Here is a 105630-nt window from a genome sequence, read left to right as displayed (position 1 = left end):
CACTGTATCCAGTACAGGGTCGCGGGGGAGCCGGAGCCTATCCCAGCAAGCAACAGGTACAAGGCAGGGTCCACCAGTCTTCACAGGGCAAGCACAGACACAGCCACTCACACACTCACACACACACACTCGTACTCACACACACACTCACACTCGCACACTCTCACTCACATACTCGTACTCACACACTCACACACTCTCACACACACACTCGTACTCACACACACTTGTACTCACACATTCACACTCACACACACACACACAGACTCTTACTCACATACTCTCACACACACACTCATACTCACACATTCACACTCTCACACACACACAGACTGTTACACACTCTCACACTCACACTCACACTCGCACACTCTCACTCACACACTCACACACTCTCACACACACACTCGTACTCACACACTCACACTCAAACACTCTCACACACATACTTGTACTCACACACTCACACTCACACACTCTCACACACACACTCGTACTCACACATTAATACTCACACACACACACACACACACACACACACACACAATCGTACTCACACCAGGGACAGTTTTCACAGAAGCCAATGCAGCCCACCAGCATGTCTTTGTTGTGTGAATCTGGCCTCAATGACTGATTTCTGAAAGGGCTGATAATAGACAATCACTTGTTTTAGAAATGTTATATTTTGGTTTGAATTGCTTGCAAGGATTGAATACAGTGTTTGAAATGAAGTTTATTTTTTATTTAAAAAACAGCGTGTCTTTGGACAGGGAGAGGATACCGGAGCACCTGGAGGAAACCCATGTGAACACAGGAAGAAATCTCTCGTGCTTTAAATGGCAAACTCAGAACTTAACATAGTGGAAGGAAAAGGGTTTTCATTGTAAAAAAAAAAATACAAAAAAATTCAACAAGGAAGCAAACATCACAAAATGCTTTGAGGGTTGTGGGGAAGTGCAGCTGGCCTGTTAGGAGGGCTGTGCAGTGGTTTGATATTGCTGGGTTTCAGGAGAGTCTGGCGATGAAACAGCCGAGACACTCTGACCTTCATGGCCATCTTGCAATCCCACAGGCTACGGGACTGGACGGACCATCTCCCAGTACGTATTGCTCAGTTCTTCCAGTTCACCACGGACAGACAGGGGCAGAATTCCACCCTGGGAGACCATGGTGTTTCTAGCAGCAAGTACTGCCTCTTCGCAGACGGCCAGGCCTGATCAGTTGATCATATCTGTTGAGCTACTCTGTCACTGGGCAAACACCCCAGTGAACACAGGCTGTGGGCTGCCTGGTTATTCCATCTAGAGATCCTGCGTCAGGCGAGGAATGCAGGTCTCATGTCCACTCCTGTGGGCTTGCCTTGCCCAGCAGCTGCATGAGCGCTCCCTTGCTCAAGCTCAAAAGTTGATACAACAAGTGTGAGCCCCCTTCATGCTCCAGTAGAGCTGTGGCCAGTCCCTTCTGGAAGGAGGCTTATTCTCAGTTATAGAGTTTGCGTGGGATCCCAGAGCTGCTGTACAGTACGATCTCAAACCGCACTCAGCTCGCACTGCTGATTTCTCTTGAGCGCTGAGCTGCCCTGAATGCAGGCGAAGTACTGAGAGCCAGCGTGAGACCTCAGGCGATAAAGAGGGGGCCATGATGACCTAGCTTGGGTTTTCAACATGACTGCTCACCACCTCTTCCGAGTTTCCGAGTAACAGGCCTGTGGAAATGGGGCAGGTTAACTCTCAGAGCAGTGCGGGCAGTCTCTCAGGGGAATGGAATCTCTCAGAGATAAAGACAGAGGGCTCTAATTAAGTGATGTCCTCAGTATGCGTTCTTGGATCTGTTAAGAGGGCAACCAGCAGGTACACGGAACTGAATTATTTATGAGAGCCTAGATGTCTACCACACTGGAATGCAACAGGGTAAGGCTCTTGCCTTAATGCATTCCTGAGATGACCATGTGAGTTTATAGCCAAATAAATACCATGTGTATTTACTTTCTGAAAGATTATAGCTTGCCATATAAAGGGATTTTTGCACTCATCCAGTATGTGGTTGAGATTTTTTTTAGCTTTTCACGGGTTTAGCTCATGACAATGGCTCCACAGTTCCGTGCTCTTAGGAAAATAAGATGATTTCATCAGCCTGATGCAATACCGCAGAAATGTTAAACATGCCAGACTGAGATCTGGTGATGGATTCTGAAGTACCTAGTGGTAGTAACTCACACAGTTCTTTTAAACTTTCAACTTTAGCGCTGCTGTCTCATAGCTCCAGGGTTCCGGGTTTGAGTCCAGTGTTTGATATCCTTCTGTATGGAGTTTGCATGGTCTCTGGCGTTTGCAAGGGTTCTTGAGAAGTGCTTCGGTTTCCTCCTGCCTCCCGGCGTGACACTCTGTGGCTCTGTGATGGATTGCTGTCCTCGGAAGAGAAGAATGCAGCTGTGCGCTCTCGTCTGAGCCTGTAATTGAGGGACGGGCGCTGTGAGTGACATCTCACCTGGAGAGACTGTCAGTGAGGGAGGATGGCCCGCGCCTTCGGAGGCACGGAGAGCTCGAGTGCTGTGAGAAGAACCTGTAGAAAGAGTTTCATGCATTCCTTCAACATTCTTGCGTCCTTCGGATGAGATGTAAAACCGAGGTCCTGACTCTCTGTGGTCATTAAAAATCCCAGGGCGATTCTCAAAAAGAGTAGGGGTGTAACCCCGGCGTCCTGGCCAAATTTCCCCCTGGCCTTTACCAGTCATGGCCTCCTAATGATCCCCATCTCTGAACTGGCTCCATCACTCTGTTCTCCTCCCCACTGAGAGCTGGTGTGTGGGGAGCAGACTGGTGCAATCTGGCAGCCGTCACATCATCCAGGTGGGGCTGCACACTGGTGGTGGTGGAGGGGAGTCCCTATTACCTGTAAAGCGCTTTGAGTGGAGTGTGCAGAAGAGCACTATATAAGTGTAAGCAATTAATCAATTAATTAACATGAAAAGTTATCAATGCAAAACGAGACAAACCGAATTCTCAGGTCAGATCGATTTCTTAATGACGCAGTTCTAAAGGCTGAATCCGGACTCACGTTAATTGGTTTCTTCGTATGTTATTTTTTGTTTTACTGTTACTCTGAGCCTTCTTGGATTATACGGGGGTACTGTCTCAGATCACAACGTAATATAAATCATTGTTTTAAAAAAAATAAGAGGACAGCCACGACAAAAAAAAAAATATCACACAAAAAAGACAAAAATCTTTTCTCTTAGATTTGATCTAGGCCGCAGTAATTCCGTATTCCGCAGCTCCCTGCAATGCTCCAACTCTGCCGCTAGGGGGCTCGCCTTCTGTTGCTCTTCCCATTGCGGTTCAAGGCTCATTTTTTAGAATCAGCGCATTTAGTCACGTAACAGGTAATATACCTGAAGGCGCTTAAAACCACCAAAACAGTTTCACTTGGCAATGCCGAGGGTGACAAACCATGAATCAGAGGAAGTTCTGAAGAATTAAAGGCGAGGATACGTCATTCAGTTTACCTATTATTATTTTTTATCACCTGTTTACTATTGTTTTTTTTCTCATAGATACGAAGCCCTTTTGCTGTTAACGCTGCACTTAAAAGATTATGTGTGAGTGAGAGAGAGACGAAGAGAGACCTTTCTGTGCAAAAACTGCAGAGTCAGAAACAGAAAAGCGAGTGTTTGAAAGATTGTAAATAGAACTGACATTTCTACATTAAGTCACAAAGTGAAGAAGTTCAGCAGATCTATGACTGCCTTGTACACAGTGCTGACACTAAGCCAGCAATGCTAAATCTGGCACTCAATATGTATTTCATCTGTCTGTAGTTACAGCTGTGGTTTGCGTTCATAAAAGCGAGCAACACAAGCCCAGCAAAATGTTTACGAAGCGTCCCTGACATGTACACAAAACGTACAGAAATACAAGCAGGAAATCACACAGCTTCTCTGTGCTATAGTGTGAAATCTAGCAGAAACAGAAAACATCACACCTTAAGTCAACCGTCTAAAGAAGGGTTTGACAGAAGACCAGGTACCCCTGTTTCTCTGGACCAAGCTCTGCTTTACTTATTCTTTAGTTTAGTGCTTAATTTTTGGACATTTAAAAAAAGAAAAAAAAACATGGAAAGAAATCCACTCACTGCCAGAGTATACTTTCCTTTTACTTACTCGACCACCTGCGGCCAGTTTCTGTAAATATCCGGCCATGGTCGGAAAACCACTCATTCCTCTTCAGGGTCAACCTGGAGTCTATTTCCGAAGCAGGGTACAAGGCGCCCTGTACCCTGGATGGGATGTCAGTGCACCACTGTAGAGCACAGTCAAAGGCAGAATTTAGAGAGACCAAGTATCCCACCCGGCATGTCTGGGAGAAAGCCAGAGAGACCATGTAGGCTCCACACGGACAGACCCCAGTGCGGAACCGAGCCCAGGGCCCGAGCAGACTGCCTCGCCACCTTGCTGCCCTTCCCCGAAACACCTCCTCAGAAATTTTCCCTCATGTTTCCCCTCATGTGTTCCTTGAAAGGCTGTTGCGCAAGGCAGCATAACGTGTCCTAGCAATACTGTAGCTCGGGGGAAAAGACTTAACTCTTGAAGGCAGGGCTTCTGTGTCCAGGGCCCTTCAGGACCCTCAGTCTGCGGGCTTGTTGTCCAGCGGCGCTCTTTGTCACGTAGTTCAGTGGTTTCCTAAGGAGGCACGGATTTCAGACGAGTTCTAATGTTCGGCACGGAGGGCTGACTGGCAGGCTGTGGGTTTGAGTCCCTGCTGCTGCAGACACTGCTGCTGTAACCCTAGAATGAGTTGTTTACCCCAGTGGTTCCAGTCCTCCCAGCTGTCTTAGTGAGCACCAGTATGGCTGAGGGGGTCCCTGCGATGGACCCGTGTCCCATCCTGGGGGGGGGGTTGACTTGTGCTCTCTAGTCTGCTTAATGCCCCCCGACACCAGGAGGAGCCCTGGCCTCCAGTGAGGTACTGTGGAAGCACCAGGGAACAATGGAGTCTCTAGCAGCTGAGAGGTGAGCACAAGTCAGTCGCTCCAGTGAATGAAGTAATGAGCTCAATCACTGTTCTGGAGCAGAAACTAGCAGATAAGTGGCAGTTTTATGATACCGAGGATATGGCGTTTTATTACTGTCATTTTAATGGTTAAATTGCAGCTCTTCTTGCTCACTAAACATTAAACGGGGTGGAAGGGCAGAACTGGGTCAGTCTTTTGAGACCTTTTTTATGCTCTTGAGGTGTTTCGTCCCCACCAGTTTGGACTGGTCAGTTATTTATTAATTAGCCTGGCTCTTCATTAACACTGGAGCTGTGCCTCTGGACATGACGCAGGACTCGCGGCTGTACAGGAGGGGCTTCCCCTGCTGGCATCTCCGCCGGCGTGCAGGGCCTGACGAGGGCGGAGGGGCAGCGGTGCCCCCCCTCCACTCGGACTGGGGTACGATGAAGGTGGCGTTCACACGACTGCACACCCCACTGTGCTTTTTCGAAACGCTCCACCTCTCTCCTGCTCGTCAGCCCTGGGGTTTGTCGAACCCGTGCAGAAGCGAAGTGAAGATGGAATAGACCGGCAGTGTCCCTGGAAACAGCCACACCCGAAAGCACAAGGGGTTCACGTTCGTGGCCTGCTCAGCAGAGGCCTGGTTGTCATTCTGTGAATACAGCCGAAGAAGGCTCCACGGCTGAAACGTTGTGTTTTCTTTCTTCTCTTTTCAGCATGGAATCAACCTATTACTTGTTCCTTTGCAGCCTATGCGAATACATAGTATCATCTGCATTGACTGGCTGGTTAAACTGCACTTACTCATGAATACGTCTCAGTATTAATTTGCTTTTAAATGTACTGTACATGTCACATTTAAAAATCATGTAAGTTGTTAAAAAATCAAAATGATTTATTATAGGACTGGGGCTCCTTTCTACATGTATAACCTACAATATCCCAGGAGCCTGACGCTCCTGGATTCCACCCAGAAATGAAGCCCAGCAGAGGAAGTATTCCTTCTTGATTACAAAATTAACAAATACTTTATAGTTTCTTTATCATTCTCCTAGCTCTGGCTGTCATTATCAGCACTGTGTCATTTCCTGCGGGCTGGAAGCGATCTCTTCCTCCTCTGTGTAGAGCTACTTACAAGGCAGTTTGGAGATGATTGTTGTTTTTACAGATGAGTGGAAAAATGGCATTCAGCAAAGAGTCCAGGCAAACTGGTTTGGTGATCTTACACAGACACACACTTTTGCGCGCACACTCACACAAACACACCCACTAGGCAGACACACACACTCACACTGACACCTTGTCTGAATACATTTTTTTTCTTTGAGCAACGCAAAAACATCACCGGATTCTCATACTCCCGCAGTTCATTACTGATTGCACCCCGTACATAACATCTTCACAATCCCTACAAGCATCTCAGTGCCAGCCGAGATTCCCATACGGCTAGCTTGAAAACCTAGAGTACCTGCTGCAGAAAGCACAAAAACTTTCTTATTACTGATCAATGATCAATAAGCCCTCTACGGGCCTTGAAGACAGACATTGCATGAGCACTTTGATTTTCCAAATAGGCTCATGCCAGCTGGTTTTAAAACAGCACGGCTCTGCAGCGTTTCCTGCAAAGGGATCCTGACGTGCTCATGGCTGTAATTCCTACGTGCAGTAACACACCTGCCTCTGGTCCTCCTACTGCAGGCTGCCTCTTCACCCCGCCCCGCGGACACAGTCAGGTTGAACAGGAACCCGGTTGGCTGATGGCGCAGTGCAGCTTTGCAGTAGGCTAAATGGCACAGATGAAATATCATTTAAATGCAGTTTTGAGATCAAAAGAGGAGAGCGATCAGTTTTGCAGCCGTGAGGATCTTCCGGGCAGAATTGACACGCCGAGCCGCCTGAAGGGACTTGATTTTAGGAGAGGGCGCCATGTTGAGGAGTTAGAGGGAGAAACAGAACCAGAACCAGGGGCAACCGGAGGGGGGAGAGGTGGTATAAAATCAGATCACTGTATTGGCCATTTACAATTTCTTATATTAGGAATTTGTCTTTTCACAGACCCCAGCTTGCTCTCCATGAGACACACAGACAGGGAGAGAAGCTGGGGGTCAGAGCGCAGGGTCAGCCATTTATACAGCACCCCTGGAGCAGCTGGGGTTAAGGGCCTTGCTCAGGGGCCCAATGGAGTAGGATTCCTCTGCCAGCCACGGGATACGAACCGGCAACCTCCCAGCCACAGGCGCAGATCCTGAGCCACAGTGCCACCACACCGCCCCACTATTTCGTTGGATTTAAGCAGCCAGGAAGAAATGGGTTTGTTCCAGTGTCTGCCTTACTCCTGGGGCTTTTTTCTGCCTGCCTTTCACAGGTGTCACACACTTTCATGAGGCCTGCCCCACTACACTGTGACAACACACTCAGTTACAGTGGGTATGATAACATGCTCATTTATTATGGGAAGTGTTTATGTTGGCTATGCAATTCGACCCTCATAAACACTTGCTACAGTACAGCATGATGTTATCTTCAGCAGAGCTTTGCATAGCTGAAATTGAGAGCAGGATGCTGGGTAAAGGAATCGGGATAAGAGTGTCTGAAAAAAAGCACATTATAAAGACAACAACAACAATAATGATAATAGTAACAGAGGGAATAGAAAACCGACTAAAGGATCCAGCCATAACTGTTCCATACTCCAATTATCCTCTCATAAGAAGGTAAGTAAAGATCAAATGAGTCTGGAAGGTATAACCTGATGCTTCGAAATCAGGGGAAACTGCTGTGTTTTAAAGTCATGGCTTTTGTGAATAGATGGTATTCACAACCTCAACACCTTCATTAAATGTTCAACCCCTGTGTAAAATGTTGGTCACTTTTATACTGTTGTCTACTACGTTATAGAAAAGGCACCGCTGCTCTAGAATTAAACTGCATTATAAACCAAGAACAGGAAGTACTTCTTTACACAAAGGGTTGTGGGGGTATGGGGCAAGCTACCAAATAATGTGTGCCCTGCCTTCTTTCACAGAATGGCAGGGTGAGATCCGTGGATCAATTTTACCCAGTGAGCTAACTGGGACTTCTCTCTTTTGTAACCGGTCCGGTGATCTTTCTTGGGATGTGCCCAATTATGGTGAGGTAATTCTCAATACTGAAGGAAAAGAACAAATATCCTGCTTACAAAGAGGATTAGTCTTTACTGGCACTAAACCTCAAACAACCAGCAGTAAGCAAAGAAAGAAATACTTGCAACATGTCTAGCAATTAAATGAATCACTCCTCGAGGAGCAAATAGCAGGTAAAGCTGTTTATTAAATACCAGTCCTTTTTCTCTCTATCCACCAATGTCACTGCGTCTTCACTTTCTAATGTCACATGTTTACTTTTGTCCTCAGCAGAATCGCAGAGCAGGTTCCTCTTTAAGATTATAAATAACTAGATGTAAATGACAAGCTGCTTCGTTTGCAACGAAAGTTACTGATGTGTTCACTTGCGCTAATCCGTGTGGTGAAAGAATTAAAGCTCAAGTTCATTTCATATAAACTATTCTTCAATAAGTTTCCTGGCACTGTTCCCACCTCATTTGTAACTTGTAATCTTACATTTTTTTGACATTTTGATTTGCATTTACCATTGACAGCCTTCAGCTCCGGCAGACTGACACCCAGCAGGATTTACCGGTCCCTTTGAAGAGTGAAAAGAGCAAAACCTGCTCCAGTTCAGAGGCGTTAACATCTAGGACAGGAGACGCCTCTTTACCCAGAGGGTGGTGGGAGTGTGGAACAAACTACCCAGCCATGTTCTGGGTTCCTTCCTGAGAAAGGAGGAGAATCAATAAGTTACTCACTACCAAACGCACGAGCTGCAGGAGCCAAAGCTCTCGGGGGTCAGACTCCAGCTGAGCTCGTGATGCCCTCGGCTGGGTGGTTAAGGGCAGACTTGGGATGAGCCGGAGTCCGGGCCGGATTTCCCCCTGGCCTTTACCAGTCATGGCCTCCTAATAATCCCCCTCTCTGAACAGGCTTCATCCCTCTGCTCTCCTCCCCACTGAGAGCTGGTGTGTGGGGAGCGGCCTGGCGCGCTCTGGCTGCTGCAGGGGAGTCCCCATTACCGCACAACTATAAAGAATCAATCAGTTATTATTGCTGTTATGATTACTGCTGTTATGATCCCTGGGACCTCTGTGGTGGCTGCTGTGCTCTCCAGCCCTGAGGGCCTGGGTGTTCGCCCTCCGGGGAGGGAGCACCGGGGGGAGTACGGGCCCCCTTGGGCCCCCGGCGCGCTGGAGCTGGGGGGCGTGTCTGCGCGCCGAGAGCCGGCACGTATCACTCCTCCCCAGGGGAGCCACTCGCCCCGTTCATGCGCGATCTGCCTTTGGCTCTCGGGAAACTGGAGTCGTTTCTCACGCGGTTCCCCGTTCTCTTGCCTCAGCTGATTTCTTCTTCTGCGATTTTTCTCTTTCGGCCTGACAAGTGCCTGGAGAAGGGCTGCTCTGGAAGGCCTGCGCCTGCCGGGGCTCTAGCCAGTAAATATGTACTTGGCCGGGGTGTGCTGGGAGTTAAAAAGGGGGAATTTAGAGACACTTTAAATGGCAAGTCTAGATTTATTTTGACCAATTAAGACCCTATAATGTCCACAAAACAGCACAAGACAACGTGCCTAGGAAACGTTTCACCCAGAGGTAACAGAGAAAACAACAGCCGCTCTAAATGACTTACTGTGTTTCAACATATAAAATGTGTTAGAAGGCTTTAGAATTGCTCTAATTCAACGAGGTAAGGACAAGATCTGAAAACGTACATGTGAACCGTTCCTTTCAAGTTCACCTCAACATAAAGTGTTGAAGTTGGTCCTACTATATAGGTTACAGCACTAACTTTAACATTTTAAGTCGAACTTAAAAGGGCAAAAAAAGGGTACGGTCCATGAGCTGCAACAAAAACAATTGCTCACGCCTGATATTACTCAGAAGGAGAGGGAGGTAATCTCTCAAGTATGAGTGAGCATGATGTGTTTGTAAATTAGTTTCTGTCTTCTAATCCACTATAGAAAAAGATAAGCGAGCCGGCGCGGGTGACGTCACCCATACCTTAGTTCCAAAAAAAAAACGTAGGCCGGCTGTGTTAAGCCGTTACGCTTTCTGCGTAGCTGACTGACGGGTGGGCGTGGGTAGAATACCGGACCCGCCGTGGCGTACGTAGGTTTTAGCATTCTCCATTCACCCCCCCTCCGCCTCTCCTCAAATACGTACGCGACATGCGCAGCTCTCCCAGAGTGCACTGCGCTTTTTAACATAGCCATCTTGTCGAGTGAGAGAGAGAGAGAGGGAGGAAGGGAGGGAGGCAGTTTTGTGAATTTAAGTTCCTGAGGAGTGTGGTGGAAAAAAAAAGAGAGAGAAGAGCTGGGGGTTACAGGGGAAAGTCAGATCAGCTGCGATTTTCCGCTCCTTCCCACGTCCCGGGGCTGTCGCGCTTGCCCCAGCGGGGATTAGGCGGAGAAACCCGTGGTTTTTTTTTTTACAGGATGTCGTACACGCTGGTTCCCAGGTAGAGAAGTGTTACAGAAAGGGAGAGTGGAGGGGGAGCGGGCCCGCCTCAGACTAAAGTAGCTATAGCGGCTGGGGGACCCGTGCCTGCGACAGCGGCCTGCTGACAACTCCGGAGCCGGGACCTCACCTGACGGAGCAGGCCGGCGCTCGGACAGCGGCGAGACGGGCAGGAGCTGCGCCGCCGGGGCCCGCAGGAGGATCGGTGCTGTATCGGGGGTATTTCCCCCCTCCCGACCCCAGTTTTTTTTTTAAAGTCGTGCGAAAGCAACAGGAGGGAAGAGGGAGGAAAATGACGTCCAGTCAGGTCGCTAACAGTTATAAACTGTGAAATCGTTACCCTTTTTTTTTTTGCACTCGCCGTGTGTGCGTCCTGCTTTGCTGAGACTCTGCGTACTACTTTTCTTTAAAAAAAAAACCCTTCTCGGGGAGACAAGAGAGAGAGAGGGGGAGAAAGACGGGGGGGGGTGCCGGGTTTTTTTTCCATCCGAGGTCTCTCAAAATGTCTAAAATGCCGGCGAAGAAGAAGAGTTGCTTCCAGATCACCAGTGTCACGCAGGCTCAGGTGGCGGCCAGCAGCATCACGGACGACACGGAGTCTCTGGACGACCCGGACGAGTCCCGGACCGAAGACGTGTCCTCGGAGATCTTCGACGTGTCCCGGGCGACCGACTTCGAGCAGGAGGGCGTCTGCGAGCGGAGCTCGTCGGAGGAGACCCTCAACAACGTCGGGGAGACCGAGGCCTCGGCGGCGCACATACCTCAGGATGGGCAGCTACAGGCGGCGACGGGTCCCGCGAACGGGGGATTCGCTCTCAGAAGCACAGTCTTGACGGGCTCCATTCAGAGCAATCCGCACGTTCTGGGAGCGGCGGCCCAGCCCCCTAACACCACCACCCCCCCCGCCCCTACCCCCACTACCCCCGCTACCCCCGCTGGGGTCGGGCAGCAGCAGCTCTCCACGCCTGTCGGTGCGGCCTCCGGCACGTCCCAGGCGCCCCCCCCCGCCGCGGCCGGCTCCTCCGCTTCGGCCGTGGCGGCCTGCAGCTCCCGCTTCAGGGTCATCAAGCTCGATCACGGTACTGGGGAGCCCTTCCGGCGGGGCAGGTGGACTTGCACGGAGTTCTACGAGAGGGATTCCGAAGGCTCGGTTATTGCCCGGACTGTGGACAGCATTAAGCACGCCAGTACCTTGGACCACAACGCGGACAGGGACAGTGGGCTTGGTGCCACCGGCGGGTCCGTGGCGGCCCCTGGCATGCACTCGGTGCCGGGGCCGGACTTGGGCTGCGAGGGGTCATTCGCTGCCGTGTCCCACCTGCAGCAGGTGGAGCAGCAGCAGAGCTACGGCGTGGGGCTCCCGAACGTCAGCGGCCCGATGGCGCACAGCGCTTTCCAGCCCCCTGGGTACCCCACCCTCGCCGGCCCTGCGCTGCCCACAGTGGCCCAGGGCCTGCTGCCCCACGCGCACAGCAACGGGATGAGCGTGCCCCTGCCGCCAGTGCAGAAGCTGCCCGGCGTGCCCCCCGCGGCGAGCCAGTCCCAGCAGTTCGCCTACCCTGCCCAGCCTCAGCAGCTCCTGCCCGGCCAGCAGCCGCCTTTGATGCCCAGCAGCCAGTCGGATTACCGGCAGCAGCAGCACGCGCCCGCCCCGCAGGCCTTGCCCGTCGCCAGTCTTCCGGTCGGCCCGCAGGTCGGCCAGGGCCCCTCGCCGGTCATGACCCCCGCCGCCGCCGGTGGGACGCCGGTGCTGGGGCTGCCGGGCGAGCCACCTGGGCCCGCCGCCGGAGTCCTGCCGGGCAGCCAGATGCCCCCCGCCGCCCAGGGGCTCCTGCAGCAGGCGGGCGCGGGGGGCGGTGGAGGGGTGCCGCAGGCCGTTGGCGGACCCCTGCCCGGCGCGGTCCAGGGGCAGCCGCTGCCGCCGGCCAGCCAGGCCTCGGGGGCGGGCGGGGGCGGCCTGGTTTCGGGCGGGTCGCCGAGCGTGCCTACCACCGTGCCCACTGCCTCCAGCACTCCCGTCTCCATGCCAAACGCCCTGCCCGCCATGGGCCCCCCCCAGGCGCAGGGGCCCCAGGGGGGCGCGCCGGTTGGGGGCTTGGTCATGCCCGGGCCGGGAGGGGCCGTCCTGCCGCAGGGCTTCGGCCAGTTCCCGGCCCAGCCCGCGGTCGGCCAGGCGGAAGGTAACCGAAGGAAGTCAGATGCCCTACCTCAGCCTATCGCCACCTCCGGGAAGGATCCGGCGAAGCCGCTGGCCACAGAGCCCCTGCAGCTGCCCGCCGCCACCCCAGTGAACAACCTGACCCCCACCGTGTTTGGCATCCCTATTTCCATTGACGGGGATGAAGACAGGTACGAGCTGTGGCACGCCTTACACACCTTCTGCAGCGCATGGCCGCTGGAGGGTCCGTACGGCTCTAACAGCCCTCCAGTGTGCTGCTTTCAGAAGTAACGCTGCACGTTCTGTCAGCACAACCTGCTGAGATGTGATGTGACTGCAGATTCCTTTTTTTTTTAAGTCCAACCGATGGTGTTGGAATTGGAAAATCTACAGTTGTTTCAGTTTTACAAGAGACCTTTGGGGTGTTGTCCTGCTCTCGCTGCTTGAAGGAAGCCGGTGGTGTGGGGGGTGGCGGGGCGGCCGGGGGGCCGGAGCTGTCATTAAGCTGTCAGGTCGGAGCTGTGATGTCGCAGGTTGAGCAAGAGCGGAGCAGTGCGGCCAGTTGTGAGAGAAATGCAGTCATAAGGGAAATGTGGGCCAGACAGCACTTGCACCACATTTTCACTGAATTGACATGTTGGTGCCTAGCATTGGAGCATAAAGCGTGGTTAGAAATACTGCTTTTATTTCGGCTCAGCTGAATGCTCGAGTCTGGCTTTTTGGAGGTAAAGCAGTACTTGTATTTACCTGGCTACTGATGTGCTGCAGTGAAGCTCTGATGCAAAGTTAAAATGGGCATGCTTTTGAGAAGGGCTGTGTCAGGCAGAATCCAGGAAGAGTGTCTATGCTTTACAATTTCCCTTGATTGTATAATTTATCGTTATTTATGAACGTGGCTCGTCACTGACTGACGCACAGCGTGGAAGCAGAGGCACAGATTGATTTCCGTTAGACACCTGAATTGACTCATTTTGGGTCTTTTTGAATAAAAATAATATTTTTGTTTGTGTTGAAGAACGTAACGACTCTTTGTTGCCGGACACAGGCTGGGCAAGTAGTGCTGACGAGTCAAAAAGAAATATAGTGCTTTTGGTGTTTTTCATTAATGTATCAATGTGCTGGAGTAGAATCAGCTGCGTGCCCCTCCCCTCCAAGTTTCTGTAGCCTTCTGGAGCAAACAGCAGTTTTTTATATCCAGATTTCCAATTAGCTCTTGAATAATTTAAAACAAGGCAGCAGCAGTAAGCAATTTGCTGTTCAGTTGAGTCATTTTAGGTCACAGGCCCTTTTTTTTGTTTTTTAGATTACAACTCATGCTTGTGATTATAACACCTTCCTTTATTGTGAAATGGGCATTTAATAGAAGGGTCATTTTTTAACTCCTAATGAAGCGTCAGTCCTAAGCTGTAGCAGGTCTTGGATCTTTTCCAGACTTCTGCTTGATGGATGTTACAGCCCATTCTTCAGAAAGGATTTTGCAGTGCTAATAAAACTGAATTTGAGTTGGATCTTGTGAGATAAATATTTTCTTGCATGGTGTTCAAAGAATGGATTAATTTAGTATTCTGTCTGGGGTCATTTCACTACTTAAGCCAAACTCCATAAATGCTTGCTGTTGTTTAACGCCTGAGAGCTGTTGGGCAGTAATATTCTGGACACAATACTGTTGCAACAATACCGTGCGGGAAACATTTGCTTTGTTTTTTAAGGCACTCGTTTACTTTTTTTATCATCCTATAATTAAAAAATGAGTGGGATCTTAAGATGAAGTCAGCACAGAGCGTGCCCTTGACATTTGACAGGAAAGAAAATGTTTTGAAATAAATGCGGTGAAATTTCCTAGATTTCTCTGCTGTCCAAATGTTGTGAAAGTGATTTTCCTACGTATGAATAGTTGTACAAAGTTGAGTGCTCAGGAGATATTGGCGGCCTTTTACAAGACTGTTGCCTGATCACTAATAATCATTTGCTTATGCATCATGAACACAAGTCTATAACGAAATGAGCAAAACAAACCATACTTTGTGTAGGTGTATCACTGTATATTAGATAACTGGTCCCTGCTAGTTAGATGTTTGGCGTACGATAATGAAGCAGTGAGGCCCAGTCATAAGCCTATTCTTCATTCTTGTGAACTGTTAATGTAGTTTTTTTTTTCGTGATGGATTAATTTTTTATAACTGTTTTCGCGCTGCTGAGTCTGTCAGCTGTTTGAGTTGTTTATAACGAGGCCTTTTGGAATGCCTGGGTTTTGTAGGATAGCTTACACACAATTGCAGTCTACATTGGTGCAAAGCTTCGTATGTGCTTATGATCTGTGCTCTGCGTGCTGTGACTTCTGTTGGTTGACAGGTGTTGATGGCCTCCTATAATCTCTGAAATCATCTTTAGGTAAAACAGTCTAGTTTACCTCGGCCTCTAGCTGGCACAATCTGCCCCCCCCACCCTGAAGAGTAAAGAAGGAACTGCTGTTGAGTAGCTTCTCAGAGCTCTGCAGTGGTGGTGAGGATGGATTTGGCCAGATCCCTGCTGTGTCCTGGGGGTTTAGACATAAGCACTCGGACGGATGAACAGTTGGCGTCCGTTGTGGCAGAAGCAGTGTGAAGCCACTGCCGGCCTGATAGGGAGATCTTGTTTTTTAGATTTCGGTTCCTACGGTGGATGTTACTCACCCCGGTAGCCAAGGTCTACCTTGGGAGGGGAAATTACGCCCTGATGAGCTGGTAAATCCCAAAAGGTTTGTCTTTACATCTACAGCCTTATCCGATTGGATTTCCCGTCTTGTTTTCAGCCCTTTATTTCAGGCGAGCTGGTGGCTGTTCTTCATTGGTAAAGGCTTAGGAGTGTGAGCAGCAGTCTGGGATGCTGAGGGATTTCCCTCTTCAGTCTGGGAGGTTGAGCGTCACTGCCGCGGTAGCCCACGGGACTTTTTCGTCTGGCGTCCGCGGTGGCGGTCTGGCCTTGAGAAGAGAAAGCCTGTCGCTTCTGGGAGGAAAGTCAGAGGAGGCTGGGGAAAGGCGCCTGGTGTCCCCTGGCTCCGGAAGTGAGGAGGAGAGGCTGTTTGTTCCGTCAGCTGAGCCGCGCGCAGGGGGGGTGTGATAAGGGGCGGGCGTGTTTCACTGCGTGACGTGGCGCTTGCGTGCGCTGGGGTGGTCACGACAATGGACACGGCACCCCTCGCTCGCCGCTCGGGGGGGGACGGCAGCTCGTCCCGCTGATAGGCAGAAATCTCCTATCGGGAGCCGGGCAGGAGCCCCGCTCCCGCGCTTGATGGGAGCTGATAAGGGCCAGCCTGCTGCTTCTCGGAAGCCCTTCCAGTTCCTGAGGCTCCCGCCTTTGTCGGAGAGGGGGTCTTTCTCGTGCCCCGGAGTACTGGCGTCGATTGGGATTGTAGTCGTTTTTTCTGCGAAGAGTCGAACTGTGGTAGAAAATTGTGTGGCGGAGCATCCTGACATTCCAAAAGGACCTGTCTTCTTCGTCGGCTAAAAATATTTTCTGAACTTGTCCGAGCTCTGGAGAAAATGAGCATCTTAGATGAATGACCTGGAGCCATTCTAAATACATTTTTTGCACATTCAGTCTGTTTAGAGTGAATTAATAATAGGTACCTGCAGTATTGGCATAGGATATTTTTGGTCACCACAGTTATGCCCTCTGTGTGATTTATAGTAGTCCTAACACTGGGATGTTTATGCCCGGACTTGATTTTACCACGCAGTTTTGACCGCGACATCAGTGAATAGCCTCACAGAGACACACACTACTCTGCAGTCTTTTGTGCTGAAATATATTATGGAATTAAGATTTAACAGTGGAGGCTGTGATTCACCCACTATTAAAAGAGCTATAATAAATAAACATGGCAAAACGCAAATGAATTTCAGGAGGTTTGGGGCTGTGGGCTGTTGAGATCCAGTGCACAGGAGATCGCTGGTGATCTAGGCTCAAGGGAAGAAAAGCCCGTTTGTTTTAGAAGGTGGTGCAAGATTTTCTCCAGAGGAGAGCTAGCTTGCACAGTCTGGGTTAAATCTCCCCTTGGCTGGTGGGACAGAGAAAGGAGGAGCCTTTTTCCAAGCTTATTGGACGGGAGACAAGAGAGCAGCTCATTTTCCAGAGATAGCTGACCAGCGTGAACTCCCAGAACAGCATACCAGAGCCTCCATGAATGGCTCAGATTGTCAGATGTTCCCTGCGGCCAGCCCAACACCCCCTTCCCTGATCAAGGGGAGCCTTGAGTCTGCGCGTCTCTTCCGTTTAGGTGATGAGCTGGATCAGGCAGCTGTTAATTATTATTAAAAAAAGTGCAGTACCCGGTCTTGTTCAGTACTTAAGTTCAAATCTTTTTTTTTTCGTGGGGATTTTACAATGAATGAAAGAACCTCAGTACTTAAAAAAAGATCCCGTCGGTCTTTTATGAAATTCACAGGAGCGGGTAAATGGTTCTAACCACAATTCTCTTCTAAAATGTCACAGTATCCAATTTGAGAGAGAGAGAGAGAGAGAGGTCTGTTTGTAATTGGACTTCAGTCTCTCTTTGTGACTATACATGTGTATTTATTCTCAGTTGTTGTATTCACACTTATTTGCCTCTTTGAGCACATTTACTGACCGTGGAAATGACTTTGTTTGAAATTCATTAGGCAGAGCATCCCAAGGGCATTCACTTAAGAACTTCAGCCAAATGCCCTTTTGCTGAAATAAGTTTCCTTTAATTTAGAAATGTGTGATGTGATGAGTCTCGGGCTTTTATCTGCGAGTGCTTGAGACACCTCTCCAGCTGGAGTGCTGCTATGTGTTTGGCGTTTTTTTTTTAAACTACCAGGACTCCTGAAGCAGGAGGAAGCGATCTTGATACCTTTCCCTCAAATGTGAATGATTAGCAACAGTGGTTCTTGCAATTCAGCAGTAGCCTTGAAGCCAGGAGTGGGCCTGCGTGGCCTCTGGTCATGGGTAACCTGCCTTGCTTGTTTGGGTGCTTGTGGTGTCCTTGATCCCAAAACCCCCTTGAGGTTCTCCTGCCAGGATCCCCAAGGATGAACTTCCACAGTGTGGGCTGTGCCGTTCCGCACAATCCCTGCCTGCTCTTGTTCTTTTCTTCTTTTGCATGAATGCCTCTTTTGCTCATTCTTGTCTTCTTCTTTTGCTTGCATGTCTGCCCCCGACGTGTACGAGTGCCCGGGGGTTCCTCGTGGAGTCCGAGGTGTCGTGCCGGTTAGCCACCGGGCTGCTTCGTGTTTCGTGGGGTTGCCCCGAATCGGGGTGGGGTGGGGTGGCTGAGCCTCGCTGTGGGGATTGAACGATTGTCCAGTGGGGGTGGGGCAAGACTCCCGTGTGCTCAAAGGCGAGAGGACAGGGAGTCATTTCAGCAGGGTGATGGGGGTGTGGAACAAGCCGCCCGGCCGTGTTGCTGAAGCCGGTACCCGGGCTCCTTTCAAGAAACCGCTGGATTGAGATCCTTGGACAGGTTAACTGCTGCCTACTAAACGGCCTTCTCTCGCTTGTAACCTTGCCGATGTCCTTATGTTCTAATTTCATAGCGTGCCTCCAGGCCGGGCGTCCCGGGCTGGGCCCTGAAGCCCCGTGGGTGTTGCAGGGCAGCTGGCTTCTGTTTTGGGAAGCGGTCTCCCCTCTCTTCTCGGAGATGGCGAAGCGCTGAGCAGAAGGAGGAAACAGGACAGGCCCTTGTTTATGCCGACTTCGCTCTGAATTAGATCATTCGAATTGAATTAATCTTCAGTGGAGTAATTGGCAGTTCTAAGAAAGTTGTGAACTCTGTGCGCTTCCTGCTTTTTTTTTTAGTACCTTTGAAGGACATGTCGTTTCTCAATGCGGCTCTTTTCTCTCCCGACGTCGCTTTTCAAATTCTGGATACGGTTTTTGGGTTCGCAGAACGGTAAACCAACAAGAAGACGCAAGAAGGGAGGGGGAAATCTTTCATCTTCTATTGGTCTTATTAGCTCAAGTTGTGTAGTAATCTGATTTGCGAGGAACAGTTATTACCAAGAATAAAAATTGTAATTATCAGGAGAAAAACGTTTAGGTTGTTCCAGTGCATAATTTTCCCATAACTCTTCCGAACGGTTATGTAATGCACCAGTTGCCTTACCATTCCATGCATTGTGACCTGGGCCTTTGCTGCTTAAAACCATGATATTAAATACCTTCAACATAGAGCATTAACTTAAGTGAATTCTTGCTTGTAACCCTTAAACTCAAGAAAGCCTTCAGGGGAAAGCTATTTATGGAGCTAGTCATTAACCTGAAGGATCATTGTTCTCATTGTTCTCATTGGTTCAGAAGTTCGGGTTCCCAGGCATATTGACTGCTGCTTCTCAGATGTTTTTGGGCTGCAGTACTTCTGTGATTCCTTGGAATTATTTTGTGCTTTTCATCCCAAAGGGTTGCAGAGTGCTGTATGTGTAGGAGGCAATCCATTTCACCCATCGCTGAGGTGCAGCCCTCACCTGTGCAACCCAGGGCAGCCGTTCTGGCCCAGCTGTCCCACTGCACAGCTGGGCCAGAACTGGGCCACAGGGAACTGAGGCATTGGACTTACTAGTTGGTTTGAAGGGGGATTTTGAAAGAGCTGAAGAAATGCTGTAGCATGAGATGTTGGGAGAGCTTGTCTCAGTGTAAATATTGCGTTCTGATCCCCTCTTTGAAGTTTTCACCTTTGGGTAGATGGCCAGGGATTTGGAGAATTACTGTAGTTAATGATTGACCTCGTACAAGGGAACTATAAGTGTAACAGTCAATAGACAGATAATCTTTATTGACTTCCATTTCCATGTTCAATGATGTCAGTCTGTGAATATGCATTCCACGTGTCCTAGCTCAGCAAAATGGATTAACGTTTTAAAAATGTGATGATCTTAGGTTTTTTTTATTGTGGTTCCAAATGGTTTGTCACTGAACACAAATTCAAACTGGTGGTTCCCCTGCAGCAGGGATCCAAGCAGTGTCGGATAAAGTTTAGGTTTTATCACCCACGCATTGTCAGTGCTCGCACGGCTGAAATATGCAGCTGTACATCTGCTTGTGGGATCCTGAAAGCTGCAGACCAGCCCCAGTTGTCCCAGAGCAGATCAGCATATCTGACTTTTAAGTTCCTAGATGCACAGTAATAGGCTGTGCTTTACTTTAATAGTGGAGTTCTGCTTTTCTGGTACATGTATTCAGTGAACTTGTTCATAAGTGAAGGTCACTTAGAGTAAAAGGCATGAGTGGTATAAGTAAAAGGATTGCTTAATCCACCTAGTTGTTTTTGTGACAAATCTGTTGAATGAAAACCTAACTCTGGTTCGCTTTTACCTTGATCCCCTGTGATGCTCTCTTGAGCAACAGTCAGTGCTTTCTGCTAGAGGGACGATTGCAGAGGAACTAAATGCTCTGGAAGAGTAAAGGCAGTTATCGGGGGCTCCTTCAGAAACCTGTTATTGCCCTCTTTGAAATCTGCCGCGCCAAAGTTTGCTTTGGTGTGAAACAATGAGGCCAAGCCGCCAGTGTTTAAAATCCTCGGGTCGGGTCCTTGGGAGGCCCTGGCGCTGGATGGGGGAGGTGGGGGAGGGGTCGCTGAACTCCTGAACTCCCGAGCTCCCTCGGCCGCAGTCGATCACCGCTGTGCCTCATTGTCCCCATTTTTGGAGTGCGTTTGGAAAAGCTGGGCGTGTCTTCATGGGTGAGCGGATGGACAAGGCGGTGTCGGAGGAAGCAGCTCGCGAGCTTTCTGGACCCTTGGAACCGGGCCGCCAGTCCCTGGTCCACTTCCTCCTGGCGGAGGGCTTGGCAGGCACGAGGGAGACTCGGACCCTCGCTGGAATAGGGCTTGAATGGAAAAGCAGCTTCGTAGCTCATCTGAAACCCGCCGGTTCCGTGCAAATCTGTTTTCTCCTTCGGTCACTGCTTCACGATGTCGGGGTGCTCGGATTAGGCCACGCTTTTTGGGGGGCAGGATTTACTGAGTGAAAGTTTGGCACGACTGAGGCACAGAGCATATGCAGACAAACCCATGACAGAGCCATTTTAAATCATTGAAAGTAATGCATGTGTGTTTGTTTTATGGTGCTTTGTGAGAATCTGTTGGCTTCATTCTACCACGCGCGCTGGATATAATTCATCTTTGTTGTGGTAGTTTTTCTGTTTTTGTTTTTAAGAAAGCATCGTGTCAGACATTTTGTAGGGTCTTTTTCATGTGATTTAGGGATTGACGAGCTGCAGATGAAGACAAACAGGAATGTCTTCACTTTAAGTTGGATGGTCTTTTGTCTTTTACTGTACTAGTCTGGAGCAGGTCAGCTGAAGAGAGGGAGTGTTGCCAATTGAGCAAGAAAACGAGCTTGTTTTTGGTGGTATCTAAAATGTGTATAAAATGAGATTGGAATCAAGCCACGTTCATAAAAGTCTTTTTTGCATGTTAATTTTTTTTAAGTTTTGTGCCAAGGCATGGAGGAAATCAAACATTTTAACAGCCCCGTGGCTTAAACCTTGCATTGTTCAGAGTTAAGAGGCAGTTAAACTAGGTTCTCATTAAGCTCTTCGGTATCGGTGTCATATTATCCCTGGGAGAATTATAAGCCTTTTTGTGTTTCACTGCCTTGAAAGTTCTTTGAATAGGGGAGATTAAGCCTGTGTTAACTTTGTGCAGTGTGGTGCATGCTGCTGCACGAAGCAAAGTGCTGTAGGTTTTGTACCAAGGATGACATTGTTTGAAGTGGTTAGCTGTGCATGCTATTTAAATGGAGATTGATAGATGTGAATCTGTGGGCTGCCAAGTCAGGCAAGAAAGACTGTGGCTTGCAGGGTCTTCCAGTGCAGGGCTAAAGCAAGGGTGTTTAACGATTTACCCTGTACCCGGCTCTTACATCTCATTCCGCCATCGGATACAGAACCGGTAGCTTTCTCTCAGGGCTTCAGTCAGCACACAGCATTGCCCAGTATCACCTGGGGTGTGTTATACGTGCTGCCATGTAACAGAATCAACACAGAGGAGGAAATCAACCTGGTGACAAGACCTGCTGTAATAAACTGGCTTCAGATCTGTCAAAAGTGTCAACGCTCATGTACTGCTGACGCGGAGTTGCGCTGCAGGGAGCTCAGGGCTTTAGAGCTTTTTCACTAGGTAGCCAATGGCGCTAACCGTGTTTTTAACATTCCAGTGTTTATGTGAGAACTGGATGCACACTGGTGTAAGACTACTCACCTGTATGTCAAGAGCGTGTTGCTGTACGCTTGCACAGCTGAAACACACTGACATTTAGAACTCCTTTGTCGCAGAGTGGTCTTCTGCGTTTCTGCGTTTCAGTGGAGTGGTTATGAAATGTCTTTTAACCTTATGTGTGCTTTAATATCCTGTTTTGCTGTGCTGTGCACAGAAATGTGTGAGTCGTGGTGGCCATCTGAGTCAGAGTGGAGTTATTAAGGCAAGCCCATACAGTATTAGTAGTTTGCTGGAATCTTTTCAGATTTTTCTACTCTCTCTTCCCTCCCAACTAATTGCTTTGAAGGTCGTTATCATCATACAGAATACAGCTGACTTCTGCTTGTTTTTTCTTTTCCTGGTGTGCAGCTAAGCGATGTGAATTGATCTCTTTGTCTTGGTGGCTTTAGTCATGGTAGTTTGGCTTGTTGTTTTGGAGGGGAAATGTTGCTGCCAAATTTAAATCTGCGGCTTGTGGTGGCTCAGTTCCAGTGAGAGGTATCTAGTACATGGGAAGACACCTGTAAAGGCAGGAGATCACACACTGGAGACAGTGATAAACCTGCTATTGTCTGCTAAACTAATATTCATTTGAAATAACTTAGTGTACACAACCTTGTCAAAACACAAAGGAACTATTTAGTGCTGCTGATCCCTATTCTGAAGGCTAAGCCTTTTGATGTGGTTGCAGTGTTTTAAAGTAAGTAAACGTCACCGGTATCTGATGCTGTTGTGCAAATTATCTTTGTCAAAACTTGATACAGTGAAGCAAAAGTAAAAAATTACAAACGTTGCTTTTTCACTTCCGGTTGAAGCCGAGCAGCTTTTGGAAGTACTTAGTGCAGTTTTGTAGCCTCGGTGCGTTCTGTTTGACCACAAGAAACACTTTTTTTCACGATGAAGTTGGCCAAATCTCACAGTGTTAGTGTGGAAAAACAGTTAAACTCTGCATTTTAATTTTCAAAATGTGCACTTTCAGGATGGCTGACGTAGATTACTGTAGGATTAGCATTTAATTTGTATGAAATTTAAAAGGTTTTAGTGTTTAGATCTTTTGGCCTGATTATATCGCTTGTGTTGTGTACAGTTCAGTGCTTGTGGAGTGCAGTCTTCACAGTCTTCACAGGCGCAGGTAATATGGGTATTGTGTCATTGTTTCAATCGGCAGGAATTGGGCTGCACTTGGCTCCGATTTATGCTTCTTTGCGTCTGTTTTTGTCTTCATTTTATAACTGAATAATGCTGAACTTGTCAGTAGGTGCTTAGTTTTTTTTTTTAATCTGATAATATTCAAACAGAAAAGGGATATAAAATGTATTAGTCAAAGTAGAACTATTTCCTGTCTGCTTTAGGGCACAAGACTTAATAACACTTCCCTTTCCTGCCCGGTATGCAGCACTCTGTCACAGAAGCAGCAGGCTCAGGAAAAGGCACACCGTACTTTTTGCCACATTTCTACTGCACTTACAGCAGCTCGAATGGGCCGTTTTTTTTCCCCAGCATGATTTAGCAAGATTCAACGGTAGATTCAGTCTAATTATTAGTCAGAATTATTTTTCCGAGGTGAAAAAAAGGCCTTGCTGTGCCCCCTGGTCTTCTCGTTTCGGTTATTTGCACAGTGTAACAGTGTCCCTATTATCAAATCAGAGTTTATTTATCCAATGCACAACAATACAGCGTGCAGCAGTAGTTGCTGGCAATGAAATGTCTTTTCTACGAGCTCACCAGAATCACAAAAACACAAAAATCACAAAATTAAGGTTACGAAAATAAGGTTACATAATAATAGATGTGATAGAAATTGAATACAACTCGGTATGAATAGAGCTGCTATGTGTCCGTGGAGTATGCAATATATACAAGTTTCTCCTTTTTGAGCTCCAGGGCAGTGCTTATGGCACTTCACAATTAATGCTTTGGAATACTGAGGGGGGGGGGAACTTCTGTCTATTGAAGTCCAAGGCACCAGTTTAAAAGAAAAAGTGATCCAATGCTCATTTATTGGCACGCTTTTTTCTTTCTGGGCTAATTTTGTTTTTTTAATTTAACTTTTTTTTTTCCCCTCCGCGACGAGCACGTGCCCGCTCTCCCAGGGTGCTGTTTATAAAAGGAACCATCCCCGCACTACTGCCGCCGCGAGCAGGCGGGTGGGTTTTTCTTGGCAGGTCATGAAAGCCTTCATCTGAGTTACTGTCGTCTTGCATCAAGAGCGGGTTTGGAGGTTTAGGGTTTTTGATGCTCTTTTTCTTTATGTAAAGGCGAACTTGTCCTTCGTCTCTTTTTCCCATGGGGTATCGATATCCCTCTCGGCACGGGCGTGTTCGCGCAGGTCCGTCGCCGGCTGCTGTGAGAGTTGCTCTTCTCGTTGCCGAAACGCCCGATACTGGTACGTGTGTTCTTTCCAGTCGATCTCTGCAGCAGCAGGTCAAGATTTGTAAAACGAATAAAGAATGCAGCGTGTTGGTTAGTAGTGCCTCCTTTATAATGTCTATAATGCAGGACTTAAAAAACAAAAGCAAAATAAGAGCCGCTGCCCGGCTCTGGGGAGGTGGGGTGTGTTTTTTTCTGCCCTCAGTTTGTGGTTGTAGAGCCCAGGGGTGCCAGCAGACTTCGGGCCCGTCTTGGCCTGCTGGGCGGCAGGAATGCAGTGCTCTTTGCGAGTCGGTTCCTGTAGAACGGGGGCGAAGGCCGCGCTCGGAAGCTCGGCCTGCCGAAGCTGCTCCTCTACTCTTGCCTAGTCTGGTGCAAGAGTTCACGCTGCCTTCGGCTGATGGTGAAGCTTTGCATGCTGTCACGTCCGTGTGAGGCGTGTGTGTGCTTGGCGTCGCTTGCGTGGGCACGGACATGCCACTGAAGTGTCGTGTGTGTTTGGCGCGGGCTTGAGGTGAGCCCAGCTGGCCCATGACGCTGACCACACTGGTTTTGCGATGTGGGCTTCCTCTCCCCTCCTCCTCTCTTCCTCTTCCTCCGTGTCTTTGACTGAGCATGGAAAAAAAAAGCATTTTCACTGCATTCTTGGATGTGACCTTATGCAGAAGTGGAATTTGCTTAGGCTGCTGCCCTTGTTCCGATGAAGTCCCTTTTGACTCAGAAGCGGTATTTTGTTTAAATGTTCCTGTAAGGATTTAATAGTACAGGAAAGGCTCGGCGGAGGATTTGGTCATGAGGTAATGGTCCGCTGTGACAAAGTGGATTGTGCCAGAACCAAGAAAATGTGCTTTTTGTTAAAATATTTAAACATACCATAAATCAGCTCTTGCTTTACTGAGTAAACACAACTTTTCAGCCCCCTCTGTACAGCGAGCTGGAAGCCAAGTGCCGTAGGAGTGCTTCTGTGACTCGCCTTTTGTGGGGGGCTTTCAAGAGTACCAAGACGCCGGTGACGAGCGCGTCTGGGTTTGAACCCCGCTTTTTGGGGGGGGGGGGTTTCTTCCTCGGCTTTCGTTTTAAGAAACTAGGAAGGCTCCCCGGTGTAAATGTGAATTGCATGACTTGTTGTGAAACCCTTTTCCCTCTTTCTTTCTTCCTCACGTCCCTTCCTTGCCGTCTGGACTCTCGGGCTGCGCAGGAACCCCTCCACGGCTTTCTTCCAAGCCTTCCCGTGTCACAGGCCGCGGGATTCAAAGAGCCCCTGTGGCAGGTGAGAGGCTGTGTGCGGACAAGGCTTCTGCGAGTGCGTGTGCATGGGAGGCATGGTGGCTGTCCGGGCCGCGCTCCCCCACCGCTTGCTGTCAGTGTGCCGCGGGCCGAGACCCGGACCTAGTTGGCCTTCGTAGGTGAGCGCAGCGCAGCGCAGCGCAGCGCAGGAGCTGGGTTATGGCAGCCGGGGTCTGCAGGAGGTCATTTCAGGACGCCAGTCGCTCAGGTGACTGGGTCCGCTCTGAGCCGCTGTGGTGTCGGTAAGCTGTGCACCCGCACTCGTCGCCAGAGAGAGGGATCGGGTCTGACTGGTCCCGTTGACCTCTGGCCCCCGCTCTTGGGTCGGTTACTGTAAATCGGCGGCCTCCTGGTTTTGTTTCCGTCCGTCCTGCCGCCCCGGTGCAGCCCAGCACGAGGCCTTGCGTTTGAAAGCAGAACGTTCATTAAGATGGCTTTCTGAAGGTTTCTGAAAGGAGAAGAGAAAAGGCACCTCAGGAAATGAAACCGGAGGCCAAGCGCAGCTAGCTGTGTAGGCAGGCTGCTGCAAATGGTGAAATCCTCATTTGAGTGTGAAGGCTTTTTACACGGTGACATTTAGTCAGGAGAGGAAAGCGAGCTTCTGTTTTAATTTTACATGCAAATTTTGCGCTGCTAATTTAACACTAATGGCTTCAGTTGTTGATGTTGCTAACAAACGGACTGATTTTGGTGTGCTTACTAACCCTAGAAATAATAACACTCATAGCTGTTAATGGTTTTACTTTTCCAGCAGAGTTGTTACATGTTTTTTTCAGGTGGCATGTAATCCATTTTTAAAAGTAAGTCATAAGGGCTGGTTGGAGATCACTAGTCTGTTTCAGGCGCTATGGTTTGCTTAATGGGTTACAGGAAAAGCAGTTAGTCAGCAGTTGAGTCTGTTGTACAGTAATCTCTTGGCTGACAAGTGAATTCATACAAAACAAAATGCTGTTTTATTGTAATTTGCACTTCATTATCCATCAAAGCTGCTAAAATGTTTTGTTCTCTGAAAATTGATAAGTGCATTTGTGAACAGCTGGAAAGTACTGTTACTTTTGGTGCAGTTTTCTTTAACAGAACTGCAGCAAATTCTTATTTCGTCACAGTGGGTGTGTTTCATTAAAACATTGCCAGCTTGCTAAAATGCTCTGATGGGAATGAGTTGTAACATTTCTAGAATTTATAAAGGGGGAAAAAAAAGGTGGAAAAAAATGGAGGTTGTGTTAAAAGGGACATTGCAGCAATAGTTAATTATGCTGATGCTGTATATTTCCAATCCATGCATCCCGTGGTTTCACTTGCATCAGTGTGACAGTTTTGCAACATTATATATTCTGCTTCTTGTAGTATAGTACCTGGGCCCAGTCATTAATCTGCTGTGGTTTCCTGTAAGTGTCCTACATATTGTTGAATGTTTTTGGACTATCTCAGGATTCATTCTGTTTGAAGGTGTTGCGTTTGTTGTGTATAATCTCCCCACATACATTGCTTTTTTTTTTACAACTAAATACCCTTGAGACCCTTTACATACCTTATCAAATCATTGAGGTGACCCGTGCAGTTGGGGTTGAGTGAGCGGGTAGTTACATTTGAGCAATTAATACAAGTGCCACTTAGTTCAACTGCTCAAACTGGGGGGGGGGGTCTCTGTCTGTGCAGTCTGAGTCCTGTCATGTGGAACTATATGCTGCCGGTTTGTACCGTCTCAGTTCTTGTAAGTCAAAAAATTCCATCTGGTCTCCATGAGCGATTTTTCACGGTGAAAACCTTCACTCTGGAGTGCAGCCTGGTGATGGGTGGCTCGGACCCAGGCTCTGCCGGCTCCGGCTGTAGTCATGAGCAGCACCTCCCGCCTGCGGGCATGAGCTCTCAGCTGTCTGACTGGGGGGGCCAGCTGTGTGCCAGTATCTCTCACCGTGGTACGAGCAGGGCTGGGTCCTTCTACCACCCAGTGTAAAGGAGAGGCAGTTTGGGCTCTGCTACCACGAGGAGAGAGAGAGTCTCAGGCTCCCGTCTCCAGGCAGATTAGCTAGTGGGCTACCCCGGCACGCTAAACTGGGGAGAAATAATTGATTCTAAATGCTTTTCAATTACTGTGCAAACATTCTGAGTACAACATGTACAAAAGTAGTATGTAGCATCTCTGAATGCACCATTATTTGTTAATAGCAGCATATGTACCTTAAGCAAGAACCAAATATATGCATGTTTGAATTAAATTGAATTAACAGTTGAGGCCGCAGCAAAGCTAAGAAGTCTGTGAATCACTCTGGTTTGTTTCCCTGCGATTTGTTAAGGCTAAGGTTGTCCACTCCAGAGATCTTAATCAGATAATGGCTGGATCCTCCTAAGCAAAATGCCACTTGCATTAAAGAGTAATTTCTCTGTGGTCTCGAGTAACGCGACTCTGGCAGCAGTCCGCGCCCCCGTTTCCGAATTCAGAGCGAGAATTTTGTTTTTTGGACCCGGCGATGGCTCTTCCGACGTCTTTAAACCCAGCGATGTGTACTGAAATGTTTTAGTCGCAGTTGGAAGTGAGAGCTAGATATTACAAATTTGAGGCTGCCTGTGCCTCCCTGTCATCGCTGCACAACAGTTCAGCTCGCGATCCCGAGGCGACTTCATTCATCATGGGAGTTACACGCCTGAAGGTTTTTCTCAGTCGTGATCAGCAGTGGCCCAGGGCGAGGCATGTCAGGTATTCCACTTGTTGATACGTCTTTGTATTGAAATGCTTTTCTTTTCTTTTCCTTTTTCTGAAGCCCCGTTTTTTTTTTTTCCTCGAGGGGTACCTGCTCATGTCTGTCTTTGCCTCGCTGTGGGGGGAGAGAGAGACGTCTGTCTTGCAGAGTCTTCACCTGGTGTGAATGTGGCGGTGATGGGGATGAATGCTGTTCGGTGGCTTCTGTCCCCGAGGTCACACGTGAGCCAGCGGAGGTGGCTGTAGGGCTTTTTGAAGCTCCCCCCGAGCAGGCTGCAGAATGACAATGCGCTGTGGCGTGCCAGATATGAAGATGACGATAATGTGAGCGATGGGAGCTGGCGTTCATGTGACAGCTCCTGTTGGATCTCTGTCCAGCTGCCAGGCCCCCTGGGGCGCTTCCAAAGCAAATGTTTAATTAGAACTGTTTAAGCCTGCTGCGCAGAGCTCGGGACCTGGCTCCGTCGTTTACATCGCTTTGAAGTCAGCACCGCAACGAGCTCCGACTTGTCTCGGGTGGCAAGTAGATGTGTCGCCCCGAATCATCTGGAGGTGGGGAGGACAGGCAGTGCAGTGGTGTATGTGCGCTCTTCATCGCCCTTGCGTTCTGGGCACCAGTAGTATCGCCCGCCCTGTGCAGTTATTTAAGATAAAAAAATTAAGTGGAATCGCTGAAGAAATGGCCAGATATAACATTTTATTTTAAATAGTTCCAAGGTCCAGTTGAAGAGTGACAAAGTAATAAAAAAAACCGTTTTCCTCTGCCTACATTTTTTACCCCATAAGAACTAAGCGTGTTGGCTGTTGTACACAAGGCAGGGTACGTGTTGTTCCCTTGAGTTTGCAGTCTGATTCTTTTACCTTCAGCTACAGTGCAGCAAACCAGGGAGAATATTGCTGAACGTTTCCTGACTTAATGATTACAGTTTAGTGTCCATCCTTTCCAGTATTTCCAGGAAAAACACTTGCGTTAGCATCTGAATGAGGACCATTGTTAGCAGGCATCTGTAGCCAAAAAGGGAACATGTTGCTATTAAAAACACAAGTCAGGTATTTCTGGATGTGCAGTAGCGGGCTGTTTACTAGAAAGGTTTTCAGAATGAAAGGAGGTTGTCTTGTGATCTTATTTGCATAGTGCAGTAGAAGTTTAAACTGGCACTGCTCCCCAGTGTGCTGTCAGTTTGCAGAGATATGGACATGCTAAGAAGCACAGAACACAGGAGTGATTGACCTAGCCCCTATATTGACTTAGTGTCAAGTTTCTTTCTTGGCCACATCCTTGTCCACTAGGGGGAGCCATTATATTCATGTCCATTAATAAAAGATTGTCTTAAGTTTTGTTTTCTTTGGGTATTAGTCAGTTTTTGGACTTTGTGGCCTCATTATCTTAGTATGAATACTTGGCGGTTGGTGAGTAAGAACTGCAATATTACACGTTTCCTTTGGAATGGAATACTTTTTTTACTCTTCTGACTTTTATGTTTGAGGGGTAATCTGTTAGGTCAAATTTCTACTGTAACTACCCAGAGGCACAAGGTAAATGTACCTTTTTTTAAATGTTGTTAGTACTAATGAGCTGCTTAGCTATAGGCTCCTGCAGCATTCGCATACTGCCTTGTGTTCTGTGCAGTGCAGTATGTATATATTCAATTTCTTTACTGTGTTGGTAGAGTAAAGAAATGGAAATGTCCTTTATAGACAAAAGATAAATCATAATTAGAAACGTCTAGTCAAGAAGGGCAGCAGAAATGTTACTTTAGGGGAGCTAAATTATCTTTAACTCGGGACATCTGTGTAGCAAATCAATTTGAGGTGAGCGACTGGGTTATGCAACATTGCTAGAAAATAATTGGGTCCATTAGTTACAGAGCTGCCTGTTTACAAGGAACAACAACAAATGCTGCTCACTTTCCTGCTGTTTTATTGCTGGAAATAATGTTGATAGAGTTACAGTCCTGGCACTTTTAAAATCTTTGCACTTTTTTGAGCAGCGCAGAAATATTAACCCTTGATTGTGAGTTTCCGAGACGAGCTACAGAGCGTGGTTGGGAGGTTCGCCTAAACTGCAGTCGTTATGAAGGCGCTGATAATGTCTCTTAACACTGAGCCGTGTTACATGTAGTAATTTTAGTTTTTATTTATTAGTGCACGTTGGTCAATGGTCCGAGTCAATGAGAAGCAATTTTGGGATAAAACAGATACCTCTTTTCCCAACCGTCGTGTTGCTGTGACCCCAAAAGGGTGCTGTACCTCTAAATGAGGAAAGCGGGCCTTATTCGCTGGGAAGCCGATGGATTGGCGAGGTGAGATGGCACTGGTCTCCTTATGTGGGTCAGGGAGGCGAATGTGCGCTTTTACTGGCTCATTTCTCAGAGCAGGTTTTGGGCACAGAGGCGTCTGTTGTGCGTAATTCCTGCGGTGTCGTGTGCCCTCGGATGCCCATTATTCCCCCCCAGTTATTACGCCCCCCCCCCCCCGTCCAGTAGAATTGAGTCTGGAGCTCTGGTTTCTGGTGAGGACCATCAGTTGGGGCCGTAGGGTCCGGAGAGGCCAGCCCTCACTGTATTCACGCCTTGCCTGTCTCACTCTGGTGTCTGCAAAGGCAAGACTGGCCTCGCAGTTCAGGGCCCTGCTGCTGGGTGAGAGTGTGGAGAAGCCCTGCTGTTGATTCTGCACACCTGCTGTACTCTGTGCAAGGTCCGCCGCTGACAAACTGGACTGCGGGTTCACTCGATCATGGACTCAGCAGTTCGTTATTTTCTCATGGCTACAAACTGCTGGAGGTTCTGAAGGCGCTGTATCTGCACCGAGTTTAAGTCGTCAGCGCAGGCTTTTTGAAAGGATGTTGTAATCCTTCAGGAATCCGCTCAGATACGGAGTGTGACTTGCTTGCATCTCAGTGCCAGCCCCTTTTATAGATCTAAATGTCATAATGCTGCCTTTCTTTAGCTAGATAAAGAGAGAGGCTCGTGGTTTTGTACTCATGTGTGAAGTCTGCAGTGTGACTGGTTGCGAGATGTGTCATGGCGAATCTCAATGGGAAAGCTAAACACGACATTATAACATGATCTCACTGCAGTTATGCCTTAGTCTTATGAGAAGTATTTCTGCAGATGAGTTCTTCATAGCAGGACGGTTCTGCATAGCATTTAACAGAAAAGGGCTATGTGTCGTTTTGCACACGAAGTAGTGGGAGTCTGGAACAAGCTGCCAGTCAGAGGCTGAACGATCGGGGTGGGCTGGGTGACCTGATCTCCCTTCAAGGTTCCTGCATGCTACGTCCAGCTGGAATTACTGCTCGTTTCAGTAATGATCCTCTGTTATAACAGTGCCCCAGGAAATGTATGTAGAATGTAGATGAACCAAAGGCATTTGAGTTGTAGTCCTTGCAAGTTAACACTTTTCTTGTGACCTTTCTGTGCTGCAGAACACACCTCAGAGCTGATTTTAAAAGTGCTCAGTTTTTACGACTCTTGCATAGGGCAGTTCCCCACTGGAGTAGAGGTAACTAAAAAAAGGATTTGATATTATTACCAGAAGTATTGCTTTTACAGTAGAGAGTGTTACCTTTTGTTTAACCGTATGAACTGAGAATAGGCTGTCATGGCCTGTGGGGATGTGTCCAGGGGCCCACTGGTACAGTACAGAGGCAGACGGAGAAAGCACTGCTGGAGCAGGAGGGCTCCAGTCGTACTGTGGAGAGCGCCCCCCAGAGGAGAAGGTGGACAGTCCCAGCTCACCCTGAGAACAGAGTCTCGGTCACTGGCCAGCTGGGAGGTCAGTTTGTACGTCTCGAGACTGATATGGGGCATGCGAGAGCTGTGTGCTTTTCCCAGCTTGCGAGTGTTCGTCGGTCGGTGCCCGCCCTATAAAATACGTGCAGCTGCTGCCCAAACCATGTGCTGGGCTTATGCTCACATCTGCGCGGTCCGAGAGCTGGTGTCATTTACAAGCTTGCTGTTGTCCTTAAATTGCGGGCGGTTTGCTCTGTGTACAGCTCTGAACTGTTTCTAAGACATTGGGGTTTCGTTACTGACGAAGAGAAGAACAATTTTTTCACTTCCTTGCTCGTTGCAACTCGGGATATGAGCTAGTTCAGCGGGAGCGAGGACAGAGCGGCTGATATTTAAAAACGGGACAAACCCCCTGATGGCTGGGATCCATTTGGCAGTTTTTGTGCAGTCAGCAGTGAGTGGAGCTTGTGATGTGGGTTACTGTATTGGGTCCGTTCTTCTCTCTGCTGAGGTTAATGCCCAACCGCAAGTTTTGTCAGTGAAATAAAGCTCCCTGCGCAAGTAAAACAAACATTTGTATGACCTAGTTCTTGTGGGGGGTGTGTGTTCTTCTCAGTCCCAGGTTGCAAGCAGGGGATATCTGCTGGACTCATATATTGACTCTTTTACCACCTGATTCTTAAAACCACAGTGAAATCACGCTGTGGAAATCACAGTTCTCTGAGGGAGGCAGGTGCATGTTTTAGTTATTCATTCTTTTTGTAATCTTGACATGTCTACCAAGGACACAAGCTGGGAGACCTCTTGTATACAGCAATCTGAGGGAAGCTCCCAGCTCAAAGGCACGAGAGCAGCCTCCCACTCAGGATTCGAACCTGCAGCCCTCTGGTCTGAAGCCCAGAACCCCAACCTGCCACTCCGATTTGTTTCTTGTTTCGTGCAAATATTTGCCCCGAGTTAAACAAACCATTAGGCACCCAATAAAAGATAAGATAGATCAGATCACTTTATTGGTCATTTACAATTTCTTGCATGAGGAATTTGTCTTTTCGCAGACCCCAGCTTGCTCTCCATGAGACACACAGACAGGGAGAGAAGCTGGGGGTCAGAGCGCAGGGTCAGCCATTTACATGGCGCCCCTTGAGCAGTTGGGGTTAAGGGCCTTGCTCAGGGGCCGAATGGAGGAGGATTCCTGTGCTGGCTGTGGGATTCGAACCAGCAACCTTCCAGCTACAGGCGCAGATCCTTAACCACAGAGCCACCGCACCGCCCCTGTAGTCAGCCCTCGTATCATCTAGAATAAGATTTTGGCAACACAGGCTGGGGGCCACAAAGGTACATGACAAAGCATTAGTCCGGTAGAAACAATGACTTGTGGTGCTCTCTTCCCGTATTTAGAGAGGGCATCCTATCATTCTGTTTTCCCACTGCGGTTTTGATAGGCATATTAATTCTTAGCAGCAGAGAAGCAAAAGAGTGAGGGTTATTTGTGGAAAGTCCTGTCACTGTCGCTTTTTTTAATGAAGAATTATAAGGTATTGATCTTCTGACTTGAATCTATGTGAAAGCTGTTGGAATGGCTGTTTTATGGCACTTGGTTGTTACTGGAGTTTGCCGAGAGAGGCTGTAGTGACCAAAGTTCGCCATTGTATGAATGTGCTGGCCTGAGGCTTTTCAGTTTGTCCCAGGAGAGTGAAAAAATGGGTTGCACATGAGAGGCCAGTCAACACATTTCGCTAGTTCGGTGGTGTGGTAGCTAAGTAAATCTAAACTTTTGTTCAACCGTTTCTTAAAAGAATCCAATATTTGGGCCTCAGCTACTTGGCTGGGAAGCCTGATCTTGAGTCTTTCCTATACTCCTACATTAATTCACTTGAGTTTCCAAATATGACCCTGTGTGCTCACTGTGAGTGGGACCCCAGGGTTGGTTCTGTCCATGCCCCTTAAGATTCGATAGATTTGGATTAAATTCAGTCTGTTTCCTTTGCTCTAGACCGAAGAGATTTCTTTCCCCTTACCTGTTCATATATGACAGTCCTTGAGACTGGGAAAATCATTATTGTTGCTCTTTATCTTCTGTATAATGCTGAGAAATCCCTTTTGTTTTACGCTGACCCAATCTGTGTTCTAAATGAGGTCTTGCTAGTGCTTTGTGAAGCCTGTGCACAGCTTCCCCGGATTTAAATTCCACATTTTGTTAGGAAAACTGGTTCTAAATTAATGCCTCCTGATTGTTTTTCGAATAAATAGAATTAGAATTAGTGGGTTTTTTCCCCCACTGGGAAGATACATGTGACAACCTTAAGGCTATTTCCCCACAAAGTCCCTGTCAACTTTAATATAAATTTGCTTTTCTGCATCACTTTGGTTGCAAAGTAAAAAATTAGGAGGCATTCCTTTCCTACTGACCCTTGACCCTTTTGTGCACTCATGCATTCTGCCAGCTTTTTTTTTATTGCTTCCCCACATTGTCTTGATGAGAGCGTGGAAGCTTCTGCAGCCAGGGCCCATCTAGCCTCCTATGCGCTATTGATACTCCATCTGTAGTTCGGTTTGCCCTCACCAATGTTCGATTCCATTGTGAAGTGCACGCAATCCAGAATTTTAACTTAAATCTTTCTGTAATTCCCTTCTTGTTATACCATCTGTAAATGTAGCTAGTTTGCTACCTATATATGAGAGTCGAGATCTCTGATCATGATCGGGATGTGCAGTGAACCTGAAATGGATCCCTGCTGCACACCCCTGCTCACATCTGCCCACTTGGAGGTAGTGTTACTTCAGATGAGGCGCTGCTGCCTGTTTCTAACCAGCTCTCGGTCCATGTGCAGGCATTACCTTTCAGCTTAATCCCTTTCTTAAGATTTCTGCAGGTCTGGATGCATCGTGTTGTGAGTTCCAGTGCGTTTTCTGCTGTTCTCATTTTTGTTTTACAATGAGATAGAATTTTAAACAAGATTCCTTACTGAATTCTTGTTGGTTCTGAGTTATTTTGTACTTGTGCTCGTAAGTTAGCTCTGTCGTTTTAGCTTTTACCAGTAAGCAAAGTGAGAGGGATTGGTCTGTAGCAACCTGGTTCGGTTCTTTAGCCATATTTCTTGAATTAGTATTGCATTTGCTGTACTGTACTCCCATCTGTGGGTACCACTGAGCTCCACTCTCGGTGAGAGTTGAAATGTCCAAGCTGAGGGGTCTTTAAATAACATCCTTCATTTCTGCCAGTACGACTGGGAAAAATCTCATCAGACCCTGGAATTGTAGGTCTGGTAGAACCAGCGTTGGTTAGGTTGAAGTTTCCAGGTACTACTGGGTCTCCCTCTGTGATGTGGGACCTGCTGTTGACATTTCTTACAGTTAAAAAAAACAACTATCAATTTGCAAAGGGTTGCTTTAACTTACGTTTGAACACACTCTGCAATTTGAACCTGATTTAATTTTGCACAGAATACGTGGGTGTTGAAGAGGAAAAGAAATGGAGCCTTCATGTAAAACAGGAAATTTTGAGGGGGGGGGGGGAAAGTAGTTTGGCAGTCGACCATAAATATCTGACCTAGGCAGGCACTGCTGAGCTTAATAAAATGAGACCTTATACGTGTTAAAAACTCACGTGAAGTGGGCTTCTCCTGTACTGCGCCTATGCAGTAATCTGTAGTATCTGGTTGGCATTTTAATATAAACGCCCATTCTTGACTCCCGGACCCCAAATAACCAAGATTACACCACAGCGAAGTACTTGAATAGCTGATAGTGCTGGACAGGGCCAGGAAAGACAACCAGACTGAAAGCTCCTTGCAAGCGACTTGTGGAAAACGTGCTTGTACCTGAAGGGGGGGGGGGGAGTCAGTTGCTTCTGTATTGCCTAAACTTGTTTACTGGAGAGCAGGGTGGGTTTTTTTTTTCTTTCCGAGCGATAGCAGTAGTAAAACGGAATGCCGTGATTTTAGTTTTTTAAATGTAAACACTGGGAGCAGCGTTCTCGCACGTCCGCGTCCACGTCTCCCGAGACCGGAGCCCGCTATCAGCCGGTCCGCTTGTTTACCTGGGTCTCGCGGGGGCGTGGGCGCCCTTGCAAGTGGGCTGCGACGCAGTTTCAACTCGGCGCGCCTTGGATGCTGTGCTTCCAGCGGGGCTCGGTGTGCGCGGAGGCGTTGCTTTAACTGGATCGTCACTGGCGTTTCCGAGGAGAGACGGCCCTGTCGGTCTCCGTGGCGGGCGGTCTGCAGTCGGACCAATAGGCTGCAGCTGCCCGCCCAGGGCTCCTCCCGTGTGTTTACGAGGCTGGATGAGTTAAATGGGCTCCTGTGACTCCGGCTCTCAGATGATTCAGACTCCTGCCCTGTCTCTGTCTCCGTGGACAAGTTGGACAAGTCGCCCCGTGGACCCCCGGACTGTGTGTCATGCGCCCCAAAATGCCTTACAGACTGCCCTGCTCGCCCGGCTCCTCGCCCCCGTATTCTCGGGGCTTGATTCATTACCACGGTCGCTGCAGGTAACTTTTTAAAACTTTTTTTTTTGTTGTTGTTGTTGCCTCTTGGAGAAGACCGGTTGGAGGATCTGACTCGAACCCCAGCTCGGGGATGTCACTGCAATTCCGCGCCCTAGTGGGGCCGGTGTGTGTGTGTGTGAGAGGGGAGAGGGGTTATTGCTCACTGTGCTGTGGGGCGGGGAAGTGGGGATACGCCGAGGACGGGCGTTGCGGGGCTCGAGTGTCAATATTACGCGAGCGCCTGTGTTCAGCCTGAGCTTTCCGTTGCAAATGCTCTGGGCTCCCCCTCGCAGCTGGGCCGGCGTGAGCTCCCCGCGGCGTGTTTTCCGAGTCCCGGCGCCACCCCCGTCGGTCTCGGTGTCCATGTTCCTGACCCCAGCCCCTCCAGCGCGCCGGACACCTGCTGGTCCTGCAGGCCGGGGGACCTGCTCGCGCCCTCGCTGTGCTTTAAATCCCGCGTGCGCAGCTCGCGTGAGCGGGCGAGGGAGGGTATCCCCTCTGCGCGCTCGGGACCCCCCGGCTCTGCTGCGTGGGGGGGGGGGGGGGCTGGGCTCGCGGGCGAGGCGGTGCCGACGCCCCCCCAAATAACATTGACAGCCGAGCGGAGGACCCCCCCCCCCCCCCCCCCCAAAAAAAAAAGAAGCAGCAGCCAGCCAGTGTCTCGGGCGGACTGCAGCTCCGCTCGTCTTCCCGCGAACTGGGGGCCGTGCGGGTGTCAACACTGCGGCCGTCCTGCAGCCGCGTCTCGCGACAGTGGGTCTTCGTTCTCGGTGCACGCGGGCAGTTCGGACGTTGCTGCGTCCTGCGCGCTTGTTCCCGATCCCGTTCAAGAGCGCGGTCGCGCTGTGCGGGCTGGACGTCTGTGACGTCGCGGTTCCGAACGCCGCGTTGTTCGCGGGTGGGTGTCTGCGCTGTGACGCGCCCTCCGTGCGCGCTTTTCGGGAGGAGCCGGGTTTGTGATCACTGGAAACAAGTAGATGGTAATGGAGAGGGGGGGGGACCGTTTATATAGGACAACCCGTGCCAAAAAGAAATAACCTTTTTTTTTTTTTTGCATTCGTAACCGGTTTGGCAGGAATCTGATTTTCTTAGGCTGCTGCTGGAGGGGAAATAAAAGGTCTTCTCTTCCTGCACGCGGAGCCAGATCGCTGCCCCGTGCGCTTCCTCGGGGGCAGGGCAGGCAGGCGCGCGGGCTCGGTGCCTCGAGCAGGGCAGGCGGGCAGGCGTGCGCGCGCGTTCACCCCCCCCCCCCCCCCCCCCCGAGACCGGCAGGCTTTGCTTTGCTGTCGTTTCCGGTGCGCTGTGGCGGACAGCACCGCAGCCCTGGTTCATGCCCAACGAGCGGCCTCAGTGCCCTGCTTCTGCGGCCCCGTCCTGGTAGAGCAGCTCGGAGTTGGCATGCCGCGGTCAGGTATTTAAGGGAGGCGGTGCCAGATCTGGAAGATCGCTGCGGAGGCGGTCTTGGCGAGGCTGCAGCGATACCGCGGCGCAGATGAGACTTTCCTGGGAAGTCCTGGCCGTGTGTCCAGCCGGGTGCCATGGCGTGCTGCGCCTGTCTGAACTTGACTGAGGTTCTGAAATAGCAGCGTAACAGCACGGAGCGTGAACAATGCGATATCGGTGGCCCACGCTTATGTACATTTCTTTTCTTTCCTTTTTGCAGTACATCCGGAGCGAGCGTTGTAGCCATCGATAACAAAATAGAGCAGGCGATGGTAAGTACGGTTACTTAAACCTTTGTTGTTGGTGGTGGTGTTGTTTTGCCGAATTACGCACTGATTATTTTGTGTCGTCTGTATCGCGAAATGAAAGCCGTAAAAACACTTGACATCATTCTTTAAAACATTCTTTAGTAGCTCAGAGTTTGTTGATTAAGAGTATTTACCTTTACTTTTAATCCAGTTTTATAGCACAATATACCAAACTGGACATTAATGGCGACTTTTAAGTCTAAACATAGTGTGGAGCAGAAATGGCTCTAATGACTTGAAGATCGTAGGAGTGCAGGTAGTATGTGATTGGAGCTCAAGAGAAGGTCAGAATATTAAAGTCATCTCCCGGGCCCAAGTAACTGGGTTAACCTAGCTCTCGCTTAGACACGCTTTGCTTTAGGATTCGTCATGTACCAAAAATGTTGTTGACGCGCTTTCGGGATTCAGAATCCCTTAGCGCCCTGCCCCGCTCAGCACCGAGGAGACTGGGCCCCCTCCGTCTCCCTTGGGCACCCCGAGTGACGCCGTGCCTCCTGTGTGCGCTTGTCTCCCTCCCTGCAGGACCTGGTGAAGAGCCACCTGATGTACGCCGTGCGGGAGGAGGTGGAGGTGCTGAAGGAGCAGATCAAGGAGCTGTACGAGAGGAACTCTGTGCTGGAGCGGGAGAACGCGCTGCTCAAGTCCCTGGCCAACAACGAACAGCTGTCGCAGCTCTCGGTGCAGCTCACGAACCCCAGCGGCACCCCGCCGCCGGGCGCGGCCCCCGCCGAGGCCGGCCCGCCGGCCCCCCACCAGCAGCCCAACGCCTCGTCCGCGTGAAGAGAACGGAAGTAGAGAAAATAAAGAGTCTTGTCCGCCACCAGTGTTCTTACCAGTCTTCAAGCGAAGAGCCATGCTTCAGAGTGCGTGCTGTCATTGGCCTTCCCAGTATTAGACAATCATCCTGCAAGAGCTTTCTTCATCCTGCCCATCTCGCGTGGCGCCGCGGGGGTCCCGGCTGCACGAGCAGCGCGCAGGGAAGGGGTGGGCGTCTGGCGGAGACGGCTGTACCTGGAAGAGTGCCGAGCTGTGGGTGGTACTTCTCATCCTTTTTTTTTTTTTAAGGCTTGCTTGCAGGGTTTTTTTTGTGGAAACCTTAGTTGGTCAATGGAGCTGTCTTCATGTTGTAAGAAGTGCGAGTCTGTTTTAAGAGCCCACCATACTTCAACATGAGTTTAAAAAAAAAATTACATCCATTCAGTTTTTACTGTTTTTGCTGTTTATTTATTACAGGGCTGCTATTTTCGTAATGTAAATGAACAATGTCACAGAATCATTTTGAAAGGAAAGTTCTGAACGTTTTGAAATGTAAAGTAATCTGAAATGAAATGGATGAGCGGTATTGCAAAGAAATAGTCAAATGTAGGCAATAATAAAGAAATTCCTGGTGTAGTACTAACACTAATGGCAATTTTATTTTGGGATTATTTACAATAGTTAAGACCCAGTTTGAATGTACATTTTGTATAGAGTGTAAAGTATAAAAGAGCATAGCAAGTTTGTACAGGTTAACATCAGTTATCTGAAATCTTAAACCAATCTCTGGTGGGCTGTTTTGATGAAGAGAACTGTGCCGTTTCTGTTGCTAGTTTCTTTAAGAACAGGTGATTGCCATAATGCCCTAAACCTTTTTTAAATAAATCTTGTGCATTCTGGAGGGGTGGGGGGGAATTGGGGGGGAAAAAAAAGCTGTGAAATTGTTCAACCTACTTTGTAACCAAAGATGCAAAGCTGTGTAATTCAATTTTATTTTGTAATGCACACTCTATACGTATTTTTTAGTTTTGTTACTTTCTCCTTCACGACAAAAAAAGAAAATCTTTTGTTGCTGTTTAGCATGTTCTGCATGATCTGTAATCTTCAAACCACTTTCTTACCTCATGTTTTTATTCAGCACTCTTATTGTAAGTAGTCTGTGAACAATGTTGATGAAATAACCGAACGAAGAGCTGGCAGTGATGGAGGTGAATCTAGTGGGGATGCACACTAGTCAGAGAAATGAAGTGAGCCATCTTTTGTTCATTTAAATGGTGTTTTGAATTTCATATGCAGAAAAAACGTTTTGTTACATTGCAAATTTTAATGTATTTAATAAATGCAACATTCAGATTCCAAGTGTAGTGTACACTGAGTATTTAAAGGGCCCTGAGTGGTCATTACACTCTTTTAAGACCTTATTTGCTAAATTGAAATTGTACATTTTGTCAATTCGATTTGTTTTTCCTAGACTGAATAAACAAACACAAGACAGTTGCACGTGCTAAGGGCGCAATATAGACTTTTTCCACTGTAACCTTTAAATTTTTCTGAGCAATCCCCTTTAAAATTGTTTTGTTTCTGCATAATCAAAATACCTTAGACAGCTTGAGGGTATTTAAAAGATCAGTGTCTTTCGATGCTCATTAAAAAGGAATGAATCGCTGCTCGCTGTCTTACTGAATCTTGAATGGGTAGTGGATGTCTGGATCAAAACCCACAGCACTGGTACGTGTCAAAACCATCCTGCACCTTCTGTCTTCCCCGTAAGATCTGGGTCGTGCCCTCCTGTCAGTGGAGAGTGGCATGTGTCTCTGTCCCTGCTGTGTGCTGTGTAGTTCTCGTGATTCCTGGGTGAAATATTTGTGGTAAAGATTCCTCCTTGGCGTTGCTTTTTTTTTTTTGCAGAAGGTTCATGCTCCAGTCTTTGCTCTTGGGCCATACGTGTGCATTGGAGTTGACAAACTGGAAGGTATTAAATTTTCTATCTGGAGAACGTGGAAGCGTGTCTGGTCTCCTCCTCTAACAAGGGTTAATACGCCCCGAGCTCTGGGCTGAAGGCGCCAGTAGAAATCGCAGTTTGGCCCGCGAGGCTGCCAGCTTCCCCGCCAACGCAAGGCAGCCGTGTGTTTAACCACTGAGTGGATCGGAGCGGACCAGCTAGGTGAGAAAACAGCCTGTACATGTTGGGGTTTCTCGGACTTCCTCTGGAGGTGGGGGTTTACCTCTGCAGTCCAGGAATGGGGTGCAGTCGTTACACTTTGTCAGGGTGCTCTAAAAATGCAGGAGACTACATTCAGATCCCAAAGAGGGGGTAGGGGCAGACTAACTCCCCCCCCCACCATCCATCTGTCTTCTAAGCAGTTTGTCCAGTTCGGGGAGACTGGGGAGCGAAGTGTATCCCAGCAAGCGATGCGCAAAAGACAGGATTCACCTGGTACAGGGCACCAGTCCGTCATCCCAGAGGCCATTTTCAAAGCGGCCGAATCCACCAGAATTGCCTTTAGACTGCAGGAGGAAACACTCAAAATCAAAAGTTTATTTATCACATGCACAACAATACAGCGTGCAGCAGCAGTAGTTGCTGGCAATGAAATGTCTTTTTCTGCGAGCTCACAAGAATCACAGAAATCACAAAAATCACAAAATTGAGGTTATGAAAATAAGGTTACATAATAATAGATGTCATAGAAACGGAATAAAACTCAATATGAGTAGAGCTGCTGTGTGTCCAGGGTGTAGGCCATATATACAAGTAGTGCGGTTATGCTGAATACAGTGAGAACTGTGTCCATGTAGCCGTTACAGGCGATTTGCTGAAGGAGCTGCAGGTTGGCTGTTTAGCAGTCTTATTGCCTGGAGGTAGAAGCTGTTCCGTAGTCTGTTGGACTTGGACCGAATGCTTTGGTACCGTTTACCGGACGGTAGGAGGGAAAACAGTGTGTGACTGGGATGACTGGGGTCCATGAGAATGGACCTGGCCTTCTTCAGACATCTAGCTGAGTAGATATCCTGGATGTTTGGTAGCTCACAGCCGGTAATGAGCTGCGCTGACTTCACTACCCTCTGCAGTACTTTGCGATCCCGGGCGGAGCAGTTCCCATACCAGGCAGTGATGCAGCCAGTCAGGATGCTCTCAATAGTGCGCCTGTAGAAGTTGGCCTGGATATGTGACGACATGCCAAACCTCTTTAGCCTGCGGAGAGAGAATAGGTGCTGCCATGCTGTTTTGACCACGGTGTTGGTGTGGTGGGTCCAGGTCAAGTCCTCCGTGATGTTAACTCCCAGAAACCTAAAACTGCTGACCCTCTCCACTGCAGTCCCATTGATGTAGATAGGTGTGTGATCTCCTCCCTGGTGTTTTCTATAGTCCACAATCATCTCCTTAGTCTTACTGATGCTCAGAGAGAGGTTGTTCTCCTGGCACCATGCTGCCAGGGTTTCAACCTCCTCCCTGTACGCAGACTCTTCACTATCTGTGATCAGGCTGATGACTGTTGTATCGTCCGCAAACTTAATGATGGAGTTTGAGTTATGCCTGGCTGTTGGATATGTTGGTGCCCACCCTCACCACCTGCGGACGTTCCGTCAAGAAGTCCAGGATCCAGTTACAGAGGGAGGTGTTCAGTCCCCGGTCCTGGAGCTTGATGACCAGCTTTGAGGGCACTATGGTACTGAATGCTGAGCTGTAATCAACAAACAGCATTCTCACATACGTTCCTTTCTTATCCAGGTGTGAGAGGGCAGTATGGAGGGCAGTGGCAATAGCATCTTCTGTTGACCAGTTCTGGCGGTATGCAAATTGCAGTGGGTCTAGGGTGTCAGGCAGTGAGGAGGCGATGTATGCTTTGACCAACCGCTCGAAGCGCTTCATGATAACTGATGTGAGTGCAACAGGGCGGTAGTCATTTAGGCAGCTGACTCTGGGTTTCTTAGGAACAGGGACAATGGTGGTTTTCTTAAAGCAGGAAGGAACTATAGACTGAGCTAGGGAGAGATTGAATATGTCCGAGAAGACATCTGCCAGCTGGTCTGCACATGCCTTCAGAACGTGGCCAGGGATGGCATCAGGGCCAGGAGCCTTGTGTGGATCGGTCTTTTTAAAAACTTTACACACATCCGCTCTGGATATGATCAGTGGGTTTCCGTCTTGGATTTCTGGAATCTCCCTGACTGGATCTGCGTCACTGACCTCAAACCGAGCATAGAATGAATTTAGCTCATCAGGAAGAAAGGCAGACGGTTGTGTGACATAGCTGGATTGCGCTTTGTAGTCTGTAATGGTGCATATACCATTCCACATGGTCCATGTGTTGCAGCCGTGATAATATGACTCTAATTTTACACACACACACACACACACACACACACACAGTTAAGATGCAAACTCCACACAGACAGCAGCCTGGGTCCAGAATTGAACCCAGGGCCCCAGCGCTGTGAGGCAGCAATGCCACTGTGCCACCATGCCCATAAAAATAAGTAGGAGTTTTGCTATGCTATTGGAAAACATTAAATGTAGAGTTTTAAGCTCTCACTGCATATTTGGAAATAAGCTGTAGAGAAATGAAAAAGAGAGGGTGGGTTAAAGCTCAATAGAAATGAAAACCTGAAACTCTGAAAGTAAATTAGCATTGAAGTGTAGGTGGTCAGGTGCTAAATGGAGCAAACGTGCTGCACTAAAGATTTAAAACTGGCCAAAGGTCACCAGTGAGCAGATAGGAGTGTGATGTCAGACTCCTTTGATGTATGTCGATGCCTGGACTTACTCAACCGGTTGTGTGAATTTCAAACTTGTGGGCCCGCAAGGGAAAAATCTCACACCCCTTTTAGGACAGTACAGGCCTTCGGCTGCTCCTTAGTTCTGCACGGTCTGACCTTCCTGAAGTTAGCTTTTCTATCCAGCAGGTGAAGCCCAGCTGAGCTGCTGTGTGTCTCCTCTCACTGGGAGAGGGAACGTTCCCTCTCCTGGGCTTCTTGAGACTCTATTGGGAAGAAGAGGCGATGCTGTCTCTTAACGCCAGGAACTCTCAGAAGCCTTCTCCGCCTTCATATACATGCGTGTGTAAGGTCACAGCTGTGACAGCAGTACAGTAGAGCACTTTGACCAGATCGCCTCAGCAGCGCTGGCAGGTAGGGACTGGAAGGTAGGAACACGTCACGCACACGGGAGCAGGGCTGGGTGATTCAGCCCTCTGTCTGGGTGAAGCTGTCATGGGAAAGCTCTTCGGGCAAACAGAGTGTGTGACGGGATGTGCTTTAAGGCGTGGCTGCTGCGGTTGAGTGAGAAATGGCAGAGTCATAACTCAGCAGAGCACCTGAATCATGAGCTCAGGCGCTTGATCCCTCCTGGCTCACCTGTTCGGGGAAGAGCGTGATGGATTCTGGGCGCTGAGCTGGTTTTAATTCTCCTCCTGACGTCGGTAAGCAAACACCATCATAAACAAACACATCCACAGACTCCGAGCTGCAAGCCTGCTTCCCCAACTCTGCCCAGCTCGCAATGTGTTAAGAAATGTGCTGATACTACCTTTGAGAAATGATATGCAGCCATTGGGATAAAAACGACTTTTCAAATTCTGTTCAAAATCCTCGGGCCTATATCCTAAATCCTACACTTTCAGGCCGGGGGAGGGAACCCCAGGGAGCAGCAGCCTGTGAGATCGTCCCTCTGTGAAAACACGAGCTCGTGGTGTTTTGATCATTTCACGGAGTTAATTGGTTTAAGCACCGTAAGAATTAAGTAAATTAGAAGCAGCCAGCGCCGGACTTTGAGAACTGGGATTTAACATTTTAATTTAAACTGCTTAATAGAACAAATTAAATCAGACCCCCAACAAAACTGTTGCAAAACAGTTTTTAAAACTGACGATTTCAGACTGATTTATAAACCCTAAGGGGTCATGCTTCTCCAGGACTGTTCTATGGCTTTTGAAAATCAATTAGAACCGATTTAAATGAGTTAGGTCACATAAATGATCTGGGTTCGGCTGGCTACAAAGTACAAACTATCTCATCGTGATGGACACATGGTGTACTGTGATCATTTGTTAATAGATTGCATATTCTAAGATCAGATCTCTTTATTGGCCATATGCAATTTCTTGCATGAGGAATTTGTCTTTTCGCAGACCCCAGCCTGCTCTCCATGAGACACACAGACAGGGAGAGAAGCTGGGGGTCAGAGCTCAGGGTCAGCCATTTATACGGCGCCCCTGGAGCAGTTGGGGTGAAGGGCCTTGCTCAGGGGCCCAACGGAGTAGGATAACTTTTCTGACCGGAGTATTTCACTCATTCTGCACTGGGGAGGGAGGCGACGGGGGTTGTTTCTTTTTTAGATTTTTTTTGTGACACAACACAGCTGATGTGTGGGGAGCGGACTGGCGCACTATGGCTGCCGTCGCATCATCCAGGTGGGGCTGCACACTGGTGGTGGTGGAGGGGAGTCCCCATTACCTGTAAAGCGCTTTGAGTGGAGTGTGCAGAAAAGCGCTGTATAAGTGTAAGCAATTATTAATTATTATTATTAACACAGCATCTAGGCGCTTTACAAAACGCATGGCGTGTTTTATTCTTTGCGTACAAAAAGTCATTTTTTTTTCTTTTTCTACGGCAATCATAAATTAGGTACAGAGAAAAAAAAACAGAAATAGTTTCGGAGAAGAATTGTCTAGTAAAAATTTACGGAGTCATTCCAGAACTGCTAAGATTGAAGAACAGGATTTGCCTGCGCTGTGTTCACTCTAGAAAATGCAAGAGCTTGTCTCCATCTAGCGGACAAAGGGTGCAATTGCTCAATTAGAACTGTGGTTTAATTTCATGCGCAGTAGCGGAATGACCTTTCAATAACATCGGAAGGTGTTTCGAAGCTACCGTTAATTTGTGTAGGACAGATGACTGCAGATGCTTTTATTTAAATTCACGAGGAACTGAATCACTCTGAGTTGCTGGAAATAAACTTGGTCCGAATAATCTAGTTGACTTTTGTTAATTTCCGAATTACTCTCGGGAGCTCATGCAACTCTCATACTCTCCAGACATCGGTACTTCTAGATTGAGAGAGCAAGTGTCCAGCTTGTCCGCGCACTCCCTCCCGCTTGCCTTCGCTGCCTGTAGGCCATGAACTACAAGTAAAAGAAACCAGCAGAAAAGTCGTTTTGAGGTTTTTTTTTTTAACGGTAAAGTGGTGTAGCGCAGAGTCTGCTGTTGTGCCCCGAGTGATGTATTTCACCCCAGTGCTCCAGTCCCCCCAGCTGCATGGATGGGCAGCAGCGATGTTATGCATCATCCAGGTGGGGGCTACATTATTATTATTGCTGCACACTGGAGGTGGTGGAGGAGAGTCCCCATGACCTATAAAGTGCTGTGAGTGGAGTGTCTAGAAAAATGCTGTAAACATGTAACTACAAGAATAACAACAGTTGTTGGTGGTTTTGGAGGGGGGGGCTCTGTGATTGACTGACCCCTCCTGGGGGGCGTCAAGGATGAGCTCTGGACCGCTGGGCTGCCGTGTGCAGCTCCAGTAGCATGAACCTCTAACACCTTGCTCCCAGAATCCCAGTGGCGCAGTGGTTAGGACCTCACAGGGCTGGTGGGGAAATTGGCCCTGGTGCGAGTGTGTGTGTGACCTGTGATGGACAGGTGTCCCGCCCAGGGTGTGAGTGTGAGCCTGTGTGTGTCCTGTGATGGATGGGTGTCCTGTCCAGGGTGTGAGTGTGAGTCTGTGTGTCCTGTCCTGTCCAAGGTGTCTGTCTGTCTGTCTGTCTGTCTGTCTGTCTGTCTCCCCTGTGATGGACTGGCATCCCGCCCAGGGTGTGCCCTGCCCTGCACCCTTTGCTTGCTGGGATAGAAGATGGAGGGATGGATGCTCCAGTTCCCTTCGTCAACACCAGCTGTTCAGTTCGTATAGAAGCAAGAAGGGCTCTGTTGGGCCCCTCAGCAAGGCCCTTCACCCCAACTGCTCCAGGGGCGCTGTGTAAATAGCTGACCCTGCGCTGTGACCCCCAGCTTCTCTCCTTGTCTGTGTGTCTCATGGAGAGCAAGCTGGGAGATGTGAAAAAAGACAAATTCCTAATACAAGAAATTGTATCTGGCCAATAAAGTGATCTTATCGTATACAGCTGGCCACGTGTTCAGAGGTATTTGGGAACATCCTGCATAAGATGGTGCTTTCCATGGCAACGTGTCACGTCTCATTTCTGATGTTTATTTTGGTGTCGTCTCGTTCTCTGTGTAAGAACTCCGTGATGTACCGTCTCCACTGCATGGTGTTGACTGCTGTACTGTGTTTCCCCTGTACTGCTCAGGTCCCGAGACAACAACATGAATAAGGATCTCATTGTAGCTGTACCTGCGACAGCCAGGCAGTCTGGCCCAAACTGGGGTACACTTGCTTTTTCTCCTGCACAGACAGGTCAGCCCCCCCTCGTTTTCCTTTTGTAAGGCACAAGCTCATGTGCCAGCTCTTCACGTGGCAGGAGTCCTGTATGTGCGTCACAACCAGAGATTCAGACTTAAAACCGCGAGCACTCCTCATGCCCGATTCTGGCCACTACTGTAACGGACTTAAGTTCAAGTGACCGGCGCAGTGTTCATCACAATGACTGGACCTGGCTGGCCTGCATCACGGTTTCAGAATGTGGGTGGGAAAACTATTACTGAAGCACCCAGTTTGTTTAGTTGCATTTTTGCACAGTGGCGTAGCGATAAACATTCTCAGAACAACACAGGCACGGCCCTAGCTCAAACTGCATTTTTAAGCAAAAAACTTTACGTACAACCTGGTGGCACCCAAGCAGCACAAAGCAGCCCAGTTTTAATTTAATCTTTTATTTGTTTTGGGGGCTTGAAATGGCAACAAACACACAATTCTTCTTTTTTGTTTTGCAGATTGTACAAAGAGTGCAAGCCAAACATTTTCCATCTTGATGTCCCTTTTCATTCAATTCAAATCCTCCGGTTGATCACCTACATCACAGGAGAGGTATAAATACTACAGGAAAGAAAAAACAGGACTGCTACTTGCTTCCAGTCAAGTCGCATCCGTGTGTGGTTCTTGGTGTCTCGGACTTCAGGAACGCCCTGGGAGGCGTCAGAACCAGCAGGTGCTTCAGGCTCCGGACAGTAGCTTGTACAGCAGCCATGCCCATCCCAACGCCCAGCAGAGTGGTTGCAGGCAGACGCCAGAAGCAAATCAGCGTTATTCTTTTAAACATACTATCCTTCTTTTAAAATAAAGAGGAAATCAGACACAGGTGGACTGTAGAGGAATCAAAAGAAAGCAGGAGGGGTGGGGGGGGGAAGAAGTCTTAACAAAGCAGGTCGTACAAACTTGGCGAAGAAAGCTTTTGCGTCACAATCACAACGCAACCCAGAATCTACAGCATATGACACTTGATCATGGTCCCAGACTGGAATGTGAAGTTTACAAATCGTATGGCTTTCGTTACACAATTTAAGGCACGGGTGGGGGGAGACCTGTCAGCCGCACAGCGGGGCCAAAGGAAACCCAGGCTCCGGGAGCTGGAATGGGAATAATGACGATCACGGGAACGATGAGGACGGTAGGACAGCCGGGAGCTGTGCAGTGTTCAGGGTGGGGGGGGGGGGCTGGAATGCTCGGGTTCGAAGGACAGAGGCCTAGTCGCTGAAGTTTACATCCCCATCCTGATACTCTGGATAATCTGGAAGATCGCTGTAGGGAAGAGCAACAACAACAACAGGAATTCTGTTAGAGGAGCCTGCAGTAGAAAGACGAGAACAAGCTGTGTGTCTGTGTGTGTGCGTGTGGTTTTCCAGAAGCTGGCAGGACAGGGAACCACACTCCTGCAGGCCTGATGTCCAGAGCCGTGCCGTGGACACCTCCAGCCAAGAGCCGCAGGACTGGCGGCGAAGCCGGACGACCTTCAGATATGAGGAAGGTCAGGGAAACAACAGCAGCGCGTGGAGGTCCTGTCACTGCGCCCATCTCCACTTAACCTTGTTGTTCGCTCCTCTGTTGCGCCAGGCAAGTCAACCGCCTGCTGAGAGGTCTTTCACAGCGACGACCTGCGGACCCATTATATAACCCGGATGGAGAAGCTTTTGACAGAACAGGGCCGTATGCACGTCTTACTGCTGAAAGTGAAAAGTGACCGCGTTTTAATTTTATGAAAGACCAGACATGTTCAGTACTTGTGTCATCATGGACGAGCTGCAAAAATTGTTCGTTTACCGGGGAAACGAGCTCTCGTTACTTAACGTGAATGAAAACTCAGCGCTCCCCCCCCCCGGCACACCCACACTGCTACACCCCCCGGGACAACTGCCCCCTGTTCCTCTCCTCAGCCTGCTGACAGGGGCATTAAAGCCCAGCTCCGTGGGACCTGCTGCCGAGGGCACGGGGGCATTTCGGAGGCTTTCAGAAACCGATCGAGCTTCCCGAACAGAGCCCTCTCCGCACATCCGAGAGAAGTTACCCTCTTCCCTGCAGGAGGGGAGGGATAAAAAAAAAATCCATTTCTCCAGATGCCAGTCCTGCAAACACCTGCGCAAAAGCCTGCTGAGGACTCGGCAGTCGCGCAACCCACAGGCATCTGGCATCTGCATACAAGAGCAGTGCAGATAAAAAGTTTAAATTTTAATCCCGAGTCAAGGGCGCTGGGGGTGAGGTTAGAGATAGTGTCAACAAGCCCGAGACCGGCCGCCTATCGCCGAGATAAGCCGGCGAGGTCGATTCCGAGAGCAGCACCTGCCCCCGCCGGCCCTCCGCGGCAGGAAACACGCGTGTTCCCAGGTGTTTCCACGGCGCTAGCCCCCCCCCCACCAGACATGAAAGTGCAGTCGTACTGAAACCCGAAATCTCCCTCCGAGGGGAGGACAGCGGCGCTTTGCGCAACGCGCCAGCACGGCGAGCCAACACTTTCGATACTATCCGACACGCCAACGGGAAGACTTCAGAAGTCCGTGCATTCGGACTTCTCACCTTTCCGACGCCAAAACCCATCTTAGTTTTTTTTTTTCTGGTTTTGTTTTGTTTTACAGAAGAGATCCTTTGCCCGGTTCTACCCCGCTACGGCGCCCCTGCGTGCCAACGCGACGAACAAGAAGGCTCCGGGCTCTCGGGTGACCGAGAACAGGCGAAAAAGGAAAGCAAACTGAACTTCGACCCCCCCCCCCGGTGGGGGAAACTGCCAGGAACAAAAAAAAACCCAACAACAACAACAAACAAACAAAAAAAAAAGGAATCCAGCCCACCTGACCCACAGACGACAAAAATGAACAGCGCCAACAACCAGGGTCCGACGGAGACTTTGTCGTCCTGAGCGTTTCTCTGAAAAGCAAACAGACAACAAAAAAAGCCGAGATGAAAATGTGGAATGTGACTAGATACACCCCCCCCCAGGGTAGGAGCAGCTGGGGGGGGGGAGAGGGGCTCAGGGGCAAGTCGCCCCTCTGACAGCCGGACACGTCGCGCATCACCTCGGAACCGACTGAGACGCGGAAATCGAGACCCGCTCCTCGCCAGCTCCAGCCCGACCACCCGGCTGCTCTCCCCGCACTGGGGCGGGGGGCTGCGATTTTGTGTTGCTGCTGCTGCTGCTGCTGCTGCTGATGATGATGATGATGATGGTGGTGGTGGTGGGGTTTTAAGGACCGGAGCAGGAATCGCCGAGTCGCCCCACACTTGCACAGAGCTGGAGAGGATAAAGAAACGCGACTCTCCAGACAGACCCCGCGGGGGGAAGAGGAAGGAGGAGGAGAGGGGGGAAAGCTCGGACACTTTTTAACGCCGCCGCCGCCGCCTCCCCCACCTTCTCCTCTCCATCAGAGACACGCCAGGGACTCACCGTGCTTTTGGCTACGTTGCCCCTTTGCGTGATGTTTTTGCTGTGCTTTTCGTTTGCCATGCGAATCCTCTGCTTCGCCACCATCTTGTTAAACTGCTGCTGCTGCTGCTTTTCTCCTCCGTGCGTCTGTGTTCGGTCCCCGGGCCGGGCTGTGCTTTGCTTTGCTGCGGTGGTGGTGGTGGCGATCGTAGTAGTGATGATGTGTGCAATGCCGATATCAGGAGAGGACTGCCAGCTCGCCAGCTGCGATGTGTCGCCCCGCACCAGGCTGTAATAAACAGGGGCCCCTGCCTGCGTCTACACACGCTCGGCCCCTCCCGCCGCCTGCCCACGCCGCCGCGGCCAGCGCAATCCTTCCGCCGGGCTGCCTGGCCTGCGATGTAGTCCGCCTCGGTCATAAAAATAATGATTAATAATAATAACAACTTTATTTTAAATAGCGCCATTTAAAGGTGGCTTCTCAAAGCACCTGACAGAGTGACGACAATAGAAAACGCACAAGATGTGCACAATGAGAATACACAGTGAGAGGAGACAGCAGATGGGGGAACTGAATACAGGAGGAGCCGAGGGGCAAAGAACAGAAGCAGCTCAGTAAGGGCTCTTCTGAAGAAGAAGGGTCTGAGTCTGGATCTGAAGGAGTTGAGAGAAGGTGACTCTCTGATATCCTTGGGGAGAGAGCTCCAGAGCCTGGGGGCATAACAGGAGAAGGCCCTGTCACCCCCAGAGTGTAGACGGGTTTGGGGGACAGACAGGAGACCAGAATTAGAGGAGCGAAGGTTGCGAGGTGGGGAGGAGGACGATAGTTGCCTTCCTCCTTTCCCCCCTCTGTGCTTCGCTGAAGATCTCTGCTGTGTTGTATTCTTCTTGTGGAGGCCAATAGAGACAGTCCGACAGCAGTGTGTGTGGGTCAAGAGGAGAACTTGTCAAGCTGAAAACAGGAAGTCAACCTTCTGGGTCTTGATCAGAGGAGACTATTTATTTAGAGAATGCGAAATCCCGAGCTGCATGGAGGAGACTATGTTCCGGACCCGGTCCGGTTACTCAGTCCTCCAAGGCTCTTGTCGACCCAGCGGGCTTCTTCAGACTGAGCAATCGAACATGAGCCGTGAGACACAAGTGGAAACGAGGGGTTCTGATGTGCGGGGGTTCACTGTGAAACGGAGAATAGGGGGGGCGCTTGTTTCACGCATGTTTGTGTGGCTTCAGGAACAAGCCGCCCAGGCCGGGGCTCGAACCCTGGCTGCCTTCAAGATGCTCAGATCAGTTATCTTTCCACTACTAAATAAGATCAGATCACTTTATCATCCCTATACAATTTCTTGCATTAGGAATTCGTCTTTCCGCAGACCCCAGCTTGCTCTCCATGAGACACACAGACAGGGAGAGAAGCTGGGGGTCAGAGCGCAGGGTCAGCCATTTATACAGCACCCCTGGAGCAGCTGGGGTTAAGGGCCTTGCTCAGGGGCCCAACAGAGTAGGATTCCTGTGCCGGCCAAGGGATACGAACCGGCAACCTTCCAGCCACAGGCGCAGATCCTGAGCCCCAGAGCCACCACTCCGCCCTAAAAGCACGCTCCCCAGATGGGACACAAACCCACAATCCCTGGCTTAGGACAGATAGATGAGGTTAGTGTCCCCCTCTCCTTTGTAACTGTTCCTATTTGAACAAGAATTATAACAATGGCACGTGAGAACTATGTGGACAAGAAGTAAAATTGATATGTATCAATTTTAATTAGTGATAAGTATTTGCTCATTAAAAGTTCCTTTAAATCTCTACCATAACGCTCGGCTTTAACCAACCAGCTTTTGCTGAAACCCCCAAAATTAGTCAACCAAGTTACAGCACTGCCCAGACAAGACTGCCTCACACACTGGGACACCGCAAACTGGAAGAGACCACTGAGCCCTAGAAAGATGGTACACACTGGAATTTAACCAGCAGAGACAGACCCATGAAGTACAGGCTCACTGACCACAGCCTGGGCATAGAAACTGGACACAGGCAGACCTGGCTGCCCAGAGAGGACGGGCTCACTGACCACAGCCTGGATATAGAAACTGGACACTCAAATAATAGAATTATGTTTTTGTTCTGAATGTAATTATGTTCCAAATTGTTACTGCTCTGGCAACAGTGGGATTCATCTCTTATGCCAAAAACTAAGCTTTGAAATATCAGAACCATTTAATTTTCATTGCAACAGCAACCAAAATATGCAGAGTATTACTTTTAAATCAGGTGTTATACTCTTATTTATATCTATCTATCGCAATACAGCACTCTGAAGCCGAAACCAGCAGGAATTCCCGGCCGGACCTTTTTTTTCCTGACGTGTGCATTGATACACGTACACGCGTTTCGGGTGATGCGGTCGGGTTTTGTCGACGTGTTTTTCCCTGTGTCTGTCTCATGGGCCCACACTCACTTCCTGTCCCTCCCCTTCCGGTGCAAGATGGCGCCCCCCACACCAGTGCTGGCAGGTCGGTAGCGTGATTATGTTGCTTTGTTGGTCGTGTGTGGTTATGAGGCAGTCAGCAAAATGTGGAAGACAAATTTAGTTAACTGCCCGCGTAACGCGGGTGGATGTCCGAGATTGCCCAGGGACGTAGGAGTACATCTAGGAGTAGAGGGATGTTTTTTGCTCAACATCCCTGTGGAACCGTTCAGTACACCATGCAGTTTGGTCACGCTGTTTCTAAGTGCAGACATAAAACTAAAGAAATAATAAATGTAAATAAACCGAAATAATGAACTTAAACTGTGTACTGCCCTGACTGTGTTTTGGGTATTATATGTGTAACAGTGATCTTGTTCAGAAACAGTATGTGCTCTTCAAGGCGAAAAAGCTATATTCGGATGACTTTATATTCGGTTATGCTCTGAAATAAAAGATCGCCCGACGTTTTACACAATTTGCTTGGCGAACACGAAGCAGCGGTCCTGACCTTTCAGGGCTTCAGGTGCAGACACTGTGTTTGGCGTTTACAGTTTAAGACAGTGTGTTTTATTAAGAGGACATTGTTTCTGTCACTATCGCTGTCAACAGTTCGCGCATCGAATGGAACATCCATGATCTATGGCCCTCCAGACTGTGTCGAAAATACTGTCTTTAAAAGGTATGTTATTGCAGGGGTATAGGTTTGACTGCAGACAGTGCGTATTTCTTCAGTTAAAGTTTTTACTCAAAACATGTCAGTTTGCCTTAAAAACTTTGATTTCGCTTGATATGTCTGGCACCCAGGTTAAAGCAAGTGTAAAGGGGGAAATTGAAATGATAAAGTTGTTCCTAGGTTGATACGGGTGCACGGTCTTAAGTTCAGACATGCTCTGGAATGACTTAAATGTCCCTGCTTGTTGTCAGTGCTGTTTCAGTGGTGAGATGATGAGAATGCCAACAGGTGTGTTTAAATGTTGTTCTCCTAAATCCTGTTTGATTTGGTTTTTTTCCAGGGATGAACGAGCAAGTAAATTTGTGACGTTTAGCAGAGACGGTTCCTTGTTCGCCTGGTGCAATGGAGACAAGTGAGTGATGCCTTTGGCCCTGAGAGGGGGAGAACAGACCAGCCCTGGCTCTAGCAATGAGTCTGGTTTGAGTCTGTTTGCTGATGAAGTCTTGAGTCTGTTGATGAAGTAATGCAATAGAATAAATAAGCTAATTAAACATGAATCCTGTCGCCATGTTTCAGTAAAAGTGTACTGGGCTCTGTTGTGTGTGCAGTTCGATTGCGCCAAGCCGTGTTGTTGCTCATGAAGGGATACTTTTCTGTCGTTGAATAAAACAGCTGAATAAAACTGAATGCCGGTACTGGAGCATGAGCCCGGACAGAAGTGTGTGGCTTTCTCCTTCACAGGGTCAGTGTACTTAATGTGGCTGATGGCAGAGTCCTGCAGTCTCTCGACTTTCCGAAGACGGCCTGTCTGGAGTTCTCTCCCAAGAGCTCCATTCTGGCAACGTGGCAGCCTTATAGCAGTATGTATCCCCGGACACAGCTCCCTCCTTTCTTGCATTTGCCTGACAGACGCAGTTGTCTCTGTGGCACGGAGAGCAATCACCCTCCTTTGTCTCTGATAGGGCCACATTCGTGTACAAACCTATTAGGGTACTCTGTCTAAACTGAGTGTTTATGCTACCGTCACATTTAAACACACATTTAATCCTTTTTAAAAGGTCTCACATTCAGTATTTGCGGGCAGAATGCTCACACATCGCGCCGTTACAGCAACAATACACCTGCCATACATGGATTCTTTCTCCTTTGATTACAGATATATGCAACAGCATACTTATACCAAGATCCAGTGCTTCACATGTATGTCACTCTGACAATCGCATTATAAAGCAGAACTCAATATAAGCTCATTGTACTCATTTACCTTAAATTTTTTCATATGAATGGTCTAATGCATGAAGCAGGGATAGAAATTTTAACAACCAGCAGTTTCTGAAAACGTAACTCGGCCTTTATTTATACTTATCCTCATGGACAAAGCTGTTTTCTTATCCATTGATTTGCGTGGAAATCAGAAAATCAGGGTGTCGTTCTGGTCTGTCCCAGAAACGCAGGAGAGTGCTCAAGGAGACCCTAACCTTCACCTGTGGGATCTGCAGACTGGGAAGTGTCTTAAATCTTTCTACCAGAAGAAAATGCAGGGCTGGTAAGTGTGGCAGGGGTTTTCAGAACAGAGTTGCAGTTACAGACGAGAGGAGTTCGTTCAGCCCCCTCTCGTTCGTCTGGTAGTTGGTAGCTAATTGATCCAGGGATCTTGATCATCAGGGAATTGGCTTCAACAACAGGGCTGGGCTGCCTTTTCTAGATTTCCACAACCCTTTACGTAAACAAAAGGTTGGTGGTTTTAAATGCACTAAAAATTGTTAAATGCATAAAAGGTCACAGTGACACACCGCAGGTGAAATGTTGCTGACGAGCCAGATGACCCCAAAGTGAAGAGCTGCTGTGATGCTAGAGAATCCTAGAGGTGTCGAACGAGGGTTCGTTCCACACTGGCGGCGTTTAACTCCCTTTCCTGTTTCTTTAGGTGCCCAACCTGGTCCGATGATGAAAGTATTGCCGTCAGGAATGTAAATAACGAGCTCCATTTTTTCGAAAATAACAAATTTGGTAAGCAGCGCTTACGTTAAGAGCATGAGCTACTGCAGCAGTTAAAGAAACCGTGGTGGCGGCTCCAGTTCTGTGACAGCGCTGACCCCGACCTGAACTGGGTGCTAATTGAGAGTGGCTGGATAATAAAAATCTGTTTACAAGGGGACTGAAGCCGCTTCTAAATTTCATCCCCTTTTGTTTCCTTGTGGGAAACGTATTAAAACCTGAGAGCTGATTTCCTCAGAGCAGTGCTTTCAGAGAAGATGTGCTTTTTTCTTTGGTCCTTAAAAATCTGCATGAGAAATAATATTTTCTGTCGCCAATTTTCAGTTGTAAATTATCATCAGAGTCATCATCTGAATAACTAAATTAGGTGTGTTAATGTGTCATATTTAAAGACCTTTGTGAAGCCCAGAGGCAATTATCACGCTACCTCAAGTATAAACGTGTGTTAAAAGCACTGTGTAGCAGAAAAAATAGACGCAGAGATTCAGGTGTAGGCATATTACGCTTTCTTGGTTTGAACAGATTGTTTCCAGGTATCTGAACTGGCTGTGTTCAGTGTGCTTGCTTGTACCTCTTACTGCTTGCATTTGCAAAGTTGCTTTTCATGGTCACCATGTTGGATAACAGGCTAATCTCTTTAATTGGCAGTTTTGTTCCCCAGTCCTAAGACATAGTCTGTACAGAACAGTATTGATCGTTCTACTTTAATGATCATCTCGTCCCTGCTGACAAGCCTGTCAAGTGTGCCGTCTTTTCACAGACACCATTGCCAACAAGCTGCACCTGCAGAAGGTCACGGAGTTCGTCCTGTCTCCCGGAGCTCAGCCAAGCAAGGTGAGTTGAGACGCTCCAGGCCGTGCTGTGTTATCCGCTCTCTCCTTGTGCGCTCGTCCGTCGGCCGTGGAAAGACTAACCCGAGGCATTGTGCTGCCATTTGAGGTCGCTGTCTATGTCCCAGGAAGCAAAGGGGCCCCCTCCTTCGTGCGGCTGTACCAGTACCCCAACTTTGCAGGGCCGACCTCAGCTTTGGCCAACAAAAGCTTCTTTAAGTCTGACAAAGTGACGATGCTGTGGAACAAGAAAGGTACGCGTGCACGTGTGCACAAACAGTCCCGTCTTTGTCTCACGGGTCGCGCTGACCCGGGTCCCGGCGCCGATTCGGAGGAGCGCAGAGTGTAACCCCCCAGCGAGACCCTTTTTTTAGCACTCGTGACCCCCGTAAAAAGAATTTCTAATCAGGTTGCATGTAGTGTGCAGGTTGAACAGTGCTAAATGGCTCGCTGTTGTAGTGTTGTGTATTTACCATGAAACGCCCCCCCCCATCGAGCTGATCGTACTGTGTTGATCAGCAACACTCCGTTCCATGACAGGAGGGCCTTCAGGGCCCAGCAAGAATTGATCTTGACTCATTTGTTTTCTCGTAATTCTTTGTGTATCGACAATTTTACCATCACCCCTCCCCCAGTAGATAATAAATGTGTATTTCGATTTCCTGCCCGGCTCTCGGACCTAAAGGGCAGCGGGAGGCGCTGTGAGCTGCTGGGGGAGGGGGGGCGTGATCGAGCTCGTGTTACGAGCCGTGGCTCTGCGTGTGAGTCCTGACGGGGGGCGTCTCGATCCTTTCCGCAGCCTCTGCCGTCCTGGTGACCGCTAGCACGGAGGTGGACAAGACGGGGGCGTCGTACTACGGGGAGCAGACCCTCCACTACCTGGCAGTCAACGGCGAGAGCGCGGTCGTGCAGCTGCGTAAGTGTCCCCCCCTCCCACCCCGCGCCGATCAGTGGCCTCCGGCCCCCGGCCCCCGGCTGAGCCGTCTCCCCTTCTTGTCCCGAGCAGCGAAGAGCGGCCCGATCTACGACGTGGTCTGGAGCCCCAGCTCTGCCGAGTTCTGCGTGGTCTACGGCTTCATGCCGGCCAAGGCCACCGTGTTCAACCTCAAGTGCGACCCCGTGTTCGACTTCGGCACGGGCCCAAGGAACGCCGCCTTCTACAGCCCCCAGGGGCACATCCTGGTGCTGGCGGGCTTCGGCAACCTCCGGGGGCAGATGGAGGTCTGGGACGCGAAGAGGTACAAGCAGATCTCCAAGCCCCAGGCGCCGGACTCCACTTTCTTCTCCTGGTGCCCGGATGGGGAGCACATAGTCACGGCGACGTGCGCCCCGAGACTGAGGGTTGGCAACGGGTACAAGATATGGCACTACACCGGCACCGTGCTCCACAAGTCCGACGTGCCGTCCGACGCCGAGCTCTGGGAGGTGCTGTGGCAGCCGTGTGCCGAGGGGGTCTTCCCCGAGAAGCCCATCAGGTACCAGGCGGCGCCCGGCGAGCTGGGCAACGCGGAGCCCAAGCCGGCCCAGGCATACAGACCCCCGGCGCTGAGGAACAGACCGGCCGCCAGCTCGAAGCTGGTAAGCGGTTTTCAGAGGGGGAGACGGGTCAGGGGAGCAAGCGATCAGCGCAGCAGAGGCAGAGGAAGTTAACCCGAGTTGCAAATAGTGGTTTGGTGTGTTGTGTTAGTTTGCCGTAAAGTCTTACTTTATATTAATATCATTTCGTACAGCAGCTTTTAAGACACCTCAGGTCGTGGAGCTTTACAATAATACAGAGATAGGAACACACAAAATAGTCCAGTTATACACATGTAAGCTTAGGTCCTGTTATTGTAGTTTTATTGGGTTGAGCAGTTTGAGATATTTTTGAGTTGTGTGGAGTTCTCCGTTTCAGGTGGTGGACAGGTTTAGGTTGATGTGGGTTTCTGTGTTTTCTGATTGGTTGCTGGGGAGACCATGACTGAGAAACAGGAAAGATCCGGAGAAGAGGGAGTGAGGATTCAGCAGGTGGAAACCAGGCTGTTCAGCAGTAAACTGTACAAAGAATATCCGTCTCCATCCAGATCCCATCCGTACAGGCCGAGTGTTCAACCACCAGCACACGAGCCTTACACATGGTTAAATCTGGAGTATGAAAGGAAGTTGTAAGAGCTCTTGAGACAAGTGCTGACTGATGTGGGAGACTGTTCCACAGCCTTAGAGCAACAGACCAGGAGGCTCGATCTCCCAGCATTCCAAGCCTCGTGCTGGGAACCGGAGGAGAGCTGGAGTTGAGAGATCGCGGGGGGCATGTAGGTGTGATGGGTGTTAATAGGGCACTGAGGAAGTGTGCAGCCAGACTGCTCAAGCCTTTAAAGGTGAGCAGCGATATTTTGTTGTTATGTTTACTGAGAAAATATTTGCTGATGCACCAGAAAAGACTGAATTTGAATGCTTTTATTTTGTCCACGTCAGTGAGCCATGTGTCCCTTGAACAGGGCGGTAGAGTGTGTGTCTCCCTGTTCATGCGTGTGTTGACATTAGCTAAGCTCGCACTGCTGCCTCCCGAAGGTCGTGTTATTTCAGTTTGGGGTAATGTGCTGCTCCCAGGTAGCTGTGGTTTGCAAACCTGAAACGGCCCGAGCTGGGAGCGCCGGCGTTCCACCTCCGGTCCTGCTGACCTCCACACCTGCTGGGTTTCCTTCCAGCCTCAGCTCCACAGTCAAACCCTTCACCGGCTCAATAAGAATAATGTACAACCTTCTCTTCCCAGCTCTTAAACACATTGGAGTTTCGACCGTGCTCTTTCTGTAAGTGAAATAAAATCCCAAGCTTGGGACTGCAAACGAAATGCAAATATCCACTTGAAGCCACTTGTGAAGTAAGTCTTCACTGATCTGCTGAAGGTGGGCCGGAATGACAGCCAGGGGGTGTCGGGGAGCAGCGGGGAGCCCCTGCGCTGGGGTACAGCCTGCGAGTCCCCCGTCCTGTCGTTACGGGGCCGTACCTGTTGTTGCAGCACGAGGAGGAGCCCCCGCAGAACATGAAGCAGCCGGCCGCAGGGGAGCGCCCGCTGTCGAAAGCGGCTCTGAAGAACCAGAAGAAGCGCGAGGCCAAGAAGGCGGCCAAGCAGGTGCGCGGGGCCACCTCTCTCCTCCTCCTCCTCCTCCTCCCCCCCCCCCCCCCCCCCCGCCCCGCGAGACGGCTCGCGAGCTCGAGCTGGAGCACAAACCGCGGGAGGGCCGCGACTCCAGGGGCCGCCGGGGCGGCGGTACATCCGCAGGTCCCCCGTGCGCGCGGGTCCCGGTGACGCTGTTGTTTCCGCAGGAGGGGAAGTCCGACGACATGCAGGACAAGCAGCCGGACCCCCTTCCCGCGTGTCCCTCCCCCGCTGCCGCCACCTCCGGAGACCCCGAGACGGACAAGAAGATCAAGAACCTCAGAAAGGTAACGGGAGGGGGGGGGGGGCTGCTCCGCCCTTCCTGCAGGAGGCGCTCCGTCTTCAGGGGGGCCTGTTCTGCAGGTGTGTGTGCGCACCGCGTTTCCTTCCTGGAGGAAAAGGTTCTTCTCCGGCTGCAACGCCGAGTCTCTCTGGCTGAACCGGCTGAGGCCGACGTGTCCTTCTCCGCCTGGGGAGCAGGGGGGCGCCCTTGTGTTTCAGTCACAGTGGCGGTGAGATTGTGCGGCAGATTGTAGAGGGACCTCCATGATGTTCTGTCTGTACATGTCTGAATGGCAAGTGGATTTCACATGACCTGAATACACAAGTAAGAGGAAATAAGAGCGTGATAAGCTTTGTGAAGACTGCTGGCTCTGGGCACTATCCTTCACACAGCCAGGCTCTCTCTGCTGTATCATTGTGCACTGTATTCAGATCTGTAGCTGTGTTTTAGGGTTTTATTTGTTCAGGCACAGAGCATCATCACGGGCTTGTACTACAGACAGGAAGTCTGCTGGTGTTTGACCCAGCCCAGTTCTTCATCCCAGGCTCTTTTCAGTTTTCTGTTTCAGGCATGTTTGTAAATTTGTATTCAGCTTCCATCCAGATGCATTCAGGGTTCAGGTCTGTAATGATTATAAATACTGGACCAATGTCTCAGTTTCAGAACTGCCCTTATTCAGGTGTGCAGAGTGTTCGATACAGGACACTCCCACTATGGGTGTGTCTGATACAGGACACTCCCACTATGGGTGTGTCTGATACAGGACACTCCCACTATGGGTGTGTCTGATACAAGGTCACTCCCACTTATACCTGTCGGGTTACTGGGCCACACCCACTGTGGGCGTTCCGATGCAGGGTCACTCCCCCATCCCTGCCTCATTAGCTGATCAGACAGCAAGAGCTGATTAGTCAGAAATAATGGCCAGCAAATTGTGAAGAGGCTGTGTACGGTTCTGTGTGCTGAAGCTGTTGAAAATGGTGCCCTTGAAGTCGGCTGTTTCCGACACTCGGGTCCGACAGAAGAAACCAGGTAAATAAAAGTCTGTGAAGGCAAAACGGGTTAAGTCATAAATGTAGAACTCAGCTGGAATGAAAACTAGGGAGAGAAAGCGTTCTTCTAGGACCAGTGCAGGGAGTCAGTGCTCTGGAGTCTGTAAGTGTCGACGTAAAGCTAAATACTGTGGAAACAGGTGAACACTAATCGCAGATACCTTTTCTGCTTTCATTTAGTTCCTTTTCTTATAATGTTTTACTAAAACTGTGGTACCTGTTTACCTTACCATGATTTACACATTGTGGTACGTGAGAATTAAATGTTTTTGATGTAACGTTCGTGTAGGAGCGCACGCTTGATGAGCAGTATTGTGGAGCTTGTTCCTGGTGTAAAATGAGGAGCTGGTGTAAATGGGCTGTCCGTCGTTTGGGAGTGGAAAGCACTGCACGCCCATTGACCCTTGAGACGTCATGATGACTCTGCGGTCTCCGCTTAAGATGGGGACGTTTCATACTTCAGAACAGAAGGAAGGTTGCAAATGCTAAGAGGCCATTCAGTCTGTGTTGCTTCTTGGATGCTGGTAGCTTATGGATCCAAGGGGGCCCGCTGGCTGTTCCCTGGAACTGAGACCCAGTGCTTGTTTTCTTTCGGCAGAGTTATTCTGGAAAAAAAAAAAAGGTTGGCTCTGCGTCACCCCAGTGTTAGTGGCTTGAAATAAATCTTTTTTTTAAGGGTAACTTCCCTGTCTTTCCTCCTCGCCTCCTAGAAAATCAAGGCAATCGAGCAGCTCAAGGAGCAGCAGGCCGCCGGCAAGCAGCTGGAGAAAAACCAGGTGAGGTGCCTTCAGCGGCGGCCCTGGGGGATTCTCTCCCCGCGGCGCCAGCTGGTGTGTGGAGGACTCAGGAATCCAGGAACGCTGGACCTTATGGAGGAAGCCATGTGTGCCAGATACTGATTCCTGTTGGGTACTTCAAACCCCAGGTCTGCTGAGTTAGTTGCAGTATGTAGTGAGTTACATAGACTGTAAGTGGAGTTCCAGCTTCAAAGAAATGATGTACACCCCACCTTATCTGCCATCATTCTTATTGTGGAAACTTTATTGAATTTGTTATCATGTTTCCCTGGGCATCTGAAGTCCAGTGTGTCTCTGTACATTGTATTTTTCGTGTATTTTTCGTGAATCGTGTGTTGCGTGTCGGGCTGTGACATTTGTGTTCTGACATCTTTGTCTTCATCCCTGTTTTTTTTTTTTTTTTTAGATTGAGAAGATACAGAAGGAGTCCCAGTTGTTACAGGAACTGGAGGATTTGGAACTGGGATTGTAATTTAGAAAGGAATTCTTTGGCCATTTTCTGTCCTCAAGCGCTATATAAATCGCAGGGTTTATTTTTCGGAATTCTGCATCTGCTCTGGACACTTCCTTCTCCGATCACAATCACAGTTTGTTACGTTTAAATGAAGTGACTCGCCGAACAAAAAGGCTACAATCTGGCAGGTGTTAGAGAGCAAGATTCTTCTATTTTGGTATGGACTAATTTAAATGCCTGAGCCACGAATAAGTATTATTCTTTAGCACAAGACAGTAAAGCTATGCAATGCAGTTTAAAAAAACAAAACAAAACAAATCCTAGTTATATTTTAGGACTGTACATACTGTACTAAATGCTTTGCTCTGCTCAACAGTTTAAAAACTTAAGAACATTGTGAAATTGTTTTACCATGTTTCAGAAGCCTAAATCGGTTATGCCATTTGTATGAACTGGACAGTGTAAAATAAAAGAAATGTCAAAGAATCTGTACTCAGTGTTGAATGGTAGAATTTGGGTGGGGGGGGGGGGGGGGCATAAATTTGATTAGCACTGCCTGAACCTTCACATTCAGAGCAGTTCTGAAAGAGAACTATGCCATTACACAAATGGTTTCTTCTGTGAGTTCAACGTTTGGAAAAAAACTGCATCTATTATACTACTATAGAGGTTCTGGTCATGTTCTTATTTTATTGCATTATTACATTTTATGCCTCAATATAATTTCCTATTCAAATCAAACTTTATTATCTGTTACAAGGGGAAATAGAGTTTACGGCAGAGTCAAGTCAAGTATCAGGTCAGCCTATTTAGGGAACATGTCCTATAGTGAATAATAGACTATTTTACATGATGCAAAAATGAAATTGAAGAGGAGATGAATGATTTATTGCCCTTAGACCTTGAGGTGTCTCCCAGGTGGAGGTAGATCTGATGACAGAGGAGGTGGGGAGTCTCACACTCCGCAGTGCTGCTGGTCTTCTCTAGAGCCCCTTGCATTTAGATTGATAAACCTGATTCACTCTGATGGTTTCACTAAAAATGCTCATTTTCCCCAGCATATTTGCAGTTCACGGTATGGATGTTAAAACGGTATGTTAAGACACTTTCAATAAAAAATATAACAGATTTATTTTAAAAACTGAAAAGTTGGACTTTTTCGTAAATGGTCTGACATGAGATTCGTCCCATCTTAAGCCTTTATCTATGATCGTTCCCATATACTTGCTACACCTCTTCAATCCGACCACTTATTACAGTGGATTGGATGGGAGATGACTTTTTTTTCCTAAAATTAAAGATGTTTGTTCTCAAAACATTTAACTCTAAAGAGGGCATATTGTGCTATTCAATGAAATAACTCGATTTGAATCATGGTGATCTTCTGGGTTCTGATTAAGATAATAGGGCTGTGGCAGCAGCTAAGGTGATGAGATGTCAGTGTGTTTGCCCTTACAATCATTAGTGCACAGTGAGAGGACAAGAGACCGCCTAGTGGTGATTCAATAGAAGTGCAGCATACAACTGATACCCATTTCCTCACCTCGACCCGTTGAGAACTTTGAGTTGAATCTGACATTCATCTAATCAGATTGTAATTTTTTCATTTGAAATTCTTTGACAGTGTCCTTGCCAGCAGGAGTGGCTGAATCATGGTAAAAGCAGAGGAAACATCAGCAAATAAAATGATCAAATGTCTTTGATTGGTCTTGAACGGTGTGATGTATCGTGTCACCTCCTCCCCTGTACGGAAACTGCAGGGGGCCAGTAAGGTTCTGTGTGATTTCTAACAACAACAACAACAATAATAATAATAATTGCTTACACTTATATAGCGCTTTTCTGGACACTCCTTTACAGGTAATGGAGACTCCCTCCAACACCACCACCAGTGTGCAGCCCCACCTGGAAGATACGCCAGTGGGGAGGAGAGCAGAATGATGAAGCCAGTTCAGAGATGGGGATCATTAGGAGGTCAGGGGGAAATCTGGCCAGGACGCCGGGGTTACACCCCTACTCTTTTCAGGAAACACCCTGGGATTTTTAATGACTACAGAGAGTCAGTTTCATGTCTCATCCGAAGGACGGCACCTATTTTAGAGTACAGTGTCCCCGTCACTATACTGGGGCATTAGGACCCACATGGACAGCAGGGTGAGCGTCCCCTGCTGACCCCACTAACAATACTTCCAGTAGCAGCCTGAGCTTTCCCAGGAGTCTCCCATCCAGTTACCGGCCGGGCTCACACCTGCTGAGCTCCAGTGGGCTGCCAGCTGTGAGTTGTAGGGCGATATCAGATATACTGATACTATCGATCAGTCAAGGCAGTGAGCAGCTTAATTACTGTTTAGTAATGGCAGATATAATTCACTGATATTCAAAAGAACCTAAGTATTGTATAACAAATAAGGTTAAGGAGGTTTCATACAAAATAATTCATCGAATTTACCCAGTTAAGACTCTTGTTGTCCAGCGATTTAAAACTAATTTAGATGATTTGCGTTTAGATAATTTAGATGAACTTTCTGGACTGAGTTGCAAACTAATATTAAAAAAGACATCAGTACTGATATTTGTTTTGAAGAAAAAGATGCTATGTTGAGTTTCTGCCCCTTCGAAAACAATGCTAAAATATCGTAATAAATTTAATTATTAAAATGGCACGTTATTATATACACAAAATGGTATATAAAAAGTGGTCTGGGAAGAATCCTCTGTCTGAGCATTTTAAAACTGAATGTAAAGGAATATCTACAGACTATTTCAAAATGTAAGAATATTGAAAGGGGTGCGGGTGCGATCTTTATTTCATTTGTTTAAACTTTTTTTCATAATTTTGAATTTATTTTGTAATATGTACTCCTGACGAGGTTTTTGTCTTAAAATGTTATATGTACTCTTGTTTGCATTGTATTTTTTGTTATTGTTGAAGCATAAATAAAAAAAAAACCAATAGGACTTCGCCGTATCACACCGCATCTCTTGACCTGCAGATCTGCTTAAGTTATTACACATAAATATGTTTTTATTTGATAGATTTATAAGGCATTATAAAAACGCGACGTATTGCTTAAGGGTGGTTGAAGAATTGAGTTTAATGTTGGTGTCCACTGCAGCGGGGGCGCCCCGCCCCCCTCCCCCCCCCCGATACGAGGAATGTCACGTGAACCCCTCGCCCTGGCAGCATGGCTGGACTCCAACTCCCAGGGCGCCTTGCGCGGCGTCTACGCAGGGGCGTAGCGTGTGCGTGACCCCGCACGCAGAGAGTAACCTCCCCCTCCTCCGCTCGGCGGCCGGACTGTGTCTGTTCCCTGAGCCGGGAGGAAGCGGAATGGAGAGGCGGTGGTTGTCCTTCGCGTTCCTGCTCCTGGGGCTCTTCGCTCTGTATTCCGCCTCGGCGGACAACGCGGGGAAGAAGCTGAAGATGCAGTTCGCGACGGGGCCGCTGCTGAAGTTTCAGATCTGGTAAGCGCAGGTTCACGACGAGGAAAGAGGAAACGCGCGGGGCTGCTCGGTTTCTGGAGGAAATGCTGAAGAAGTGCAGGGCCTGTCATCGTCCGGAAGCGAGGACTGAGCCTTGGGTGGGTGGGGGGGGGTTTCTGCTTATGTAACGATCAATCGACTTAATTAGCTACCTAACGCGCATACACGCCGGGCCGTGTCAGCGAGATGAACTGAACCTCTCGAGCACTCGCCCCGTGTTTTTTTTCTCCTCTTTTCCACGTTTAGGAGGGCGACAGTAAACGCCGTCCTGCCGAGCCGGCGTTGTTGCATTTCTGTTCTTAACCCAGGAAGCGAAGACCTGCATCGGAAGCCGTTTAATTGTTTCTGACCCCGGCTTCTTATCTCTTAACGTTTTCAGTCGTCGTCAATTCGTCCATCTGGCTGCAAACGTGAAGTGACCCGCGCCCGGTGGCGATGCGCTTCTCGGCGTTTGCTCGGTGTTGGTAGTTGCAGTCTGTATTTCCAGATAATTGCACATTCCCGAGCCGAGGACGCCTGTTTTCTGGCACTGAAGGAGCGGAGCGAGCTGTTGCCTCTACGGTGAACTGCAAGGGCGCATGTAGATGACAGTTAACAGTTAACCCTCGGGTTAGGTGACGTGAAAGATTAAACGGGTGAACCAGGCGCGCACACGGGTTTCGCACAAGGCGGTAGGGGGAGCACACTCGATCTTTCCGAGTATGAGAGCCTGATGCCTCCGTCCTGTCCGTGGCTGTGGAGAGTACTCGCCTTGCAAGGCGGCGCAGACCCGTCTCAGACTCTGGGAGGCGCCCCGGTCCCCAGCAGGACGGGACGGGACAGGACAGGACAGCCGGGCTGCGCTGTTGCTCCTGACAGACGCTCTGTCTTGCTTGCGGGGGGTCTCAGTGCTGGTGGCAGGCAGAAAAACTGCAGTTTCCCTTTTATTTAATGGAAGATGGAAGATGGTGTTTTGACGTACTGAGCACTAGACACAAGCCCCACGCGTGTGTTTTCTTGTGTTGCACTCGGCTTCAGAACTGACAGGAGGTTCACACTGATGTCCGCACATCCCAGTGCTTTGTTGTCTTCTGGTTGTGCCAGTTCAAGTGGACTTTGCTCTCTCCCAGGCTGAGCTAATTACTGTAGCAGTAAACACAACTCCAGTCCTATCCAGTCAGATAATCATGCTTCTGTGGTGGAACAGATAATCATGCTTCTGTGGTGCAAAGATCCTTTTTTGTCAGTCTCAGACTCTGCTTTGAATTTAATCAGCAGTGATAAAGATGCCAGGGAGACCTGTCATTCATTCAGCTGCGTTTCATTAATGATTGAGTTGACAAAGCAGGCTGGCAGCAGGAGACACACGCTGCCACATGGCAGAGCTCACGTAGACTTGGGGCCCAGTGTCTGTTTCAGTGTCTGAGCACATGATTGCAATTCCCACACGAATTGCACCCACTGGGGCTCTTTTCACGCCCTGTGGCTTGTTAGCCCTTCTGTGGGGTCCAAATTAGAAAATAGAGGGGAAAACATTTAGGACAGGCTGTAGGGGAGGACAGACCTTTACCCAAAGAGCGGCGGGTGTCTGGAACAGACTTCCCAGCCAGGTGGTTGAGGCCTAAACTCTGGGCTCCTTTAAAAAAAACAAAAAAACAGCTGGATGATGTTTTAGATGTACTCAAGATTTTTTTAGATTTGCAGCTACTAAGCCATCCATCGAGCAGGTTGGGCCACATGACCCCAGCTGTCTGCGGGAGTCTGTGTTTATTTGCCAGCCCTGAGACGATGGCTGGTCGTGAAAGGCTCTTGTTGACGCAGCTCGTTCCCCGCAGCGTCTCCTGAGGGTACCGGCGGGTGTTTGAGGAGTATACGCGGGTGCTGAACCAGCGGTACCCAGACATCCGCATCGAGGGAGAAAACTACCTTCCCCTGCCCGTTTACCGGTAAGAAGCGCCCCCTGCTGTCTGGCCGTCGCCCCCGACAATCAATAGGATCTTCCGCAAGCACAAGCTGGTTTATGGTAATAATAATAAACTTTGTCTTATAAAGCGCATTTAAAGGTGGCTTCTCAAAGCACCTGACAGAGTGACGACAATAGAAAACGCACAAGATGTGCACAATGAGAATACACAGTGAGAGGAGACAGCAGATGGGGGAACTGAATACAGGAGGAGCCGAGGGGCAAAGAACAGAAGCAGCTCAGTAAGGGCTCTTCTGAAGAAGAAGGGTCTGAGTCTGGATCTGAAGGAGTTGAGAGAAGGTGACTCTCTGATATCCTTGGGGAGAGAGCTCCAGAGCCTGGGGGCATAACAGGAGAAGGCCCTGTCACCCCCAGAGTGTAGACGGGTTTGGGGGACAGACAGGAGACCAGAATTAGAGGAGCGAAGGTTGCGAGGTGGGGAGGAGGACGATAGTTGCCTTCCTCCTTTCCCCCCTCTGTGCTTCGCTGAAGATCTCTGCTGTGTTGTATTCTTCTTGTGGAGGCCAATAGAGACAGTCCGACAGCAGTGCGGGGGGGAGGGGAATAGCAGATCTTGCATAATGAGGTAACAGAGGGCCACATGACAGAATCCCATACAGCAGTAGTAGAAACCAGGTCTGGTTTGCACACGAGATGCACACATTTTGTGCAGTATTGAATGCACATCCTCTCAGTCAGTCAGTGATTGAAGGCAGATTTAATGTGGTGTATGCAGTGCCAGTCCTAATGTTAATCCCTCCTGTGTGCTCTCTTGTGTTTGTGTGTCAACAGGCATATTGCTTCCTTCCTTTCTGTCTTCAAACTAGCTGTGATCGGCCTGATAATACTTGGCAAGGATCCGTTTGCTGTCTTTGGTATGCAAGCTCCTGGTCTGTGGCAGTGGGGCCAGGCGAACAAGGTGAGAGGCCTGTGTCTGCTTGTAAACACTCCCTGGAGTCATCGTCCCTCACTCCCTGGAGTCTCAGGCCTCATTAGCCACATCAGCGGGGAATGTGTGTGTTTGTGTGGTTTTCGCACAGTTTCATCATACTGGTCTGTGAAGAAGATCCCCGTGGGTGTAACATGGCTGCACTTGCACGTGCTGATAACACTGAGAGACAATGTAACAGTTTATTATCATCTGGATCGTATCTCATGTAGCTCTATTATCGCTACTTTGCCTGGCTACATTTTGGTTGCAATGTAAAGCACAAAACTAAGATATTTACATCAGGGGCACGCTTGGCATGTTTTGGGAAGTTGAGGCTTCAGTGTTATCTGGAGTTTCTCCTATTGAAATCACATTAGAAATTTAGGTATATATGTATATAGGTGTATCTGGGGTATATATAAAATACACCTAATTATGTAAGCAATGTTTTATGAAAAATATGCATTATAAAGCAGGTAAATGATCAAATCTAATATACCTGGTTACCTTTTTGGAGATCACTGCAGTATATCCTCAAGTGTACTTATTAGATAAGTCGATCCCAGGAGTGCCCTCCTGGAAAACAGCAGACCTTGTTTATGCCACTGTACTTGTGAAATAAGGTGAGCGCTGTGGTTGGAGTCTTCTCAGTAACCTATAGCTCAATTCAGCTTATTTCTTTTTTGTAGATCTATGCTTGTATGATGGTCTTCTTCCTCAGTAACATGGTTGAGAATCAGTGCATGTCCACAGGTGCATTTGAAATCACGTTGAATGGTAAGTTTGTCACGCTCCGGAATTTCATTTAATTGTTTATGGGAATGTATCGTCGGCCCTCATTCTGAGTTAAAACCCAAGAAGTTCAAATTGTAACCGTAGGCTGGATGTTTCACCTTGAATAAAACGTGACACTGTTTAAACACCTCACCAGCACCGTGGGACATCCTCTGCATGGCCCTGAACGTACTAGTGCAGAGTACAGTGAATGTGTGCAGACACACTCGTTGCTGATAGAATAGTGAAAGGTCTTTATCAGTGATTAAGCAGCGCATTAATGGCTCCTGCGGGTGAGCTGTTACTGGGACATCCTTAAAAGGACTGTGGTGCTTTTGCTTGGTGCAGATGTTCCAGTGTGGTCTAAGCTGGAATCAGGCCATCTCCCATCGATGCAGCAGCTCGTCCAGATCCTGGAGAACGAGATGAAGCTGAACGCCCGCATGGATTCACTGCCACATCACCGGTCATAGCCTGGTCTGCTAACGGCGAAGAGCCCTCCTGTAGGTTTCTGGTCTGTGACATGGCGAGATGTTTTTAATTGATTGTAGAGATAAAAGAGGTTCTTACTTGTGTGTCTAGAGCAGGAGTTGTCCCATTCTGATCCTGGAGGGCCGGTGTGTCTGCAGGTTTGCTTAGGTCTGTTTATAGGGGCTGCATCTCAAGCTGGGAAAAGCTGTTAAACCTTGTCTTATTAAGTTCAGGTGGGTAGCTGCGTCAGCATGCGTAGGCTGCAAAGGAACAAGTAAAAGGTTTATTCCATGCTGAAAAAAAGAAGAAAGAGAACACAACATTTCGGCCGTGGAGCCTTCTTCAGGTGACCTTCACCTGAAGAAGGCTCCACGGCCGAAACGTTGTGTTCTCTTTCTTCTTTTTTTCAGCATGGAATAAACCTTTTACTTGTTCCTTGTCTTATTAAGCCTGTTACAAGCTAATTTGTGCCATTATTAAGAGCTGAGTTGGAATGAGAGCCTGCGAACACACTGGCCTTCAAGGACCAGGGTTATATACCTCTGGCCCACTGTTAAAGATATCCGAATTTGTTGTGCACATTCCAAAAGACACTTATTGAAAGCTGATTTATATATTCCTGCATCTATATGGAATCTCGCCCCTCATTCTGTGCGATTTGGCAAAAAAAGGTAAATGCTGGAAAAGAGTTCTGAATGTAGACTAACTCCAGAAGAAATGTTTAACGCTTTGCCCTGTGTTCCAGGTTTTAAATGGCTCTCTCCACGGGCAGTGAGCTGATGTCTATGAAGGACTGCATTGAAGGCAGATTTCTGCAAGTGCAGGCTGGAAGCTCTTATCAGTCTTGCTGAACCTCTGGGAGTGCTCCTTTGAAACAGGTGACCTTGAGCATTGGGGATGTTCATTTTTATTGCAGCACGTTCATCAGGGTGCAATAAAATGTATAGTTTAAATTTTTTATTAACTAATTTGAGCCTTTGTATAGCTAAATGTTAACGTACGTTTGTTGTATTTTGTATTTCGCAGTTCAAAAAAATGTCAGATAAACATCCAAATGGCATTTTTAAGTTGATTTCTGATTGGTTGTAATTTTTATATTTCTTTTTATAGCATAAAGTGGAATTAAAATTATAATAAAGTGGATTATGTCTAACGGGAAAAAAAAAGTTTGATTGTTGAGCATCTCTGCTACTCCAGTGGGATTTTTGAAGGGGTGTGCAATTCACTTAACAGTGTTTCAAGAAGGATCGCTGCATCGAGACCGTTATCTGTTCACTGTTGCATCGAGACTGTTGTCTTTTTATGTCCACTGCTTGCCAATCAACTAATTGGTCATTTTGGAAGTTCAGACTTGTGAGGATTTCATGTGATATTTGTAAACAGAAGTTGTAACAGAATAATGCAGTTAGTGATTTACCAAGTACCTTTTATGAAATACTTTAAATGTTAGATTATGGTACACAAAACAGATAATTTTATGGTTACCACTTTATCACTTTGGCATTTATAAAAAAAAACTATTTGAAAGGTATTAAAAGACTGATATGTATTAGATGATAGCCAGTCTCTGCTGTACAAGATGTTAACAACAAATCCCAAATTCTGAATTGTTCTCCTAACCTAGGGTGTGCACTAATTTTTCTTAATGGTTCATGACAGAAATTAATCATGTTAATATATTCCTTACAGAGAGTTATAAATGGGATCGAGAATAAAGTGTAAGCAATCCTGTTTGCTTTTCTGTGGATGGATTTGGATGGCTATTTGTTTTTCCCTGCATATAAATGACAGGAATCGTTGTTTGGTGATGAACTGTGTTCGCTTTTATTGTATTTCTTCCTATCAAAACATTTAATCACGTTGATGTCATTTAAAATTCTTGGTAAGTTCTGCTAAATAAGCAGAAATGATTTGATGTTTTTTTTCCCTGTGACAAAAGTTTAAAAAGGCTTCACAGAATTTGCATGTTAGCACAAGCAAAGCAAATGCAGATTTGTAGGTGATGAGAATATTGTAGGGTATGCGGGACAGTTTTTATACAGAACAAATGTCACCTGGCAACAGAATTATTAAGGTGACTTTTCTTTTTTATTGTAGGACTCATTACTGATTAACTTTTCTAGACTGAACCTCTTCAGTTCTCCAGTTCTCATTAACCTATGCGCTTGGCAGCTGTCTTTGATCCTGAATGGTGTAGAGATGTACAGTGTTTAATGTTTATAAGCCAAACATCAGCAGAGAACTTTAATGCACAACATTTGTCTTCTGTACTCCCCTTTTCATACATTCTTTATACACCTGGTGTGGGCTGGAGTCTTTCTTAGAGCCGTTACTGATCAGGATACAGCAGTGACACGGACCAACATGAGGTGTCCTGATTGACCTGGGTACATTCCACACCTGCCCGTGCTGATGTCTATACACAGCCACAGGTGTAAGAGAGCCCTTAATTTAAGGACACCTGCTTTTTCCAGACTGTTTTTTCTCCTGCCCCAGAATTTGGGATCCTATAAAATTAGCTGTTTAAAAATGGTAAAAAAAAAAAACAACAACCTGACAAATTTGGAATGTAAGTCTGAAAGACATACCTGTAAAACTGTATTTTATCTTCACTCCATTCCAAGTTGTATTCTAATAGAAGTGGAGACCTTGGGTGTAAACTGGGCATTGCAGCTGCATTTAAACTTCCCATTCACTGCCGGAGTGAAAATCTAGCCTTAGCTAGATCTGGAAATGTGCCATCTTGCACCACAAGACGGGGGACTGAAATTTCCCTAGCGCCGTGCACAAGAGCAGGACTTTTACCCTTGTGTCCTAGATACACACCGACTCGGGCATCCCTGACGTTTCCCCTTAACTCAGCTGGGGAACTGATGCCTCACTTCAGTACTGGATGAATCCCATATAAAGGAACCCCATATATATAATGCCAGCAGCCATATCACCCTGCAACTCACAACTGGCAACCCACTGAAGCTAAGCAGGTGTGAGCCTGGTCAGTACCTGGATGGGAGACCTCCTGGGAAAAACTAAGGTTGCTGCTGGAAGAGGTGTTAGTGGGGCCAGCAGGGGGTGCTCACCCAGTGGTCCACGTGGGTCCTAATGCCCCAGTATAGCGATGGGGGACACTATACTGTAAACAGGTGCCGTCCTTCGGATGAGATGTAAAACCGAGGTCCTGACTCTCTGTGGTCATTAAAAATCCCAGGGCGTTTCTCGAAAAGTGTAGGGTTGTAACCCTGGCATCCTGGCCAAATTTCCCATTGGCCCTTACCAGTCATGGCCTCCTAATAACCCCCATCTATGAATTGGCTTCATTACTCTCTGCTCTCATCCCCACTAATAGCTGATGTGTGGTGAGCATTCTGGTGCACTATGGCTGCCGTCGCATCATCCAGGTGGGGCTGGTGGTGGTGGAGATCCCCATTACCTGTAAAGCACTTTGAGTGGAGTGTCCAGAAAAGTGCTATATAAGTGTAAGCAATTATTATTATAGAGAGTGTACTGTAATGAAAAGTGCTTTGTAAGTACAAGCCAATAAAGTTGCTGTTCCATGCCTCAGCCTTACAAAAGCACCCCAGTGCCTACTGTTCAATACATGAACCTAAAAAACAAGAACTCTTAGAATCTACTTCATTCTCTCCTCATGGCTGGATAATGGTTCTGTATTAAACTAAAGCAAGGAAGGATTCTCCTCCCTTTTAAATCGTAGTCTGCTTGCGTGTGACACTAAAGCAGTTAGATTAGTCTAAATGATGCTGACAGAATCAAGACGCATGTCATCGTGACATGCGAGGAAAAGTGAAATCTTTCACAGGTCTTAACCCATGGCGCTGAAAATCCTTAAGTAACTGAAATACAAAGACACCAGGGAAGCACAAAATACAGCAGTTTTAAACAGCCAGTATTTCAGCTGGATGCCTAAATATGAACCAATTATTGTAAGAGAGCAAAAACAACATGGGTTTCCTGGAAGCAACACTGAAAAGGCGTGTACCCTCAAGTACACATTGCGCATGACCAGTTGTGATAGCTTATCTAGCCTTGTTTGAACAAGGAGAGAAAGGGAAGATCTACGTGTGTATTTTGTGATAACTATTTCCCCCCTTTCATCACATCATTGCAGCAAAGTGTGGAGAACAGTCTGAGAACCTGTGAGTTGTATAACTCCAAAACGGGAGAAAACAGGACCAAATAACTTCAACGGGTTTGTCATTCACGCTGTGAAACGGACGGATTTTCCTCTAAATAATCAGAGAGATGTGCTAACAAATCTTGGCCGTCTTGCCGGATGCTGTTTCACGGGCGTTGACACAACCTCTGGAGAACCGAGACCCATGTCAGTTAGTGCACAGCGATGATTGCAGCGATCACGGTCTGATGAATCCCGCGGGGAACCGGCGCCGTTAGGAATGTCAGTTGTGTACGCCGTGTTGCACGCTACTTTGGGGATCTTGATTCCAGTTCCGAATATAGTTGTGATTATTGTGGCGTACAAGCTGATCAAGGCCAAGCGCGCGAAGGGCTATGTCTTCATCATCAACCTGGCTGTGGCGGACCTGCTGGTAGGGCTCATGTGCGTGGTGGAGACCCTGGACGATTTGTACGACGGCGACTTCGACAAGAATCTGACCTTCTGTCTGCTGAGGATCTGCTTCACCATCAGTCCCTGCGTGGGCTCTGTGCTGACTCTGCTGTTCATTTCTCTCGACCGGTGGCTGGCTGTAACCCGTCCGCTCCACTACCACAAAACCGTGACCAACAGGACCGTGTCGGTGGCCCTCGCCGCTCTCTGGGGTCTCTCTTACTTCGTGGGCAACCTGCCGCTAATTGCTCCACAGCTGCAGCAGACTAACTATACGGGCGTCTGTGGCCTTTTATACTCGACGAAGAATCAGTATCTGTACATCATTTGCTTTGTGGTTTTTATGCCCGTGTTCCTCACTTTGATCTGCGCCCAGATATTATTGGGCCGGACCGCTCACCTGCAGCGCCAGCGGATCCTGCAGGTCTCAGTCGGCCCCGCGTCCCCGCTGTCTGCAGACCTGAGACACTTCAAGGCGCTGCGCACGGTCCTCATAGTCATCGTCTGCTTCTCTGTGTCCTGGGGGCCCTACTACATCGCCGGGCTGGTGCAGGCCTCCTGCGCCCAGTGCCACCTGAAGGCCCTGCTGAGGGACGAGCTCTTCCTGCTGGGAGAACTCAACTCGCTCCTCAACCCCCTCATCTACGCCTTCTGCAGCAACGACATCAAGTCCCGCGTGTGTCAAGCCGGCTGGTGGAAGAAGATATCCCGGGCTCATGCTCTGCAGCTCCGCCACAATAAAACCTGACAATGGTTTGGGGATAATTTTAAGACCTCCCTGTGTCTGCTAAATACAATTCCATAACGGTTTTAAGTGTTTTGAATAACTTTCTTTCCAACTATATATACACGTGTGTGCCTATTACCTTATATATTGTATATATTACCTATATACCTTATTCGTTAGAACTGCTGTGTTTTGCATCGATTAAACTATTACATCGAATTGATGATCGAGGTTATCGTATTGAGGAATTTCAAGGTTTTTGTTAAAAAGCACAACCTTTGAACTGTGATTGTTTAATGGACGTCGCGTTTTTACGCATGCACTAGTGATAACAATAAGACATCACAGCATGTCCACGCAAACAGAATAAATTGAACTCGTTTTAATACTACCGAAACAGGAAAAAATCGAACACGTCCAGGCTGCTGTTACAGACACTAGGTGGTGCTACAGGGTTTTCCTTCACCGATGAGGATATTGCTTATAAAACAATAGCGCAGTCTCCCAAATACGTATTGAAGTGTTTTAGGCATGTTGTTTAACCCCTATGACAGTATGGATTAAAAACAAGAAATAATGCGCGCTCTCGATCTGTAATCAATTCATTATTTTACAACAAAAACCTTGCCGAAGACCTACACTACGGTATTTTGGAGGCTAATGAAGATGGAAACGTCATTGTTTTTATTGTTAATTCTTAATACACATTTACTTAAAATATTGTTACTGCATTAGGTTCACTTATTAACTGTATGTATTGATTTCCTCAGCTCCGTAGTACCTCATGTAAGGAATTAAAAGCGTAACTTATTTTCCCAGTCAAAACTAAAAAATAATACACTCCTGTTTAAACTGCGGTGCCGTGTGTGGCGACGAGAACCCCACAATAAATTTGCTTCTGCACGGCGTCGTTGTGCTAGAGCAAAAGAAAGTTTTCAAATTTTCTTAAATCCCAAAGCTTGCAAACGGATTGTCTGAAATGCGCCCCAAGAATCACCGTACCGCAGAGCGCTTCAAGTTTCAAATAACATTTCAGCAAGGTAAACGAAATAAGATTTGTCCAGTGTCTTCAATACAGAGTCGGAGTGAGGACACAGTAAAACAGTTTCCTGCACTCGGTCTGATACCTCCAAAGAAGGCTTCACAGCCGAAACGTTTTCCTTTCCTAGATTAAACCTTTACCTGTTCCTAAAAGATACGACTTACCTCTTTATTGAGAAAAAAAATAAGAGCTGATCAGACCCAGATAAGGAGGCCGCCATGTTGACGGACGTCACCGCGTCCATGGGAACAGCCCCCAGGTCGCCGGAAACGCCCGAGGCCTTCCGGAGACCACCGAAGGCCGCCATATTGGAGTTGAAATGCAATCGGGTCGTGTTCCTCCTACCGGGTGAGCAAAACCGGTTAGAGGTTTCGTGCTCTCGCCGTTAAATAGAGCTAAAAGCTAGGGTTTTGCATTAGAGCTTATGTTCCACTTCTGCTTAAGCAGCTTAACCTCAGTTTGAGGTCCAGTAATTCTAGGGAAAGCGTAATGTGCACGCGGAGAGCTGTCTGTTCAGATAGATGCTCCGGATTGCAGGTTATTTACACAAATACAACGCGTGCGTAAGTGGTTAAATTAAGAGCTGTCCGAGTTAAATATCGCATATCAAAGTAAAATTACTAGACATCACAATGCAGCAGGGTTATTTTATTAAATATTCTGATTGAGATTATAATATCAACGTGTCTCTTCAAGACTTTCATTGCACTGTCGGACCCGAGCGAGGAAGGGTTGCAGATTTGCAGACACGAGTTTCAAGTCCGAAGGCACATAGCAGGGAAGACCCACTGCTTGATGGGTTTTGCACGCTCCGGCAAGGCTGCTGGTCTAAACGGAGATAAACGATAAAGGGGAGCTAGGAAACAGAAGAAAAAGTTTCAGAGGAACAGATGAAGTAATACAGCTGTGTAACCCATGGCCGCACACCAAGGAGAGACGGGGTTTGAAAGTGAGCCAGAGACTGGGGGGGACGGGAGATGCAAACAGCCAGCCGAACCCGGGTCCGAAGAAGAGAAGCTTCCGGCTGAGCCCGGTTTGGAGACGGACGCTGCGGCAGCCCGGGTCTATCTCTGCGGCTCCACTCCTCTGCTGTGGAGGGCGGCCGACGTCCGGAGGGTCCGGGAGCGGGCGGGCGTGGTGGGCACGCTCATCGGATCCCTGGCCCGCCAGCCCCGCCAGAACCTCCGCTTGGGCCGGCCGGCCCAGCTGCTGCCGGAGGAGGCCCGCCTGCTGAGGGACACGGGCCGCGCCGTGCTGGTCACCGCAGCCTCGCCGGAGGTGAGCGCAGTCCTGGGTTTTCCCTTCCTCCGTTTCCCGACACCCCGCGGTGAGAGGCTCTGGCTGGGTCAGCTTGAGAGGTGACAAAGTGACGGGAAAAATCTGGTTTAATTACTCTTGGCTCTTCCAGCACAAGACTAATGTTTATATAATGATTTATAGCCAGTTTGTACATGGGGTACATTGATATATAAACTGGCTGTAAATTAACTCCCAGCTGGCAGTCCACTGGAGCTCAACAGGTGTGAGCCAGGCCAGTACCTGGATATGAGACTCCTGGGAAAGCTGAGGCTGCTGCTGGAAGAGGTGTTAGTGGGACCAGCAGGGGGCGCTCACCCTGCGGCCCGTGTGGGTCCTAATGCCCCTCGTTCTTCTGGTGAGACGTAAAACCGAGGTCCTGACTCTCTGTGGTCTTTAAAACTCCCAGGGCGTTTCTTGAAAAGAGTAGGGGTGTAACCCCAGTGCCCTGGCCAAGTTTCCCCCTGGCCTTTACCAGTCATGGCCTCTTAATAATCCCCATCTCTGAACTGGCTTCATCACTCTGCTCTCCTCCCCACTGAGAGCTGGTGTGTGGGGAGCGGACTGGCGCATCATCCAGGTGGGGCTGCACATTGGTGGTGGTGGAGGGGATCCCCATAAGCTGTAAAGCTCTTTGAGTGGAGTGTCCAGAGAAGCGCTACATAAGTTTAAGGATTATTATTAATAACTGGTTTCGGCTGCCTCCCCCCCTGCCTCTCTTGCTATTGAGGTCTGGGTCTGTATAGACTTGGTCTAAAATAAGTGAAAGTCTGTGACCTTGTTCAGAATAGTTCCTCATGCGAGTGCCCCCGAGTCTCCAGCTGCGCGTCCGGAGTTTGAACGTCAGGTAGGAAGTTTTTTTCTTCCAGGCTGAAGATGGCGTGAGGGCAGAGGAGGTGGAGAGATACCGAGAGAGGCTGCAGCACAGCTTCCTGGAGCAGAAGAAGATCGCCCTGGAGGACAGGAAGCAAGTGCTGCAGAGAGTGATGAACCAGAAACAGAGAGGTAAAGGGCTGCAGTGAGGCGTAAGCCGAGCGGTGGTACGAGGCTGGGGCTGCCTTGCTGACCTCTCCTGGCAGCCTCCCAGCGAGAGCGGTTGTTCATGTCACACACGCTCCTAGATGCCAGTCTGTCTTTCTCCCCCGTGCTGGACTCCTTTCCCTCAGCTGTGCTCCACGAGCGCTCTGCCTTGCTGTCTGCGGGCAGCCGGGGGAGAACGTCCTCGCCTGTGGAAGGGGTGCCGATCTCCTCCGCCCCTGCTGGGATTCGGTCCCGGTCGGCTGCAGGCCGACGGCGTGCGGAACGGGGCCCAGCGCGCTGAGCCGGTTACAGGAGGGAGTGTCTGTCTGGAGCCTAGACAGAAAAGGACGCGGCAGAAAAGGACCCGCGCCTTCGCTGCCGTCCAGGGGGCGGCGCTGTGCGGCCGAGCGGGCGCGATCGAGTGCCAGCAGGGGCAGGAGCTGAGCTCAGCCGAGTCCTCTGCCCCCGCGGAGCTCCACTGCCCAGACCGCGGCAGGAGCTGGCTTCCCTTCTCGAGCTCGCTCGCTCGCTCGGCACTCTGGGACTCTGACCCTTCTTCCTCTTCCAGACGGGGGCGCCGCGAGCGCGGAGCAGCCGCTCAGGGATCGGCTGAGCTCCCTGGAGAGCTCCTTCACGTTCCCCGAGGCGGCGACGGCGGTGCAGCTGTGCACCGCCAGGGCGCGACTCGGGTACGAGCCGGAGGAGCGCCTCCTGATGGCCGGCGACTGGCCCCAGCCGTGCGACGAGAGGATGGAGGCGCGGTATCGGGTGTACCGGGACTTGCGGCGGCGGGGCTACTACGTCACGCCCGCCGGCAAATTTGGAGGAGACTACCTCGTCTATCCAGGTATGTATTCACCGGGAGCCTCCGACTCCGGTCCTGGAGAGACTGATCTCCTAGGGAACTCTCGGAAGTAGTCAGATAAGCAAGTAACTTATTCGATGAAGGCAAATGATTCGTTACCGATCTCTAAATTGCTTAATTTAACAAGTGGCTAGCCTGTGCCAGGCCTGTAGAAGCTGGTGATTTAGCGATGAGCTGTGAAACCCGTTGGGTGGGGGCTCTCCTGGACCGGGGTCGGAGCCTCCTGTGCTGCGTCACGCGAGACCACGCACACAGAGGGGTGTCCGCGCCTCAGAGTGCCTGTCCTCTCCTCCAGGGGACCCCCTGCGCTTCCACGCTCACTTCATCGCCGTGTGTCTTCCCCCGGAGGCCGAGACGCCGCTCAGCGACCTCCTGGCTCTGTCTCGGCTGGGCTCCAACGTCAAGAAGACTGTGTTGCTGTGCTCCCCGGGCGAGAGCGGGGGGGTCGTCTACACCTCCCTGCAGTGGAGTGGCATGGTCTAGGCGAGGGGGCGGTGGTGAGTCGGAGAGTCGGAGAGGGTGTGGATCCTTTGGGGTGCAGAGGGACACCCTGGGGTCCCTCCGATTACGAGGGTGCTGTTAGAAAGTGTGCACAGGCTGGCCTTTCAGCTGACCTTCCTCCCTGCCAGCACTGTGCCGCTCCCGTGCCTGTCTCACAGATGTGCCTTTCTGCCTTCGGAGTTGGCTTTCTTATTTCAATCTGGACAAACCTCAAGCCTGCCTGGATGGAGTTCTGCACCTTTGCTACTTGCACAGCTGGAATAATAAAAATCCAGTGGTCAAGAGGGGGTATCAGTCTGTATGGATAAAGACAATAAATGACTTTTTTAAGGGAAATCTCGTTTTTCTTTTGTGTAACATACATGGCATAACCTAGCATTAGCACATGCTAACTGTGATTGAAGAATGCAGTTTTAATATTCCATGCAGACAGGATTAGAAGCATCATGTCTGTTGCTTGCAGAGATGGGCTCCCGGGCCCCCCCCACAACCCTGATGTGGGTGAAGCAGTTAAGAAAAGAGATGGGTGAAAGTCTGAGAGGAGACGGCTGTGTTTGTCGTGTTTGTACAGCGTGTTCCAGGGTCGTGTGTTACATTCCTATATACTGTACATGGAAAAAAGGACCGTCGGGCCTCTACTTGAACATGGCCCTGTCAGTTCACAACTGGCAGTAATGGAAGTTTCCCGTTGATCGTGCAGCTGCTTTTCCGGTCTGGTGCGAGTCACAGGCAGTCTTTCACGGAGGCTTTGATGAACGCCCTCTCTCCCTCGTCCAGCCGCAGGCCCCCCGCCGAGCAGACGCTCCACAGCCTCCGGCTGAGCGAGGTCAGGTACGAGGGGGGCTTGGCTCTGGGCGGCTGCCCGTGGGCGGGGAAGCGCAGGCAGCTGTGCAGTTTGTGCAAGGCGGAGTGCAGCTTTATCCTCCCCGCCAGCAGGAGCAGGTCCTCCTTCAGCAGGGCGGGCTTGGGGGGCGGAGCGAGTCTGGGGTCCTTCACCTGGGGGAGCGACGAGACGGTTACCGGCTGACGGCAGCTGGGAGCCCCCCCCCCCCCAACACCTGCGGACGGGTTTGATTTATGCCTTCCAGAACACGTGCTGTACCTGCAGGACCGTGCCCACGCTGAACCTGGCCTGCTGCCCCAGAGCCAGGAAGGACACGGACATCTTCCTTTGTTCCAGCACGCGGACGCCGACGTGAGGGTTCAGCGACAGGAACAGGGGTTTGAAGGGGGCCGGCCGATCGGAGGCAGGGAGCTCGCTCCACCTCCATCTCCGCAGCTTGGCGCCCCTCTCATCCAGGCACAGCCCGCCGAAAAGATCGATGCTCAGCCTGCGCCGCACGGGGGGGAAATGATAATCGTGGCGATGCTTTTGCATTTGAGACTCAAATGGATTGTCTTGGGTTGTTTCTGTTCATTGGTGCATGAGCAATAGCGATTCAATTACTGCACTGCAGGGCAAAGAATTGTTACAGGACAAAAAGCTAACTGGAAATTGGAGACGGACCCTACCAAACAACTCCATTCGGATGATAGCAAGTGGCTTTTCCGTTGGACTGGAATATGGCCTGGATGGCCGCTTCTCCCAGCCTGTCCTCCTGCACCACGCATGCGGATTCATTTTTCTCATTGACAATGACCAGGATTGACAGGTTTCCAGAGGGATAACTAGGACGCTGATGATAAGGAACATGAAACAAGCTGTATCGCGTTAAAACAAGGGGAAATCAGCACGAGTGATGGGAAAAAAGTGAAGAGATGCTTATCCCAAGTGCTTGATACATATACTTATAAAAGCAAACAATGGCAATCTCTGGCACAGGGAGAAATTAAATCGACAAGCAAGGAAAGGACTGTGTCTTTTACCACACCTTTATGCATTTCAGATACTGAAAAGCAGAGTAGCAGTAAGTACGTTTAAGACAAAGATCACAAAAAGCTTATGAAGGCCTCCCTAACACTGGAATAGGGTATATATAAAATCTTCAAGATAGTTATTGGATTATTCTTTTGTGAATTCAAGTACATTGTAGATCAAGGAGGTTTTTTCATTAGCATTGCATATAACTCCCCTCTCCTGGGATGATCACAATGATTCACATATTCTTTCATCTGGCTTCTGTAGCTCCGCTGGGTTGCTTTGTTACTTATGCAAACTAAAGGGACAAAAAAAACCCTCATCTGCATTTCACTGCCTGCAGAGAATTAAAGAACAGACTATTATTTAGTTGCAAAATGGATATATCTTGAGCTGTCTTAATACACACACACACCTGTGTTCTTCACTCCTCTTTCTCCTTGAGAAGGAGAAAAACAGAACAGTGAATGCATGACCTGATCTGAAAGGTGTGCAGATAGGTGTGGGGTAAAGAAATAGCACAGAGGTAGTCCACCGCATGCAGCTCCCATTGATGAAAAGCATTAACGTCTTTATTGTGAGGGGTCACAATACTGACCCTACTCCTGCTCAGGTTTTGAAGTCGAGGTGCCTGCAGTCAGAAGGATACAAGACTTGAGCTGAGCCATCAGGGAAAATAGTCAGGAACTTTTTTCCATTGGCGTAGTATTTCTCTGTGAATTTCTCCTTATCCTGTAAAAGACAGAAATAAATGTAGCATGTGACAAAATGCTTTAAAAGACTGTTAAGGAAGGATAGAATATTATGGTAGATTTAAGGCTGGTGTTTGTGATTATGTGGGAGAGCTAACTGCCCTGTGGCGCACAGTCAGCACCCCCAGCCTACTGGTAAAAGGTTCAGCAGAGGTGTTGTGTCTGAGAAGGAGGAGACCAGACCCACCCTGCTGCGTGTCAGGGTGAAACCCCCCTCGAATGTGAAGAAGACTTCCTCTTCTCTTCCGGCTCCATCTGGCATCTCTGTCTCCTGAACTACAGTCCAGCTTCCCTCCTTCGGCACACAGCTGGACAGCTGGTAGCTAATGGTTTTCATGGATTTGGAGTCTGGGTTTGTCGATAAGAACACAAGTAGAAAGGAAAAGCAGGACTTCTCCACTTACAGTATGTGTTTCCTAGATTTTTGGATAAAACTGCTGATACGTTTTAATCAGCCCTGAAGCTATGGTTATAACTTCAGATATTTGAGTTTTTCAATTGCCTGCATCATGTTTTTTTTTTCTCAGACTAGCTCAGCATCATCAAAAGTCACGATTTAACGAGATGGAATGACATATCGGGTATAGAGACAGGGTACTGTAGTTGAACTCACAGCTATTGGGGACGGGATCATTCAGCTCAGCTGTCTGGTAATACTTCTCAAGGGCTCGTTCTTGTAGCCTAATGAAGGAAACACACATGAAAGTTAGTGCTTTTGGGTTTTTTTCCCCATGGGCTCAGTATAGGTGTGAAGCACAAAGCCTTGCTTTACTGTAGGGCAGAACAAACATTATATTACTACAGTGTTTCACTGTGCAGTTCACTAATGAGGATGATAGGCTATTGGATTTCTTTGCAGTTGTGAGGGTAAGGCTGACATTGCCTGCACTGGCTGGGTAAAGAACACTTCTGATCATTCCTTCTCCTCCTCCTCCGTGGGCTACTTCTGATCTTGGTCAAGGTTTAATGGAAGAAAAAAAAACATTGCTTTTCTTGCAACAGGGGCAAGAAGATCGCTTTGTCTTGCTCTACGTCTCAGACTGAACGTGCCTCTGCGCTGCTCTCTTCTTGGCTCTCTCTCTCTCTCGTGTGTCTTCGTCAGGGGGGTGAAGGCTGATGCTGGCCTCCCCACCCTGGTTCTCCAGAATGACACTCTTCTCACTTACTAGGAACTCATGCAACCGCTGGTACTCTGGACAGCAGAAAAGCTGGGAGGAATAATGAAAAACGAGCGCAGTATGACTTTGACATGGTTAAAATTACATGTAGAGAAATTCTAGTTAAGAGTTCTCTTAACAGCAGTTACAGTTAACATCCATCTCTTCCACGCTGACACCACCAGCTGAATTGCAGGACATTTAAATATTAGACTTTGAATCAAGAATTAAATGGATGGTGAAAACAATTACAATTATGATTAGTAAGATGATGGTGTTGCATTCCTTGGGGGGGATATTCAAATGTTTAGATTTCCCATTCTAAAAAAAGAAATTAAAACAATAAGCAGCACTGAGACACAAGCTGGCTGAAAATCCAGGCAGTCACACGATTGTACTAATATTTAACAGCGGTCCAGTCTCGGTTGACTCATTTAGACAGCCTTCCTAGTGGATCAATGGAGAAGATGGGTTTAAAAAGATACCAGACAGAGACGGGGAAAAGTGGCAAAGAGAAGAGCAGGAGAGAGAGTGTGCACCTCCTTCAACCGACCCGGAGACCAGAGTTTGTCCAGATAATGTGAGCACTAAAAAGTACTGGAATCTTGGCTCCGACGAAGGGACTTGTTGTCTTCGGTTTGTAACATATATCAGGCTAAAAGAAATCTCTCATTGTTGAGTGATACATTATCTGAATAGGGAAATGTGTTCCCAGTTGTTCAGCCTCTGTTACGGAGAGTGATGTAGTTCTGTGCGTAATCTTTAATCTGACAGGATACTATTTGTATTACTCCTTTTCAATAGGCAGTATTTGTGCCTCACTTACACGGAGAGCTGTGGGTTTTCTGCATCTGTAGAAGGCAGTACTACAGACTACAGTACTCACAGATCTGTCAATAGTACAAGTGACACCTTGTGTTCTGTGTATTTCAAATTTATTGCAATTAAACTTGAGTGAGCTGCCTGGACAGTACTTTGTTGCCATGCTGTCCCATGTGACGCTTGGTTTTACCTGGCAACAGGCGTTTAGTCTGTTAATTTTTACACGTTTGTAATAATAATTCATTGTATTTGTAGAGCACTTTTCACAAGAACCAGCAGCCCGACTTTAAAGCAGTTCAGGTTTAGGAGTGAGAAATTGCTCCATCATTTAAGGGGGCTCCATAGAGGGTGGAGCATGCAAGTCGAGTGGGGTTTAGCCAGGTCACTAGATACAGGAGCCTTGGGGGGGGGGGTGTATATACAGTACTACACTTCCTCTATATGCAGAACCATGTGTGTATAAGAAGATGGTAAAGTTAAGCAGAATTGTTTTTCAAGTCATGACGTCTGATGTCCATGCTTGTAGGTTAATTGGCCCTGGTGTGAGTGTGTGCGTGTCTGTGTCTGTGTGTGCCCTGTGATGGACTGGCGTCCCATCCAAGGTGTACCAAGCCTTGCACCCGTTGTTTGCTGGTAAAGGCTCCAGCTCTCCTGTGTTCATCCTGAATTGGTGTCCTATGCTGAGAGCTTCTGAGAATAAACATGGGTGTCTGTGAAAGTCAGGAGACTTGCTATGAAAGGGAAAAGTCTGAAGCTGTTGTATAAGAAAACGTCAGAGGGTATTAGTGGGTTGGTGGTGTGATAACAGCTCAAGAGTGACGTGTCAGGGACTGACCCCATCCTTCTGCCCTACTGTCAGGAGATAAACGAACACAGATTCCAGGAAGTAATATTTCCGTGCACACAAGCATTCAGCTGATAAGGAAAGGACACAGCCGGTCACAACTTGCTTTTGATATTTGCTTTCTCGTTCATCAGAGCTGCACAATAAGGTCTCTGTCCACTTTTTCACCTCACTGGCACGTCCGCTTCCGATCTGGTCGCAGGTGGGAAATGGCAGTGTTGGTCTGCCACAGAATTCACATTCTGCATTTGGAGCCACAGTTTCAGGTGGCTGTGAAACAACAAGAACAGACAGAAGAGATCAGCCAGGCTCTGGTTGTGTCTTTTCAGGTATCGAACTTAAACTTATCAGCAGAGGTCCAGGGACTATTGCTCTGAGTATATTGCTCAAAAACACCTGTCACAGCTACAGACCAATGCTTCTGATGAAAGAGATCACTTTAATATATGGAAATCAGTAACGACAACTTTTGTGCTTTAGAAGTCTTGGGCCTATAGACTCCTGCTAGGTTCTGTGATTCTGCAGTCGTGAGAATGAGTCATGTTCTAAAATTCTGTGAAGATTTTATTTGATGGAGTCAAGTGCAAATTCTTTTGTGCAAAGATCTCCTTTAACATTACTACCACCATAAAAATACACAGAGAGGAAAAATAAATGTCTTGCAAAGTCCATGTCTTTAGATACAAAGTATTTGGATTTAGGATATTATTATAGAGAAGAATTAATAAAGCAGAAGCAGACACTGTACCTGATCAGTAACACTTCTGTAACTGGAGTTGAGGTCCCTCGATTCTTGCTTGTAGCTCAGTATAGCAGGCATTCCAATTCCAGGGATTAATGGGGAGTCTAATAGCTGCAGTAAGTCTTCAGTAAGCTTTCAGACAAAACAAATGCCATATATACAGTATGTAGAGACATTCAGTGCCTCTGCTTTGAAAAAGAATGTGATTCATGTGCACATTATAACATGTGTACGTTATAACAGTTATCATTTGCAAACTGTACATCAGTTAATTGAGAATAAATTGTATTACTTGCACATCTGTGAAAGTGCCCATCTCCTTTAGCTCCTGGTCTGAGCATGAAGAAACCGAATCTGAGCGGACAGATAAAAGAACACTACATGTTATCGAAGCGCGAGTAGCATAGGCCACCATAAGCTGTTTTTCTAAACATGTCACACAAAACAGTAGTGTAGAGCCATGTTTAAAGTTCTAGTCCCATCACTGGAAGGTTGTGGGGTGAAATACCAAGTGAGACACTGCTGGTCTATCCTTGAGCGAGGCACCTGGCCTGAATTATTGCAGTAAAATGTAAAGCTGTATGAATAGGTGGAAACATAGGTCCCTAAAAATTAAAAGTTTGAAATTTTGGTTGGTTAATGTATTCTCTTTATAAGCAAAGATATGTTCTTTAAGACTTTAATATACATGTTTATAGTAAGTCTTTAGCTGCATTCAGGCTACCTTCACTTCCCTGGGATTCAGTTGTAATATACACTCCATCCTAACAGACCAACTGAACCAAACACATCGACAAAAAAGGCCCACAAACCCTTTTGTCAGCACAAATAAAATCTGGATTTGAGAAGGCACTCATTCTGTCGTTTTGGGAGAGGTGCCCATCCAAGATGTGGAGATAACTGACCAGAGGTGGAGGAGCACCTTACCGGAGTCCTGAGGCCAGAGGTCACACTGACACCTTTCTCCGGGTTGGGATATCATGGATTCTCCTTCCAGTAGGACTCCACACCGAGGGCAGAGATCTGTTTCTGAATGGCTGCACCAACGTTTAATTGTTTTATTAAGGAAAAAAAAGCTAAATCTTATTATTGAGTGACTGTTTCACTGACCCGTTTAACTAGATGGGGGCTCATTTTTAATCAAAAAGAATCACATTATTGTGATGGTACAGATGCAGTGGTTTCAGTCTTATCTTTGGATCTCACAGTGGATAAGATGCAAATTTAAAAATGTGTTATCTCACATCTTTACGTCAAAAGTCAACAGATAACATACTGAACTGTCATGGCACTTGAGAATGTAATTCAGAGAAGTGCTTGTCACATAACATGTCCTACCACCATAATATCCACTGAAGTGATGAGATGCCCAAACAATACAGCAGGTTTCAATATTGGTGGATGTCAACTCACTTCTCCAGCGACTGTGATGAGGAAGGGATGCAATCTTCTCTAGAAAACCCTTGGAGTATTCTGGGAAAACCTGAGAACCGAAGGAGCTACAGTATTACAGCACGTATGCAACAGCTGAGCAGGATGAATGTTGGCTTTAACGATACTCGTTCTTTTGAGTTTCTGTAAACTTTGCATTCCTTTGAAGTACTTCCTTAGCAATGCACCTCTTCATACTGATGAGTTCAGCCTTAGCTATGCTTGAATGATGCCTGAATGACACCCACCCTTTTAATACACTTTTACACTTTATTTACCTTGTAGTTTAGGCTTCTGCTCCACTACTGTCTCTTCTCGATCGTGGCCAGGCTGTGCTCTTGCCTCTGTGCCTTCCAGCTGAGAGCTTTGAACACTTTCCTCCTCCATTCTTCACACATTAACGCTGATTCCGAATAACCTTGAGGTATTGTTCCCCCTGCTTTATTGTCTTTGCATCAGTTCTTAACTACCTCATGGAGATTTTAAAAGAACGTGACGTGTAGCATGCCTACCGATGGTTGCATTTTTCTCCAAACAAACCAGTGCTGAACTATAGCCTGAAATTTTCTTTCCAAGCCTAGAATTAACATTGCACTGTTTACAGTATCCTTGGAGATGGTGGGTGTAGCACATCTAGTATCTAATGGCTACCCTTGGAATGCAGTCCACTGCTTAAAGGGAAAGTGCTCACGATGAAGTAAAAAAATGTTACTGGTCTCTTTGGTAAGTGTATGTCACAGGGACATTTTTTACCTTGAGTAAAGGTTTAGGGTACCAGGCATCAAGAAGTGCTCTTACATTTCTCCAAGGAAAAGGCTCTCTTTCAATGGCCTTGCTGAGATTTTTATAGAACTGCAGCCTCAGACCTCTTGGGTTCCTCTTACATATTTCCTTGGTGTCTCACTTAAGCTGCATATAGTAATGGATCCAAAATATTTTTGAACTATACTGTATCTTTGAGTTTATGTTTGTTCTGGGAAAAAAATTCTGACCTTCTTAACTTATATTCCTGGGATTCCACATGTCCATTAAGATAACCGTAAATAAGTGCTTCAACCACATCTTTTTATTGACACTGAAACACACCTATCTTATCTGTTTTGTAACAAACAGACATTGAAAAGTACCAATTTACTTCTTCCATTTCCCCAGTAACTCCCAAGTCTTTCACACTAAAGAGCTTCCCACCCCAGCCTGAAGGCAAGAACCCAGGACTGGGATAACCCCGCAGCCCGCAGGCACCATGCCGCTCAACGTTGTGCATAAAAACTCCAGGTTTTATTAAAATCATTTACAATAAAAAAAAGGACTTACTAAAGCCACACTTGTTAAATAGACAAAACGGCAAATGTTCACAAACGGCGACGCCGGTCTCGAAACCCGAGACTTTCCCCTCTCCCATTCCCAATCCTGACGGAACATCATAAAAAAACAGGACATAAAAAACGAAGAGCACGGCGGAACGGACGAGCGGCGTGGCTCCACTCCTCCTCCCAGGTCGGGTCCCTCACCCGCGCACGCCTCAGGGGCAGCACGTGGAGATGGTGACGTTGATGCCCAGGTTGCCGCTGTCGGCGAAGAGGTGGGCGATGGCCGTGTCGAACGCCAGGCAGTCGCTGTTCATGATGGCGGCCGCCACGCCGTCGTGGATGGAGCGGGGCGTGGCCTCCCAGGTGAGCCGGCGGCGGTGGCCGTTGAGCTCCAGGCGGTAGGCGAAGCTCTCGGCCTGCTTGCGCGTGCCGATGAGCAGCACGATGGCGAAGAACTGCTGGTGGCCCTCGTACTTCTCCTGCTTCTCCAGCACCAGCATGAAGTGGTGGCCGAAGCAGGACTGCATCATGACCCAGTCCACCGCCCCCGGCAGGTTGATGTCCGTGGCCAGGAAGACGATGTCCTCGCCCTGCAGGGTGGTGATGCTCTTGTGGGCGTGCATCAGGTGGGGCATCACGGCCTCCAGCGAGCCCTGCCACTTGCAGGACGCCCCCGGGCAGGGGCAGGCGTAGGGCCGGAACTCGCACACGTCCTCGTGCTCCGGCTTCTGGCTGTGGTGCAGGGTCAGGGAGCAGCCCGTGGAGGCGTACTGAGGGAGACAAGCGCTGCCGTTAGAGTGCCAGCTGCCCCGCCTGTTACTTGCGCTTAAAACCGTAAAGGGTGTGGCTCCAGGACGGATAGTCGGCAGACACCGGAAACCGAAGAAGCTGGAGCAGAGAGCGGCGGCGGTGTGCGTGGGAACGCACGAAGGCTAGTCCCATGCTAACCTTCGCTTTGTTTTTCCTACTTTTCAGCATCAAAAACGGAATTTTCCATGAAGCCGCATACAGGTTTTGCTGGGCCTACTAAATCATTAAGGCCTGCCACAGCAACAGCAGACTGGCTCCTACTATTTCCAGATGCGAGGCAAAGCCTGATATTTTTGGATCAATGTTAATGAAGGCAGGCTTATTTCTAGTAACCTAGTCTTCATCTTGTAAAAACAACAACAAATCAATGGGCAGGTTAACGGCATTAAAGACTCATCAGCCAAGGATAAAAGAATACTTCCAGCACTGGTTTTGTATCTAGGACAGCCACAAGAAGTTCCAAGGTTAACTTCCTTCTCTGCGACCTAAAAATGTCTGGGTTAGCTTATCATTAACAGTCAGGTAGCAGCTATTCAGGAGTCTCAATGAGAATGAGACTTTTAGATATTTTTCATATATTTTAGAGATACCCTTACTTGCCTGGGAAACAACTGTCATGAAACATTTGCGCTCAGTCTGTAGTGCCCTTGGGTGAGGTTAACACAGATTACCAGAAATCCTCTGAGCTGGAAAGTTGGAACAGAAAGCCTGACGTCTTCCAATCTACCCCCTAATAATTTAACCAAATCGTGTGTAATCAGCAAAGGATATAAATATATATCTGGATCGCAAAAGGGCAGGACCAGTTACAACACAACACTGTGGATCCACAGTAGTTACACAACACCAGAGAGACACACAGTTTTAATCCTGCATTTAACACACCAGTGGTTAATCTAACTGTACTGAAACCATCTGTAGCAGAGAGTGTGTGGTCTCACAAGATTATCAACAGAGATGTCACCTTTACCATGGGATAAATGTTGATCTTGCATAACTGGGACAGTGAGGGACATACCATTGGATTCGTACAGGGGTGGTTAGAACAGCGACAATTGTAATTAATGGATATTCTTTTGATTGCTAGTTGACTATCAATCTGCACACAAAACAACTGAAGTAATTAAGGCGTCTAAAGCAATTTTTAATTACCATGCTGTATGATCCGAGTGCCAAAATAACGAAGGCTCGCTCCCTTCTTCTCTTCCCTCCCTCAGTTTGTGCTCAATCCCCATCTTACAATGTGTCCGACTTGTGACGCAGCGCATTGGTAAGGTGGGCAGAAAGATCACAACTGTGTTTAATTGTGCAGAGAAAATAATGAAGATCAAACAATGCAGGGCAGCACGATACGCAGCCTCAGGACTAACGCACTGGTCTTGTCACCCACCGGTTAAAAGTTGTGCCACCTGCAAGTCCCTCTTGTTCGTCACCCCAAGGGACACAAGTACCTGACGCCAAGAGCTTCAGGACAAGCAGCATGAGACACAGCACTTGCACTCGGCCTATTTAGGTACTTGCTTTTGTTTCAGGTTTCTCCGAGAAAAATAAGTGACAAGCCGCTCTCTTGGCAACGTGCCGAGCTGAAGACCTACCCCATTAAAAACAGCAGTCGCCTGCTGCCGCAGTATTGCGGTCCGCAGTCTGTGTGCGATTGCTTTCTGCGTGAATAAAGAGAATAAGCACTTTATCAGGAATCTGGCAGTAAGTAAATAGGAATTGAAAACTTTTTACTTTCTGATTACGAATGCGATTATATGGATAGTTCACTGCAGTTGGTGTTTTTCATTCCGTAGTGACTGTGTAGCTACACGGTGACTTCTGCAGTGTCTGCTACATAACCCCCCTTCTGTACATACAGGAGGAGGACAGTGCGGCGCCTCTGTGGCTAAGGACCTGCGCCTGTGGCTGAAGGGTTGCTGGTTCAAATCCCGCAGCCGGCAGAGGAATCCAGCTCCGTTGGGCCCCTGAGCAAGGCCCTTAACCCCAGCTGCTCCAGGGGTGCTGTATAAATGGCTGACCCTGCGCTCTGACCCCCAGCTTCTCTCTCCCTGTCTGTGTGTCTCATGGAGAGCAAGCTGGGGTCTGTGAAAAGAAATTCCTGATACAAGAAATTGTATAGGGCCAATAAAGTGATCTGATCTTACTTTTCTTCCATCACTGAAGCACAGCTGCTCGGCACCTCTGAAAATCAAGGTCTGCTGCACCTTTTTAGGTGACCTGAGCTCGTTACTGAACTGAACAAGCCTCCATCCAGGGATCTCGAAACAGAAAGGCCAGCGCTGGACGGGAATATCTTGTTGAAAAGGCCGAAGGGGGTCCATGCACACATGAGTAAGCCACCACACCGATTTGCCCCCGATGAAGGGCAACCGGGGGTCACAGGTCACGCTGCATAGGTCAGGTTTTCTAGTCCTACCCCCAAAAACATAGAGATAGGTCACTCCAAGTCTGTCAGAGAGTACTGGCTGGCCTGTAGTTCTCCTAATATACTGTACCTGAAAGGCAGCACCGTGTCTGAGAATCACACACTCCCTGGTTAACTTTACTCTCTAAAGGAGGGGTCACCGATGAGACACAGCCCCACTGGACCCCCGTGAACACGCCCGGCCCAAACCAGCCCGTCTCCGGAACCACACCTTGCAGGGGAAGAGCACCGCCGACGCCACCTTCTCCATGGCCAGGTTGCGGATGCTCGGGCTCAGGGAGCCCCGGCACGTCGGGCAGCAAGTCAGCTTCTGCCGGCATTGGTTGCAGACCAGGTGTCCGGCCTGGCACTGCAGGATGGGCGGCAGGACATAGTCGAAGCAGACGGGGCACTCGAAGAGGGAGGCGAGCTCCTGGTGCTGCGGGGACACGGGCCCCGGCAGCACGGCGGCCGCGGCGGGGAGGGGGGCAGCGCTGGGCCGGACGGACACCGGGGCCGGGGCCGCCGCCGCGGGGGCGGGGTGGTGAGCCGGCGGCGGCGGCTTGATGCAGTTCTTAGTCGCGCTGGGTCCGGCGGAGGACGGGCGGCTCATCGCTGGCGGGATAAACCATCGAAGCTCCAGCGGCCGCCTTGGGTCTGTCGCTGTCGTCTCTTTCGGCTTGCCTGCTGCTCGCTTTTCCCCTCCTTTGGCAAAACAGGCAACGCAAGCTCCCGAAATCCCTGACGTGGGAGCCCCCCCCCCCTGCAGCAGCTGGCTCACGGGTCCGGCCGGTCCCACATGCCGCCGGCCCCGGGAGCTACCGAGGGCAACCCTACTAAAACACGTCTGGTACAACAACAGCAGCAGCAAAAATAAGAACTAAACGCCGGGAAATACGGACCCAACCACCTCCACGGCGCGCCGTGCCCGGGGCTCTGGCGGAGAGGGGGGCGTCGCTGCACACGCCGACACCACGTCGTAAGCCGGCCCGACGTCAGAGAGCGTGAGCGTGCGATGACGTCGGCGGAGAGGGGGCGGTACTTCTCGGGGGGGGGGGGGTTTCCCCCTTGCGCCGGGCGGCACGGAGGCGGAGCCAAATCCCGGTCGGTGAAGGGAAGAGGGGAGCTTCGTCATTTCCGGCGTGTTCAGCCACGCCTCCAGTGGCTGACCGTGCAGGTGTTGAAGCAGTTTCATTCATCTGATGTTGCCCTTTGTTCTGTCATGTTGCGACATCTGTATGTTTATACCCTTGTTTGTTATATCCACCAGGTGGATGCTGCACATTGGTGGTGGTGGAGGGGAGTCCCCATTACCCGTAAAGCGCTTTGAGTGCAGTGTCCAGAAAAGCGCTATATAAATGTAAGCAATTAACTATATCTTATGTTTTTGTATGTAAAAAAAGTTTTTTAAAAAGGCGGCTCTGCTCGTCACGGTAGCGCTTTTAATAATAATAATAATAATAAACTTTATTTTATATAGCGCCTTTAAAGGTGGCTTCTCAAAGCGCTTTACAGGATGACAATAACAATGAATAAGAAGACTACAACAATAAATAAGAAGATTTCACAAGATAGGAGACAACTATAATTACAACAATACAACAATAACAATAGAGGAGACAGTGGAAGGTGGTATTAAGAAGAGCAGAGGGGTGAAGAATGGAACCAGTTAAGTAAAGGCTTTTCTGAAGAAGAAGGTTTTGAGTCTGGATTTGAAGGAGTTTAGAGAAGGTGACTCTCTAATATCCTTGGGCAAAGAGTTCCAGAGCTTGGGGGCATAGCAGGAGAAGGCCCTGTCGCCCATACAATGTAGACGGGCTTGGGGGACAGTAAGGAGGGCAGAATTTGAAGAGTGGAGGTTGCGAGGTGGGGAGTAGGGCGATAAAAGTTCAGACAGGTATTGAGGTGCCAAGCCATGTAAAGCCTTATAGGTGAGCATGAGGATTTTAAAGTCTACGCGGAATTTGACCGGAAGCCAGTGCAAGGACTCCAGGATAGGAGTAATGTGAACACTTGCACTAGACCTGGTCAGGATTCTGGCTGCTGAATTTTGGACATACTGCAGCTTGTTCAGAGTAGATTTAGATACCCCAGGGAGTAGAGCATTGCAGTAGTCAATTCAAGAGAATACAAATATGTTGATCAGCTTTTCAGCCACAGTTAATGATAGCATAGGGCGTAGTCTTGCGATATTTCTAAGGTGAAAAAAAGATGTTTTGACAGTATGCTGTACATGTGGGTCGAATGTTAAGCCAGAATCGAATATAACCCCAAGGTTTTTCAATTTTGATTTAAGCTCAAGTACAGAGCCATCTACAGACAGGGTTACAGGACTGGCTTTACGAAGTTGATGGGGGGTACCAATAAGCATGACTTCAGTCTTGTCACAGTTAAGATGAAGGAAGTTTTGAGTCATCCAAATTTTTATGTCAGAGATGCAATTTGATAGAATAGAGACAGCCACATCAGTGTCGGGTTTGGTACGGATGTATATTTGAGTATCGTCAGCGTAAAAATGAAAGCTGAGGCCATGTGATCTTAAAAGCTGACCAAGTGGTCACCCCTTTTGGGGTGCCTGCCGTAGCCTAACCTCCTGCGACTCGTCGTTGTTAAGACAAGTAGTTTTTTTTGGCTTTGCTGCCTTGGCTGCTCCTCAATACAATCCGATGGGCGTTTATGCTGTTATAATCAAGGATATCTGCATGCACTCAAAGGCATAACCTGCGATCGAGCTAGGATTCGCTATTGTCTAGTGAAATTACAGTACCTCTAAATCCATTTTATCTCTTATCTTACTCTGAACAGGTATGTACGCTTTTCGGTAAACACTGAAATCGTGACAAAAAGAAAATATTAAAAGCCCTTTGTCTTTAAACTGTAATCATTTCATAAGACACTGAAATATGTTAAAAATCAAGTGTGACACACAAAGGGACAAAACAGCGGGCACGTTGATACGGAAACTTTAATGATCCCATTTACATGACATTGCAGCAAGACGGCCGTACGAACAGTACCATGTGCGTATTCGTAAAATAGAAGACAGAGGTGTGACAGCGAAAAAAAAACATCAAAACGATGAACAACTAGTTTCCCCAAAGCAAAAACAAATATGTTTTAAAAACAGGGCATTTCAGTTACGCTCAATAGTCACCGGAGTCGAAAGCTGATTTTAAAAATAACACATCGCACAAGGGAAACTTTTTTAAAGGTTTTTAAAGCCGGCGTCGGAATACCCATCGGTAAACCGTTCCCTCCCTCGTGCAGTTTGCTAGAGGCAGTATTTAAAAAAAAAAGCAAAGTATGTGGTATATAATTCCTAACTTAATATTTCAAGAAGTAGGGATATAGAGTTTTTACTTGAATGTAACTTTGATGGTGGAAAATCCCCTTCAAACTTGCCAGTTTCCATAAACAAGTACTTCTTAACAAGTACGGACACTTTCTGTATGTATAAACATAATTTTCCCCCTCATAGATATACCGTCTGGAACAACAGAGATATAAAGGTTAGCAATACAAACTTTTTCTTTGGGCTGTAATTTGGGTTAAAAGTGGTATCTGGGTTTGATATTGATATCAATATATTTGAATTAATATCGACGGTGAAATATACTGTATAATTACACCGACTTTGTGAACAGATATAATATTTCTATTAAGTCTGATTAAATATTGTATTGGTAATTAATGCGATCCTCAGGGAAGTATTGACTCTTCGAAGGAATTGCACTGGTCTATTAGAAGCTATGGAATAATTTACAGCTTCTATCAGACTACAAGGAAAGGATATTTTGAGTTATGGATGTAGTTATACGTTTTTAAGATCCCTTTTGCAAGTTGAAAATATTCTGTCAATAAAAGTATTTTGGAATATCCCATTTGGGAAACTGACTGGAAAAAAAACTTGGACGATGTCAAGTAAATATTGTATTACTAATAAGGTTAAGGAGGTTTCATATAAAATAGTTAATCGAACTTACCTCGTAATGACCCTTGTTGTGCAGAGATGTAAAATTAATATAGATGATAACCGTGTCTTTTGTGAAAGTAGCATTGAAACCATCTAACATTTATTTTGGTTATTATGTCCTGTTGTAAAAACTTTCTGGACTGCAAACTTATATAAAAAAGAGGCTAATATTGATACTGCTTTTAAAGAAATAGACGTTATGTTAAATTCTAATCCCATTGAAAATAATATGAAAATATCCTTTGAAATTGACTTAATTATTATACTTGCACGTCACTTTATACTGTACGTATAGTGAAATGTTCTGGGAAGAGCCCCGTGTTTGAACAGTTCTCAATAGATGTAAAGGCGTGTTTGCAGACTATTTCCAAATGTACAAACATGGAAGCTGTGCGGAACTTTTCTTCATTTACCTTGTTTTAAACTTTTTTTTTCATCAAGTGTGATTGTATTATAGTATGTGCCCCTGACGGTGTCATCGATATGTTATATGTATTCTTGTTTGTATCGGATCTATTTTTGTTCTTCAAATAAAGAGTTTAAAAAAAAAAGTTTACTTGAGGCAGTGGTGGCCGAGAGTGCGGGGGGCCGCCACAAGGTGGCAGTGTGCGGTCAGAAGAACGGGACAGTCCCGTTCCAGTCGATGGCCGCTCCTTCCCACTTCGTTCTTATCGTCATCTCCACCGAGGGGAATCTCTTCTCAGGGTCGACCGCAGTCTTCGCCACCCCGCGCTCCTCCTCCCAGTGGTGCGAATGAGTGTCTGGCGCAAACACGGGAGAGACGACACCCAGAGCATTTTTTCGCGTGTCTGGTATCAGGTATTCAGGCCACACCTGAATCACACCCCAAAACCTCACGCCCAAGTTCCCGGGGACTCACAACAAAGCAATTTAATTCATAAAGGGCGAATCTCGGTCACAAATCTGTATTAGGAAGTCAGCAAGAACTAAACATTAACTGACTTTTAAAAAGTTATAAATGGAGTGAATCATTAAAACTCAATCTATAGAAGATACAAGAATTCATCAACTGATTATCATTAAAAAAAAGTGAGTAATAGAGCAACAGAAATAATTTGTAAGAAACAAAATATTGAACTGAACTTCTTTCCTCGTCACCTACGATGGTGACCAGCACCAGGGATGTTGGCTGGATACTGTCGGCAATCTCCGCCTCTGCACAAGGAGCAGAGGACAGACAGCTGTGCTTTCGAAAGAACAAACTCTGTGTTTTCTGCAGGAGTGCGACAGAAAAAACCCCCACTGATTCACTCGTGAGATCTCCTTTGATGTTTGCTCCTACAGTCACGGTTATAATCAAATACCGGATATTATGCAGTGGAGTTCGAGACTAAAAAACGAAATGGTGTTTGGATCGAGCACGTTTCTGCTGACACTACCCACACACAACACCAAAAGCAGCCCCACCATCTCAAAGCACAGGGTGTCTGACACTGAGTGGCCTACCTATAGTGAGCAGGACTGTGTTTTTCTGTGATGGCTGACCATTGTAGAAGCAGAGGTCAAACAGATGCTCCACTTTCCAGTCTGACAGGAGAGACCGGTTTGTGCTGAACAGCACGCTGTAGGTGCCATTGATGCAGCAGAGCCAGATGGGCAATTTTGGAGTTTTCAACATACTGCCGACCTAGGAGGAAATACGAAATCTGAGAACGGGTCCTGAAAAGCAGCAGATCGGTAAAAATGGTAGGAATCTCTCAGCCCAGCAGTGGTGGCACTCCAGGACTATCGAAAGCAATAATCTTTTCCATCTTCACATATCGCGCTGGACTTGCAGGGTCTGTCTTTGAAAACAAAATTGTTTTGCTGTGTTTTCTCTTTGGGGAATTTATAGAATAAGATAAGATCACTTTATTAGCCATATACAATTTCTTGCATTAGGAATAGAATCAGAAGTTTAAATCCTTCGTTCTGTTAATTAGAGTAAAGAATTAGAGTAATTAGAGTAAAGAAGGAACAGTGGATCAATTGGATTGTTCTCCTAATAGCCCACACTACTTCAGCGTCACTCATATTGTAGCCGCAGATACATATGAAAAGCAGTTGTGCCAGTGTTGTCAGCTCCGTAGTGACACCATAGTGACATGGTTAGACAAACCTTGTACAGCACAAATTCCCATACAGTATGTAGCAGAAGAATTCAAGAGCTCTTAGAAGTAAATACGATAAGAAAAGTCAATACGTCTGTGAAGTAAATATTTGGTGGTTGTGTAAGCATAGAAAGTAGCGGTATTTTAGAGCTCCCATCATAGCCCAACAACTTGTTGCTTAGCAACTCATGCAGTACCGCTGGAAACAGTCTGCTTTTAACTCGCTCACCTCTGTTAGTCTTTCGAACTTTGTCCTTGTTTCATAATACTAACCTACTTGAGAGCCCGCCCCTAAAATTCTATCCTGTACAATTTTAAGGTTTAACTGAGTGCAAGCAGGTTGTTCATACTAACTACCTGGTACCTGAAATGTTTAATTCATGTTCTACACAAAAAACATTTTGTTCACCTGAAACGTGGACAAGAGCGCACAGGCGGGAACTACTTGGAAGCGCATTTAAAACTCCAGAACAAGAGGCGCTCTTTACCCAAAGGGTTGTGGGAGTCTGGAACAAGACGCCCATTTGTGTCATTGAAGCCGATATACCCTGGCTTCTCTCAAGAAACGGCTGGATGAGCTCCTTGGATCAGTTAGCTGCTACCTGTCACACAAGCACGATGGGCCAAATCGTTTGTAACCTTTCTTGTGTTCTTCAGCAGAAGCATGGCATCAGAGCAGGGATTCTCCTCAGCATGTGAGCCACAGAGGAACGAGCAAAGACTGGGCCATGGCTAAAAAGGCAAATGAAAGAGAATCCACAGCCAAAATGTTTTTTGTTTACTCTCTTTCTTTGTACTTCCAATGTTCTTTTCAGATATATAACATTCAGTTTCCACCTCCTTGACAGTGTGTTCGGACCCAGAAAATGATAAAAAGAGACCCGTTCTAAAACAGACAAGGAATGATATGGTTTTCATCAGGACATACTGTATTCCAAACAGAAAAGGTTCAGGTCTTTTTGACCTGAAAGGAGTTCGGCATCCATGTGCTCTCCAGGTGCCTTCTTAATAAAATAATTAAAGGTGTCTGATGCTGAGATAAAAAACAAGGTTGTTTTACCAGAATTCTGTTGTGATTTCAACATTGTGATTTCCATCGTAGGCTGGATGGTGGTAAAATAAGTGAGTCAGGAAACCTTAGTCCAAGTATTTAACAAGGTCTGCCCGTGGTCCAGTCTGGTAAAGCACAGCAAAGGCTTGTTGAAACCTGGTGGAAACCACAGCAGAACCTTGATAAAAGGGCAAAAGCCTTTCTGGTAGATTTATCAAGGTCTTCTATGGAAATATAGAGCAACAGAACTGCAAAAGCTTATTGGGCTGAGAGGAACTGCTGATGGGCTGAGAGGTCTCCTTCCTCTCTTTTGCGGTCTTTCTGAGGTTCTGATGTGAGGCAGCCCAGAAATGACCCACAGCCAGCCACATATGGAATTCTTCAAGCTGCCTTTCCGCTAACTGTAGGCGTCGTTATAACCACACCGGCACCCAGTCAGCTTCTGTGGTTCTGTGGCAGAAATATTAACTGCGGAAGACGGGATGCCAAAATCAGATGAAATTGGTCCAGTTTTGATAGCTGAATTGGACCCATGGGCTACAGATTGCAGACATGGGGCTGCTTCCTTCTAGGCTGGGCTTCTGCTAAGTTTGTGTGAGCCAGCCAAGGGGTGCAGGAGCTTCCCGAGGATGCTGGGAGCTCGTTGAAGCCCACCGGTGTACGCGCCTGTGAACGGGCCGCGGCGCTGACCCGGGGGGCGGGCGGTTACCGTTGGCAGCTTGTCCTGGTCCTGCTGCTCCCGGTCCCAGTGAAGGTATCCCACGTCGCTGCGCGCCAGGACCCCCCGCAGGGGCTGCGGCAGCAGGCAGCCCTGGCCGTCGTACTGCACGTCTCCGTTGAACATGTTCGGGCTGGCCCTGCCGGTCAGCATCAGGTTCAGCAGTGCCTGGGACAGCCAAGCGAAAAGGCAAAGGCTGGGAAACATGAAACCCCTGCTGCTTTCATCGGTAGTAACAGTTTTTCTGTATTAAAAAAGGTCGTACCAGGTTGTGCACGTGCCGGGCACCTGTACTATTTCTGAGCGGAGTGCACAGACGAATCTGATGGGTGCAGCTCTGCCCTGCCTATGCTGGGGTCCGATCACAATCACTTGCGGGCTCGGAGAGGACACTGCACCGTTCGCTACACAGCGGCGACATTCGCCAGGTCGCGGGACCAGGCCTCAGTCACAGCAGAGCCCTGCACTGTCTGGGTTTCATGTCATGTCTGTAACCTGCTCAGTGCACTGAGCCCCGCTCCACAGGGCTAAAGGTTCAAATGACATTGCATGTAATATCTATAAAAAGTGAAACAGGAAGTTAATGAGATTTGAGCTTTAATGGCTTCATGGGGGGGGGGGCTGTTTTAATTTCTACCATTCAGACGTAAAGCCTCGTCCTTTGAAGAACGGAGTTTCAATCATTTAGAACTCAAACCATCACATGTAGATTTAGCTGTTCTTCATGCAGCAAAAAAGCCTTTAGTTACCTGCCGACACACAAAGTTTCCCAGACTTAATTGCAAGAGGTGAGGAGTGGTGAAGTCTAGGTCGTCTCTTAGCCTTTGAGTTGAAAAGCACATAGCAGGATCATTAGTATAAGCATATAACAAAAATGAATTAATATGAATGCTGCTGTCTCTTTAACAAGCTATCGCACGCAGGTCACACTGTGCAGCTCTTTCAGAGTGAGAGTGAGATTAATTGGGCAGGACTTTTCTGCACAGATGCTGCATTTCGTGTGCTGGGAAAAACTTTGTCAAACATCAGAAACAGAGTTTACACTGAATACATGAGGGGAGACAGCAGCTAAGTTTACTTTCATCTCAGGTGTCTTAAATTGTATCAATCATGGTTACTTTTCACGAAAAATATAAATACCAGAAATAAACTTTTTCTCCTTCCCTCTCATCTTTTATAGAACCTCTTGCTCCCCATCTTCACCTGTCCTCACTCTGCAGGAACTCTGGGTCTGTACCTCAACCAAGCAGGGCTGAGTCAACTCTGAGAATGACTAAGCACTCAATAAACATTTCGAAACGCATGTCAGTCTTAGCTGAACGGTGAATAGTTTGTAGTGTATAAGTGGAGAGCTGCTTCAGTCTGATGCTTTGAACCAGCATCTGTGTGACACTGTCTGATCGGCAGGAGGTGTGTTTCTGGAGAGGTTAGGTAACAGTAAATATGTCCAGAAATCGCTGTTTCATAAATACCTGTCTGGTGTCCTTGAGAAAATCAAACTGTACAGGAACAGAATGACACCATGGCTTCCTTCCTCTTTAAACTGCTCGGAAGAGGAAGAAGGAATTACAAGACTAATTTCTGACTGCACCATTTTAATAAGCATGCTTCGTCAACACTAAAAATAGCCACTAAGAACCTTCAGTGTCAGTGTCGGTTATACTTTTTTTAACAAACAAAGCACAAGCAAAACTAAAATCGCAATGTCATCCTCTGAACTAAAGGCAACATTCAGTTTTCCACCATGTATTTACAATGAATAATGTAAACAATGGCATTCTGTCCTATTCTGTTTAAAAAGAGCCTGTTTTAGAAGATATCTCTCTAGAAGCATCATTGTGACTAATACTAGCCGATAAATAATTATTGAATAACCAATGTGTGTTGGGAAGGCATTTCTGATGTTCACTTACGCATTGGATATGCTCATAGATAAATGTCCAGGTGGCTTCTTTCTCATTGAAGCTAAACAGCTGCATCTGGAAAATTGCATGAATATTTTGTAAATTCCAATCAATTCACTTATACGATGCAAATAAAAAATGCAGAGAACTCCATTCTCACTCCCTGTCGGCTGTTGTAAAATGTCTGAATTTTAATTTTAACGACGACAAAAGAGAAAAATAGTAGTTGTGGCTCAGGATATCCCTAGACGTAGCACTCTCTGCTCTGCTAGTCCTCCCATTAAATCCATCACCTGCTGGACATTACCTGTGTGGACAGGAGTTGCCAGCGCAAGTTTTGGTTCATGATAAAGTGGTCTGTCCCAGTTTCTACTTGCCCTCTCGGTGAAGTTGTCCACTTTGTAGTCCACGCTGGGGGTGAAGTAGCAGTCCGAGGTCACCAGACACACGGTGGCGCCCACGCCTTCTCCCGCCGCCCACAGAGCATCGGTCAGCGCTACAGCGAGGGCTTTCTCCTGCTCCTTCTCGCTCACGTCATATAGGCTGGGAACAAACATGAGGCGCGGATGACCCTCCTGGCTCTCACGTTTCTCGTTAATGCTGTTTTTGTGCATTCGCTTTTCAGAGAGAGGGAAGAAAATCCCCCCCATTTCGGTGAAGATTTCCAATACTTTTTTCTGCTCCTGCTGGAGAGATTTAGACTCCCACAGTTTTCAGTGTGCAGACGTCTGCGCTGACCCCTTACCAGCTTACCAGCTAGTAGTACAAATGGACGTTTTGCTTTTTCTTTTCTCATTGCCCTGGATCAGAACAGGATCACAATCAGCCATTGATGTGTGTTTGCTGGAGGGATTCTTACCTTTGCAAGGTTCCGTTTTCTGCACCCTGATTTCTCGTGAAGAGCAGGTGTTTGATGATGTTAGCCTGAACCACCATCTGGACGGCTCTGGCCCCGCCCTGCAAGGACAAAGAACAGAGCCAGTCCGCCAATCCAGTCCACGTATTGAAGGGCTGAGCTCTAGTCTGATTTTGCACATATACTGTATGTTGATGGCAATGATGGACAGTGTGGTGATGTGGCAGTGGTGTTCTTTAGTCTTCTTCGGTCTTGTGTCCTGGGTGCAGTTCCCTCGGTGGAGGATGTTCTGTGGAAAGTGTACATGTTCTGCCAGTGTCCCTGTGGGTTTTCTCCAGGAGCTCCAGTTTCCTCCCACATCTCAAAGACATGCTGAGTGGGTCAATTGGTGTCTCTAAGTGCTCTCTGTAGACATGTGGTGGACTAGCATCCCGTCCACTGTGTGATCCTGCCTTGTGCCCTGGATAGGCCCTAGGTTCGTACCGGGAATAAGTGACTGATAATGGATGCATGAACATGATTGAATGCAAGGTCGTTCTTGATCTCAAATGAGAAAGAAAGAACATGCATTTTTTTCCCTATAATATCCCTTTTATCCTTAAGCCTTGAGATGTCCCAGTAATAAGATGCCATCGCCCTTGAAGTGAAGCTGGCACTGTCTGTTGTGAATGATCAGGACTGTTGGGATTTGTTTTGCACGCCTCTATTCACTGCTTTTGATGGCGATTGCTTATATATACAGTCAGGCGAAACGGTGCAAACACTGCCTGGCTCAGTAACAGAACAACAGGGTTTGAGTACAATGGAATCCATTCAGCGACCTTTGGGGACCACATTTTCAGGAATTAATAAACCGTTCTTGCCAAAGAGAAATGGATTCCTATTGGTCGTTTAATGTTTGTTCTTAATTTGTTGACAGTATTTATTTTGTTTTGGTCTTGATGCTGTAGCAAGTTGCTGCTTGCCCAGGGAGTCATGTGAAAAGACGTCCCAATCTCAGTTTTAGGCTGTAAATCAGCCAGGAGGTTAAAGAAATAATCTGCCTTAAAAAACCTACTCGTTCTGCTTCCACAGCGTAGGACAGGTCTGAGTGGGGCTCCCGGAACTTGAAGTAAGATTTCTTCCATTCATAGTTGAAGACGTGAAGAGTGCTTCCAAACAAAAACTTCCTGAGATTCTGAAAAATAGAGGCAAATGGTGGGAGAAGGCCACCTGAATTTAGGGCTAGGCTGAAAAGACCTAACCGTTTCTAAAATAACTTTGCAGAGTTTAATCAAGGGCAGCTTTAAGACCAAGAACCAACTCTTACGATTTTTGTAAAAATCCCTTGAAGACTAACATACAGCTATAGAGAAAGTGGATTGAGATAGATTTCCAGAGATTAGAGTTCTTATTCAGACAAGTGGGCTGTAGCCCCAGTGCACATCAGAGACCTGCAGGGTCACCACTACAGAAAATATTTAGTATTTGTTTTACCTGGCATATATGTCTATACAAAATGACATTATTTTCTATAGTTGCCTGTACAGTAGCCTATTAACAAGGAAGCGGAGTGAATTCTACCTGATGTGGCTCCATGTCAGAAAACCAAACCCTAGGACTTCACAAACAGCCTTTCCAGCAGGAAGGCCTCTTTTTCCAACCTACACCCTCATCATCCTTTTCCCGTATCGGATTCTCGGTGAGCTTTGTGCCCATTTCAACCTTCCTTGAATGGCACTCAATTTCCTGCTTAAGAGGGTCATGAATAAATTACCTTTCCTGTCCTTGAGCATTGCTGGAACAACACGCAGTGCCCCGTGCAGAGCCCTATGCGGTGCCTCTGAGGCTCCTGTGTTCCTGTGGGTAGCGCGAGGTCGGGTTACAGCTCATGTTTTAGAGATGAGCTGGACTCACCAGAGCCATCTCCAGTGTGACGGGCTGGCCGCCCAGGCTGGGGGAGACAGTGAGGGCTTGGGGGATGGAGTAAGGCACTGTGAAAGAGGAACCACTCCTGCACGGCTTGCTGCCGGTGGACGGAGGCCTCCCCGCTGTATCCTCGGCCTCCTCCTCGCTCTTGCGGCCCTCCTGGTGCCTCTGTGTGGAAGAAAGAGAAGCTCAGCGTTTCTAAAGCTGCTTTTAATTCCTGCTGTGCACCACGCAGCAGTGGCATTCAGCGTGTGAGAGGATCCAGAACTGGTTTGGTTCTGTTCATTCATAGCTTCAAAGCCCTCTGAGTAAACCTCGGAACCACAGCGCAGACTGTAACTTCAGCTCTCCTCTTAGCTCCGTGTTTGTCCCTACACGCTCTCTATTGTGACAGTGGCATTGTGGCTCGGAGAGTAGCTCGTATCCAATGACTGCAAGTGTACCGGCTCCTGGCCAGAGACTGAATGACGAACTGTCGAAGAGAGTGAGGGATCGCCCACTCACGTCTCGTTTCTTCGTCACTTCTTCCTGCAGTATTTCGATGTAGCCGAGCTTCAGACTTCTCTTTGTAGGCTCAATGTCCAGACTGGCATCCATGGCGTGCGCAGGTGGCGAACGCTGGCTTTGCTCAGGTTAGGACGACTCCGGGAATGAAACGAGAGTCTACAAGGGAGGGGACTGTCTTTCCCTAGCCTCCCACCCTGCGGCTTGCCAGGAGCAGCTATATCATGCTACACACCGGACTTTAATGGCATTGAGGGAAGATCAGGTGTTGTGATGAGACCAGGAAAAAACAAGGATGTATCCCCAAGGACTGCTTTAGGGAGAAGTAAGGATCGCTAGCTGATCAAAGGAGCAATTGGGAGTC

At 48.1% G+C, this 105630-nt stretch overlaps 9 protein-coding genes across 11 annotated transcripts; 5 read left to right on the top strand and 4 right to left on the bottom strand.

Annotated features, from left to right (window-relative positions):
* Window positions 1-10302: 10302 nt before the first annotated feature.
* Window positions 10303-40330, top strand: tsc22d2 (TSC22 domain family 2). Of its 2 annotated transcripts, XM_088914545.1 has the most exons (4): window positions 10303-12883; window positions 25457-25528; window positions 38130-38181; window positions 38740-40330. In XM_088914545.1, the coding sequence occupies exons 1-4, from the start codon at window positions 11037-11039 to the stop codon at window positions 38995-38997; spliced, it is 2229 nt and encodes a 742-aa protein (XP_088770671.1). In that variant the 5' UTR covers window positions 10303-11036; the 3' UTR covers window positions 38998-40330. The 2 variants fall into 2 exon arrangements, with proteins under 2 accessions (XP_088770671.1, XP_088770672.1); XM_088914546.1 differs by lacking the exon at window positions 25457-25528.
* Window positions 40331-47782: 7452 nt separating this feature from the next.
* LOC148837159 (stress-associated endoplasmic reticulum protein 1) lies at window positions 47783-51146 on the bottom strand. Its single transcript, XM_088913380.1, has 3 exons — window positions 50802-51146; window positions 50209-50284; window positions 47783-48667 (listed from the first exon to the last, which is right to left on the bottom strand). The coding sequence occupies exons 1-3, from the start codon at window positions 50883-50885 to the stop codon at window positions 48627-48629; spliced, it is 201 nt and encodes a 66-aa protein (XP_088769506.1). The 5' UTR covers window positions 50886-51146; the 3' UTR covers window positions 47783-48626.
* A 1917-nt stretch (window positions 51147-53063) lies between these two features.
* eif2a (eukaryotic translation initiation factor 2A) lies at window positions 53064-62957 on the top strand. The gene is made up of 14 exons (XM_088914093.1): window positions 53064-53288; window positions 53855-53924; window positions 54259-54330; window positions 54660-54778; window positions 55365-55464; window positions 55846-55928; window positions 56677-56750; window positions 56856-57000; window positions 57546-57662; window positions 57753-58324; window positions 59745-59858; window positions 60053-60172; window positions 61931-61996; window positions 62424-62957. The coding sequence occupies exons 1-14, from the start codon at window positions 53174-53176 to the stop codon at window positions 62487-62489; spliced, it is 1833 nt and encodes a 610-aa protein (XP_088770219.1). The 5' UTR covers window positions 53064-53173; the 3' UTR covers window positions 62490-62957.
* Window positions 62958-65733: 2776 nt separating this feature from the next.
* Window positions 65734-71823, top strand: LOC148837157 (thioredoxin reductase-like selenoprotein T1a). Its single transcript, XM_088912859.1, has 6 exons — window positions 65734-65936; window positions 67769-67879; window positions 68689-68815; window positions 69517-69604; window positions 69950-70104; window positions 70818-71823. The coding sequence occupies exons 1-5, from the start codon at window positions 65803-65805 to the stop codon at window positions 70072-70074; spliced, it is 585 nt and encodes a 194-aa protein (XP_088768985.1). The 5' UTR covers window positions 65734-65802; the 3' UTR covers window positions 70075-70104; window positions 70818-71823.
* A 2661-nt stretch (window positions 71824-74484) lies between these two features.
* Window positions 74485-75405, top strand: LOC148837156 (glucose-dependent insulinotropic receptor-like). The gene has a single exon (XM_088914282.1). The coding sequence runs from the start codon at window positions 74485-74487 to the stop codon at window positions 75403-75405; it is 921 nt and encodes a 306-aa protein (XP_088770408.1).
* A 1326-nt stretch (window positions 75406-76731) lies between these two features.
* tsen34 (TSEN34 tRNA splicing endonuclease subunit) lies at window positions 76732-80444 on the top strand. Its single transcript, XM_088913458.1, has 4 exons — window positions 76732-77704; window positions 78592-78727; window positions 79311-79589; window positions 79903-80444. Exons 1-4 carry the CDS (start codon window positions 77342-77344, stop codon window positions 80088-80090), a joined length of 966 nt encoding a protein of 321 aa, XP_088769584.1. The 5' UTR covers window positions 76732-77341; the 3' UTR covers window positions 80091-80444.
* A 326-nt stretch (window positions 80445-80770) lies between these two features.
* On the bottom strand, window positions 80771-88320 carry LOC148837154 (glutamate-rich protein 6). The gene is made up of 13 exons (XM_088913459.1): window positions 87993-88320; window positions 87697-87766; window positions 87211-87320; window positions 86576-86637; window positions 86290-86415; window positions 85710-85811; window positions 83769-83926; window positions 83332-83399; window positions 82906-83066; window positions 82616-82698; window positions 81621-81776; window positions 81211-81439; window positions 80771-81104 (listed from the first exon to the last, which is right to left on the bottom strand). The coding sequence occupies exons 1-13, from the start codon at window positions 88099-88101 to the stop codon at window positions 80832-80834; spliced, it is 1707 nt and encodes a 568-aa protein (XP_088769585.1). The 5' UTR covers window positions 88102-88320; the 3' UTR covers window positions 80771-80831.
* A 653-nt stretch (window positions 88321-88973) lies between these two features.
* On the bottom strand, window positions 88974-93258 carry LOC148837153 (E3 ubiquitin-protein ligase SIAH2). Of its 2 annotated transcripts, XM_088914790.1 has the most exons (3): window positions 92474-93252; window positions 91430-91495; window positions 88974-89794 (listed from the first exon to the last, which is right to left on the bottom strand). In XM_088914790.1, exons 1-3 carry the CDS (start codon window positions 92852-92854, stop codon window positions 89237-89239), a joined length of 1005 nt encoding a protein of 334 aa, XP_088770916.1. In that variant the 5' UTR covers window positions 92855-93252; the 3' UTR covers window positions 88974-89236. The 2 variants fall into 2 exon arrangements, with proteins under 2 accessions (XP_088770916.1, XP_088770914.1); XM_088914788.1 differs by lacking the exon at window positions 91430-91495 and having other exon boundaries at window positions 92474-93258.
* A 1932-nt stretch (window positions 93259-95190) lies between these two features.
* Window positions 95191-105359, bottom strand: mindy4b (MINDY family member 4B). The gene is made up of 11 exons (XM_088914281.1): window positions 105267-105359; window positions 104751-104930; window positions 103912-104031; window positions 102858-102955; window positions 102376-102541; window positions 102008-102073; window positions 101567-101637; window positions 100844-100916; window positions 100086-100262; window positions 97682-97862; window positions 95191-96975 (listed from the first exon to the last, which is right to left on the bottom strand). The coding sequence occupies exons 1-11, from the start codon at window positions 105357-105359 to the stop codon at window positions 96827-96829; spliced, it is 1374 nt and encodes a 457-aa protein (XP_088770407.1). The 3' UTR covers window positions 95191-96826.
* Between the last annotated feature and the right edge of the window lie 271 nt (window positions 105360-105630).

The sequence above is a fragment of the Atractosteus spatula genome, chromosome 4 (genome assembly GCF_055471065.1).
Source record: "Atractosteus spatula isolate fAtrSpa1 chromosome 4, fAtrSpa1.hap1, whole genome shotgun sequence".
Classification (NCBI taxonomy): Eukaryota; Metazoa; Chordata; class Actinopteri; order Semionotiformes; family Lepisosteidae; genus Atractosteus; species Atractosteus spatula.
This window is presented reverse-complemented; position numbering and strand designations above follow the sequence as displayed.

Excerpts from the sequence above, each read along its gene's own strand:
- tsc22d2 (XM_088914545.1), top strand. The coding sequence starts at position 11,037 with ATGTCTAAAATGCCGGCGAAGAAGAAGAGTTGCTTCCAGATCACCAGT. Across the intron at positions 25,529-38,129 it reads TCAAAGAGCCCCTGTGGCAG|TACATCCGGAGCGAGCGTTG; the intron begins GTGAGAGGCTGT and ends TCCTTTTTGCAG. Across the intron at positions 38,182-38,739 it reads ACAAAATAGAGCAGGCGATG|GACCTGGTGAAGAGCCACCT; the intron begins GTAAGTACGGTT and ends CCCTCCCTGCAG.
- tsen34 (XM_088913458.1), top strand. The coding sequence starts at position 77,342 with ATGGCCGCACACCAAGGAGAGACGGGGTTTGAAAGTGAGCCAGAGACT. Across the intron at positions 77,705-78,591 it reads TCACCGCAGCCTCGCCGGAG|GCTGAAGATGGCGTGAGGGC; the intron begins GTGAGCGCAGTC and ends TTTTTCTTCCAG. Across the intron at positions 79,590-79,902 it reads AGACTACCTCGTCTATCCAG|GGGACCCCCTGCGCTTCCAC; the intron begins GTATGTATTCAC and ends CCTCTCCTCCAG.
- LOC148837159 (XM_088913380.1), bottom strand. The coding sequence starts at position 50,885 with ATGGTGGCGAAGCAGAGGATTCGCATGGCAAACGAAAAGCACAGCAAA. Across the intron at positions 50,285-50,801 it reads GCAACGTAGCCAAAAGCACG|AGAAACGCTCAGGACGACAA; the intron begins GTGAGTCCCTGG and ends TTTGCTTTTCAG. Across the intron at positions 48,668-50,208 it reads TTTTGTCGTCTGTGGGTCAG|CGATCTTCCAGATTATCCAG; the intron begins GTGGGCTGGATT and ends TCTTCCCTACAG.
- LOC148837154 (XM_088913459.1), bottom strand. The coding sequence starts at position 88,101 with ATGGAGGAGGAAAGTGTTCAAAGCTCTCAGCTGGAAGGCACAGAGGCA. Across the intron at positions 83,927-85,709 it reads GAAGCGGACGTGCCAGTGAG|CTTTTCTGCTGTCCAGAGTA; the intron begins GTGAAAAAGTGG and ends TATTCCTCCCAG. Across the intron at positions 83,400-83,768 it reads AAGAAGAGAGCAGCGCAGAG|GCTACAAGAACGAGCCCTTG; the intron begins GCACGTTCAGTC and ends TTCCTTCATTAG.
- LOC148837153 (XM_088914790.1), bottom strand. The coding sequence starts at position 92,854 with ATGAGCCGCCCGTCCTCCGCCGGACCCAGCGCGACTAAGAACTGCATC. Across the intron at positions 91,496-92,473 it reads CGGTGCTCTTCCCCTGCAAG|AAAGCAATCGCACACAGACT; the intron begins GTGTGGTTCCGG and ends TTATTCACGCAG. Across the intron at positions 89,795-91,429 it reads CGACTGCTGTTTTTAATGGG|TACGCCTCCACGGGCTGCTC; the intron begins GTAGGTCTTCAG and ends TGTCTCCCTCAG.
- LOC148837156 (XM_088914282.1), top strand. The coding sequence starts at position 74,485 with ATGTCAGTTGTGTACGCCGTGTTGCACGCTACTTTGGGGATCTTGATT.
- mindy4b (XM_088914281.1), bottom strand. The coding sequence starts at position 105,359 with ATGGATGCCAGTCTGGACATTGAGCCTACAAAGAGAAGTCTGAAGCTC. Across the intron at positions 100,263-100,843 it reads GAAACTTTGTGTGTCGGCAG|GCACTGCTGAACCTGATGCT; the intron begins GTAACTAAAGGC and ends TGGCTGTCCCAG. Across the intron at positions 97,863-100,085 it reads ACCAGGACAAGCTGCCAACG|GTCGGCAGTATGTTGAAAAC; the intron begins GTAACCGCCCGC and ends ATTTCCTCCTAG.
- eif2a (XM_088914093.1), top strand. The coding sequence starts at position 53,174 with ATGCGGTCGGGTTTTGTCGACGTGTTTTTCCCTGTGTCTGTCTCATGG. Across the intron at positions 55,929-56,676 it reads TTTCGAAAATAACAAATTTG|ACACCATTGCCAACAAGCTG; the intron begins GTAAGCAGCGCT and ends GTCTTTTCACAG. Across the intron at positions 57,001-57,545 it reads GATGCTGTGGAACAAGAAAG|CCTCTGCCGTCCTGGTGACC; the intron begins GTACGCGTGCAC and ends TCCTTTCCGCAG.